The sequence below is a fragment of the Miniopterus schreibersii genome (assembly GCF_964146895.1).
Source record: "Miniopterus schreibersii genome assembly, chromosome: 14".
Lineage (NCBI taxonomy): Eukaryota > Metazoa > Chordata > Mammalia > Chiroptera > Miniopteridae > Miniopterus > Miniopterus schreibersii.
The window spans coordinates 31,695,555-31,839,733 of NC_138114.1; the positions used below are offsets into that span (position 1 = coordinate 31,695,555).

Sequence of the window (144,179 nt, forward strand, 5' to 3'; positions counted from 1 at the left end):
TGGCCCACCATTGAGCCACTAAGGTTAGGTTTTTAAACAATTAAATATAAATGAAAGATACTACATTCATGTGATTGAAAAAATTAAAAAGCATGAAATAACAGCATCACATATAATGTGAATTGTGTCCCTTGAAGCTGTGGAACTTGGCTGCCCTGTAAATGTCACCTTCCCACCTGGCCTCCTTGCCATGTCGGTTTCTTATATATTAATAAGGAGAATATTGAAACATAGAGCTGAGGGGGAAGAAATAGGGCTAGGAAGAGAGAGAATGGCAAGACAGAGGACAGGAGAGAGGTGAGTAGAAGGATGGATGAAAGAAAAATGTCTTAGTCTGTTCTGGTTGCTATCACAAAATACCACAGACTGGGCGGCATATAAACAACTGAAACTTATTTCTCACAGTTTTGTAGGCTGAAAATCTGAGATCAGGATGCCTGCATCACCAGTGTCTGTGTTTAGTGAGGGTCTCCTGTGGCGTGGGGGGAGGGAAAGGGAGCTCCTACCAGCCTCTTTCACAGGGATGCTAATCCTATTCATGAGTGCTCTGCCCTGATGACTTAATCACCTCCTGAAGGTCCCATCTCCAAATACCATCACCTTGGGGGTTAAGTTTCAACATAAGAATCGGGGGAGGTGAGGGAAACAAACATTCAGACCACAGCAGAGGGGAAAGATTGAGGTTTTATACAAAGGATTAGCAATTTTCTCCCAGCCCTCTCTTGCAATTGTCCTTTGTTTGTACGTACATTTGTATATGAATGGGAGAGGAAGAAGTGGGAAGAGGGGGAAGAAAAGAAAAAAAGACATTAATCTAGGGAAGGGTAGTGGTGAGCCCCTTATTGGACCACACAGGACCACCGCCACTGGGAATTTTATACCTCATGTATGTATTAAAAGAATAAACTTCTTTGTACTGCTTTTTCTCTTCATATCACTTCTATCTAGTCTTAACTAAGTCTACTTTATTATTTTGAGATTTAGGTTTTGGGAAAAATTCAGAGCCAATAGGCACAACTATTCATGGAAGAGAGGGTGCAGGGATGCAGGCCTCTACCCGACTGAGACAGGCCCCATACCTGAGACAGACTAACCTTTCTCCAGCACAAACTGGTCTGTAGGATTCTGGAATTAAACTTTCTGCACTGACTTGCTCAGACTGCAAATAGATTAACTGATTTTTGGATCCTGCCGAAGATGCTCTATCTATGCACGGCACCATTTTCATTGACTTCCACTCTTCAGCAGATGGCAGTGTTCCCCTCTATTCCCAGTGGCTTCGGCCTTTCCTTCTCAAAAAGTATGGTCCCTTTTATTTTTTTCTGCCCACATATAGGGGCTGCCTCCTTGAGTATCCTGGAAGATACTCTCCAAATGATTGTAGGAACTGAGGAACAGAAGGAAATTTGCAACATACAGCAACTCATGTTTTCATTTTTGACCTTTGGGGCCCTAATCCTCATGGTTAATTTCAGGACAGTTAAGGGCAGAGTGTAAGCACCAGTAAATGTATTGTTTACTTGTCCCGTCTTTCCCCATACCCCATTTATTGCCTCTACTTAGGCAGTCTTCTTGCACCCTTCAGTCATCCCTGTGACTGAAGGCCACAGTCTTGAAAATACCACTAAAAGCCACCTCTAATCAATTTTTTCTCTCATTGACTTGTTTAGATTTCAAGAAAAGTAATGTTTTCCCCCCATCCTTATTCACTGAAGGGATATGAGGAAATCTCCCAGGCTCCAATACAGGATCCCTTACTGAGTAGCTATGTAATCTGTAATCTGGACATGTAAACCCTTTGGACTTAAGTTTCTTCATTTGTAAAATGGGATTGATGAACTAAGGGATCTTTGAGGTTTCTTGGATCATAAAGTAGTCTGCCACCGCCTTGAATGGTGGTGATACTGTGGGGGCCAATATGATTACTTCTGGAGGAAACTTTAAGTAGCAAAAGTCTTTATTTATTTTTTAAAAATATATCTTTATTGATTTCAGAGAGAGGAAGGGAGGGAGGGAGGGAGAGAGAGAGAGAGAGAGAAACATCAATGATGAGAGAGTAATTGATTGGCTGCCTCCTACATGCCCCTGACTGGGGATCAAGTCCGCAACCCGACTGGGGATCAAACTATTTAACTGTAAAGAGCAGGCAGTTTCTTATGGAAAAGGAAGATTCACTCAGCAGCAATAGCTTGGATTCCAGAGCTGGAGCCAATAACTCTGGATTAGGGAGCTGCTCTGAAGGAGGGGAACCAGGCCCTAAAGGAGAACTAGATCCTCAGAGTCAGCATGACTGTGTTTGGCTGCCTTTCTGAATGTGCCTTCTATCCTCCCCCCCACCCCCCAACACACACATACTTTTGAATAGGAATGTCTATTGCAGGGATCCTATCCCTGTATATTGTGTATGTAACTTGTCTTTCTAGTTCACAGGTCTCCATATGAAAAGGAGCAGCATCTGAAATGTCTCACCCACATCTGGGCCTACTGTAAATCACTAGATCCTAGACCTTAGAGCCAATGCTATACAGAATGATTATTTTGGGAGAGGAAGCAAGTGTATTCAGCAAGTCTTTGTGTGGGTGTGTATGTGTGGCCAGAATGTGGATTATGATAGAGTGTTTCCAAATAAGACTTCTAATAAGTCCTTCCATCACAGCCACTCTTTCCATTAAGAAGTAGAGTCTCTTTCCTCTTCCTTGGATCTGGCTGTACTTGTGACTTGCTTTGGCCAAGAGAATACAATAAAAGTGATGTTCTGGGACTTTCAAACCCCAGCTTTAAGAGAACTTGTAGTTTCCGTTTTCTCCCTCTTGGGATCCAGTCATTAGGTAAAGAAGCTTGGGCTGGACCACAAAATGCTGAGCAATTACACGAAGAGAGAGAAGCCCCAGCCATTTCAGCTCCTCAAGATGAGGTGCTGGACATGTGGGTGAAGCCATCTTGGACATGCCAGCCCCAGCCAAACTTTCAGCTGAATGAAACCACATGTCTGACCCCAGTGGACATCATGGGGAGCAGAAGAGCTATCCAATTGTGCCCTTCCCAAATTGCAGAATTGTGAGAAAATAAATGATGGTTGTTCTCCGAAGCCACTAAGTTAACGGTGGTTTGTTATGTAGCAATAGATCATTGAAACAGTTATCAAACTTCAGGGTATTTTATATTGCTTTAACTGTCCTCCGAGGGCTGTGAAGAGGTTGCAACATGTTGACAAAGAAGCCAAGTTTTCAAGAAGACTAAATTTCATAAAAGCTGGACCCTATATACCATATCATTGCTCTGTTTACAGAGCTTAGCACAGTACTAGCACATAAAAGACATTCAAATACTTGTTGATTGAGTCCTTAAATGAATGAATGGAGATAAGAAGACAGACAAAAAAAGATAATTTAAACTAAGTTTGCCCCATGCATTTTCTCTTTCAAAAAGGTACCCTTTGTTGTCAGAAAAAGTGATGTCTCAGAAGCCAGAAGGATGTCCTGAAGGAAAAGATTTATAGGAGTGAGGCAAGGGCCAACCTTGACTCCATCTCACTGGGCCTCCTATACCTAGACAAATGAGGGCTACTTGGTAAGGCACCTGGTAAATGCCTCAATACCTGCTGGCATATAAAATTTATTATGTTTTTCTATTATTGGAAGAGCTAAAAGCAAAAGATGTGTTCCATAGAGCTAGAGTTAGAGTTAATATTAAAAGGACCAAAGTGGACTATCTGATAGCCAGTGTCAGATTGGAGGCTAAATCAGTCAGAGCTGCCTTGTCATGTTTGGTCTTTTCTCTCACTCTCTAGTCCAAGTCACAACATCTGAGTGCCACTTGGACACAGTGAATGCCTCATCTGCTCTGTGGTTCTCCCAGGAGTACCCAGCCCAATCTTTATTTCTCAGAGTGATAATTTCATACAGCATAGCTCTCTGCTGAGATTTGAAAGGAAATATAAGGGTCATCTGAAATAACTCCAGGAGGGATTTAGGACTTGAAGAGTTCATACACAATAATGGAAACTTCTCTTTGAGGACACAGTTAGTTGTATAAGCCATAGCAGTGACTTCTGGTGAAATGCCTTGGGCAAAATATCTTTATTTAAAAAAACAGCAATATTTGTAATCAAGATAAATAAAATAAGGGGGAAAGTCTTTGGGCCACTGGAAGAATGGAGTGGTTTAGATTCAAATCTATCACTATTATATTTTTCTATTCTGTATTATTTAGAAAGCAGTGGTTAAACAGAATAAAAATAGAGAAGATTGCATAAAAATTAAAGCAATTGATTTAGATCTCTGTTTGAAAGGTCAGTGTGTGGGAGATGAGAAAGGCACTATAGTGTGCAGAGTGTTCAACAAAAGACATGTTAGCAGCAGGACCTACAAAGATCACATCAACTATTTATATCACCCACGTCAAGTTGCTTGTCATTTCTTTTATCCAAAGATATTTTCTTTGGACATTCTTTGGGTGTACCAACAGTTTTGGAATTAGTTGTTAGAAACTATAATTAAAGCTTGTTTGTCATGTTCACTAATTATTCTATATAGTTAGTCCCCCTGAAGCTTTATGTAATTCTCCCTTTGTTACAAGCTTCGGTTTCTCCCTAGAGTGTCCCGATGCCAGACAGGCAAAGAGCTGAAGTGCTTGGAAACCAATGTGCATTGTATTATCTGTACAGCCAAGCAGATATTTGCCATTCAATTTTAAAAATTATTTTGAAAAAACTTTCTGTACATTAGATAAGTTCAGCTATCGAGAGGTTTCAGCTCTACCACCTGGTAAGGAAATTTCTTGAGTAGAAGGAAAAAGTGAAGAAAAACAAAAATTGATAAAGGGTACATCAGTATTTTCCTTCAGGGATCTGCTAAACAGTGGGAGAGGGAGGAGGTTTTTATTCAGCAACTTCTAATAACCACCTGATATTGCTGTCAGGCTGGCCAAATATCTGCCAACATCGGTGACCCTTTCATTCATCACTAGAGAAAAGTACAGATGGCCGATGTTTAGAGTAGCAGCAAAACTATTTCCCATTTTCTCCCTTTAGCTGATGGAAGTGCTAGTGAGCCAGTCTCATATTCTGGAACGGTAGTGCTGGTGATGCATATAACCTCTCTGCTCCAGAATAAACTCTGTGCCCCGAGAACTGAAAAGAATCCTCTCTCCTCATGCCTAATTCCAACAGGGCAGAAATGAACCCATTTTCTTCCCAGGTGTAGATTTCAGAACTTCCAGATGCTGGAAAAGTAATCCTCACGTAGGGTAGGCTCCAGGGACTCTGGGGACAAGCTCAGCAGCCTGAGAAACTAACATGGAACATCTTACCCCTCCCCAGTCTACTTCCCTTCATTTAATTTCATCATCTTCACTTTGCTTTTCCCCACCAAGCGGTAGTGGATATTCAATTGAGCACAGCCCCGGTTCTTACCATGCAATAGAGTGGAACACCTAGAAATCAGAGACTCCTTGTCTTTGGTTATTTGTAAAATAAAGAAGTCTCTAGCGCACACCAGGCTGTGTGGATGGGATTTTCATCTTTGGAAACCAGGCCTTTCTCTGACTCTTTCCAGGTTGCTCTCCATTTTCTTTCCACGTACGGCCCCCATCTCCCCAAAGCCCACCAAGACCATGCACAAAATCAGCTTCCAGTAAATATCAACACTGAAGGTTCAGCAGGATGCTAACTCTTGTAGATGTATCATAAGAAGATGTTGTACATAAATGCCAAGAATTATGGAGCCTAAGAGATCGCTAAGAACACTGTAAGTATCCCTGCTTTAATTAGTAGCCTTGGAGTTAGGTAATGGCCTGTGGCTTCTAAGCTAGGTCTCTTGAGGTTTCTAGTCTTCAGGGGCTGCCTGCAACTACGTGCTCATATACAATCTTCTTTCTCATCTACTGAACAAATCCTCTGTAGACCTTCCTAAACATCTACTCCCAATTACTGCAATTCACAGGCAAATTGATCTCTATTCTCCCAGTGCCTGTCAGCCTAAGTTTCAATACAGAGGCTTTTGGACTCCAATTGTCTCCTTGAGTTCTACTTCCCAGGGGAAAGGAAAGGAAGAAATTCCTAGATTGGTGTTGATTGATGCCTATTTTTCTCCGAGGAGAAGGTGGACAGCTCGCTTTGCAGCTGATCAATTCCCGGTAAATGTGCTCCAGTTCGCAGCGTTTCTGAACCAGCCTCTCACGGGGACAGCTCCACGAATGGGGCTGTAAGCAGACTTGACAGGTTTGTTCTGGGCGGACGGCCATCGACTAGGTTCTCCGACCAGATCAGTCACTTGGCCGAGCTTACAGTAGGTGGGGCGCGCTCACCAGCTCAGGGTTAGTGACTGGAAGTTTGTTGCAACATCGGTGTATTCAAGCAGCAGGCCGCTGCAAAAGATACCCTCTTGCCCCGCGAGCCCCGCGCCAGAAAGGTTCGCCCTAAGGGGCAGGGCACGAGCGAGGGGGACAGACCGACCCCCGGGCACAGCCGCATCTCCCACGGCGGGGAACGCGCAGTGTCCGCCCCCAGAGCCGGGAGCCTCAGGTCTCGGACTTCTGGCTTGCTCTGTGGAGAGCGGCAAAGGGTGGGACCGGCTCGGGAGCTCCCCTTCCCGGGTGTGCGAGAAGCAGCGGCGGCAGCCAGCGGTGCGGGAAGGCGGGGGCACGTGCTTGGACGGGGGTGCTTGTGTAACCAGTTTCCCAGGCGTCAGCCCCGACAGCGCTCCGGTGGCTGGCCCTTCGGCGCTAGTTTTTCCGTGGTGCACCAGGAGGCCCTGGGGTGCCGCCGCCGCGCGAGGCGGGCGCACCGGGGGCCAGAGCAGCGGACCACTCGCCTCTCCAACTATTACAGGGGAGTGGGAATTTGGAAAGTTCCCCAACTAGGAACACACGTGACCTCCTCCTGAAAGTAGTTCCGACTTGGCCGGTGTATCCCTCCACCTCTTTTTGAACCCTCCTCGGTCTCTCGGCCCCGCCCACTCGCAGGGGTTGCAGCTCCCCACGGTCGCGTACTTCTCATTCCGGCCCCGCAACCCCGGCCTCCAGCGCGCGCCGCCCCGCGAGGGGCGCGCGGAACCGGGCCCTAGGGCGATCCACCCGTCCGCGTTTTCGCAGCGGCCCAAAAGGGGCGGGGCGCTGTGGCCTCTGTAGACCGAGCTTGGGTTCGACGCGGCGAACCGAACCAGAGCCCCACCGGGGGGGAAATGCTCGGCCCTCCCGTGGGCAGTGCAGGGGCTGCGGGGTGCATCCACCCTAGGGATCTGCTTTCAGTCCACATAGACAGTTGTCCTTTGGGACCTAGAAATTCAGGGGCGATGTTCTCACACTCAGCGTGCTCGACTGGGAGCTTTCATTTTTAGGGCAGAAGGGCCGAGCTGCCGGGGAAGCGGGAGGTGGGGCGGTGAAAGGGAGCCGGATGAGGTGATACACACTGGAGACACAATAGGGGGTTGTTCTTTGTGTGAAGACTGACACCTTGAGGACACGGAGGGGGGAGGGAGGGAAAGGTGGGATTTCTCGGCAAAGGCTGCTGCATTCAGATCTCTGCGAGCGATTGTGATCCACACGGTTGTGATCCACCCGATTGCGATATAAAAGAGAGAGTCTGCAGGCCGTGGCGGGGAAATCTAGGGACGGAGGCAGGGAAGCGGTGTCCTCGCTGCAGGCGCTGCCCCTGCATTTCCCTGTACGCTGACCGGCGCAGTCACCGTGCCTTTGCACCTGTGCACAGGTAACCTCGCCCCCGAGTCAGTGACACCACTCAGTGCACCCGCCTTAGCGTTCACCTTTAGCACCCCGGAACAGCCTGCCCTTCCTCCGGCTGGGTTTCTGCGCACAGGCCGGGGCTTAGCGCGTTCGTTCCCCCGCCCGGCGCTGCTGCAGCCGCCGCCGCGGCAAGTGCACCCAGCTGCTGGAGGGCGCCTCGGAACAAGCCCGAGCGAGCCCCGGACGCTCACATTGGGCATGCTCAGTGGCGCCCGCAGGTTGGGGATCGGCGCTCGCACCTGGAGCTGCCCCCTCCTACCACCTACCACCCCTGCCCTCCCCGGCCCTGCCCTCCCCCCGCGCGGTCCCGCCCGCTCCCGTCCCCCTCGGGCTCCGGAGGCGTTCGGGCTCCCCGCGCGGCGGCGGAGGGGGCGGGCCGACCGGCGGCGGTGATGTGGCGGAACTCTTTGTGCACTGCGGCAGGATACACGCTCGGACGCTGGGACGCGGCTGCGCTCAGTTCTCTCCTCTCGGAAGCTGCAGCCATGATGGAAGTTTGAGAGTTGAGCCGCTGTGAGGCGAGGCCGGGCTCAGGCGAGGGAGATGAGAGACGGCGGCGGCCGCGGCCCAGAGCCCCTCTCAGCGCCTGTGAGCAGCCGCGGGGGCAGCGCCCTCGGGGAGCCGGCCGGCCGGCGGCGGCGGCAGCGGCAGCGGCGGCGTTCCTCGCCTCCTCTCCGTCTCCTTTTCTAACCGTGCGGCAGCCTCTTCCTCGGCTTCTGAAAGGGAAGGTGGAAGCCGCGGGCTCGGGCGGGAGCCGGCTGAGGCGCGGCGGCACCTCCCGCTCCTGGAGCGGGGGGGAGAAGCGGCGGCGGCGGCGGCCGCAGCGGCTGCAGCTCCTGGGAGGGGGTCGGAGTCGCCTGTCACCATTTCCAGGGCTGGGAACGCCGGAGAGTTGGTCTCTCCCCTTCTACTGCCTCCAACACGGCGGCGGCGGCGGCGGCACATCCAGGGACCCGGGCCGGTTCTAAACCTCCCCTCCGCCGCCGCCGCACCCCCCCTGGCCCGGGCTCCAGAGGCCGCCGGAGGAGGCAGCCGTTCCGAGGATTATTCGTCTTCTCCCCATTCCGCTGCCGCCGCTGCCAGGCCTCTGGCTGCTGAGGAGAAGCAGGCCCAGTCGCTGCAACCATCCAGCAGCCGCCGCAGCAGCCATTACCCGGCTGCGGTCCAGAGCCAAGCGGCAGCCGAGCGAGGGGCATCAGCTACCGCCAAGTCCAAAGCCATTTCCATCCTGCAGAAGAAGCCTCGCCACCAGCAGCTTCTGCCGTCTCTCTCCTCCTTTTTCTTCAGCCACAGGCTCCCAGACATGACAGCCATCATCAAAGAGATCGTTAGCAGAAACAAAAGGAGATATCAAGAGGATGGATTCGACTTAGACTTGACCTGTATCCATTTCTGCGGCTGCTCCTCTTTGCCTTTCTGTCACTCTCTTAGAACGTGGGAGTAGACGGATGCGAAAAATTTCCATAGTTTGGGTGACTATGACATTTAACCCTGGTCGAATTTCTAGATTATATATATATATTCTCTTTGAATGCATTCTACCTAGGGTGTGTTCGGCTAGACGGAACTCTTGCCTGGTTGCAAGTGTCAAGGCACCTATTGGTTTCCTGGTCTGTGTCTATGGGGTTTCTTCCCGAAAGGCTATTGTCCGTTAAGGCAGAATACAGGACGCTATTAGGGATTAGTGACTTTGGTAAGCTGGTCTACTAAATGAACAGAAAAGTAGACGCTTTGAGGTTGAGCATATTTCGATTAAATCTTGGCTTTAGTCCCTAGATCAAGGGTATAGATCAGATTAAAATGAAAATTAGTGTTGCACGTACGCATATTGCATCAGAATCTTGCAGTGATTGTTCTTAGTTTCCTGGGTTGCCTTGATAGATTCTTTTAAAATGTGAGTTGTGAACTGATTTGCATAATTTTAGAAGCAGAATCATTTTCAGCCTATATGGTGCTCATTTGAGGGCAGAAGTGTAGGGTTCGTATGTTTTAAGTTAATTACAACTTTGACCTGCATTTAGAAGTTTTGTCATTTGAGATCAATAGTGCCATAATATACCTCATAAGGTGCTCTTGTTAGATCTTTGTTAAATTTGCCTTTTCTCTCCTGATGGGGTGATGTAGGATAGAGCATGAAATCTGCAGTTTAAGTAGCATTTTATATTCAGTGCTCTTGTTTCACCTAATAGAATGGAGATTGAGTGGTTTTTGATCCCAGATAATAATGTTGTGTAGGTTCAAGGGATTGTGTGTAGCAAATGGTGATTGTAAAGATTAAACTTCAGTTCTCACTTGAAATTTAAGTATTGTGATGCCAGAATTGCTACTCAACCTTATTTAGGTTTCAGGTCCTCTGACACCTTTGGGTATCCCTTAAATTTACTCTGACTCGTGTAGAATGTCAAGTATAATTTACCAGCTACTAACCAGAAATGCTGGCAAGAGTGGATTACCCTAGCTTCAGATGGTAGGTATGTTAGCTTTTTTCAGTGTTAAATTTACTGAGTCAGCTTGTTGAATAAGACAGAAACCCAAGAAAATTTAACAGTATAGTTTTGGTTGTCTAAAGCATCAATCTTTGCAGTTTCATATATAATTAACTGGTTTTAATCAAGGATGGGGATAGAGCCCCTCCTTTTTGCAGAATGGAAAGTATCACAGGAATTGAGAGTTACTGGTAGGCCAGTGTATAAGGCATGAAAAATAGAATTAAGTTATTGGTCTGCAGTGACTAAAGCATTCTATTAGGGCCAAAAATTTGGTGGTGTGAACTGTAGCAGTGGACAATATTTAGTTAAAATTATGTAATTGCATAAGTGTTAATAGCGCATTCTTAGTAAAAATTATTTTAGCAAACATCAGTAAACATTTTGCTTAAAGGAAGAATGACACTAACGTGTGTGCCCTGCTAAATATTGTGGGGAAGGTTTCTTCAAAGAAAACATTTTATGTCTGAAGAGGTTATATTCCTTTGGATATGTAGCTTCACATAAATGTTCACAGCTAATTTTGCCCAAGTTTTATTTTGAAATTATAAAAGTTCTTGAAGAAAAAGCTTTATAACACAAAAAATGTTAACAGTTTTCTAAGTTAAAAATAATACTGTAAAGTATAATTGGAAATTTTGGAGATTGCATTAATTGAAAAACTTTACTAAGGCTGAACTTGACCCACTTGCCTAGAAGATAATTAATTATGGGAAAACCCTTCTGATTTGTAAGATTTCAGATGTAGTGTACTATTGACAGTGGTCTAGATATATAAGAACAAATTAATTAAATGTTTGTTTAACTTTTTTTAAAAAAAACCCATTCTAAAAAACTTCTAAACTTCTAGTCATTTGGTGCACAAATCAAAGTTTATTTATGCTATTTTTACTTTACTCATTTGATTTAAAATGATCAGGGTTATAAAACTAAAATTATTCTACCAGGTGCTTAATATGTGAGTTAGCAAACATCAGTAAACATTTTGCTTGAAGGTAGAATGACACTAACGTGTATGTGTGTTGGCTATTTCTCCTTTCATTTCAGAGTATGTGTGCCCTCTATATGTGAAACTTATGTGATTTAAAACTTTCTCTAAAACGATTTTTAGTTATGGTATGCATAGAAAGTAGCATCAAATGACTAATAACATTTAATTTCTAGAGTTGTGGTTTTATTGAGCCAAATGTTGATAGGAAAAAAAATTTCTTGGGAAAAAGTCAGTGCAGGGCTTACTTTTCTTGGATAGTTCCACTTCCAATAATTTTGATACACAAAAACACTGGTTTGCTTGGTTTCACTTTAGTGTTTTGTGTTTATTCTAGGGGGAAAAATTAAAATGGGCATTGAAGCCTTTTCTCTGGCAGGTTGTAGGATCTATTTCAACAGCTAGCCTATTGAAAGTTAAATTTCTTTATGAAAGTAGCGATTGGAGTATTTTAGCTGGTAAAGATTAATAATGAAGTGATTTCTCAAAGACAAATTGAGGACCATAATTCAGTTGTAAAAGATTTTTGCAAAATTGACTTATTCTAAAAGTAATTTGTTGGTAGGGTTTTATTCTTAATGGTAGTCCCGAAAGTAGTGCCGAACATCAGCCTGTACAATATTTAGTGCCTTTAGATTTCATGGAAGCTTTAGGCTTCTGTTGTATTTTTATTGTTTGGTAAGTTTGTGTCTTTTCAAATATTAATCTTCATAGGGAATATTTTTAACTTGTAGAGAATACAGTGACTATTGAAATTAACTGTGTTATCTCTTAAGATTAGTGATTACCGAAATGACCATATTGTGAGTTCTTTTTTTTTTTTTTAAAGATTCTATTCACAATTTTTATTTTACACTGTTATGTATCTGCTGAGTTGTATTTCTTTCCTAAACAATATAACTGGGCTACCTAATTGCTATACGATAATTTACAAACTTCATTTTCTTAAAGCTTATTCAAGAATAAAGCTCATCTGAAAGGAGAGTAATTTACAGTTTGTATGACTCAATATAAGGAAAAGGGAATTTTATTGCTGTCCACTGTAAATGTTTGCACAGTAGTACAGTCATCAATGCAGATTTACATTGCTTATGATATACTAAAATATTAAATGAATAAATATAAAATATGGTGAGATATAACCACCTTAATTTTAAATTTAGTTTTAGAAAGATAGTAGAGAAAGGTGCATTTGTGTGTATTATCTTTTAGCAACATGAGTATTTTAACACGAGAATGGTAGCTGGTCATACTATTTTAATTTTTGTGTGGAGCAGTTTATCTGCTTTTTTCTAATAACCACACACAATGTACAAACCTATTAATGTTACAAAATTCCTTTTTGGAAGTGAAGTTTCAAATTCTTATTTTCAAGTGTTTTCATTTTGAAATGTGCCCCATTTGCTATTTGTTCATTTGATGATAGTTTAATACTTTTTAATAATTTTTAAGGCACTTAAGAAGTAATCATTTCAGTGACTTTTGATGGAGAGTATTTATTATGGGAAAATCAGTTCACAAAGTTTCAACATTAATTGACAATAAACATTCTATTTTTAAATTTTTACCTCAGCCTTTTTAGCAAGACAAAAGTATAGGAAATGTTTTTATATTAATATACGTGAAATCGGAGTTTGTAAAGAGAGATTTAGAAGTGTGCATGCATGTAACAGTTTTTCACTTACTTGAAATGTTAGGCCTGGCTGTACTATAAGGATTTAGCTTCCAGAATATAGGTTATTAATGTAGTCTAAGAAATTTATTTGGTATCGTATTTTTTTTCCTGTAGAGACCATTAGTTCTGAATTTTTATTTCTATTTCATAGAACCCTCATTATTAACCTTTCTTTCCTGCCACCCCCTTAGGTAAGCTTGATTTTAAGTATAACCAGTATTGGAGGATTCATTTGTGGCCTGAATTCATTACGGAAAGGTGTTAAGATTTGTTCTAAGGATAGTGATTTAAGACATTTGTATTGACCTGGGAGACTGGGGTCAGTAATGATTTCAGTAAATACCCAATTGTGTTTTATAGTTGCTTTCTGTCTGGTAGCTTTGAAATTAGTGCATTTGCTATCAGGGATATCAGTAATGTTGAGGTTAGACTGAATAACCTTAAGTTGGTAAGGATTTATTGAGCAAACATATTCTAATTCTTTTATATAGGCCATACGCTGCCACATCATTCTTCGCTAGGTGGTTAAAAGTATTTTGGTCTGTGAATAATGAGTCTCTTTGGAAGTATTGAATATATGCACTTACTAATGTAGTATACTTTCAATTTGTCAGGAAAGATGAAATTAGTATATTGGATTTGACTATTTTCCTATCCCCTAATTTTTCAAGTTTTTTCATTGGTTACAGATATTAGCAGTTTGGTTCTTTTAATATAATTTGCACTGGAATAAAAAAAGGCTGTTGGAGAAATATTAATATAAGAAGAATAAACATAATTTAGTGGGTGAGTTAATTTTGTATGGGATTTTAATTTAGTTCAAGTATAGTTAAGGCAGATAATCTTTGTTTGCAACAGTTGGCATTTAAGAGATGGGTGGATATTTTCAGATTATTAGGTATACACTTGATGGCAGTGCTGAAAATATTGACAGATGGATACTGAACCTGTCAACAAAATAATATTCTTAACCTGTACATAGTGTGGAAAGGGAGACTGTATACACAGAATTTTCAAACACGTATCAGTTAGATTCACTGTCCATAAGTATGACCAGTGAATCTATGTGGACAGTGAATCTAACTCATAGGTGAATATTCTGTGTATACAGGTAAGTAAAATACAGTTAGCAAACTACCATAATATTTCTTAAAATGAGCTTATTTTCTCTTTAAACAAGAGATTACCTTGGTGGATACTGTTTTAGAATTTTCAAATAAGGTTGAATCTATTTTAAATTACATTAAAATATTGAGTATTAGTTTTATTTACACATTGTGTGTACATTGTTTCATTTTAGATTTTAGGGTGGCAGTATACTCTCTGGAGTCACTCTACCTTGTGTTGGAATACTGGCTCTGCTCCTTAGTAGCTGGATGACTTTGAGTAGGTTAATTAACCTTCTTAATCTCTTTTATCTGTAAAATGGGGTTAATGGTAGCTACTCACATAAAGTTTTTCCTGAGGAATAAGTGAGATAATACAGGTAATTCACTTAGCATAGTACCTGCCACATTGTAAGTACTTAAATGGTAGCTGCTTCTCTTAAAAATTATAATTTCAGATTACCCATGTATAAGAAATTACTTGTATTTTCATTTGATGGGAGGAGCAGCGATCATAACAATTTCCTCAGTTTTGGATATGTTAGAAAATTAATTGGTCAAGCTCTGAGTATTTAAAATAAGGGGTATTCCTTTAGGAGCTCTGAGTATGTATATAACATGTCCAATTTTTCGGTTTTATCACAAATGTAGTGTAAATCTCTGATGATTCATACTATTGACCAAAAAAGTTAATTATGCTAATCAAAAAGCATCATACTAAAGTAGAAGTTTTAGGATAAAAAATTGTTATAACATTAACTTTTCTTTAGTGTAAAAGATAGGTCAACTTAAATATGATATTTTTATTCACAAAGAGTAATCTTTGCCTCAAATGAAAGAAAACTTTTAATATATGATACAAGAGTTATATTAACTGTTTATCAAAAAAGGCATATTAGCATTTCTTTTTAAGTTCAGGTTTTGGGGGAGTCATGCAGCTTTGAATGCCAGTTACATTTATTACAGTACAGTTTACACTTAATCTGGCAGTGCATTAATATGACATAGAGATTTAAATTTGGTGTTAAACCGTTGTATTATTGTGTCCCATTTTCACATTTAATCAAGATTCTCAATATAATTTTAGGCCCTAGAAATGGGAAGAAAGAGCTAAAGAATTTTCTTCCTTTATTCTTATCAGGTATGGAGAAGCATGGAATAAGCTTGAGACCTGCCTAGTAAAGATTATTATGTATCCATAGGGATCTTTTTTTCCCCTTTGCCTATTCTGGTCTCCTAGCTGTATCACCCTTAATACGAAGCATTTGATTTTCAGGGTTTTTTTTTTCCTTATTTGTTTGACATTGCAGAATGAATGGTGCCCTAACTAATTACATATGTGACTGTCTGATTATGTGACTTTTAACATATTTTATGTGTTGTAAAAAATGGCTGTATTTGGTTCCAAATCTAGGTTGTAGAATTGAACTGTGCATTTTGACATCTGGGAAAATTGAGTTGTCTAAAATGCTTTCCCACTTTGTGTCTCTAATACTGCATGGACCTATGTTTTGCTTTATATCATTACCCAAATTGATTTAGTATTTTTAAAGCCCTTCAGAATAGTTTTGAATTTTATTTTTATTGATTTTTGTAGATTTTCAGGCTAAAATACAATAAGGCTCTCTCATTCTGCTATTTTTATGTGTTTACTATTTCTGATCTTTTAAAGAGGATGTAATTATTTAAGGTATTAAGAAATACATTGTCATTCGAATTAGGTATTCTTCAAATCAGATGTCTTTTTAAAAAAAAAAAATCTTTATTGATTTCAGAGAGAGGAAGGGAGAGGGAGAGAGAGAGATAGAAACATCAATGATGGGAGAGTCATCACTGACCAGCTGCCTCCTGCTCGCTCCTGACTGGGGACTGAGCCCACAACCCGGGCGTGTGCCCTGACCAGGAATCGAATCGGGATCTCCTGGATCCTGGGTCGATGCTCAACCTCTGAGCCACTCCTGGCCGGGCCAGATGCATTCTTAAAGTTATTTATAAATACAGTATACACGTTCAAAGTTGCAAACAACTCTGCTTTAAAATGTATGCAGTTATTTTCCATTTAAAATTCTTTTGTTCTCATGAATAAGTGAGACTTCGTATTCTAGTTACTCTGAACTGATTGGAGATTAAATAAGTAGAATTGGAAACTTTTTTCTATTTTTAAAATGAAATTTGGGGAATGTTATTGAGGTTGATTTTTTTGGTATTTATTTTTAAAATGCATATTTATGAATTACTTTGCATCTTTCAGAAACAAAATGGGATTCCTGGGCTTTTTTGGTTCTTGTTGTTTTTTTTATTTTATTTTTTCTCCATAATTTGAAAACAGTGCTTTGCCAGGCTTAATTTAGCTGTGTTGTGAAATTTAACATTTTTATTTAATTATTTAGAAACATGAAAAATGAGGACTTGAGTCAGAAGGATTTTTTTTCTTTTTAATTAATATAATTAGCTAGCATGTACACTGTCTTATATTTGTTTAGTAATTTTTTTATTAACATCCTTATTTGTTTGTTTATTTATTTATTTATCTATCTATCTATAGGAAGGGAGAGGGAGAGGGAGAAACATCAATTTGTTGTTCCACTTATTTATGCATTCATTGGTTGATTCTTGTATGTTCCCTGACCTGAGATCAAACCAGAAACCTTTGCATATTGAGATGATGCTTTAACCAACTGAGCTACCTGGCCGGGGCAACAAAGCCTTAATCAGCGTTTGTGATTTGGCAAAGATAAAAAGAGGCAACTTAAGAGACAGACCAAGCACTACTTTCCTCTTTTCTTTTGTAGTATAGGAGTTATAGCTCCAGTAGAATCAGTGACTTGTTAAAAGCTCTAGAAGATTGAGTCGAAAGAAAGATGCAGGGTTTTGGGGCACTTGGTGCAGTACTTTTCAGATTCTGTTACATCAGTAGTTCTCAGACTTTAGGGATATCAGAATAACTTGGAGGGCATGCTAAACCATAGATTACTTGCACTACCTCCAGAGTTTGTGATTCATTAGGTCTGGGTTGGGGCCTGAGAATTTGTTTCTGACAAGTTCACAAGTGATGCTGATGCTGGTGGTCTGGGGATCACACTTTGTGAACCACTGTGTTATATGATCTCTCATCAAGCAAATTCTTAATGTGTTATCTCCTTTAGGTTAATAGAATTTATACATACATTATCTCATTAAATCTCTATCCCCTAAATAGTTGTGCACGGTAAATATTATCCTGATTTTGTAGATGAGGCTGTGAGTTTAAGAAAGGTAGTATAGTGGGATGGAAGAATAGATCTGGGAATCAGCTGGACCTAAAATCCAGTTTAAATCCCTGCTTAGCCACTGTATCAGCTGTGTAATAAAAGATACACTAAGTCTCTAACGTGGTGGTAAGTGGTGGTAAAAATCCTTAATGGTGGGGTGATTTTTTCTTTTTTAGGTTTGTTACAAGTATAGTTTAGATGTTTTCAGGAATTGGTTACCAACTAGGGGTGATCCCACCTTTTCTGGGCATTTGGCAATGTCCAGACATTTTTGGTGGTCACAGCTGGTGGTGGGGGAGGGGTTTGAGGGGGCAGGGATACTATTGGCATCCGTGAGTAGAGGCCAGGGATGCTGCTCAACATCTTACAATGCACAGGACAGCTCCTTCCACAACAAAGAATTATCTGGTCCAGATTGCCAATAATGCTGTGGTTGAGAAACCCTAGCTTAGAGGTATAGTGTCTGGTATGTAGTAAGTATAATATTCAGTAAAAGTCAGTACCTTTGCCCTTAGGTTGTGGTATTTAAGGTCAAACTGATAATAAATGATCGAGCTAGGCGTTTAACATCTAGGTTTTCTTTATAATAAGAACTTTGTCCACAAAAGATATCCCTGCTAACAAAAAAGGTTTATTTGAAAAAGGCTCGTGTTATTAGGCTGATTGTGAAATTGTTGCTTTCAAATTCTGTTAGAAAAGGCTGAAGATGTATTCAATAAATGTGTAAGTGTAATGCACTGGAAGGATGTTACATAGAACTGCTCTAACAGGATGGGTATGCTTTATTTTAAAAAAGCATTAAATTTATTTTATATTGCCAGTAGTTTTTATAGTAACCCTTAGCTTGTTTCCTTTAATTATGCAGTTGTTGGGAGATATTTTGCTCCCAGTATACTTGTTTTTTGTTATTGTTTAATGCATTCCTTAAACTTAAACTTTCTTTTATTCTAAAGGTGCTTTTGTTATAGTCAGATATGGTGAAATTAAATGCACTGATGTAAAATGCCAAATTTTGACAAGTTATAACAACTTTTCATATCCAGATAAAGTAAGGTTGACTCTAAGGCTCTCTGATGCATGTACTACATTCTTTTCTAGACCCTAAATTTTCTGTCAGCCTGTTGAATTTAAGTTCTTTAAATAAAAAACTTGCATTAATGTGAAGTTTTTGGAAAAGTTTGGGATAGTCTTAGATTAGTTCAGATATGAGAGGATGCCAAGGGAGTAGCTTAGTGGATTCTGAATTTTTTTTTTGCTTTGTTTTGTTTTTAAGGCAAACATAATTACGAGAGTGTCCTAGGAGTAGATTGTCTATCATTTTTTTCTGTTTGCTTGATTTTACAATTTATATTGCCTCTTACTTTGCTCAAGCAGAGTAAAATGTCAAGGCCTATTTTTTTTTTTTTTTTAATATATCTTCATTGATTTCAGAGAAAGGAAAGGAGAGGGAGAGAGAGAGATAGAAACATCAATGATGAGAGAGTCATTGGTTGGCTGCCTCCGGCACGCCCCCGACTGGGGATCGAGCCCACAACCTGGGCATGTGCCCTGGCCGGGAATCGAACCGTGATCTCCTGGATCCTAGGTCGATGCTCAACTGCTGAGCCACGCCCGGCCGGGCAAGGCCTATTTTAAAAATTCTTACTAAATTTAAGTTTTGACTGAGTGCTAATGATTCTTTTTGAAATTATAAGAGATATTCAGAAATACTGATATTTTATTTTTTTTCATTTCTATGATACATGATTGGAATAGTGCCCACCACCCAAAGTCAAAGCATCTTCTGTCGCCATATATTTGGCCTCCTTTACCCTTGAGTACCGTTCCCTTCCCTCTGGTAACCATCATACTGCTGTCTTTGTCTCTGAGTTTCAGTTTTATATCCCACATGACTGAAATCATATGGTTCTTAGCTTTTTCTGACTGACTGACTTTGCTTAGCATAATATACTCAAGGTCCATCCATATTGTCCCAAATGTCAGTATTTCATCTTTTCTTATGGCTGAGTAGTAGTCCATTATGTGGTGTGTGTGTGTGTGTGTGTATGTATGTGTATACCACATCTTAAATATTTTAAATATTTAAAAAATTAAATATATGTATTTTAAATCAGGATTGCTAGTCATGTGGTACCTTCAAACTTGTTAAGAAAAACAGATAGCATTTTTTGTTATAATTTAATTGAATAAGGCTTATGGTGTTTATTTCAGTATATGAATAAAAAACTCCATTTGCTTACTAAAGAAAATTTCTTTTATGAAAACAGGATTAAAGAGAATTTAAAACAAATTTACCCATTGTCCTACTTCTCTGAAACTTCATGTTTCCATATTAGCTCCTCGTTTTGTTCATATGCATCTGTTTTAAAATGTAATTTATCCTAGTGAACTTAAAGGAGTGCATGTGTTTGAACAACTTCCAAAGCACCTCATAATTCCCTGAAGTAATGATTTTTAAATGGTGAAGTCATCAAAAATGTTTATTTCCCTGTAGCTATACATTAAAGTTGTTTCCAGTATATTTGGCTAATTGCTATTCTCTTATTTTCCTTTAGAGTAGATTTAAGAGGGCCTAAATATTAGGAAATATTTTTATGATTTTGATTCACAAAATCATAATCTGGTAGGGGTGGGCGGGTGGGAAGAGATTAACCAAAGAACTTAAATGCAAAAAAAAAAAAATCATCTGTTACACAAAAAATAGATGAAGTGTTAAGAGCCTTGAAACGTTCTTATTTTCATTTAGTTATAGGGAAGCTATTGCATATTTAAAATTTTAAGCATATTTTACTGAAGTGAGAGGAAATAAAATTTATTTAAACACTTTTGATCTGTCAAATTTCTTTTTCCTGTTGGAAAAATACTGTGTTGAAATTAAAGAGGATATAGAAGTAATTTGAATAAACTCTCCCATTTTATACTAAAGTAGTTATAAATGCTTTTCTGTCTTTAATGAGGCAGGGTATGGCTCGTTTTGATGTTACTGTTCCCTGGAGCATATTTTGAGTGATACAATTTATATTTCATAGTTGCCTCAGTAATTGGTGGTATTAATTGATGAAGGTTTGCATATTTGCATTTATGATCAATATTAATATTTGTGCTCAGAAATTGCATGTTGATGTCAGGTACTATTTTTAAGTGTCATACTAAAAAGGGGTAATAATTTTAACCATATTAGTTAAATGATAATTCTCAATGAATTTATTAATTCCTGTAGTTAGCATAAAAAATATTGAGGAAGAAACAAATTCTTCTCTTTTTAAAACAAAATTACTTGTTAGAGTAACATTTTTCCAAATGAGGAAAAGTTCTTTCAATTCTCAAGGAAATTACCTTCTTGGGTACTAATGAAAACATCATGAAGGCAAAACTATTTTTTTGGTGGTGTATGCATTATGCATGTGTGTTTTTTGAAAACTCGAGAAGCAATCTAATGTCTGAATAGTTTTCATAGATTAGTTGTAGGAAATCTGTATAAAAGAAATAATTTAGTACACTGAAAGTGTACAATCTTGCGTATCTAGGTCTTGTCCAGGGCAATCAAGATTATATGTAATATTGTAAAATAGCTAAGGTGCTCGTTATTAAGGCTATTTTGGACTCTTTTTTAGTACTGAAAAGGTCACACAGATTGTGATTATTGTGTAGTGTCCAAGAACGAAGGCTTGCCATCTGTTATTTAAATATAGGAAAAAGTTAAGAAAATCTAGTGATATAAGTGATTTTGACACTTACGTTTTTGGAATTATCTGTTATGATTTTTAAAGACTAATGTCAAAGTTTTAAGCTTTTACAAAAGTGAAACTTAATGGTTATAATGCTGCTGTTTATATTTTTCTACTAAAATACAAAGTACTGGTTGAGAACTAATGATCATGTAATGGAAGTCTGGCTTTTATTCATTTACTTTTACAACATTATTTGGATACTTAAGTAGAAAATCATGTTTTAACCTGATAGTAAGTTATAGAAGATTTTGATAGTTTTAAACTATATCTTAACAGTTGGTATATAGGAATTCATTATTATAAAACTTAATCATGCAACTGACAAGTATTCCTTAAAGATTTGCTTTAAATATTTTTGGGGTTCTCTTCTTCTACACCTCAGTTCTTGTCTATGTGCTAGTAAGTGAGTTTCCCCATTTAAAATTTTACTGTTGCACTTCAAGTCACTACAAAATTTGTTTCTATAACTTAATTTTTTTACCCCCAGGCACTTGGTCTTGTCAAGTTGCATGGATGTCTTTAAAATTGCATATCAGGCTTAATAGGATCTGATTAATTTTAATCTACTTTGTTTTATTTATTGTGTTAACATTGTTTTTTTATTGAGAAGTTTGTTTTCATGCCAAATGATTAATATGATCAGTTATAATATTTCAGTTTAGATATGATTTTGAATTTATGTTCTCAAATGCAACTTTGTGTCTGGGCCCTCTATTTTTTATATAAGAAACATCTTGCCAATTTCAAATTAATGTCTGATGAAAGTGGATTGTTTTACTAACATCAGTTTATAGAATTTGTTCAGGCCTGAATTGTAGGCCAGAAAAGAATGATACTTTTTTGGATAGACAGATAATGTATACATAAATTATATCTCTTACATTAAGAGAGGCACACATGCAGCTGAGATTTTTATCCAAATATTAAAAGTCTTTGCCTGTTTTGTTAACTAAATAGTATATAAAGGGTGTGATGTTAAAGAACTCCTTTTCCTTGTTTTCATTTCTATCCCTCCAATCTATTGGTATTTTTGTCTTTCTGTATGTTAAACTTTGTTTTTTAAGTTTGTTTACTGGTTGAAAAAGTTGACTTCTTAATTACTTTTTTCTTTTACATTTCAGCTTAATTATTTTCCAAGATTTTTAGTATGTTCTCCTTTGAAGATTCCACAACTAACCATGATTAGTAATTGTGCCCCCCCTCCCCAGTTGCAGTAATTGGATTCAAACTAAAATGGTATCTCTTCAGGAACAAGCACTTATAGGTGGCCCACTAAAATTAGGAGAATTATCTGTTCAAATCAAGAAATATAGATTAACATATCTGTTAGCATATTTTAAAATTACATATTACATTCTAAAGCTGAAGTTTTAGCTAGTATTTTAGTATATGTATATATTTTGATAAACCACTTAGGCGAGTGATTATAAAGTTGATATAATGATTAAAATACCTTCAGTGGGAAATGAATCATATTTTCAATATTAGAACAAGGCAGTTAGAAAACTGGTAATTTGATTCACCAATGTAGTAATGAATGTCGTTACGTGTGCCTTCACTTTTTAAAATCCACATGTATTTCTAGTTAATATTGTTCTTATCCAGATTAAAATACTGCATGCACTTAGGCAAAACTATTTTTGCCCATTGGAAAAAAAAGGCAAGCCCTTTTTTCAAGTGATTTTTCTGGCTTAAGGTTATAGAATAAAGTGACTCGATTTTATTATATTAAAGCTAAATATAAAAGGAAGCTGTGTAACACACATATTTGGAGCTTTTCTCTTTTAAAGCGGTTCAAATTAACAGGGCTTTCTTTGAAACATAAATTTGATTGTTAGAAGTCAACTTAAAAATTATGCTGTTTTGGCTTAACAGGAAAAAGAAAACCAACTTGCCAGAGACACATTTGTATTAGAACCTTGTTTTCTTAGTACTTTGTGTGTGTGTAGTAGTTTTTGAATATTAGGAAATTAGTTCATAGTTGCATCTAAAAGATCAGTACAGTTGGAAATCTTGTAATCTTTTTTTTCCAGAATGCAGTTTGCTAATACTGAGTATATTTGGCATTACATATTACTAGGCCTTTGTTCTTAAATTACTGACACATCCCTTAGCATCTTCTGTACCTTAACTGTTTGAATGCCTTTTTTTTCCCTGTAAAAGTTAATGGTTTTTCATTTTGCGTAACTATAGACTAGCTCAAATCTATTGTTTTAGGTAGTCCTGGTAAAATAAATCATAAAAGCATGGCTTTTATAATAGAATGATATTACAGAAGTAACTTATAAATCTAGCATTGAATATAAAGATTAAAGATACCCTCTTTGGTACTTTATAGTAATGCTGGACCAATATTATAATTTTAACTTTTATAATCTTTTATATGCTTTATTCTGATTTTTGCTGTGGGAAATTAGAGTTAGCATTTGGCTTAGTTCAAGTATATAATGTTGACAGGTATGTCTAATGCATGTTGAACTGATAATCTTTTTGGTAGTTGTTATGTAAGTTATAGCTATATTTTTGATTTGTTATTGGTAGACAATCTTAGATGTTTTTTAGTGGGAGCAAAACGGTAGAGAGGGGTATGTGTATTTTAACTGCAGCAGTTCTGAAACAGGAAATCAGTCTTATCGTATTCATCCAGAGACCTAGGAAGAAGGTAATTGTTTGGTATACTCGTTAAAACCAGTTAGTTGGGCAACCTAAATTTTAGAGGTTCTCAGATATAGGCTTGAAGAGTTGTGGATATATTATTTCAGAATTAACAGCTCCTCTCAGGAAAAAGTGATTAAATTAATTGAGGGGGCTAATAGTGCCTCAGCTAATACACTAAAGAATTTTACTTTGGATTATAGAGTATTACTAGCACTATCAGTAACTTAAGTATTTTTCTGTGATTATAATTTGCTTAAATTTAAATGAATTTCAGAGTGCCATTATTGTTCCTTTTAAAAATGTTTTTTTTAATCTTCGTGTAATTTTACTTTATCTGACTTGAAATGCTTTGAAAATGATTCTTGAATTTAAACAATTCAGTAGAAAAAAGTTAACTCTATTTCACGTGTTTATCACTGGAAATTATCTTTCTGTGCTTGTTAATGTACAATATGCACATAATTACATACTTGTAATCAGTGTTTTCCTACTGTTCTATGAGCTCTTTTTTCACAAATTTTCTTCTGTCAGTGGGTACTTGTTATTTTTAAAGCTATATGGGTAATATTTCATCAGGCTAACTACCGAGCTTTGCTTAGGGCACTGTGTTAGGGTTCTTTTAATTTTTTTTCTTTTATAACAGCACTAGTGTGAATATCTTTGTGTAGTTTACTTTTGTTTTTGTTTTGTTTTTTTAGAGTATAAGAGTGGGATTGTTGGAATAAACGGTACAACACTTCATAGCTCTTTGTTATAGTTTGTAGATTTCTTGCCAAATGAACCAATTTATGGTATTGTTAAGTAGAATTACTAGAAATTCTTGATGTTACCTTTGAAGAATGTGACAGTTTCATTTAGAAAGACCTAAACTTCTATTTTGAACCAAAAATGTGTGTCAACTTTTCAGCCAAGATGGGTTGGTATCATAAAAATGTGAAAGTTGTGAGGTTTGAATTGTTTGGAGGAGTAGAAAACTTCAGTCGAGTTCATAAATTATTTGGCAGTAAGTTTCCTTTCTGGTTTGGCACTGCTAGCAGATAATTAAAAAGGTTTTAAAAAGAAATTAAAATTTATGCTAAAGTGAATTTAAGTTAATATATTGGAATTCTTTTATAATTTATTTATAATAAAAACACTGTATTGAGTTGCTTTGTAATGATACATTTAAACTAAAATAACAGGACATTTCTAACTCATGCAGCCTCAGTAACCCGTTATTTACAGCTATAGAGCCCTTTCAGTTTTATTTCCAGATATCTCATTTAATCCCTAAACAGCCAGTGATATTGAGTAACTTAACCTGAAGTCATAGGGCTTTTAGTCATAGGTACAAAGCTGAGAATGAAACTCTAGTCTTCTCTGTTGATTATATGCATTAACTGCTTAGTACAGGGCCTAATATTTAGTAATTATTTTTAATTTTTTAAATAGAGCTCTTAATTAAAAAAAAAAAATCTTTATTGATTTCAGAGAGAGGGAAGGGAAGAGAGAGAGAGAGAGATACATCAGTGATGAGAGAGTCATTGATTGACTGCCTCCTGCATGCCCCTGACTGGGGATCGAGCCCACAACCCAGGCATGTGCCCTGACGGGGACTTGAACCTTGATCGCCTGGATCCTAGGTAAATGCTCAACCGCTGAGCCACGCCCACCTGGGCCCTTCTTTATTTTTAAAATCCACATTTTGGGAGCATTCTTTCTCTTACTATTTCTGTAATTCAAGCTTTTGTACCTATGTACCCTTTCAATTTAGAAAATAAGATTTTAAGTTGTGTTAATTTGGTATGTACAGGAATTATTATATGCCTTATATATTAGGACAAATTGTTCTTAAATAATGAACAGTTAGCACTTTATCAACTGGAAAATTAAAGAAACTCCTATTTCTGCTTTTCTCTCAATATGAATCTTTAATTTATAATCATTTTTTTTATAATCCTCACCCAAGGACTTTTTTTCTATTGCTCTTCAGAGAGACTGGAAGGGGGAGAGAGAGAGAGACATCCATGTGAGAGAGACACATTGATTGTTTGCCTTCCGTGTGTCCCATACTGGGGCTAGGGATCGATTGTGCAACCAAGGTCCGTGCCCTTGGCCGGAATCAAACCCAAGACCCTTCAGTCCGTGGGCCGGTGGTCTAACCACTGAGCAAAACCAGCTAGGGCTGAATCTTTAATTTGGAAACCAGATCCAAACATTTAGCACACTTAATAGGGAAAAAGAAAATCTAGTAAGAAAGAAAATCTTTCATTAAATGAGAAAGTCATGTAAGTCCATGACAGTGGCTAGTATTTAAAGCATAATTTGATTAGAAGAGATACTGTGGATGTAACTGTGACATACTTGGAAAGTATTTGTTAAATTTAAACTTGTTAAAATTTTTTGAGAGAAATGTAAACTTAATTTCATTTCCTCTCACCTTGCGTTAAATATCTGTTGGCTGAAAGCACTGACAGAAAGCATGGAAAATCTCCAGAAATTCTTGGAAAGTAAAATTAAATGGTGAAGTATTGGTATTTGCTAACTTGTTTTGGTTCTTGTTTTCTCTTGTTAGTCTGTCTTTATTCCTTCACTCTTGCTGCTGGTTTAGTTCAGGCTCCTCTGGTGACCAGGCAACTTCACATTTGCTTTTGATGCTCTTTGATCACTACCTCTAAATCTGTTTATCAGTTTGTATTTGCCAGTCAGTTCAGTGTATGTTGTTACTGTAACTTTCAGTTAACTAGAATTTTAAAAATAACTTGTTATATGATCTATGGAAATAATTTTCCTTAAAATAATTATGGCCGGGAAAAAAGCAGTTAGTTACTGGTTTGTATACTAGCACTGCATTTTAGTTTATAACTTGTTTAGGGATAAGCATATCTATATACAGGGTGTCCCAAAAAATTGCATACACACTTTAACAGCTGATAGCTCCATTTTGATAATGAAATGTATTTTAATAAACACTGCCTTCATAATTATTCAAAGTGTATACATTTTTTGGGGACACCATATATTTATAGAGAGTATTACAAAGAAAGTTTTCAGAACTGCTTTACTTTCAGTAATCATCATACTTAAGATTCAGTCATCAGATGAAAATTTCATATTAAATACTCTACTTCTTACTTAGAAGTATATCCAGTAAGTGCTGGATAAGCCTATTCTGTATTAGAAATCACATACATGTGTGTGTCTTTCTCATTCTTACTTGGTTTAAAATGTCTAAAAACATAAAAATTTTAATGTATAGGTAAGCAAAAGTTATCTTAGAGATTTTATTTATTGGTATAATGGTTGGCATAAGAAATATTGCCTCAAAATTCAACATTCATTAATTGCTGACATCAATTTTGGAAATGCCAGTAGATTTTTGTTTTGTCTTTTAAATAAGATTTTAAGTTTAAATATTTGATTAGTAAATCACTTTCATTTGGGCCTGCTTTCTTGAAAATTTTATGTTTTCATTAATGACTTGGAAATACGAAAAAATTATAATCTCCTTATGTGAAGCAGCATGGTATAAAAAGTTTGGGCTTTGGAATTATGCACATACTGGGTTTGAATCATAACTTATTACTTATTGGCTTTGGGGCCTTGGGCATTTATGAAATCATTTTGACCCTCAATTTTGTCATCTATGAAATGGTAATATTCATAGATTGTTAGGATTAAATAAGAATTTATTTGGCATTCTGTCTGGCACATGTTCTAACTTATGATGGATGCCAAAGTTTTGGGTAAAATCTTAAACTCTATGAATAAGGAAGGTGAGAATCTGAGGAAAATGAAACTTTAAAAAGACTGGATTTCTAGATTCTGTTTAAAGGAAGGATTTGATAGTCACTCTGCAAGAGGTTGCAGGGGAATGGATTGTTGCTCTGCAAGAGACTCCCATGTTGCTCCTCCTGGCCTTTGACTCCTTATTTGTCTGATTAAATTGAACTCCCTGCCATGGCATCCTTAAAACTGGACCTATCTTCTGCCAGTCCTGCTGCCTTCTCCATAAAGCATTGTGTGTGAGCTGTACTGTACTGTTCGCTTTTTTGAATATTTTATATATTTCCATATCTCTGCTCTATACTCTGCTTGGAACAGTGTGTTTGCTCTTGTTTCTTCTGTCTACTGTCTGACTTCTTAAGGATTATCTAACGCATTACCTATTTTGTGAAGCTTTATCTCTGCCCTTACGGAATTACTCCTCTTTCTCTAGCTCTTAAAACATCTTGATATATACATAATAGGGCCTTTGGCACAATTGTAGGTCTCTGTGTCTGTCTTCCCTGATAGAATAAATAACTCCTTGAGTGCAGTAGTCTTTACTTAGCCCTACATTCTTAGTGCCCCTTCCATAGAATGCTCCATATGTGTTTGAGTGGTTAAATGAATGAAGGAGGAGGCCAATTGAGTTTACTTTAATGCCTACTTAACATTCCCATTTATGTATAGTTATAAAAAAAATCATTTTATTAGGTTAACCAAGTTTTTTGCAAACTTACTTTATTAGTATTCATAGTACAAGAATAAATTTGAGTTTAATCTTGCTTAAAATGACTGCATTTAAAGGGTTTTATACTTCTATCCTTTTCTGTAAAGCTAAAATTTTGCTAGCATTCTCACTGAACTTAATGGTTAGGTCAGTTTGTTAGTAGTAATAATTGTTATTTAATAAAATAATAGTTCTCATGTATTCAGGAAAACTTGGGTGATTTGAATGAGTGTTTTTGACTAAAATGTATTCATAATTTTTTTTTGCTTTTTTAAAAAAAATTTTGTTTAAAATATTAGATATCCCTTTTTCTCCCCAATGACCCATTCCACCCTGTCCCATCCCCCTCCCCAGTTCCTCTCCCCATCATTGTCCGTGTCCTTGGGTTGTGCATATATGCATATAAATTCTTTGGTTACTCTCTCCCCCTCCACCCTCCTCCATCCCTCTGACATTTATCAATCTCATCTATGCTTCCATGTCATTGAATCTATTCTGTTCATCAGTTTATTAAGTTCTTTAGATTCCACGTATAAGCGAGATCATGTGATGTTTGTCTTTCGATGCCTGGCTTATTTCACTTAGCATAATATTCCTCCAGGTCCATCCATACTGTCCCAAAGGGTATGAGATTCTTCTTCTTTACAGCTATGTAGTATTCCATGGTGTAAATGTCCCACATCTACTCATCCACTGATCTCATCTACTCATCCACTTATCCACTCATCTGATGGGCACTTGGGCTGTTTCCAGATCTTAGCTATTGTAAACTGTTGTATTCATAATTTTTTAGATAGAAATTCCAGATTGATGGTTGCTGCCACTGCTTTGGGTTCCCTGTCGCTGCCTCATTTTCTTCTGTTAATATAAAATTTTCTCGCCCTGGCCAAGTAGCTCAATTGATCCCTTGTCAGGGCACATATAAGAATCAGCCAATGAATGCATAATTAAGTGGAACAACAAATCGATGTTTCTCTACTCCCCCTTCCTCTTTCTCTCTAAAAATCAATAATAAAAAAGGTATTTTAAAAAGCCCCACATTTTTTTATGTTTGTGCTCCAAGACACAGTTAAAAAGAAAAAATTACTCATTTTCAGCAATTGTACTGCTATAAGCTTGTATTGTTTTTCTGCCGCTCCCCTTTTTGTCATGAATGGACATAATACCCTAAAACATTTCAATAATTGACCAAGAGCTATTTTTTAGGTGCGTCTATTTTCTTATCTGAGAATAATAGATGATAGCTAATATTTGTGACGTTAAAAATGATCATCCTAATTGTTTTCTTTTGGAATCTTTGTAGTAGAAGAACACTTTGAGATTTGGGGTGAATTTATGTATCTTAATGTGACAAGAATTGTTCCTGGCACATAGTAAATGCTGTTTTAAGTCTTAGATAACTGTTGTTATTATAATTTCTGGGAGTAGAAATTTAGTATTTTTAAAACTATATACAGGTGGTTCCTAGTCATATAGGGCAAGACAATATTTTCTCATGACACTTAGTAAATAGACTTATAGATAATTATAAAACAAACATAATTTTAAAAATCCATTATAGAAACAGTGCAGGTACATTGTGCCAAACACAGAAAACACAAAACAAGCAAAAATGAGAAAAAATATATTTTCCCACCACATAGAGATTATTACTTTTAGTTCCTTAGTTTGTCATCTTTTTGTCTACATAAGACGATCTGGATGGAATATATATATATATATATATATATATAAATATGTATTACCAGGATGGTATCACACTGTACATTCTCTTTTGTAGCGTTTTTCTCATTCATTAATGTCTACTTATTCATTTCAGTAAATTTTCAACTCATCCAGTACTCAGATTATATTAAAATTTATCTAGTTGTCTCAAAAATGTCCTTTATGGCTGGTTTGCTAAAACAGTATCCATAACATCATTGTACCTGTGAACGTGACTGTTAGACTCTTTAAGTCTTTTTAAATATATAAGTAAATATTATTTCTTTTATACAAGAAGAAAATGTTATTTCTTTTATAAAATACTATTTTTTATCCAAAAGATAGCATAGTGTATACACTGCTGTTCACATTTTTTTCCCTTAAAATAGTCTGTAAATCTGTCCTATCAGTGCATAGTAGTCATATGAATAGAACATATAACCTTTTCTTAAATTATCAAAATGAAAGCTTTCAGTAATTTGATAATTGTTTTTGGTTTGAAAATAACAGTGAAACCAGCTCAATAATGTGAGTATAGCAGAAAGTAAAGCAAAAGATCTAGAAAAGGACACTGAATTTGTTGACTTTTGAATTGTATTTGGAAGATGAATGGGTCCAGAAGTAGGTGGGCGGAGAACTTTAGAGATGGTCTTGAAGGGAGGCTTTAGGCAGATTAGTTTGGCTTATCTGAAAGATTCCAGTCAGAAAATCCTGGGATTAGAGAGGATTGATGGAGCTCAAGAAGAAATGAGAGCTGGAAAGAAATGTAGATTGTTGGTGGTTTTTTTATAGTTAGTTTGATATAAATTCTTAAGTGTAGAAGTTTGTTTTTATGCCAGCTGTTGTGTATAACAAGGGAATAGAATGGGCATGCTAAATATAGATTACCTTGACAGGAAATGAGAATAAGTTTCTACCCCAGTTTAGTATTATCAAGTCATAAACACTAAGGGTGAGGAGATCTTAATGGTTGTCTAATGTAATCATGTGGAATAGGAAATTGAAGTCTGAAAGGTTAAGTGACTTGTCCAAATTATACAACTGGTTAGAAGTAGCTCTTAAATCTGACGTTTTTATTCTTAATTGTATCTACTTTTCTCCATACTGTTTTGTCTTTTATAACCAGGAAAATTGGAGGTTGTGTAGTTTTTCTGTTGTTTTTAATTGGATTTTTGGTTTTTGTCCCAAAAAAGTCTGAGGTTTTCGTTTTTCATATATACTTAAATACTGTAAATATGGAAGCTACCTTTTACCTTAGGTGCATTTTTAATGTACTAAGTAGAGGGATTTGAAAATTATTTTGCCAAATCATTTTGAGGATTTCTTTAAAGAATTAGTGTATTTACCTGTATTTCTTAATTATACATGATGGTTTATAGATAAATAAATTTGACGATTTTTATTAGCATAGCTGTAGTGGGGAAAGCCTTTTAAAAATAATCAGTGAATGTTTTAAAACTTGTACATGTAGTTTGCATTGTTGCATATTTCAGATATTTTCTTAACTTAAGTACTCAGATATTTATCCAAACATTATTGCTATGGGGTTTCCTGCAGAAAGACTTGAAGGTGTATACAGGAACAATATTGATGATGTAGTAAGGTAAGAACTCTTAATTTTCTATTTTGAATATTGATATATTATGTTGTATTTTCATTTAGAAAAGATTTCTAAACCACTGAAAAAGTTGTACTTTGTCATGTAAACTTGATTTTTATTATGTTGGTGCTCTATAACTGCCTTCCCCCTCTCCCCCCCTTAGTGTACCTAATGTCCTCAATAGGATACAACCCATTTGATAAGAATGAACTTTTTACATAATCAGGTTTATGTGAATTGCTTTCATGGACTCTATGCAAAGTGCCCCTCAGTGGGTTAACGCCTGGATTTTGTTACACTGTGATTTTTATTTTTATTTTTTTTATTATTATTATTTTTTAAAATATATCTTTATTGATTTCAGAGAGAGGAAAGAAGAGGGAGAGAGAGAGAGAGAGAAACATCAATGGTGAGAGAGTCATTGATCGAGCCTGCAACCCGGGCATGTGCCCTGACCGGGAATCGAACCCCGATCGCCTGGATCCTAGGTCGACGCTCAACCGCTGAGCCATGCCCAGCCGGGCTGTGATTTTTATTTTTTATTTATTGTTTTTTATATTACAATTGGGGATTAGGCTTAAAATCCTTGAGTGTATTTATTCATGTAAATGTATTTATCCTAAGATATATAACCAATATAATGTATTTTTACATAGAGCAGTTTATAATGGGTCGAATGTGTACCAAGCACCTAAAGAAGTATTTGGTACAAGAGATCTAGAAAGAAGTTGCTGGGCATAAAAGACTAACTTTGTCCATTTTATAATTTTGCTTAATTTTCTTAGTGTAATTATCATTCAGTTCAGAACAAGGCCCAATGAAAAGGCCCATTAAATAATTTTTAATATATATGACCTAACAGTACATGATGCATTTTATGAGAGAAGGAATTAGTGTCTGCTGTGTAAATAGTCTTAATATATTTTCTGATTTCAGAGCAAAAATCTGTTATGAATAAATTAATTGTAAAATATTAGTAGGAACTATAATGGCTTTTATTTTTAATTTTTATTTTTAAAATTTTTTTTATTTTTAAAAACATCTTTATTTATTTCAGACAGAGGAAAGGAGGGGGGTGGAGAGAGAGAGAGAAACATCAATGATGAGAGAGTCATTGATTGGCTGCCTAGCCTTCAACCCGGGCATGTGCCTTGACTGGGAATCGATCCCTGATCTCCTGGATCCTAGGTCGATGCTCAACCGCTGAGCCACGCCCGGCAGGGCTAGAATGGCTTCTAAAGGTTAAAATTTTCGATGATTTTTTCTTGAAGATTTTCAATTTAAATATTTGATGGTTATGAGAATTAAATGTTACAATGAGTGGTAAAGCACTTTTAAAGCATTATGCAATGTAGAATTCTTTTTATAATAATTGCCTAAGTATGTAAGTTTAACTATACCCTTATGTGAGTTATCTGTAAGTTGTTAATTTTTAGCAGTTTGCGTTGAACTAAAGTATACTTACATTTTGCAAGACTGAATTGTGTCCAGTTGGATTTTTACAGTGTTCATATCAGAATTAAATTTCATTTTCTACAAAAACTACACAAGAACCCAAAACTACTTTGTGTTTTCTATTACAATTTTAGGTAGTATACATGAGGCTCTCAGAAGTATTATTTAAGAAACTGAAAAGAGGGAAATGAATTTGCCCTTCTCATAGGCAAGACACAGTGGAAGGATGCTTAATATTGAAGCTCCATGGGAGTAACAGTTTGATATGGCTCAGTCAGTGGTAACACACATCAACAGAAAGTGCAATGGTTGATAGAAAAAGGAATGAGCAAAGTAAATTTTGATTGAAAGATGGAATCTGGGAAATGATCAGTACAGTCACCAGAGGTGTATTCTCCTCTGTTGTGCAGGAGTGTTTATTGGGCCTCTTTATGGCTTAGATGAACTATCTCATAAGATGGTCTACTTCATATTACTGTGATTCTGTATTCAACCAATCACTGATTCAACCAAGTCAGATTAGTACTCATACTGGGAAAGAGTAAGGATAAGTTTTGTGATCCCTGGAAGGATATTTTTGTGGGAAATTAATCTGGTGTGCTCATTTTTTCATTGTTCTCTTCTGAATGTGAATTAATCTCTTTTGACTGAGTTAGTCACTGAGGCTGAGCAATCATCTTTTAGGTTACTGATAAAGTCAGTTTCCGGAGCAGTACATTTGATTGTCAGACCTTAAATTGTAATAACTTCACCAAGAAAATACTGTGCTGGGAAGTACTTTGATCTATCTTCTTTTGGCTTCATAACCACTGCTTTTATGCTTCTGAATTAAGATTCACACATTTAGTTTGTAATTAGTAACCAAAGTTGAAGTTTATGCTGTCTGCTTTAATGTATCTAGTTTATTTTATCTAGCTTTTAACTTTTTAAAATCTGTTATTCCTAAAAATGTTTTCTGTGTATGGTTTGTTATATAGCCAATGGTTGCTTTAGCTGAATGATCTTATCACCCTGGGGTAATGGTAATTGTATTAGCATATAAATAACGAATCAGCTGAATATAATAGTTCTGCTGTGCTTGTTTTTGTTTTTTCTTTTTTAAATTTGGGGGATAAATGGTCAGTAAGGCTTTGTTGGCTTCAGTTACTTAGCCCCCCCCCCCTTTTTTTTTATGAGAGAAAGGATGAACAAAGACTGGGAAGGAAGATGTAGTTTTTTCTGTGAGCTAAAATAAAAATAAGTAGTTCCTAAGTAATTTGTCTGTTAGGATTTACCTCGATTTTCTTGATTAGCTCACAGTATATTGGAGACAGTAGTTATAATCAGTATTTTCCATTTGGTCCAAAGATAATAGCATCTCAGTGAAAAAATGTCTTTATTTTCTTATAAAGGTTTTCTTAACCTTTTCTGTTAATGAAATTATTTCTGGTTGGATTGTCCCTTACCCTCTGAGTTGGAATGTCTAAAAAATATCTTTTTTTAATTAATTCCATATTTTTCCTGTTATTTTCTCCCCAAACAGGAAATATACAGAGTTCGAACTTTGTTGTTGTATACCAATGCCTTGAGTAAAAGAAACTCCAGTTGTGAATACCTTCAGGCTTAAATTGTCCAGTATTACTTAACTGTTTTGGGATATGATTTGTTATAGCAATGTGAATTTTATACTTGAGATACTCAAAGTACCTTTGTGACAAATATTTAACTTCTCCTTATTAGTTACTTTCTAGGATCAGGAATTAATGTTAAGGGAAAAAAAGGGAGAGGAGGGGAAAGTAAACCAGGTGAAATTTTTTTACTATCCTAATTGCAAGTTTTAAAAATATGTATTTTTTCCTTTTTTTTTTAAAAATCCTTACCTGAGGATGTGTTTTTATTGATTTTCAGAGGGAGGGAGGGAGGGAGAGAGAGAGAAACATTGATTGGTGCCTCTCACGTGCCCCAACCGCAATCAAACCTGCAACTTAGATGTGTGCCCTGACGGGAAATCTAAGCCGCAACCTTTCGGTGTCCCAGATGATGCTCCAGCCAACTGGGCACAAATGCTTTGTTTAATAAGCAATCAGAATTGACAGGGAAGAAAAAGGATAGCTCATACAGGGACACTGAAGAGCTAACTCTTCCCAGGTTGTTTTTCTTCTTTCCTCTTACCTACCATCTTTTCTCCCCCTTCTTTCTCGCCACTAAATTCTTGCTCTGACTAGCTGGTAATATGAAACAATGTTTTTCTCAGATGGTTGATTATTCTTTGATGTGTAGGTTAGTCTTATACCTCAGGCTAATATTGAAGTTATCTAATTTATGTGTTATCTGGTATAAATCTAAGCAGTCTTTAACCAGTTGATGCTTTATGTGTTTAACAGTCATAGCCTGAGAACTGTTCTGTACCTAATAAATCAGGTAAATGCAGATGTAACAGAGGTGAGCTGGCTTTCTTACTGCTGCCGTGCACCGTAAATCTCCCAAGAGTGAAGTTCTAATATGCTGCTTTCTTTTTCTTCTTTCTTTCCCTTTCTCTTTCCCTTCCTTCTTTCCCCCTTTTCTCTTTTCTTTTGTATATTAAATAGCATCTTTCTAAATAGTGTTTTATGGAGTACAGTTGGGAAATGCTGAAAATGAAAAAAGATGCATGTAACAATATTTTCCCCTAGTCTGAATTAGAAGGAAATAATTTACTTCCTCCTTTTTTGTTGGAAAGATTTTAGATGTGAGAAGATTCCCAGGTTTATTGTAAGGAAATGCTTAGAGCTCACTCTTCTGATATACAGTGATTTTTCAAAAAAAGACATTATCCAGTATCTTATAGATTATCAGTTTTTATCCATATAAGCATCTGTATTACAGATTGAAGAGATCATCTTTTATTTTATTTTATGCATTTTCTTATTGAAGACGTTTTTCAGATATTTTTTCTTAATTATATGTTGATCTTTCAATCAATCTTAATTGTATGTTGATATTTCAATCAAAAGGAAGTGTTTGTTATCCTTCCATTATCATTGGCTATTCAGTTAAAAAGAATTGAAAGGAGATTATTTAGAGGATTTAATGTTTAGAGATTATATAGAGATTATTTATTCAAAATAATTTAAAGGAAAGTAGCAATTCCATTCTCCCTTTCCAGCAACTTTTGACCTCTTCTCTCATATTACCTCTCTATTTCCTGGTTTTTTCTTTATTGAGGTGAAAATCACATAACACAGAATTAATCATTTTATTTTTTTTTTAAATATGTTTTTATTCATTTTAGAGAGAGAGGAAGGGAGGGGGGAAGAGAGAAACACCAGTGTAAAAGAGAAACATCCATTGGTTGCCTCCAAACACGTAACCTGGGCATATGCCCTGACTGGGAATCAAGCATGGGATGATACTCAACTGAGCCACAGCGGCCAGGGTAAAAAGGAACCATTTTAAACTGTACAATTGAGTGACATTTAGTACCTTCACAATGTTTTGCAACCACTACTTCTATTAAGTTCAAAACATTTTTATCACCTCAAAAGAAAATCCTATACTCATTGGCTGCCTCTTTCTTTTTTTGTTAGTCTTGTTTCCTTACAAATAGCAGAGCTTTGATGAATTTGACAATGTTTACATTATCTGTACCAGTCCCACTTTTGATATTTTATTAATAGGTAACATTTATTGTGTATTTACATACACATGTTACTGTTGTGTAAACAGTTGACATGGGTCATCTTATTAAATATCTGCAGTAAACCTATCCCCATTTCATAGATGGTTAAAAAGAAGTTAACTTTTCTAAATGCCACACTGGCAAGTATTAAAGTCGAGGGTTCAGTCCGGGTCTGTCATATTCCAAAGCTCATTTCACTAATAACTGTATAATTCTGGATATCAGAGGACAAAAACTGGAAACTCTTGGGCTAATTTAGCCTGTTACTGTCCTTTGTTTGCCCTAACACAGTGTTGGTCCACACAATATAGGGAATCGTAAAGGAAGGTCTTTAGGAGTTGAGGCTCCAGATCAGAAAGGCTTATATAGTGCCAAGCATAATAAATGAAAATAGGCCAATACGAGGCAAGTTATTATGAAATTTCTCTAAGAACACCAGAAATACTAAGAATGTTTTAAAAGTTTTCAGGATCAGTTAAGGAGTAAGGAATATATATGGCATCGAACTTCTTGGCAGTAGAATTAAAGACAGAAGATGGAGAAAACAGCACTTCAAAAGTTACACATTCAGTCTAGAATTCTGTCTCTATACAAGCTACCAATCAAGTGCAAAAGTAAGAAATCAAGATACTCAAGGACTAAAAAAAATATGTCCATGCAACATTTCTTAGGAGATTACCAGAAGATGTACCCCAGAAAAACAAACGAATAAACCATGAATTAAAAGGGCTTCAGTAAAGAGAAGATCCAACTCAAACGAAAAACAAAAGTCCCAGGATAACAACTGCTACAAGCTGAAGAGCAACCAGTTTTCATTGGGGCAGTAGGACGGGGTGAGGGAGGTGAGGGGGAAAAAAGAACTGATAGGTCGATATTGAAATATTTGGGTAAAAGATGCAATAGAGTCTTAGAAAACAGGTGACTTAGACACTGGAAGCAACTATTAATATCTGTTGATTGACTTAATCCAATATTGTGATACTACCATTTAAGGGAGATTAAGAGAAATGAAACGTGTGTGGGTACTACTGGTTTTGTAAGTCTCCTTAACCATGGCAGAAAATATGTAGATAATTAATAAATCTACAAGATGCAGTATTATAGTATATCTTATATAGAAATGCTGAATTAAATGCCAGGAAAAAGAATCTGAGTAGTTGAGTATGGTCGCTTTTAGAAAGAAGCAGGAATACAGGTTTAAGGATTAATAGAGCTGGAGATGAGTAACATTTACTTTTATTGTGGTAAAATGTATATAAGATAAAATTTACTATTTTAACCATTTTTAAGTGGCACTTCAGTGCATTAAGCATATTCATGTTGTTGTACAGTGGTCACTGTCCATCTATAAAACTTTATCATCTTATACTGAAACTTTATACCCATTAAATAGTAACTCCCCTTCTAAGCCCTAGTCCTAGCCTCTGGTAACCACTTTTCTGTTTTCTGTCACTATGTATTTGACTATTTTAGGTATCATATATAAGTGGAATCATACAGCATTTGTCTTTTTTGTGACTTACTTCACTTAGCATATAATGTTTTAAAGGTGCATTCATGCTGTGATATGTGTCAGAATTTCCTTTCATTTTATGTATATACCATATTCTGTTTATTCATTTGTCTGTCGACAGACACTTGGGTTTCTTCCACCTTTAGACTGTTGTAAATAATGCTGGAGTGAATATGGGTGTAACAGTATCTCTTCGAGACCCTGCTTTCAATTTGTTTCAGTATACCTGCAGCAGTGGAATTGCTGATCAAATGGTAATTCTGTTTAATTTTTTGAGGATCTACCATATTGTTTTCTGTAGTGGCTATACCATTTTACATTCTCACGAGCAATATTTGTCTTTTTGTTAAAGTTTCTCCACATCCTCATCAACACTTGTTATTTTCTGGACTTTTTTTTTTTTTTTAAATAGCTTTCCTAATGAGTGTGAAGTAGTAACTTATTGTGGTTTTGATTTTCATTTCCCTAATAATAAATTATGTCAAACCTTTTTTCATGTGTTTATTGACCATTTGTGTATCTTTGAAGACATGTCTATTGAAAGTCCCTTGCCTGTTTATGAATTGGATGGTTTGTTTTTTTGTTGTTGAGCTTTAGGAGTTTTTTATATATTCTGGATATTAATCCCTTACCAGATATGTGATTTGCAAATATTGTCTCTCATTCTCTGGGTTGCCATTTTACTTAATTGGTAGTGCCCTTTGATGCACAGAAGTTTTAAATTTTGCTGTAGTCCAGTTTATTTCTTATTACCTGTGCCTTTGCTGTGAACGTCCAAGAAATCATTGCTAAATCTGGTGTCATGAAGCTTTTCCTCTATGTTTCCTTTTAAGAGTTTTATAATTTTAGGTCTTTCATTTAGGTCTTTGATCCATTTTGAATTCATTTTTGTATATGGTGTAAGATAAGGATCCAACTTAATGCTTTGTATATGGATATCCACTTTTCCCAGCACCATTAGTAGGACTGTCCTTCCCCTGTTGAATGGTTTGGGCACATTTGTCAAAAATCATTTGACCATATATAAAAGGGTTTATTTCTAGGCTCTCTATTCTGTCCATTGGTATACGTCTGTTGGTATGCCAGTACCATACTTTGTAGTAGCAAATTTTGAAATCAGGAATTGAGTCCTACAACTTTGTTCTTCTGTTTCAAGATTGTTTTTTCCATTCAGGGTCCTTTGAGAGTCAATATGAATTTTTATGATGGAATTTTTATTTCTGGGGGGGGGGAGTCTTTGGGATTTGGGATTTTGATTGGAATTGCATTAATCTGCAGATTGTGTTGAGTGGTATTGAAATCTTAACAATAGCAAGTCTTCCAAACCATGAACCTGGCTTTTTATTTATTTATTTAGGACTTCCTTAATTTTTTTCCAACAGTGTTTTGTAGTTTTCTGTTTACAAGTAATTTACCTCTTGGTTAAGTTAATTCCTGGATATGTTATTATTTTTGATGCTATTCTAAATATAATTGTTTTCTTAATTTTTCTTTTTTAATTGTTCTTTGTTAGTGTAAAGAAAAGCAACTGATTTTTGCATGTTAAATCTGTATGCTGCTACTTTGCTGGATTTGTTTATTCTTCCTTTTTTTTTGTGTGTAGAATTTTTAGGGTTTTCTACATGTAAGATTATGTCATCTGCAAACAGATAATTTTACTTCTTCCTTTCCGAGTTGGATGTCTTTTTTTCTCTCGCCTGCTTGCTTTGACTTGAACGCTTTAGTACTCGGTTGATTAGAAGAGGCAAAAACAGGCCTCCTGTCTCATTACTGACGGAGAAAAAACTTTGTTTTTTACCATTGCATATCATATTAGCTTTGGAGTGCCTTTTTTTTAATAGACTGTTTTTAAAGCCATTTTGCTTTCACAACTTATACTGAGCAGAAGGTACAGAGATTTCCCAGATACCCCCTCCCCCCACACGTGCATAGCCTCCCCCATTATCATTGTCCTCCCAGAGTGGTATATTTGTTATAATTGATGAACCTCCATTGACATATCATTATCATTCAGAGTCCATGGTTTACATGCGGGTTCACTCTTGGTGGTGTACATTCTATGGGTTTTGGATAAATTTATAATGATGTGTATCCATCATTACAGTATCGTACAGAGTAGTTTCATTGCTCTAAAAGTGGTCTGCGTTTCACCTATTCATCTGTCCCTCTAGCCTCTGGCAACTACTGATGCTTTTCCTGTCTCTGTAGTTTTGACTTTTGTAAGAATGTCATATAGGTGGAATCCAATGTGTAGCATACAAAATGTCTGCTCCTTTCCATAATGGAAGCATATAAAAAAACCTACAGTGTGTAAAATGTTACAGCCACTTTGGAAGATGGTGGTTTCTTACAAAACTAAACAGACTCCATACCCTCAAGAAATTGCATCCCTTTGGGTATTTACCTAAAGGAGTTGAATACTTACGTTGAAACAAACACCTGTACGTGAACGTCATACTTCTTAAGCATCTGTCTCCCCAAAAAGGAAGAGGGGAAAAAATTAAGAAAAAAAAATAGGCTGTGGATTTAAAATCCCCTGGAAGCTGTTTCAGTCAATGGGGATTGCTTTAATGATAGTCTGCTTCTGTGTCTGCACATCTGTAATCAGAAGCAGAAGTCCGGATAGGAACACAGATTCCTGGTATTTGGAGGACAAGGGTCCCACAAGCTGGTACAGTGCTCTAGGAGTGTACTGCATGGTTGCCTGGGGGCAAAGGGATAGAAGGGCGTGCTCAGGTCAGGAGCTGCTACCATACTAAGAGTTGAAATTAACTGTGATTTACTGTCCAACCCTTCCTATGTAAGATACAAGCTTCGAAATAGATTCCAGAATTTTAATAGTCAATCAGATAGTTTATGCCAGTACAGTTTTTGACTAGGTTGGAAAATGGATTCCTGGTACTTCCTGCTCTACCGTCTTCTGTCTACTAATTTTTTATTACAAACTTTTTATATCTTTTGAAACATTTGTTTATATATTATTTTTACAATAGGCAGCTTATTTAGCTCTATTTCATAGAAAGTCTTTGAGGAAAGTAAGGACTAAAATATGAAGGCAGTGTTTGTTCTCACAACTGTCTTTAATGAATTAAGATTTTAATACACTGAAATTTTTTTAAGTAAGGTATAGTTGTATTAGAAAGATTTGTACTCCTGATTTTCCAAGTTTTGTGGGTATTACCTCTCTGCTTTTAAGTTTTTGTCTCTGCTTTCCAAATATCTACAGTTAAAGTTTCCCATTTCCCTTTGGAAATGCTGTTTTCTTGCTTTTTTCCGCCTTTCCATTGTATCAGACTTGTAAGGCAGTGAGCCAGTTGTGGGCATGAAATCCTTGGGAGGAGAAAGGAGGAAGTGGGAGGGGCAGCTATAGTGAATGTTTCCCTAAGCAGTGTTCAAGTTCTTTGAGAGAACTCACCCTCCTTCCTTTTAAAAAACGCTACCATATTTTCTTTTAAATAGATTGTTTATTCTTCTGCTAGTCTCACTGTTGCCCAAAGTGCTAGATAAGAGATTGTCAAGTTCAAATATTAAAGGGAACACACAAAAAAGTATGATTTCATCAGCCCTCACTAAAAAAATACAAAAACAGCAAAACAACAACAACAACCCCTCACAAAGCCTATAGGAAAATACTGTAAAAGAAAAGTCAGGGTTCTTGGTTACACAGGACAAAGTAATTCTAACTTAATCAGAAAATAATTTTTTGAAAAATATTAGATAGCTTATATAGTTCATAACTAGAGAACCAGACTTTGAAGATTGCAGAAGCTAAGGGAAGCAAGACATGGTCATGAGGTTACACTAAGAGTAGTCTTTGCTTAGGACATTGCTGTTGGGACACATGCTGTCCTAGTTACTGCTGCCATGACTGGATATTTGTGACTGCTCATAAACTTGCATGCAGCTCCTCCGGAGATCTCTCTGAATAATCTCTGACTCCTCTGTATCTTATTCTCACTACCTAGGATTCCGTGTCCAGAGCAGGAAGACCTAAATGGTTTAGGCGTGCGCACTTGAGAGAAAGATGGAGAAGGGATTATTTGCTTTTCACCTCTTGAAATTCTCTTCAAATTGGAAATGATGTGAATGCTTAGCAGCCTAAAGATGACAATATCCCTTACAAATTTCTCCTACTTTCACCTCCTGTCCTTAGATCCCCTTCCCAAAGATATCTATAGTTAAAAGTTTCATATATTATTTAAGAATTGTATTCATCTTATACCTACATTTTAAGAAAAATGGGAACGAACATACTGCATAGTCTTCTGCATCTTGCTTTTTTTCGTTTAACATACTTAGGGATTTTCCATGTTGGCAAGGAGATATAATTGATTCATTTATTGGCCTTTTTATTCCATTTTATGATCATACCATAATACACAGTCCCCTCCACATTTGGGTTTCCAGTTTGTGGCTATTAAAAACAATGCTGTAATAAACATTTTCACGTGTGTATCTTAGTGTCTTTTTGCAAGAAGTATATCTTCATAGTAAATGCTTAGCTGTGGAGTTGCTGTGGGTCCGTGGTTTAAACTTTTACCCTCAAAATTGGTATCATTTTATATTCTCACCAACATGTAATAGAGTATTTGTTGCCCTCTCACAGCCTTGGCAAACTGAATATTATCAAGCTTAAACTTTTTGCAGTTTGTTGTAATTTGATTTTTGATTACATTTCTTTAATTGAGAAGTAAGCAACTTTGTGATGTTTATTGGCCTTATATATTTTTTTCTTTTGGTTGTAGGTTTGTACTGACCCTATCTTCAACTGATTTATTTTTTAACTTTTTTTCCTTCAAATATTTTTATGATCTCTTTGAAAAATAAGAAAATTAGTGGTACTCTTTCTTCCGACAATTTTATAACGCCCCACCTCTCTTGCCATTTTAATTTTATAAGATTCAGATGAAGCGGTGATAGAGCTTGGCGGATTATCTCTGTTTTGAGTTATTGCTTATGATCTGCTTTACAAATACATATAATCACAGAATATCAAAGATTTTTTCTGTTGATAGATGTTAAGAAATATTCTTAAGAAATAGTCTTGCTTAAGTAGCGATTTAGGAAATGCTTTTAATTTAGAGCAGTGTTGTGCACTCACCACTCTTGAGTTACTGAATCAGAGCAACATTCTCTTGGACAGTGAAGATGGAAATGACAAGAGGATTTAGGAGTTTCTGCTTTTTTTCTGCCTCTAGCATTATATAGCTGTCTAACTTGTGGAATTCTGCCCTATTTATTGTTCTTTTTGGTCTAAACATTTCCCCAAGTCCAAGCCCTTTCTTTTGTATATACAATTTTTATGTTCCTTTATATATACTACTTTATATTTATCTGTGATTATTTCCTCCCCCTCCCCCCCTTTTAAATCTGAACTTTGCGAGTAAATTCTCTGTAGCTATGTTGATTGGTCTTCTTAGATAACTTTTGTTTTTTTTCTCCTTTGTGGGTCATTTGTAATTGTTTATACAGAATTTTAGTTATAGTCTTTACTTTCTGATTTTTGAGTTATGAATTCATAGCCTGTTATTTAAATGAAGCTTTTGAAATCCGTTTTACTGATCTGTATCATATCTAACTACGCCAGTATTTCCTCCCTTCTCTGACGTGAACTCTAAAATTACATGAGCACTTTCTCCGTTTCCTGGCATTTCCACTCAAACATGTTCTTCATTCTTAGTTAGAAATATGTCCAGAGTTGAAGTTCCCTTCTTTATTAATCTACTGACAAAAGAAAATTAATCAAGCATAGGAAGAATTTAGAAAACTGCATATAGTTAAAAATATTTTTTCAGTAATAACCCCAGTTATTACTGTATCTGTCCTCTGTTCCAGTTTTATGCTCTTTTCCAGGAATATATTAATATTTTCTACCGTACTAAGAGGCATATGTATTGTCTTCCAGTGGGATTTTTTCATACCTATATATATATATTTATATCTTTATTGTTGAGAATATTACAGATATCCCTCCTCTTTTTCTCCCCATTGCCCCTCTTCACCCCGATTGCGCTAAGCCCCAGGTCTTCACCACCCATTGTCTGTGTCCATGGGTAATGCATATATGCATATAAATCCTTTGGTTAATCTCTTCCCGCCCCCACCCCCCCTTTCCTCTGAGATTCGTGTCCGTTCCATGATTCCATGCCTCTGGTTCTATTTTATTCATCAGCTTATTTTGTTATTAGATTCCTTGTTTGTTTATTTTGATTTTTAGATTCAATTATTGATAAGTATTTATTGCCATTTTATTGCTCAAATTTTTTAATCTTTTTTTCTCTTCCCTTCCTCCCTCCTCCTCCTTCTCTCTCCTCTCTCTTCCTTCCTTCCTTCCCTCCCTTCCCCCTTCCCCCTCCCCCCTGCCTCCTTTCCCCTTCCCCCTTCCTCCTTCCTCATTTTTTCTCCCTTTAACATTTCATGCAATACTGGTCTGGTGGTGATGAACTCCTTTAGCTTTTTCTTGTCTGGGAAGCTCTTCATCTGTCCTTTGATTCTATATGATAGCTTTGCTGGGTAGAGTAATCTGGGTTGTAGATCCTTGCCTTTCATCACTGAATATTTCTTGCCACTCCTTTCTGGCCTGCGAAGTTTCTTTGAGAAATCAGCTGACAGTTTCATGGGTGCTCCCTTGTAGGTAACTAACTGCTTTTCTCTGCTGCTTTTAAGATTCTCTCTTTGTCTTCAACCTGGCATTTTAATTGTGATGTGTCTTGGTGTGGGCCTCTTTGGGTTCCTCTTGTTTGGGACCCTCTGTGCTCCCTGGACTTGTAAATCTATTTACTTCATCAGGTAGGGGACGTTTTCTGTCATTATTTTTTCAAGTACGTTTTCAATTTCTTGCTCCCTCTCTTCCAGCACCCCCATTATATGAATGTTGCGCCCCTTAAAGTTGTCCCAGGGGCTCCTTACACCGTCTTCATGTTTTTGGATTCTCTTTTTTTTTTTTTTTTTGCTGTTTTGATTGGGTGTTTTTTGCTTCCTCATATTTCAAATTGCTAATTTGATTCTCAACATCCTGTACTGTTGATTCCCTGTAAATTATTCTTCATTTCAGTTAGTGTATTCTTCATTTCTCACTGGTCCTTTTTTATGTTGATGATGTTCTCACTAAGTTCCTTTAAGTTCTCATTAAGTTTCTTGAGCATCCTTATAACCATTGTTTTGAACTCTGGTAGTTTGCTTGCTTCCATTTCATTTAGTTCTTTTTCTGGAGATTTCTTCTGTTTTTTCATTCGGACCATGTTTCTTTGTCTCCACATTTGTTTCTATGTATTAGGTAGAGCTGCTGTGTCTCCTGGAATTGGTAGACTGCCCTGTATAGTAGGTGTTCTTTAGTGCCCAGTGGCTCTGCCTCCCCAGTCACCTGAGCTGGGTACCCTAGGCATGCCCCTGTGTGGGCTGTGTGCACTGACTGTCTTGTTGTAGTTGAGCCTTGGTTGCTGTTGGCATCATTTGGAGGAATTAACCCCCAGGCCAATCGTCTGAGAGGACCAGCTGTGACTCCAGTGGAAAAGCTACTGTGTAGGAGATGCCTTTGTGGAGCAGGACTTGCTTCAGTGGGGCTTTGATGTTCACCAAGTCCGGCCCCTTGAGCATGTCGCTCGTGGATGTGGTAGGGTTGTAATCTGGTGTGGTCTGAAGCTGACCACTGGGTGCACTGGCTCTGGGGCTCCCAGGAAGTGCAAAGTCAGCTACTCCCTGTGCCCTGCCTGGGGCCACCTGGCACAAGCTATCTTATAGACTTGTGCTATCCAGTATATTATCCTCTAGTCATATGCAGCTATTTATGTTTACATTTAAATTAATTAAAATAAATTTATTCATTTTCACTTGTACTAGGGGTCACATTTCTAATGCTCAATAACTACATGTGGCTAGTGGCTGCTGTGTTGGACAGCACAGATAGAGAACATTTTCATCATTGTGGAAAGTTCTCTTGGATAGTGGTATTCTAGACAGTGCTGTTTTGCTTTCCATTCTAAAGTTATAATTTCCAAAGATGATGTGCTCCTTCTGTTATCTTTGGTATTAATCAAAAGAACTTTGAGATTTTTTTTTGAAGTGGGTTTCATTTTACAAATTGATAGTTATCAAATTGTTCTTAAGTAAACTTTATTGAGTTATAATTTATATATGTACCCATTTTAAGTGTACAGTTTAGTGAGTTTTGACATATATGTACATCCCATGTAAATATCACCACAATCAAGAGTTAGAACATTTGTGTTATGGTAAAAAGTTTCCTTTTGCCCCTTCGTAATCAGGCTCTCAACCCTGTTTCCAGGCAATGTCCAAATCTGCCTTCTTTCACTGTAGATAAGTTTCACCTGTAGTAGAATTTCATGTAAATGCAGTCATATAGTATGTACTCGTTTGCATCTGGCTTCTTTCTCTTAGCATAATATTTTTTTAAAAATATGTCTTTATTGATTTCAGAGAGAGGAAGGGAGAGGAAGAGAGAGAGATAGAAACAGAAACATCAATAATGAGAGAGTCATTGATTAGCTGCCTCCTGTATGTCCCCTACTGGGCAGGTCCCTGACCAGGAATCGAACCTTGATCTCCTGGATCATAGGTCAGTGCTCAGTCACTGAGCCACGAGAGCCAGGCTTAGCATAATATTTTTGAAATTTATCCCTGTTGCTTGTGTCAGTAACTTTCTTTTATTCCTGAGTAGTATTTCATTGTATGAATATGATATGATTTGTCCATTTACCTCTGATGCACATTTGGGCTGTTTTCAGTTTGGATCTATAATGAACAAAGCTGTTATGAGCATGGATGTATGACTTTTGTGGACATAATATTTTCATTTCTCTAGGTTAAATACTTATAAATAGAATTGCTGGATCATATGATACAGATTAGTGGAACAGAATAGAGATTCCAGAAAAAGTCACAAATACATTTTTTTAAATTAAAGTGTCAAGATAATTTTCTAGGGAAGGAATGCTCTTATTAGCACTTGATGCTGAAACAAATGGATCTCAATATGAAAAATTAAATGAACCTTTACTTATACTTCTCATAATAGACAAAAATTACCTTAAAATAGATTATAGACAGAAACATAAAAGTAAAATGTAAAACTGTAAAATTTTTAGATAAAAACAAAATCTTTCTGACCTTTGGTTTAGTCAAAGTTTTCTTAGTAAATACAAAATTAAGCATATAAGAAAAAATTGACAGTTGGACTTCATCAACATTTAAAATTTCTTTTCTTTGAAACATACCATTAATTAAATTAGAAGGCAACCACAGTCTGGGAGAATTATTCATGATGCATATTGACAAAGGACTTGAATTCCACACAGTATAACGATGCTCTTACATCGTTATGGGACAACCCATGAAGAAAGGGCAAAGATGTGAACAGAAGCGTTACAAAAGATGTATAAATGATCAATAAGCATATGAAAAAATATTCAAAATAAATCATCAAAATAAGTAAAATTAAAACAGGGACAATGCTGTTTCATATTTACTTGGATGGCTAAAGCTTGAAAGTCTAATGGATTGTCAGGGATGTAGATCATTTGGAACTCTCATGTTAGTAAAAGTGCAAAATGATACAACTTCTTTGGCGAAATGTTTGGCGGTTTCTTTATTTTTATTTTTAATAGTCTTCTGCATTTTTTCAGTGGGTTATAGGTCACTTGCTTCACTGTTTCTTTCTTTTCCCTCCAGTTTTGCACCTTTTTAAAGAAAGCAGCTTTTCTTTAGTACTGGGGATTACTATCTTCAAGCAGAATTTAATATATAGCTCTTATTTTTTCTTTTTTATTTAATTAACTCAAGGTAATGTAGGAGAAAGCACTGTGCAGGCAAGAGTTAAAAGTATATTTTTCAACAAGATACTAACTTGTATTGGATATATAATTAATTTGAATTCTGACAACCTGAAGATGACCAGGAGAAAATACTTTAAGGACTAGACTGTTTGGAGCTTGTTTGTGTTAATGGTATTACCTGAGTTTTTTAAAAGAAAAACAATTCAATTTTATATTTTAGTAGTAGCAGTAGCCACTATAGGTATATTAGAGTTCTAAGAGCAAATGTTGATTTAACATAAATACAGCAGAGGAAATTTATGGTTACCAAATAGTGTAGCTATAGAAAAATGTAGCAGGTAAGTAATTATATTTCTTCTTTTCAGATGTTTTCTTTCTTACCTGTTTTTGGATTAGTAGGAGCTTTCCAATGTTCTTAGGCTATTTTCTGAACTGGATACCTTAAAAAGAGGGTTTGCTACTGGGTTTCTCTCAAGCTGCTAGGAGCATTTGTTGTTAGGATTGTGGTTGTCAGTATTTGGAGTTTTGTTACCACTCTGTATACAGTAGTGCTGGTCACATAGCAGGTGCTCAATAAATATTTATCATGAATTTTTATCTATTCCCCAAGCACTTAAGAATGATTTAATGCTCAAATTATACAAACTTTAGTATCTATGTATTTATCTATGTATTGATACCAAGCAAAGGTATACCGATTGACCTTTAAGAAACATAATGACTCTTGGACTTTACAATAACACTTGGATTTAATCCAGTGAAATATATCTTCATAAAACCTTTCAGTGGAAAGAAGGATTAATTAGATATTGAAACATAGAAAAAGCATGGCCAAGGGAAGGGAAAACTTAGGCAGTGGACTTCAGATATTTTTGACAAGACCATTCCTGTTGTGGAGATAGAAACATAAGAATGTCTTAGTCTCTTAAAAATTGCTTCATTTAACTTCTCTTGTTTTATTCCACATTTAATCACAACATTCTGATTTCACTTCTCAAAGGTTTGCTTGTGGTGAGATATTGAACTGGCCATAAAGATATGAATAATTTAGTTCTTGTGGCAGTTGGGTTTTTCAAGTAAATTAATATATTTCCATTATGGTCATTATGATACTTATAAATCACTTATATGACATGAGTTTGAAATTGTCCCTGAAAAAAAGGTCTGAAGAGGTAGAGGATAAGACCCTGACCTACCACAGTAACTTCACCAAAGTAATAACTGAATTTCTTAGGCCTTTTCAGTCAGTTATAAAACTTATCTTGCAACCCAGATTCTTTTCCCTCTATTGGAGTAGTGAGTTCAGTAGCATGGTATTAATGTATAGAGAACCAGCAATTGATTAATGTAATGTTGCTTCTTCAGAGCTGAACACTGAATAGTATATTAATTTGCCTGTAGAGCGCTCCAGCTTGTATAGCAAGTACTGTAAACATATGTACTATATTTCATAAAGAAATATTATGAAGAAGGCCAATTTTGAATTTGCTCTATAATAACTGACTTTAATTGGAGTGTTTAGTCTATTTGTATTTAATATAGTTATTGCTATGTTTTGTTTAAGTCTACCATCTTTCTGTATATGTTTAGTTCTCTGATATTCATTCATTCATTCACTCTCATTCTCTCTCATTTCTCTTTTCCTCTTTGGAGTTAATAGAATATTTTTAGGTATTCCATTTGAATTCTTCTATTTCCATTTTAATTCTACTGTTGAATTTTTAGCAGTACCGTGTGTGTGTGTGTGTGTGTGTGTGTGTGTGTTTCGTAGATCCTTGTCTCTGCTTCACAATGTCTAGGGCTTTAGTTGGGAAGACAGTGAGTGACTGGAGATGAGTTAGCAGGTTGGGGCCTGAATCATCTAAAGGTGTTTTCATTCACAAATGCTGGCTCTTGTCTGTGTCCTCATTCAGGCTGTTGGCCAGAAGCCCTATATTTGGCCTTTCCACGTTGCCTCTCCACATAGTCTAGTTTAGGTTTCCTCATAGCATGGCAACTTGGTGCCAAGAGTGAGGATCCAGAGTCCAAGGTGGAAACTGTATGGCATCTTTATGATCTCGCCTTAGAAATCAATGTCACTTCTACATTACTCTCTTGGTTGAGGCAATCACAGAGGTGTACCGAGGTTCAAGGGGGAGGAACCATAGGCTCTACCACTTCATGGGAGAAGTGTTAAGGTTATGTTGTATGAAGAGCATGTGGGATGGGAGATGCAATCATTCTTGGAAAAGAAATCTGCCACCTCTTTCTTCTGTAGTCTCAAATCTTCTGTTAAGACCATGCAGTATTGGTGTTTTTCCCCCCTCAGATATTGTACTTTGGAGGCCTAGAATTTTTATAGTTTGTACATCCTTGCTGAGACTTTTCAGCTTTTCACTTACTATAGTCATTTTCCCTTACATCCTTGTATGTATTTATAGTAGCTGCTTCAAAGTCCATGTCTGCTAATTCTAGCATGTGGTTTGTCTTGGAGTCAGTTTCTGTTGACTGCTTTTTTTTTCTTCTTCTTGGTCATTAGTCATGTTTTTCTGCTTTGCATGCCTAATACGTTTTAACTACACATTGAATGTTGTGGATGATATGTTGAAGGAAATCTGAATTGTTACTCTCTTTAAGGGTTCTAGATTGTTGCTTTCTTTAATACCTGAGTTTTATTTCAGCAGGCATTTAAATTAACAGTTAACCTTGGTATTGTCAGGCTTGGTTTTCTTTGTTAAGTCAGGCCTATTTCAGTTTTGTCTTTTGTCTTAGGGCGTGGTCCTTACTCCTAAGGTGTGGCCTTTCTGGGGTCCCAGCTGAATACCTGAAGTTCTCAGTAAAATCTCTGCACTGTGGCTGGGCCAGAACCCTTCCCAATACTGTGCTCTCTCTAGTGTCCTTTCCATTATGCTTTCCCATCCTGCATATATGCCGCCAACCCTTAGCCAAGGTCCTGAGGTGAATTTCAATAAAGACTTCTGATACCCTCTTTCTATTCTTCCCTTTTGTTCTGCTACCCTGTTTTACAAACTCTGGCTGCCTTAGCAGCCCAGAATTCCAACCTCTACCTGTTTACCTCGGTGAAACCTTTGTTCTGTTTCCTTCTGCTCTGTCAGAAAAGAGCCTCGGAGCTGAAAGCAAGGCAGTCATGGGTGTTAACTCTTGCTTCTCTTTCTTAAGCATCACAGGCCTGTGCTGCCTTTTGTTCAGTGCCTAAAAATGGTTGCCTCATACATTTTGCCCAGTTTTACAGTTGTTTAAAATATTATATAATGGTCAAAAGTGTATAAATGCTACTGTCAGAAAATTTTTAAGAGATAATTTTTTTAAATTGAGTACCAATATATAAAAAATTTTTAAGATGGTTATTTATTGCTAATTAGAAACAGGACTTTAAACTGTTTAAATAACTTTGCTAATATTTTAATAACTTACAATTTTCAAATTTTACTTTCTATTGAATTTTAGCCATAAATTTGTATTGATTTTCTCTGTAAATGGCAAATAGAGTGAAAAGTTTTATGTTATTCTCTCTCCTTCATTAATGAAAGACACTGACATTCTTTCCCAGTCTCCAACATGGATGTTGTTTTAATGGCCCGAATATTGCATCCCAATAAGCCACCACCAGTTTGATGCCTATTGGCCATTTCTATTGTATTTCCTTGTACTTGCTCAATCACTATTACTTTGTAGGATATTTAATTTTATGAAAGGTTATCCCAATAGATAATTTTCTTTTCTAGAACTGAAGTGATTAAAAAAAAAAATGCATGTTATAAGGAGTCAAATGACTAGTAAGTCCTTAGTACTTCTTAAGTGGAACATAGGGGATAAAAAAGGGGGGGGGGAGCAAAAATTCTAAGCAGTTGTGCACATAATAAATAATTCTTAAAATTTAAAAGAGAATAAAAAGTTTGCTTTGAATATACATTGTGGACACTTAGCTAAAGGAACATAAGTGTATTGAAATTAAATAATGGACTTTCTATGGCTAGAGCCTCTAAGAGGGATTTAAAGAGATAATAGTCCAGCATTTTAACACATTGTTTCTGTGTTGTTGGTTATCATTTCTCATCAAGGTCAGATTTGTGATTTTGTGATAGTTTGTGCCAATAATTTTTTTAAAAAAGTCCTAAAGATAGGCTCAGTATGGATGAAGATGTAATTAAGAAAAGCCTCACGAATCTTTGTAAATAGGAATCTTATTAATGAATCTCATTAAAATTATTCCTTAAGGAGGACTGTTGCCACATAAAAAGAACTCTTATTTTTTTCTAATTTAAAATAGTATATAAAAGTATAAATTTTATTTTAACTCTAAAAATATGTTCTAAAGGAGTTGCACTGCTATTTTAAACTCAATAAGCTTACTTTTTGATATAAAACTGTGATATATGTAACTTCATCAGTTCTGTAGCCTTGGAAAATAAAATAGGACAGAAAATTTTTTTCTCTTGAAAATAGCATATGCTTATGTTTTAACAACACAACTTAGAAGTGTTGAAAGTGTGAATAATGAAAACTTCTGTCTCTGTCTCTGAAAATTCATGATAACCAGTATGACCACTTTAGTATGTGTCTTATCCTTTGGAATCTAATTTAATATGTATGTATGGCTGCCACATGTGGATAGTGTTCCCTGTAGCTGGACAATGGTATGTGTATATCCCTAATAATGTAGTGTTGGTTTATGTATTGGATTCAAAACTTAAAGTGATCAGATTTAGAATAAACTAAAAATGAACTGCTGATCCTCCAAAACACCTTTTTTTCTGGCTCACATTTACATTGTATGCTTTGTGAGAAAGTTGTATTTTGCAGATCATTTGTTGCCTATTCACTTTCTCCCAAAAGAAACCCATGGAGGAAGATATGGCAGGTAGCAATGAGTTGCTTTCAAAATTTTTTAATCACTGGCCTTCAAGTCATTTGTGCTTGTTTTGGCTATTCCATTTATATTTAGCATTTCTCTAAATTTCTAAATTTTCAATCACATTAAAATAGGAACTGAGAAAAGACTAACAGTATAAAGCTTCTTGAAGAAAACAGAGGATATATATATTTTTTAAATATATCTTTATTGATTTCAGAGAGAGGAAAGGAGAGGGAGAGAGAGATAGAAACATCAATGATGAGAGAGTCATTGATCGAGCCCGCAACCTGGGCATGTGCCCTGACCAGGAATCGAACCCTGATCGCCTGGATCCCAGGTGGACACTCAACCGCTGAGCCACGCCCGGCCGGGCGAGGATATCTTAAATTAAGGGGTAGGAAAAGAATTTTTTAGAGAGGATACAAAATTCTAAACATAAGAAGAGTTTAATGTATTGGATTTTATAAAAATTTAAAGTTGTTGATTGTTAAAACATTGAGAAAATGAAAAGACATTGTAGACAGGAGCAAATATTTATAATACATATGTCTGACAAGGGACTTGTACACAGAATATATGGAAGACTCCTTTAATTATTCACTTGAAGAAAAAAAATGAGCCATTGACTTGAACAGACGTTTCACAAAAGAATGTATAAAAATGGTTATAAAGCCAATGAAAATATACCTAACATCATTTGTCATAGTGGAAATGAAAACTAAAACCACAACAAGATACTACTTCATACCCATTAGAAGGGCCAAAACAAACAAACAAAAAAGGAGCACGAAATGTTGATGTGACGGTGAAGCAACTGGAATGCTTTTGAAATGTTGGTAGGACTGTAAAATGGTACAATTGGTTTAGAAAACTAATTTATAAAGTTAAACATGTATTTACCTTGTATTCTCTTTTATCACCCAGCAGTTCTACTCCTAGCTATTATATAATGAAGGGAAATGAAAGCATATGTCCCCCAAAAGACGTGCACAAGAATGCTTGTGTACTTTATAGTAACCCCAAACTGTAAACATCCCAAATATCAATCAAAGGAGAATGGATAAACAAATGGTGTTATAGTCATCCAATGAAATAATACAATAAAAAGAATGAACTGCTGATATACGGAATAAATGAGAAAATGTGAAAAACATTAGATTAAGTGAAAGAAGCCAGTTACAAAACAGTACATATTTTGTGATTACATTTATGTGAAATACAAGGCCAAACTAATCTATGGTAATATTGGTAGCTACCTGGGAGCTTGTTGCAGTTTTGAGTGCGAACGGCCATGAAGAAATTTTTCAGGGGTGGTGGAAGTGTATTTTATCTTGATTGAGGTAGTTGTTAACAAAACTCATAGAATTGTACACTTAACATATGTGTATTTCACTGTATGTAAATTTTACCTCAGTTTAAAGAAAAATCCAAAAGTACAAATTGAAAAATGTACATGAATGTAGAAGATAAACAAGGTAAAAGAGACAGTGAAATGGTGTGTAACATACCACTTTTTACTATAGTATATTTATAGCTCTGTATAAGTCTTCTTAACATAATTTAACACAGTCAGTGCTTCCTTGGTTGATTGAAGCAGTGGGTTAAAACAAAGAATCATAACTTCCAGTCATGATGGAGTAGGTAAACATTGTGCTTGCCTCCTTGCATGATCACATTAAAATTACAACTAAATTGTAGAACAATCATCATTGAAAACCTCTAAAGACTAGCTGAACAGAAGTTCTATCACTAAGAATATATAGAAGAAGCCATATCGGAATGGTAGGAGCGGAGATGTGGACCAGGCTAGCTCCACACCCATGGAGTAGCAGTTAAGAAACAGGAGGGATATCTCATCTGTGGAGGCTCCCCCTGAGGAATTAGGAGTCCTAGCCCCACACTGGGCTCCTCAGCCCAGGGTTCCAGTGTCATAAGAGAAGTTCCCATAACTTGTGGCTGTGAAAAACCAGAGGTATTTGTGGCTGAGTGAGATGGAGGGCTGCTGGAGTCTCAGGCATTACTCTTAAAGGGCCCAAGCCCAGATTTACTTATTGCCAAACTCCCTCGCTCTGAGCTCCAGCAGCCAGGGACATACAGGGAAGAACTAAATTGTCTTGCTTCTGGGTGAGGGCTGGAAGGACAGCTTTCTTTCAGGCAAAAGTGCTGGTAAACATTGTTACTTTGTCGAGCCTTCCTTCTACCTTGCTTGTAGGAGCTGGGGACATCAAGTCTGAGTCTCCAGCAACCTGGCTAACAGCCTGGCCTCACCCTGGTGATTCTATGGAATCCTGCCCTATCCAGCTTCCAGGCCCACCCAGTCCACTTCTAGCGGCTTTTCCATAAAAATGGCCTGTCTTAGCTCTTGCTGGCGACTTTCTTAAAATCTCTCAAAGGTTCACAACCCCCAAACAAGCAGTGGCTGGCCTAGGCATGCCCAGTGCTCTTTCTAAGCAGCCCCAAGCCGTGCCCCAGTGATAGCCAGCCTCAGTTTGCAGTTTTGTTTTTTTAAAAATATATCTTCATTGATTTCAGAGAGAGGAAAGGAGAGGGAGAGAGATAGAAACATCAATGATGAGAGAGTCGTCATTGACCGGCTGCCTCCTGCATGCCCCCAACTGGGGATCGAGTCCGCCACCCGGGCATGTGCCCTGACTGGGAATTGAACCCCGATCACCTGGATCCTAGGTTGATGCTTAACTGCTGAGCCACGCCCGGCTGGGCTCAGTTTGCAGTTTAGCCTCTCCCAGCCACCTCTAAGTCTAGCACATGTGGCAGCCATCTGCAGGTCACTTTGTAGCTCATACCTTGTAGCTCATACCAGTTGCCCTTAGCCAGGCACAGGCCACAGCTGACCTTGGCCTTCACCAGAGGCCCTCCTAATAGGTCCCAGAACTAATACTAATATTGTCCAGCTTCAGACCACACCGGAGTACTACCCAAACACCTGTACAGATCACACACCCAAAGTGCAGACTCTGCAGGCACTAGTGTCCCACTAAAGCAGACCCTACTCTGTGGGGTCAGCCCCTTCACAACAGCTTTTTTGTGGTAACCACAGCCATTCCTCACAGCCACTCAGTCTGAGGGTCAAATCCCTCCCACTGAAGTGCCAACAGCAAGCAAGCCTCAACTACAACAGGAGGGCACACACAACCCACACAAGGGACACACCTGAAACCCTCAGCTCAGGTAACCAAGGAGACTTCATCACCAGGCCCCCACAGGACTCTTACTACCTAAGGCCACTCTACCAAGAATAGGAGACGTAGTAGCTCAATCTAATACATAGAAACAAATACAGATAAGCAGCCAAAATGAGAGACAAAGAAACATGTCCCAAATGAAAGAAAGAACAAAACTCCAGGAAAAGGAGTAGACAAAATGGAGAGAAGCATCTACTAGATGCGGAGTTCAAAATCCTGCTTATAAGGATGCTCTGTGCGCTTAGGGGAAGAGTGGATGAACTCAGAGCTTTAACAAAGAGATAGGATACATAGAAATGAAAATAGAAAAATAAAGAATGAGTCAGAAATGAAGACTACAATAACCAAAATGAAGAATACATTAGAGGGAAGCAGAGGATTGAATTAGCAATTTAGAAGACAAGGTAGCAGAAAACAATCAGAACAGCATGAAGAAAATGAGTAAGAAAATGACGATAGTTCAAGGGGTCTCTGGGATAACATCAAATGTACCAACATTTGTATCATAAGGGACCCAGAAGGAAAGGGAGAGAGCAAAGAATTGAAAACCTATTTAAAGAAATAATGTTGCAGAACTTTCCTAGGAAAGTCCTGGTGAAGGAAATAAGACATACAAGTCCAGGAAGTGCAGAGAGTCCCAAACAAGATGAACCCAAAGAGGCCCACACTAAGACACATCATAATTCTAGTGGCAAATGTTAGAGATAGAGAATCTTAGAAGCAGCAAGAGAAAGACATTTAACTACAAGAGAGCTCCCATAAGACTGTCAGCTGCCTTCTCAACAGAAGCATTTCAGACCAGGAGGGATTAGCATGAAATATTCAAAGTGATGAAAAGCAAGAACCACAGCCAAGACTACTTTACCCAGTAAGGCTATCATTTGAAATCGAAGAAGAAATAAAGAGCTTTCCAGATAAGAAAAAACTAAAGGAGTTCATCACCATCAAACCAGTATTATAAAAGATGTTAAAGGGGCTTTCCCAAGAAGAAGAAAAAATGAGTAAAAAATATGAATAATAAAATGACAGTAACTACATACCTAGCAATAAATACTTTAAATGTAAATGAACTAAATGCTTCAGTTAAAAAATATAATATGGTCAAGCGGATAAGAAAACAAAACTCATACATACACTGTCTATAAGAGGCTCACTTCACATCAAAAGACAGACACAAAGTAAGATGGATGGAAGAAGATATTTCATGCAAATGTAAACAACAACAACAAAAAGCTGGGGTAGCAGCACTTATAGCAGGCAAAAGAGACTTTAAAACAAAGGCTATATAACTAGAGACAAAGAAAGATCCAGCCAATCCACTTCTGGGTATTTCTTTGAAGAAACCCAAAACACTAATTCAAAAAGACATTCATTTTTATGTTCACTGCACCATTATTTACAGTAGCCAAGTTTTGGAAGCAACCTAAGTGTTCACCGATAGATAAATGGATAAAGGAGAAGTTGTACATAGATACAATGGAGTATTACTCAGCCATAAAAAGTGAAATCTTGCCATTTCTGATAACATGGAGGGACCTACAGGGTATTATGCTAAGTGAAATAAGTCAGACAGAAAGAGAACTACCATATGACTTCACTTATATATATGTGGAATCTATATAACGAATGAATAAAACAAACTCATAGACACTGAGAACATATTGATGGTTGCCAGATTGGGGGGAGGGGGACTTGGGGAGATGGGTAAAAAGGGAAATAATTAATAAGATGTGCAAATTTCCAGCTATGAAAATAGTTGGGGAGATGTAAAGTACAGCGTAGGGAATATAAATAATATTGTAATTATGTATGGTGTGAGATGCGTACTAGATTTATTGGGGTGATCACTTGTAAGTTATAAATGCCTAATCACTATTTTTGTACACCTGAAACTAATATAATACTGTGTTCCAACTGTAATAAAAAATAAAAACATTATTATTATTTTTTTGATATATCTTTAGTGATTTCAGAGAGAGGAAAGGAGAGGGAGAGAGAGAGATAGAAACATCAGTGATGAGAGAGTCATTGATCAGCTGCCTCCTGCATGTCGCCGACTGGGGATCGAGCCCACAACCTGGGCATGTGTCCTGACCGGAAATCGAACCCCGATCACCTGGATCCTAGGTCGATGCTCAACCGCTGAGCCATGCCCAGCCGGGCAAAACATTATTTAAAAATGAAATAATCATGAAAAGTGACGTATTACCTTAAATATTTACCTTACAAAAGAGTTGTACACATGAAATATTAGAAGCATGTAGTTCTACAGGGTTTATTCACTACCACCACAACAAAGAAGGTTGTTACTTTTTTTTTTGTTTCTTTCTACCCTTTGGCAAGGGTTCTTAGTATTTTTTTTTTATGCCATGTATCTTTTTGGCAATCTGGTGAGGTTTATGAACCCCTTCTTAGAGTGACTTTAAATCCATAAAATAAAATTCATAGGATTATAAATATTAGTTTTGATTACAGTAGTTATGAAAATATTTTAAAACCAGATATCTGATGTAAAGATATAGTTATTAACACCTTACATGAAAAAAATCTATTGGTAGGTCTAATGACTGAATTTTGAAGTGTTGATTGTAAATAATATTTTGATATCTGCAACACCTGTAGTATGATATGAAAATTTATCATTTCAATGAGTGACAAAATTATAAGTACTGCTTTGATTACTACTGTATAGCGTAGTTTTTTCACATCCAAATTGATGGACACTTTTTTCCCCCCTTACCCAAAAAAACGTATTTTTAGTTTTCCCATTCTCCCTCCTTCCAGTAGTTATATTGTAATTTTTTGTTGTATCAGATTGGGTTTTTTAATGTGATTATGACTAGATAATGTCAATCACAGGTGATATAGTATATCATGACTGATTTTTACTGCATATTTTGTTTTCCCTGGAGTTACAATTTTCCTCCCTCCCCCCCCCCCCCTTTTTAACTTTCGTTTCTGTGTTCTTAACTTTAATTCATTCTAAATTTATACAACTGGGGAGTTGTATAAATCTCTCAACATGTTTGCCCACATTAGGTATTACATTGATTTATTTTCTCTGGGAATCTTCTGGTCTGCCCTAATCTGGATTAGTTGTACTCTAGGCTTGAAGCGATACTGTCTGCTTGAGAGGTTCCTTCACCCTTCTCATGAGTTGGACTCTTCAGGTCTTGGAACTCGTCATCTTCTTTCATGGTTTACCACCCTTGTTTTGGTAGAGCACATCTTCTAATAACTCTCTGAGAGACAACATATGGAAAGCAAAATTATTTGAGATTTTGTTTATTTAAAAATGCCTTTATTATACATTACAATTGATTTGTAATCTCTCCTGGTATGGAATGATTTTCCCTCAAAGTTTTTCCCATTTTTTTTCTAGCTGCTTGTGTTGCTATTAAAAAGGGCGATGTCCTTTAGATTCCAGATTCTTTTTATGAAATCTGTTTCCTCTCAGGCAGTTTCTAAGGTGTTATGTTTATCTCTTCAATATTCAGAAACTTCACTAAAATATGTATGCCTTTTTTGGGGTCTATTTTCATCATTTTTTGCTGGATACTATCTTTGTGTCCTTCAGTTTGGGCTATTTTTCTTGAATTTTCTTATGTGTTTTCTATTCTTTTCTCTGGAACTCCTATTCATATATTGAATCTCCTGGACTTGAATCTTTTAAAATCTTGTCTTCTGTTTTCCATTTGTCTTTTTATTCTACTTATTCTGATATTTCTCCAGACTTACACTTTTATAATTCCTCATAGGATTAAACAAATTTATATATATATAGTACTTAATTAACATAGTGCCTGGCATATAGTAAGTTCTTGTGTTGGTTGTAGTTGTTGTTAGTTTCTTAACTATTTATTTTGAGAGAGAAGTCTTTGGTCTTGATGCTTTGATTTATTAACTGTATGGCCTTGTAATTTTTTTGATACCTACTTCCTTCATCTGTAAAATGTGAATAAGCTCTACCTCAGATGTTTATGAGCATCAAATGAGAATATATATGTGAAAATGCTTAATAAACTTTGTACAGAGTTTAGTTACTACTTACATCTTTTAAATATCAAAAGTTTTTAGTTTGAAAGAAAATTATGGCTTTCAGGGTTATTTTTAAGATTATTTGATTACATGTGATTATTTCTCGAAAATCTATATGAGCTAGGTAACTTTAGCGAAATGCTAATGCTACCCTTTAAAGAAGTTATTTCTTAATACTCATCCTCACTTTGTTAGGCTGAAGAGAGAAGATTATGAAAATATTCAACCTATGAAAAGCTATGGCTTTACTTCAGATTGTATAAATCTGTGTAATGTAATAATTATTTAAGAATGATCTGATTACTAGTTTTAACCCATGGAAGGAATATTTATTGGAGCTTATTTTTCTTAAATGGTACTTGAGATTAGGAAAAATAGAATCTGTCTTCTGGGTTTTCTCAATAGTATTAATGTAATTTCAAATGTTAGCTCATTTTTGTTAATGGTGGCTTTTTGTTTGTTTGTTTTGTTTTAAGGTTTTTGGATTCAAAGCATAAAAACCATTACAAGATATACAATCTGTAAGTATGTTTTCTTATTTGTATGCTTCCAAATACTTCTAAAATAACTATTTAAAGTGAAAGTTATTTCCTTGTTAGAATGAGGTAGAGTTACAGATATATTTGAACAGAATGTATTCTTAAAGCCCTCAGTTCAAGAAGTCTGATTGAAAGCATTGTTAGGTTATTTAGAAAGTGTAGTGCTGAGGTAAAACAATGTTGGCACAGATTTATGTTACTTGATGTGCTTTAAATGACTTGGCCCATAACCCTGTAGTAACTTGAAGTGTAAAACACAGCAGAGCTTCTGTTGAAGCATTATTGACATCTTCCATAGAGGTATGTTCCACAGTGAATATAATTTTATTCTGTTTCTCTAGGTCAGTTGATTGAACAGCTTTTTGGGTGTTCTTTAACTGTATAAAACATAAATAAATTACTGAAAATTATTGAATTGAGCCATTTCCTTTGAGGCAGGGATATAAAGATTGCCCAGTTGATATAGCTAGCTGACCTTATCTTTAACCTTTTTTTTCTTTTGACTTTGTAATTAGAGATGTGAAAAGGAAAAAGGGAACAAAAAGAAAAATGGAAAGAAAATATTTAACCATTTCTGCCCTTGAAGACTATTTTTCTTTTCCCAAATATGACCATTTTCTGTTTTTTAAACAATGGTTTTATAAAATGTGTTATTTTTCTCCTTGGCTTTTATTTTTCCTATGTGATATATATAAATTATGCAACAGGAAAATTTTAAATCTAAATTTATTTATACTAATTCATTGTTAGAGTTTCTGTAGAGTTTATTTATCAAATGTAAGAACAAGGTTCTTTTCTACCTTCAATGGGCATTTAAATCTATACCAAGAAATATGAAAGATTCTCTGTGTCTGTTGGTTTGTGAGATGTTGCTTTTTTGTCTTTAATTTAGTGATCTTTCTGTGCCGATAAGACCTGAGAGTGAAGTAGACACCATACTGTTTCTCTTAGTGAGTTTTCATTAACTTCTTCAGATTCTCAAAGAGCCTTTATCGCGTACTTGCCACACTAGACATTATAAAACATGTTATTGGTCCAGAGGTGAGGTGAATAAGACGTAGTTCTAGCCTTTATGTAATTTATAGTGTAATGTGAAAGGCAAATAATGTATTATGGAAGAGAGAACTCTTGCACAGAAGAGGCCTGTGTAGAAAACAGTGGAAGTAGTAATTGTACTCCAAAGAGAAGATGTCACAATAAAAGGATGTTTGAGCTGGAATGAAAAGAATCAGTAGAGGTTGACCCGCAGGCCTAGTAGGGAAGGGGAAATGGCATTGCAGGCAGAGAGAATGGCATGTAAGAAACTTGTTGGCATAATATGGCAGATGATTCATTCTGGTTAGAGAGAGAGAGAGAATGTGTGTGTGTGTGTGTGTGTGTGTGTGTGTCTGGCCTGTGGTAGAAGTAGAGGACAAGATGAAAGAAAGTAAAATGTGCTGTAGAAACAAGTTTAGGTGGGCCCCAGCTTACAGTTGATCTGTACATGTATCATCCTCTTTTCCTGGTTTACTTTTCCAATAACAATCCTTGTTTCAGGTGCCAGAGGGTTTCCGTGGAGGAAAATAAAGACCACAAAGCTTTGTACTTTTTAAACAACTGGATTTTAGAAGTTAAGTTCAAAAAGAAAGAAAAAACGAGCAAGAACTGTCAAAAGCTGGAGTCCATTAAATGAGACACTTCAGGCTTAGACCTTCAGGATTGGGCATTTAGTGTGTCTCAGAAGGAAGGTAGAAAGATAGATACTAAAGATAAATCTGCCTCTTTCAAATTTTTATTCGAGTTTAACATATTCAGAGATAGGAAAGGAAATTCTTTTCATTCCTGTATGCAGTGGCTTCCTGCTTCCACAATTTAGGACTTAGGCTTGTACTGTGAGTATTGTGGTTCACTTATGTTATTATGGTTAAAGTTGGCATTGGGGACTTGACTGCCTGTTTGTTTTTGTATTTCCAAACATTGGACTCCCAAGTTAATGAACTGTCTTGTTATTAGTTGAGAGTAGCTTTTGGTGCATATAGTTTAACTCCCTTCCTCCATTCCACTTAATGGAATCATAGACTTTCAGAACTAGAAAATACCTGAAAGAGATCATTTAGTCCAACCTTCTTATTTTACAATGGGGAATCTGAGGCCTAGAGAAGTTAAGTGAGTTGAACAAGGTCACACGGATACATAGGTCACACAGATGGTCTGGTAGCATACCATCCACTGTTGATGCCAGTATTCCCTTTCTGAGTTATTTTGTTTGTTTTTAACCTTCCCAAATTTTACTTACTTCAGAAGTTTGTAGAACTCTCCAGTTGTAGCATGTTTTGATTTCTGATGTTACTTTTCAGTCCTCACCTGCTTTCTACCCCTGTTTTTATTTCTGGCTCTGGGTGAGTCTGGCAAGCGGAGGATGTTCCTATTTTATTTTTAGGATATTAATTACATGTGATATATATCTTTACAAACATATATAAATTGAAAGATATTAAAATATTTGTACTAGACATACCTGTATTTAATAGTATATTAAGCTTTTTATGGCACTTAAGACATGGATGAAGAAGAGTTCTTACAGTATAAACAGACTGTATCTGTTTGTACATCTATTAGGCATTCAACAAGTTATTTTAAGAAAGGACAAGATTAACCTGTCAATAACAAATTTGGGTATACTGCTATTTAGTAAATTAATTCTTCGTGCAAATGTGGATGTTTTATTTTTGTATGTTCTGTATAATCTACTCTGGTGGGAGTAAGGGGAGGAGTGGGGGGAAATAGGGAATAAAAACATAGCATAGCTCTTGCCTTTGAGGAACTTAAATGTTTACTGGATACTGCATTTTATTGTATATTCTGTTTGACATACAACTCTTCCATTATTTTGTGGTAAACACTTAGCTGTTGTTAATTTTTATCGATTAAGTTTTCTTTTGTAAGATAGGGGTAGCTTTATTGGAGAGAGGGAAGAGGAGACCTGCATGCATAGTCGATTCCCTGTCGTCTCACTTCAGTGGTAGCTCTTCCTGTTAATCTTGCCCCTTTCTTCACTTTCTGTCTACTTCATAAAAACTCTCCTTCAGTGCCCTTCATTTCTCTTGTCTCATAGAAGTAAGTATGAGGTGATGATAAGAAAATCTCTTTTTTTTAAAAAATATATCTTTATTATTTCAGAGAGAGCAAAGGAGAGGGAGAGAGAGAGAGAGAAACATCAATGATGAGACAGTTATTGATCGGCTGTCTCCTGCACACCCCCCGACTGGGGATTGAGCCCGCAACCCGGGCATATGCCTTGACTGGGAATCGAACCCCCATCGCCTGGATCCTAGGTCGATGCTCAACCACTGAGCAACACCCGGCCGGGTGATAAGAATCTTTTGAGTTGAGTTTTAATTATAAAAATGATTAATTTTAAACCCTTGTCTTAGTCAAATCCCATTTGCTTTATTTTTATGTATCTTCAATTTTGGTTTGTTGAGAGACTTAAGAACGTATTGCAGAAAATTTACAAGGAACTGTGTGTGTTTTGTGGGTGTGCGTGCAGTATCGGACTTTTGTAATCAGAGGCACTGAGCTTGAGTTCTGGCTCTCCCATTTCCATATTGTGGTTTGGGGCAAGTTTTTTTAGTGTGCTTCTAAATCTTAGCTTTTTCATATGAACTGGAGATAATATTAACTGTTCTATGGTTATGAGGGTGAATCAAGAAACCTGGAAACTCCTTTATAAGGTGTGTGCATCCAGTAGACATTTAGTAGCTCATTATTTCCACTTTCCCTCCCTTTCTCCTGATAGTAATATTTGAGAATCAGCTTATGAAGATAGTCTTATGTACTCTTGGTCAAAGCAAACGTTTTGAGCTTTTAAGAAAGCATGGGAATTTTAGGGAACTGAATCTGCATGAAACTCAAAATGTTTATTTTTTTGTTGTGCTATCATGAGAACAGCTTCTGAGAATTGTTTTCTAGCCTTACCTCCTAAACCCTATCTTTACATGATTCTTTAAAAAAGATTTCATTATGGATTCTTCACTGTTGACCATGTTGCTTCTTTACTCTGTACCAAAGAAAGTGTAAAATGTGAGTTTTCATTCTGAGCCCTCTTCTTTCGACCTGTCATGTTTTTTAATATGTGTGAGTGTGAAATTATTTAGCAAGGATACATATATGTGCATATGTCATTACTGAATAAGTTTTCTAGCAAAACTCAATATACTAACTTAGGCTAAAATGGAAAAGCTTTGTTTTGAGCATTAATATGAAAGTTTATTTCAGGTCTGACCAGTTAGAAACTAGCGAATTGTAGTTGGTTTATAACTAGTTAATGGGTTTAAAACTGTTTAAAGTAGAGGAACTATACAGATATTTTCAGGATTACTAAACATAAAATATAGGTCCACAATCGCTCATTTGAAACTCTTGGGGCCAGTTGTGTTTCGGCATTCAGAATATTTTCGGTTTTCAGAAAGGTAACATGGAAGCGTATATGTTATCATAACACACCCCCAGTGGGTTTTGGAACAGCACCTAGAATGAAACTTTTGACTCTTCACTGTAAATGTATTAATCAAGGAAAACATACAATGTCAAATTCAGATCAGGTTCTGCTGTGATTAAATTTGCCATAAATTTAAGAAAAAAATATTAGACCTTTCAAACTTTGGGAATTTTAGAATTATGGATTAAAGGATGGGGGACCTTTATTTGTTTTAAAATGCTAAGTTTGTATTTTAAATAATTTTTTAAAAATATGTTTTGGTTACCAACTGAGGTTACCAGGATGCTGCTGATCACAAACTAATATATGGAATCCCTTTCTGAGTCTATTGATGTTTATAAACATTGCCTATTAATCATGAGTAAGCCAGTGCATGATGACAAACGTGTCACTACTATTAAAAAGACAAATTTTAGTGTGCCCTACAGTAGTACTGCCCTACAGTAGTACTAAGTCAACATTTTACTATTCTGTATTGATTTTACTTATTACTATTTCTTTAGTCTAACACTTTAATTAAAATTTGTAACTGGAGAGGGTATTGAAAAAGATGACCTTTGGCTCATCTAAAGAGAGAAATATCTGGCTTAAAATATGTTTAGTAAGTGTTGTATCTGAGTAGATTCACATCATTTAGTTTCTTTACTTTTCCTTTGCACTTATAATTTTACTATTTTTAACATATTTTATTTATTTATTTTTAAAACATATCTTTATTGATTTCAGAGATAGGAAAGGAGGGGGAGAGAGATAGAAATATCAATGATGAGAGAGTCATTGATTGGCTGCCTAGCCCGCAACCCGGGCATGTGCCCTGACCAGGAATCGAACCCTGATCTCCTGGATCCTAGGTCGACGCTCAACCACTGAGCCACGCCCGGCCGGGCTTTAACGTATTTTAAAATAATAGTTTAAGAAAACTGTGAACACTCAACTGTGAAGTAAAGATGATATTAAAGGTAGTTATTAAACTCCATTAGCATGCAAAATTTCCATAAAGGAAACTTGAAGGTATAGATGTAGCTGAATTTGCAATCTTTTATATCAATGACATCACAAGTTTTATAAGCAAATGTATAAGCTCTAATTACATCCACTTAACATTTTAAGGCTCAGTTTCCTTTACTGTAAAATGGAGATAATAGAACCTACTTCACAGGATTAAAAGAAATAGTTGCTATAAAACACTTAACATAATTCCTGGTACATTACAAAGGTTCAGAAAATGTTACTGTTTTACTTTTTTCTCAATTGTAAACGATAACTTTATATCACATTTAAACTTCTCTTTTAGATGTGCTGAAAGACATTATGATACGGCCAAATTTAACTGCAGAGGTAGGTAGAAATGTACTGTATTATGTTAAATAAAACCAGTAGACTAAATCTTACTGTCATAGCAATAATGAATAATCTGTTATTAAGTGAGATACACATGTGTCTTAAAGATGATCTTAGAAAATTTGAAAAATATAATTTTGATGTTGTGTTTTAGGAAACAAGCACCATGTGAGCCTGCCAGAAATATTAGGAAAACTAAATTGCAGAATGGACTAAAAATTAGGAGAAATTTCTAAACTAGCAATAGAATTAGGTGGGGGTTATATTTACTTTTTTGAGGCATTTGGTGTAATAGTAAGAGATTATACTGAGAAAGCAGAACAACTTAACTCTATCAAGGAGCATGATCTAAAAGGTGGAAAGGGTATAACAAATATGGATAAGGGGAACCTGATAGGGAACTGCTTTAAATGAGTTATTCTTCAGGTATAGTCAATTCTATCTCAGCCCACAAAAACTTCCATTTATATTTGTGGAACTCCTTGAGTCCTGAGAGAACTGGAGAGTTGAGAAGTTTGGCAGATGCTGTTAAGAGAAAGTGAGTGCCATGATTAATGTATTTGCCATTGATGCCTCCTGAAATCTAGAATGAACTTTCAAACACTTGGCTTGAGAATTCAGAAGCACTAATAATGGTGAGAGTTAATATAATCACTAAGAAATTTTTTTTGTTGTTGTTGGTGAATTTAGGCCACTGCATTCTAGTTATAGTGTGTTTCAGTCAAGGTTTATCTAGCTTTAAATAGACGTTTAACAGGTTTTCCTAGATGTTTTTGTGTGCCACTGGGGAAGTGAAGATAGAATGATAGTAGTTGGGCACATGACTAAGAGGAAGATGTCCTGATGTAATGGTAGTTGTTGCCTACCAGAAGAGCACTCCTATCACAACAGAGGACTTAATCAATTTTATCCTATGCCACATTATAACTTGACTGAAGATATGACATAATTTTTACATATTTAGATGACACAAGATAATTAGGTACATTAGATGTCAGAACTTTTAAGGATCTTAATAGAGTGGAGCCAAGGCAGAGACCAAAAAGATAAAATTTAATAGTGATATATTCAAAGTCTTATTTGCAGACAAATTTTAAAATACTCTACTCTGACTGGAGGTACAGAGTAGTTTTGGGTTCTTAATAAGTCATGTGAAAAGACCTGAAAGTTCATTTGATAAACTTTACTACAATTGTATACTTTTCATAAGTAGTATTTTCAGTTTAGTTTGTAAATGCCTTTCAAGTCAAGTGTATATATACAACAGTAACATTTACAAGAAATAACACATTTAGCATTTTTATTATATGAAGTTTAAAATGCAATCCTTTCTATTGTTGATTTGTTAATCTTTCTTTTGAATATGTTTTGTAGTGATGCAATATTACAAGTATTATTTTTCCTTTTATTAAAAAATTAATTCAGAGTCCTGACAAGATGCTCATGTGACATTTCATTTTGAGTTCATCCCACCTCTGATACGTTGTGACCTGTGCTGCCTCTCCATAGCAAAGTCTCCTCCTCCATAAAGTGAGGAAAATAATACTTGGCCTCCCTGTCTAATGGATAAGTTTAAGAGTTAATGAGAGACTGTTGCTGTTCAAAAATTAGAAAATTATCAGGCCATAAATTATTTTTTCTCTGGAGTTCAGTTTTTCTTTTAAACGTCAGTTGAGCTTATATACAACATTTCTAAAGAGAAGTTACTTTTAATAAACAATTCAGAAGAGATTTTTCTCTTATTCTGAGGTTATCTTTTTACCACAGTTGCACAGTATCCTTTTGAAGACCATAATCCACCACAGCTAGAACTTATCAAACCCTTTTGTGAAGATCTTGACCAATGGCTAAGTGAAGACGACAATCATGTTGCAGCAATTCACTGTAAAGCTGGAAAGGGACGAACTGGTGTAATGATTTGTGCATATTTGTTACATCGGGGCAAATTTTTAAAGGCACAAGAGGCCCTAGATTTCTATGGGGAAGTAAGGACCAGAGACAAAAAGGTAAGTTATATTTGATGTTTTTCTTTTCTTCTTCCTAGATCTGAGAATTTATTGGAAAACAGATTTTTAAAAAGAAAGTTGATAATCTTATATTTTTAGCCTAAATATTTAAATCAGTTACTACCTTAACTTTTATGTGAACAAATGACTGAATGAATTTTCCTGTTCATGCAGGCATTTTTGCGTCATGCTAGCATATCTTACCCTTGAACTGTATTGCATATTTAGTCTCAGAATACTTACAAAGCATTTAAAAAAGCAGCACATTGATAAAAAGTAAGCTTGATATTTCTGAAGCTTGATTGAGAATAAAATGTGTTTGGATAATAACTTGGGTGCCATTACCTAGTCAAGTATGATCTTTACTTTTATATTATTTAAAGATTATTTTTTGATATGAATATTAATATAAGTTAAGATTAGTCAGAGGTTCTTTTATTCAGAAGACTAAAGACTATGTTGAATATCAGTGACAAATTTAATTTGTGTAGTGCATTTGAAAGCAAAAAGTGAACCTTTGAGAGAACTTTTACAGTGATTTTCAAGAGATTTATTTCTTTGGATGGTAATTATGGCAAAACATGTTTACATTTCTTACAAAGAAATTTTGTGCATTTCTCTGTCTCCGAGAAGAAAAAACCCAAACTGCTCTATGATAGATGGGAAAACTCATTTTAAATATATCTTTATTGATTTCAGAGAGAGGAAAGGAGAGGGAGAGAGAGATAGAAACATCAATGATGAAAGAGTCATTGATCAAGCCCGCAACTGGGCATGTGCCCTGACCGGGAATCGAACCCTGATCGCCTGGATCCCAGGTCGACGCTTAGCCGCTGAGCCACGCCCGGCTGGGCGGGAAAACTCATTTTAAAGAGCTCTACTGAGGGAGACATCATAACTTAAGTGAAAAATTTATTGTAGTTTTAATAATTTTTATAATCAGGGAGACTCTCTTCTAGTTTAAGCTAATTTCTTTTTAATTCATCTTCAAAACAAGCACAAGTGATCATATCTATTATTTTCAACTGGATAGTTACATTGATTCCTGATTCCTTTATTCCTTCCTCATTCTTGTTGCGTGTCTTTGTGACTTTTTTGAATTATATCTAATAATGCCAAAGTACTGTTTATTGGTGGTATTTTTAAAAATTGAATCTCATATTCTCATATTAGTGCATGATTTTGGTGAATGTTGATCATGATAGATTGACTTAAATTTTTGTATATGGTTTGTACCCTGGGTTGATAGCACTGGAATGAATTCCAGAGCGGGGGGGGGGGGGGGGGGGGGGCTAAGATGTTTACTTTGTTTCATCCTTTCATCAGGTAGAGAAAAAAAATTGCTTTTGCTAATTAAAATTGTAGAAGGTAAATTGTTTTACATTGATGCGAATAAATGTAGGGCAGCACAGGAAAAGAGACTGAATTGGTAGAAAACCATATAGAAGTGAATCAAATTAAATAACAGTTGCAGAAGCAGTGGTAGAAATTTAAAGCAGGGTTGATGAGCAGCAGCCATTTTGGTAGTGGAAAAGAAATCAGGTAAAAAGAATTTAAAAAATAGAAAAGTTGTGTAATGTGGAGCCAGAACACTAGATTTAGGCTAGTGGTGCTTAAAGTATGTTATACACCTTTTAAAAATGTGGTGAAAGCCATGAATATTCTTTCCAAAATTGTGCATAGTCTACATCAGGAGTGGGGAACCTTTTTTCTGCCAAGGGCCATTTGGATATTTATAACATCATTCACGGGCCATACAAAATTATCAGCTTAAAAATTAGCTATGAAAAAGAGCTCCTAGATTTTTTGAATTTCGAGTCTGGCCTTCAGTTGCCTTGGCAGAGCCAGTTCCTCACCCCAGGCCTACATGAACATAAAATTGTTCTTAACAGTTTTTAATTGCACCGAAAACTATTTTTTTAACATAGAATGTAAAATAAATCTTCATAAGAATTATTTCTCCCTTTTTTTCCATGCAAAAATCAATGGCCATACCCTGGCTGGGTGGCTCAGTTGATTTGGGCATTGTCCCGAGCACCAAAAGGTTTTGGGTTCGATCCCTGGTCAGGGCACATACCTAGGTTGCAGTTTGAATCCCCAACTGGGGTGTGCACGGGAGGCAACAGTCAGTTTCTCTCAGACATCAGAGTTTCTCTCTCCCCCTCCCTCTCTCTCTAAATCAGTAGAAACATATCCTTGGGTGAAGATGAAAAAAGAAATCAGTGACCAGTTTTTGAGAATGACAGCTAAATCTAAGTGGTGCAAATGAACCAAAATTAAGCTTTAGTTCTGCACATAGTAAATTTTAATGAAAGGGCTGCCATTATTTAGCTTTTAAATAACACATTCAAGCTATTCCATTGTCTTTGACTTGGCAACCTTTGTGTCATCTTTGATATCCAATCAGTTTTTACTTTGTTTTTGGTCAAAAACAAGTGCTTACAACCCTATCTCACCAAAGAATGAAATTACAAATGGAATCTGTAGATTCTTTAGACAATATTGTGTCAAGAAATTAGAATTCTCCAAGACTCTTTTAGATAAATTTGTGTTGAATCGTTTACTTTCTAAAGATCATTTTCAGCAAGATCCTGACATAATGCTATGCTGGGAAGAAAAGGATTATGACTATACATTTTAGTTTTAAGAATGAAGGGTTAAACTGCAAACGAATTTATATTTTACCCGGTTAATAGCAGTAAAATTCTGGCTATAGATTTGTCTTCTGAAAGCCAGTGAACTTATGTGTAGCAAAGAATTGCATAGTTGCTCCCATTTCTTGACAAAACCTGTTAAGAATCCCTTGATTGAAAGCCTTGGCTTTTATGACTGTGGAAACTTTCAAAACAGTAGATTTTTCATGACAAATCCTCTTGCATAGGCTATGATTCAAGGTTTGGCACTCATGAAGCAGTAGAATACTTTACAGCAATAGGTAAGATTTCTCGCAGGACTGATGGTAGGTAGAGTCTTGCATCCCAGTGCATATTGATGAACAAAGCAGCGAGTCATAACGACACGCACGACCCCTGTGTTTACCAAAGCAGCAAAACCAGATGTTTTGCCAGGCATTATGGTATACTGTCTGTCTACAGAATACTGAGATTTCTTCAGGAGAATGTTTTTAGTTTTTTGGGGGGAGGGGCAAGGAAACTTCACCATTTTGAAAATGTTGATGTTCCCTGAAGTTTCCAGAAAGGACTCTAAAATAGGGATTATTCTTTGTGCCGCCATGCCTGTATTTGGTGAAAATTAGTAGCTGGCTGAGCTGAGAAGTCATATGCTGAAGGAAAGTGGTATTTCTAATCCTTTCATGACTTGCTTCATAGTTTTAAGAAGAAAAAAAAAAGTCATTTTTTTGAAATGGATAAAATCTGTTTGATAGCAGTACTGCAGCAAGCAGTCTTTTCTGTTGCAAGCTACAGATATGTTTGACCATTTCTGAGGTATTTGCCTTCACCACATTCAACTGTGTGACTTTTTTGCTTGTTTGGCTTTATAGCCAACAGCCTGGTTACATGCTTTAATCAAAGATTTTGAGTTGGGGACAAATAAAAATTTTGTAATGGTGTAGCCTTTTCTAAGTCAACTTTTCTAACTCTCATGTGTTCAGCCTTTTTCCCCCTCCTCCCTCCCTCTTATACCCTCCCCCACATACACATATGCTTATACACCCTTTCTGATGTAGGATGCTTGATGGAATGCTTCTGATAGTGAGAACTAGACATAGAAGAAGAAGCACTTGGGATATTCCATCTCATCGTGTTCAGGGGTAAAAGTAAAACCCAAGTATACTTCAGCTTTATTATACTTGAGTTTCTCTGATTCCAGTGTAACTTAGATCCAAGTGAAGTCTCCATAATAAAAAAGTGAAGACATATTTTAATTTGTCATATGGAAGACATTTTAGTCATCACAGTCTGGTAATATTGTCAATTGTGTTTCTCCACAGAGGTGAGGAGAGATCTGAGGAAATGGCAAGCCCCATGGGACATTGTTATGAAATAGGGGCCATGGTGAAACGATAGCAGAGAAACATTTATGAAAAGAAAATGTAAAGTTTATAGTGTGATGTGGAAGAAGGTAATAGCACCCACAATGTGGGACTGCTCTAGGCACAGCACACCCTTCATCCTCTTACAGACTGTGGCTTCTCCCCCAGGTGACAGGTGACGGGCTAGCAAGTGGAGCTTGTGTGTCCTGTTAAGGATGCATGCAGTAAAACTGTTATGTTTAGCTTTTACATGGTATTAAGATTCAGAGTTGAGTAATTTAGCCAAAATTGATTACTTTAAGCATCTTTGAATGAAATCATTCAGATCATGATTAATTAATATACCTAGACCTTTTTTTTGATGAATTATTTATAGGCTCTAAAGGAGTATCCTAATGTGCTCCTACCTTTAACCCTGTGTAAATTTTAAAAGGAAAAGAAATTTATGAATAGATGTTGTTGACAAAGCTGTATCTTACTGAATGGCGTTATTTGCATTTTAGGTTGAAACAGCATTAGAAAGCTAGATCCAGTGGATAAAAGTCATAGGATTTTTTTTTGCAGGAATGTTTCCTATTTTATAGGTGATAAAACTGAGGCCCAGAAAGATGAAGTGCTTTAATTAAGATTACTCAGTTAATGATAGCATTCAGAGTAAAATTTGAGTTCCCCAGAACACTGTTGATCTTTCTACACTATTAAGTCCACAAATCCTGAAACTGCAAAAGAATTTTGAGGCTGTTCAGAATTAATCTCTGTACAGGGTCAAGCTCTTCTGAAAGGTCATGTAGTGCTGATGTAATTGGCCTATTTTGAAAGCCGCCTCAGTTTACACCCTTTTTTACAGATGCCATGCAATGACCCCTGATTTAAGTAGTTAAAAAACTTTCAATTATATTACATGTTTACCTAATAGTTGTAGTACTAGTGAAATAATATATTTTTAAACTTTAAAGACTGTAACTAATTTCATCATTAGAAAACTTAGGTGAACATAAGCTGTTATACAACTATGGAATTATTCCAGAGAAGTATCTTAAAGTGAATATAATTGATTATCCAAAGTAGTTTATTCTTGAAACATCTGCTGATAGATATTATTCTCTTGCCAATATTTCCTTTTAGATTTAGTCTTTAGGTTTGCATTTTTGTAATTGTGAACCACTGTTACAGGAGATACATATATGTTACCAATTTTTAGTTTGTGTTCGATTAATTTTATTAGAACTGCCTTTAGAATAGTTTTGCTTACATCCTTAATTTTAATTATAGAGAAACATTAGGAGGCTGAAGATAATTGTGTTCTGGTGACATTTATATAGGAGCAGAATGTTTTTTCTCGCCCTCTCTCCCTCCTCCCTCTTCCCCTCTCTCTTCCCCTCCACCTTTATCTTCTCTTCACCCTCCTCCCATTCCCTCTCCCCCTTGTTTCCGAAGAAAGAGGAGCCAGTCGTCATGTTTCGGTGAAGAATTTATAGACTGTGCAGAGACTCTCCTCAAAACAATCTGGGGCAGAGTCTTGACATTTCCTCAGTGGACTTAATGTAAATTAGGTAGCAGAGTGGTGAGTTCCTGGTTACCATAAAATGTGCCATTGTGTTAGTAATGTCCAAATAATATTTCAGGTTTTGAGTGTTTGGTATAAGCCAAAGTGCAACTGATACCTCCTGTAACGAAAAATGTTTTCTGAGAGTAGGATAGCTTCTTGAGGAAAGGGAGACTCCTATCTTTTACTCAGTAATTTATAAGAAGGCAACTACATTACGCTTCCATAGGACAACTCTTAGGGCTGTTTTCCATCTAGTCCTATGCCTCACACTGTCTGCATTTGCAGTTATGTGTCAGAATTGTCATCAGTAACACAATATTTGTTGTAAGCTATGAATAAAGAGTTTAAACATCCTATGAGTGACGGTAAGTCTGTATTTAGGAAAGATTTCCAAATTTTCTGAATTTAAAGAACAAACTTTTATTATATGACAAGCTTATCCAGAGCGTTTTGCTATTCCTCGCTCTTTCCCTTGCCTTCCCTCTTTCAGGTGGTAGCAGGTAAAGAATGCATGAGCATTTATTTTCTTTGATTAAACTTCCAGGAAAAGTATCTGAGCTTTTGATTCCCTCCCCCCCCAAAGCAGTTATTAGAGATAAAGTTTTATATGTTATCTCTGTGAGTTTATTAGCTTATCTCTAATGAAAACTTAAATCTTCTAGTAATAATAAATACTAACCTTATTCTAAGTGACACCAAGAAGATGGAATTTTCTTGTTTCTTAGAGGAATGAATTTTTATGTCCTGTCACATTTCATCAGGTTATTTTTTCTAGTTGACTTACTAAATTTCCCCACATAGTAACCTAATGAAATTTCATTATTTTCTCTTTACTTACAACAAAATAAGCTATAATTATCCTCTTTTTCAGCTTTTTAAAAGCTCTTAGGCCCTGCCTGGGTAGCTCAGTTTGTTAGAGCATCGTTCAGGTACACCAAGGTTGCAGGTTCTATCCCTGGTCGGGGGATATAGAAGAATCAACCAGTGAATGAATAAATAAGTGGAACAACAGATGGATGTTTCTGTCTGTCTCTTTCTCCCCCTTCCTCTCTCTCTAAAATGAATAATAAAATAATTTAGAAAAATTCTTAATATAACATTTTTATTTTTTCTAACATCTTAATTCTCCTGGGCTAAACTGAGTTCTTCTCATACACAGTATGTAAGCCTTGTTATCCAATCTAAATATTCATAAAATTGTAAGATTTTTATGCCTTGAAGGACCTTAGTTATTATTTAATTCAGTCCTATTATAATATAAATGATAAAACATCTGCAAAATCAGTTTGTTCTGGGTTGTTTAATCTCTCTGTATAATAACTCAAAACTATATTGCTAAACTCAAGATGGATGTTTCTCTCTCTCAAATCAATAAACATATCCTCAGGTGAGGATTAAAAAAATTTTTTTTAAGAATCAAATTCACATTTAGGCTCAGATGCAGGTTTTGAACAAAATAATTATTGTGTACTGGGACTGTTTATCCTTAATAGAATCTATCTGGGAAAGTTGTAGTGCCAGGGATATATGTAAAATATTTGGCACGTAGCTTAATATACAATAACTGTTACATGTTTTCATTGTAATGGCCATTCCTAAGAGCCATATTTCTTCCTTTGTTGAATTACTTTCCTGTAATAATCTTTTTGTGATCATTCTGAAGTGTAGCTTTCCAAGCTACAAGCAAACACTACTTATTAAAATATCTACATTATTTCTGAGTTTAGAAGTGCCAGTGAAAAGGTTACTGAAGTAGAAAATTACTTTTTTAACTGAGAAATATAGATTGTGAATTGATCATAGAGAAGATGATCTGTGAGTATTGATGCACAGATATGAACGAAATATTACATATTTTGTGTTGTGGTATCTAGCTGGTATTCTGATCTCGTAGTATTCTAGGTTTGAAAGATATATATAACCTATACTTTTAAGTCTCTGTTTTGTAAAAGCTTAATCACATACAGAGATTTACGTAAAACAGCTCAGGTTTAAAAACTAGTTTATTAAAAATATATCAGGCAAACATAAATTTCAAAAGCAGATGACAGGATATCAGTATCAGAGTACATTTACAGCCAAAATGTATAAAACGATCAAGAATGCCATTTTATATTAAACACTGGATGAATTCCACCATGAAGACTTAGAAGTTAAAAACTCTTATGTGTTAAACATAACATCAAAATATATTAAGCAAAAGCTAGAAGAAATGAATCAGAAATTGATAGAAAAGCAACTGTGGCCCTGGTCTGTATGGCTCAGTTGGTTGGAGTGTCATCTCATACACCAAAAGGTGGCAGATTCAATTCCCTGTCAGGGCGCACTTGGGAGACCAACCTATCAATCGATGTTTCTCTCTCACATTGATGTTTGTGTGTGTGTATGTGTCTGCCTACCTGTCTCCCTTCTTCCCTCCCTCCCTCTGAGATGAATTTTTTGAAAAGCAACTATAGTAGCAGTCTTCAGTATACTTTAAGATCAAGAGGTACAAAATAAGATATAAATATCTTGATTAATATAGTACAAAAATAACCCATAAAATGCATTTTTGTTATTCTTAACAGTTACCAAGATTAATAATTCATTATGCCAACTACAAAGAAAATCTCACCTCCAAGTGGAAATATATAAATCCCATTCCTTGATTACAGTTCAATAGAATTAGAGATTTTTAAATAAACATTTAATCCAACTAAATCAACTATTTGAAATTTAAAACCACTTAAATAGTTTTGGGTCATTGATGGAATACAAATTCATATTAGAGATTATTATAATAACAAGTTGGAGAGAGGAATTTAAAAAAAGATGAAAATATAAATGTGTGATGATAAATAGTAAACCACTTAAAATCTAGGCACATTATATAAACATACCAATAAAATCAATATATCTTTAATGTCAATCAAAGGAAAAATTAGAAGGAACAAAAATTAGACATTAAATTTGAGGAGATATAACTAGTGTAGAGGTGAAATTAAAAATTCAAATCTGTGCTAATGAATTTGAAAATTTCAATGGGAAATGGGCAATTTTCAATGAAAATGTTATAAAAAATGCTTTAGGATGAAATACAAAGTCTGAATAGACCATCCAAGAATGAAAGTGTGTAGGAGCCCTTAAGTACCTGCTCTGAATTGCATTTTAGGTGGATGCTATCAAACCTGGAAGCTTCAAATAATTATCTTACTTGGTTGAGGTGTTAGAAAATATGTAAAACTGCCCAGCCGGGAGTGGCTCAGCGGTTGAGTGTCAACCTAGCATCTGGGCGATCGGGGTTCGATTCCTGGTCAGGGCACATGCCCGGGTTGTGGGCTCGATCAATTACTCTCTCATCATTGATGTTTCTATCTCTCCCTCTCCTTTCCTCTCTCTGAAATCAATAAAGATATATTAAAAAAAAAAAGAAAATATGTAAAACTTCCCAGCTTGCATAGTCCTTCTACCTTAATCTGATAGGGTTAGCATATTACAAAGGCTAGAAAGTATAATATAGGGGAAATAGTTCACCTAAAGAAAGAGTACATGCAAGGGAGTGGTAAGTGATATTCTCACTGAATAGTTTCCTCTTGCTCTCATCACTTTCTACACAACTATACTTAACACACAGTTTAAGTCTCCAGTATTATTATTGACACCGTAGTAAATTTTTCTAAAGTCACATTGTGTAATAGGAAAAGAAATGTTAGATAAATGCCCTTGTGCCTCATTATTCAGCATCATTAGTGAATGTATTTCTGCACACATAAGATTTTTTTCTTTAGATAAATCAGGGTCACCGAGTTATATATTTTTTTAGCATTTGTAATACTTAAATTTTCTAAAACATTACATATTTCCTGGTTTCTTCAACAAAGCGATGTATGTAGATTAGGGACTTCTAAGTACCTGTGTTACTGGATTAGTGCATAAATTTATGTCAGCTACATACTCATGTTTCTGTTGGGCTCTAAGGCCAGCATCACGCTTTTGTCTAGTTTGCTGAATCTGATACGTTTTTGCCTGGAAAATAAGTAGCCAAGTTTGTGAAGAATTGTGTGTTTAATAAGAGTCCATAAGTCCTTGTGGGGAGCAGTATGTATAAAGAGCACAGCTGTAGTGCAGAGGCCTTTGACAGTTATTTTGGATATGTAGTTGCCTTTGCTTTTTGGGTTCATGGGTCAGAGCATTGTTGTGACCATTGAATAAATGGGGGTGCTGTGGTGTTATAATTGTGTTTTAAGGGAGATAAGATATTTTGATATTTTCTTTTGTATTGATGTTCCTCTGATTTACTCTTATTATTGAGCTGGATTTAAATAGTAATCATTTAAGGTCAAATTTCTAATGTATATATGTTCCTCAATGGGTACAACCCAGTACCACAACAATTTAAGTGAAATAACTATAATGGAACTTTTCTTTTGAATTTGGCTTTTCTCTTTTTCTGTCCACCAGGGAGTAACTATTCCCAGTCAGAGGCGCTATGTGTATTATTATAGCTACCTGTTAAAGAATCATCTGGATTATAGACCAGTGGCACTGTTGTTTCACAAGATGATGTTTGAAACTATTCCAATGTTCAGTGGCGGAACCTGCAGTAAGTGCTCTAAATTCTCATTCATCCATGTATTGGAACACTTTTCTTAACATATGTAGAAGTTTCTATAAAAACCTAGAAAGAAATTTATCATGCTTAAAATTTATGCAGGAGTATATATATTTCTGAAGCATCCGTGCTGATTAATTAGCTCAGTTGTTTAGTGCATTGGGCTAAGGAAGCCAAGAGCAATGTGTTTTAATGTCTTTGAAGCCAAATTTCATTACCAAATGCAGCCTAAGTTCTGATTAGATGACTAAAAATCTGTCCCATCACATCCAGCATGAGAGTAGCAGTAGGATTCATCAGTTTACTGGGACCAATTCCTTCATATCTTAGGGAAGACTAGATATCAATAGTGATAGTAACAGGGACAATAAAGAGGAAAAGAAAAAGTGATTAAGACATGGTGACAGGCTAAAGTATATTGACGAAATAGGGTTGAATCAAAGGGTGTCGAAAACCTGGACTTAGATTCAAGTATTTAGATGCAGTTTCATAGTTTCTAGATAAAATATCAGCACATTATTTCTTTTAATACTTCTAATTTCAGTGATATTTTGCCATTCATTAGTGGTTTTAGTTTTTAGCTTTAAGTTTTGCTTCTTGAAAATATTTATGTAATTTAAAGCAATTTCTACCCCTAAATTAATTTATACCTAGGAAATAAATTTCTTGATGTTGTTTATCTTTGTCAGATAGGTGTGATCACCTTCATCAGATATTTCCTGTATTCTTAGAGCAAGGCAACTTTATCAAAGACCACAGTTTTATTAATATAGGATGTTAAAGGCTTCTAAGGTACTTCTTTGATCCTCTTGTCATCTCAGTACAATTTAAAAGGCTGCTGGGGTGCAAGGCACTGAGCTGTCAGAGGTGATTGACATAGGAGCTTAACAGATTCATAGAGGAGAGGGAAAAAGGAAGAAAAACTCACTCATTTCCTATAGTATAGATACAAGTATACGCACCTAAAGAAAGATATAAAATATTAGAGAAATAATAAGGGAAAGAAGAGAACATTCAGTTCAGTAATCTTACCTTGTGTAATTCTTTTCATTTTGGCCTCTCTAAAAAAATCTCATCAGTTCTGTTCTGCTTGCCTACCTTTAAATATTGTATTGTTTTGTTTTTTGTTTTAGTCTCAGTGTTACATTCATACTGACTACTGAAATATTTTTCATCTTTACTAATTTTCTATGCACGCTGATTTAATACTATATAGTAAAGCTGTATATAAGTAATATAATTAAGTGGGTGGTTGTATGTATAAATTTTATTTTATTTTATTTTTATTTATTTATTTTTTGTATGTATAAATTTTAAATGGTATGAAAAAGTTTTGGGGGTTTGTCAGATAGTTTCATGAAGGAAATCCAGCTCTTTATTGAACACTGGGGAAAGCGTACAGTTTAGATTGGCATTAAAACTGAAGGAAGTATTACAGGCAATAGGAAATAGCTTGAATTGAAGCGCAGCAGAAGGAAATGAGCTGGACAAGAAATGTACAGAGAATAGAATAGGAATGGAATGTGTGGCTGACTGTTAGAGGACCCTGAATGGGGATTTCAGACTTGATATGATAAATCTGACGGTGTCTGTGATAATGCTAGAGGCTTAAACTGTGTTTTAAGTACATTTGTGTAGAAAGTGGTAATAGCAAGAGGAAAAAAATGGTGGAAAGGAAACCAGTTTATGTGACTTGCTCTAACCCAGCTTTGCTCGGGCAATCAAATGGAATTAGCTTATTTTTTCTTTTGCCATTTCTATTTGAAGATTTTGTCAAAAGTTTCTGTTCTGGTCAGATGAATAATTCACTGAAAAGGGAGGAAAGAAAAGTGAATCTGAGCGGGAGACATGAATGTTGATATTTTGGTTTTAAACATGTTTTAATTCAAGTGAAGGTGAGCTGTTCACATGAAGATAGATATTCAGTGAGTACTTGAAAATATGGTCCTGAATCTTTATATGAGAGATATATCAGACATTTTGGGAAGCATCAGGAAGAAACATAGTGGTTAAGACTTTCAGTTAAATGTGGAGTGGCGCTCTAGGATGCGAAGGCTTGGAGGGAAATGGTGAGGACTGAGACAAGGGGAGTTGCAACAATTTGGTTTCAGGAGGGATAAGAGGAATCAGTGAAGAAAACAAAACTTGTGGTGAAAGTAGTGTCTTCTGCAAAGCTGTTGGGGATTAACAGTTTTTTTCTTATTTGATTATTGTCTTAATATTTCTAAATAAATGAAAACTTAACTATATTCTATATATCTTAAAGGGTTAAAAATGTTAATAAGAGATGATCACTGATTTTCTCTCAGTACTATCTCAATATACATATATCCAAGAAAACTTAATTCTGATTTTTTTACTGGGTTATCAATCTTTAGAAAACAGTCATATCAAAGAATATATATCAGAATTGTGTCTTAGGAGTTGACAGAGCCATACTAATTTTGGACTTGTCTTATCTGTCTAAAATGTGAAATTCATATCATAAAAACATTATTTTCTTTAGTGATTTGAGGAAATCTTTTTCACCTAATTTTATTACAACTTTTTAGCTTAGTTTTTGAGGGAAATTCTAAGTAACACTGGTTTGTAATTAGCTTATTGGTTATAATTCTAAAATTCACACATTTTAGATGAATTCTGACTTAGATAGTTAATTTGCTTTTTAAAGGTCTAAAATCAGGATTATGGAATTAGTGGAGTTAGAATTAATAAGGTTACAAAGCATTTTTATTCCAGTAGATTTTTATTCTTAGCTTTGAAATCATACCTTGTTTGTTTCTTTTTCAAGCTAGACTTCCCAGTAAAATTTATCTTGTAAAATGGCTCATTGTACTTTGAATCCTTAGTCAAGGAAGTGAAAATTATTGACAGATTCTTAGTGTAATATTTCCCACTTTTAGAGCGCCTTTTTCTCAGGATAAATGACATACAAATTCAAATTAGAATAATCCCACGTGCTATGATCAGTCCTACTATTTATTATGTGATTGCTGATACTGCTCTAAATATTGTATAGATGAGTCAGTAGATGTTTATTAAACTGGGAAATTCCTTTAGCTTGGATAGGCATTTTGCCTTGTTCTTAGTTGTTGTCCTATTGATAAAGAATGTATTACTTTATATGTATATATGTACACATATCTATTTCTCATGCACTTTATACAAGGTTGCTTTTATTTCTGGATCATCTTGGCATGTTTCCTTCAAAACTCACTTCTTAACCCTTCTAAGGCTCATCACTTTCTTTTCAGTGCACTTGTTTTTGAACTCATTTTACTACAAATGAATTTTACTTTGTCATATTACTTAGGTAACTTAAAGTTTTTAAAGTCCTAGAATCTTCACATTCTTGTCTTTAATTTCCATCATAATGTCATTAGGTATACGTGTATTTATGAGTAGATTAAAAAAATAAAAACATATAATTCTTCCCTTTCCACACTTTACTACCTTTTAGTTGCATTGCTAATACATAAGCATGATACATTTTGAGAGGTCATATTTTAGCAGTTATTTTAAAAGACAAAGGCCAAAACTAAAATACATATTAATGAATATGGAGCATGTTTTAGAAGGGGGTGGAGGGTGCACTACAATTTGTACTTGATGTCTGTTGCATTTCTTTGCAGACATTTCAAATCCTTTTCTTCCTGTTTCTCGTCATGGTGGCTTTATATACCTTTAAAAATAAAATGTGAACTATAGGTAAAATTAATGATGGTTAATATTTTTATAAATATGGAGACTTATGTTTATGGAATTTAGTATAACCTTTGTTATAGAGTATATTTTCTTCTCTCTTGTAAATGTGTAATGATTTGTATTTTGTGGATTCTGTTACATGGTAGAGACTTTAAAGTACTGCAGCAAAATAACTTTTAAAAGTTACCTTTTATGCAGTTCATAACTGAGCCAGAAAATTATTTTAAGCACTTTAATGCTTAAAATAATTTATATTACATTTTTAACATCATTTTAATGTTAAAGTTTTTTTACTATATTGCTAGAAGTCGAATCTTGGGACTTACTATTTATGAAGTAGAATTGACTTTCATATCAGTAATAGAACCTTATTACTGAAGGTTCAGATTAGGGAAAATCTTGTATTGATTACATTTTTTTACCTAATTTCTTTTTATTGATTTGTTTTAGATCAGGGTTATAAAAGCAGAATTACTATTTTGTATATTGCTAATATTAATAATTAAAATAGTTTTTGGCAGTTTGATAGTTAAAGGCATTTCCTGTGAAATGATGCTTATATGTATTTAACCACACAGATCCTCATTTTGTGGTCTGCCAGCTAAAAGTGAAGATATATTCCTCCAATTCAGGACCCACACGACGGGAAGACAAGTTCATGTACTTTGAGTTCCCTCAGCCATTGCCTGTGTGTGGTGACATCAAAGTAGAGTTCTTCCATAAACAGAACAAGCTAAAAAAGGTTTGCCCTTTACTTTTATTGGGAAAAATATTCAAAATAGCTGTATCTTGAATAGTCTTTTGTGTAAAGCATTTGGTTAGGCAGAAATCAAGTCTGTAAAGAGAGATTAAAAGGTTTATTTTATGACTGATATCTAATGAGTTATAATTGGTTTTCTGTTAGATTTGCACATGCATTGCTTACTATGGCATTAATGAGCCATTATAATGGTAAATAATCCTGTTAGAAGGAAAAGGTCCTATGACCTTTTAAAATCATATGTAATTTGAGATGAATTTTCTTTAACTTGAGTTACACAAAGAAATTTTTTAAAAATATTAAAGATTATATGCATACTCCATGAAATCAGTTATAATCCTCTTCAAAGGGGTGATTAATTACCTGAGAAGAAGTTAGCATGAGACCTTCAAATAAATTTGGTGTGTGTACAAATAAGATTTGTTTCATGATCTTGTGTAATGACACAAACCGCTTTCCCCCATTTTGGTTTATGTTTCTTACAACTAGGTCATTTTATATTTAGCTTCCTCAAATTTACTATTTTAATTTTTAGCTAGGAGAGAAATAGGTATGAAGAGGAAGTAATAAAGAATGAAAAAAAAAAAGTGGTATTATTTAAATATACAGGTTTAGAAAACAGGTTTGCATGTTATTGAGCTATATTTAGAAAATGTAAGAGCTCATTTTAAAGGAAACTCTCTTAGTTTTAAAATATTGTACGTGAACATTTAAGATGAACCTAGTGTACAGAATTTTTAAGTGGTGATGAACAAAAACAGTAGCTTTTGTATACTGTTACTGCCTCGTTAAACATACTAGAGAGCATATTGCCAATTTTTAGGTATTTTCAGTAACAGGATTGATTTAGTTTTCCTGGTTTTTAGCCTTTTTTTAAGAAAATAAGAGGAAGTTTCATTTACTACAAAAATTTTAAACTCTACTTTGACTTATTAGAAGAAATATAATTTCCTTTATTTAGAATTCAAGTAATTAGGAAATCACAAAATGTTAAACTGATTTTTTTCACCAGAAACCCATTTCTTACCAGTTCTATATAAATATATCTCAATATCTTCAAAAATTATTTTTAATAATCCAAGAAGTGTTAGCAAATGTTCTAAAATTAAGGTAGTTCTTTTCTATTCATTGTAAGACAAGTACACTTAAAATTTTATATTTTGCTTTTAAAAACAGGCACTTGAATCACTATTTTCTTGTACCTTTAGGAGTGAGCTAATTCTTATTTCAGTTATTATCACCTGTGCATTATATTAACACATGTAAAAGTGAAGATTAGATTAAATATTTATAATATATGTGTATCTTAAATTACTTACATACATTTCTATTTTACGTGATTATTCCCTTCCTGTTATAAATGTTTGCAATGATTTAAACAAAAACAGGTTTAGTATAATCAGTAGACAGACATTATATATTTGTATAATGTGTGTGTGTATATATATATATAAAATATGGAATCCACATCTTTGGAAATTTAAATATTACTGGCTTATTTTCTGACTCAAGTAAAATATGTGTGTAGTTACTAATTCAGTGACTTTGCTAAAATAATTAAAATTGAATATTTTTAAAAAGGCATTGCTAGGTACTGTTAAAAGATACAAAGACATTTAAGATATAAGATACTTAAGGGTCTTACCATCTTCCTGAAAATGTGGGGGGGAATAACTTAAAGATAAATTAGAATAAAATATTTAAATGGCAATACAGACACCAAATAAGGTGTCACAAGGCTGTACATCATAAATTGTCAAATGATCCATGCAAAACAAATTCTAGTAAGAGAGAGAACATTTTCTTTGTTTTCAAGAAAGGTTTGAAGTGATGAACTTCTGATGTTTTTGATAATTAGACCTCATATTATTAGTAAGTGATTCTTTAAAAATACGCATTTTATAACATAGAAGTCAGAAATACTTACCCTCTCCCCCTCCCACTCCATATTTTATTATGAATATTTTGCAAATGTTCATTGTTATTTAAGAAACTAGAGCTGCTTAATATTGCTTGTATTGTATTGCTTATAGCAGTAAAAATGTATCTGCCTTGCTTCATTGGGAAATTGTACTTGATATTTCAAGAACTTTTGTTAAAGTAAATTTTGTAATGGCTTATTGAAACAAAATCAAATCCATTTCTGAATTTTTTAATATATACATACATATAAACTCAAAAGATTTTTTAAAAGCTAATATTAGACTAGAAAGGAGATATTTTAAGGTTTTAAAGCAAAAGTAAGTTATCTTAGAACTTGTGGAATTACATTTTTGCTTTAAAATTTAAAGAACACGCCTGGCCGGGTGTGGCTCAGCGGTTGAGCGTTGACTTAGGATCCAGGCGATTGGGGTTCGATTCCCGGTCAGGGCACATGCCTGGGTTGTGGGCTCGATCAATGACTCTCTCATCATTGATGTTTCTGTCTCTCTCTCTCCTTCTCCTTTCCTCTCTCTGAAATCAATAAAGATATATTTAAAAATAAATAAATAAATAATAAAAATAAAATTTAAAGAACAAAAAAATCATACGTGAATTAGGTGCAACAGGCAGCCCACAGATTGCTAAGTATTAGTCTTTGTGTTTACCTTTATTCAAAATATTAAATGACACATGGCTTATGTTGTTGACTTCTTGTGGCAGATGTTGAATATAGGTAACATTTTCTTTTTAAAATATGTCATTTTTATTTTTTAGGACAAAATGTTTCATTTTTGGGTAAATACATTCTTCATACCAGGACCAGAGGAAACCTCAGAAAAAGTAGAAAATGGAAGTCTATGTGATCAAGAAATTGATAATATTTGCAGTATAGAACGAGCAGATAATGACAAGGAATATCTAGTACTCACTTTAACAAAAAATGATCTCGACAAAGCAAATAAAGACAAGGCCAATCGATACTTTTCTCCAAATTTTAAGGTCAGTTAAAAACATTTTGAGGAGTTGGTGGGTGGCTGTGTGTGTGTGTGTGTGTGTTTGTTGTGGTTATATGTTTAGTGAAGGCCTTACTTGACTAATTTTTAAGTTAAATTATTATTTAGAATTAATACTTATGTAGCAGCAATCTGATAGTTTCTAACAAAATCTAGGATGTACAAAAAATTATGAGAGCTGCACTTCCCTTATTTTATTCTTTGTTGTTTGGTGAAATTTGAAGCAGATATTGGGGACAAGTTAGGTTAGAGGGAGATGGAGGAGAAATGGGGGAAGAAAGGTAGATGAGAATTCAGTCCTTTGGGAATGATTCGTATGGCACCTTCTTCCTGGTTGTACTCCTGTACCCCTCCAGCTCATTCTCAGTCCCTCAGAGTGATCTCAAAACGAGACTTGATTGTGTCCCTCCTGTTTACACTTTTTGAAGATGTTGTGGTCTTTGATGTGCCCTACAAGGACCTGCATAATTTAGCACAGGCCTACCTCCTACATCAACTCGAGACACATTCTCTCTCTCTCCCTGTTCCCTGAAACTCACCCATATTGGTTTCTCTTCATTTCTTCAAAATGCTAAGCTCTTTTGCGTCTGGTCTTTCCAGTTCTTTCCCTTCTTGTACCTTTCCATCCTCAGCCTTTCCCCTGCCCTTCCCGTGGATACTCGTCTCAGCCTTAGTCTTATCTTCAATTTTACGAGGCCTGAAAAGCCTTTGACCATCCTTCCCTGTTATCTCCTTTCTGAAACGGTTTCCTCTTAGTATGGAATTACTTGGTTTGTTTTAATTTCATCTGTAATGTGCTCTGTGTGTGTGTGTTTCTGTTTCTGTGTATAGGTAAGAATTCTCCAGGTTCCCAAATGGAGGTTTGACAGTTTTTTCTTTCTCTTCCTGTTTCGTACTCTTTTTAACTTCTTCCTCTTACTTTCACCACACCTCCTCCTTTCTCTTTCTAAAAATTCTCTTACCTTTTTTCTTCATTCCATTTTTATAATATAACAAATGTAACCATAGCTTATAAGCATAAGAATATTGCCAGTAATAATAAAAATAAAGGGGGGGTTACATGTTTTAAGTGAAAATAGATCCAATATTAAGTACCTTTAGGTCTTATATTTCTTTTAAGTGTTTAGAAGTAAGTGTCTTTTTAGAATCCACAGGTTTCTGTTTAATTTCTTTAAGTCCGCATTTTTCTCAATCACTAGCTTTTAAAGTTTGACTTCCTCTAGTTTTATTGTTTTCTGTTTTAATGTTACAAAATATTTTATATTTGTGATTACAAATAAAAACCATTTTAATTATCAGTGAACAAATATAATATCACATGATGGTAAGTGCTACAAAAAAATAAAGCAGAGATGTGATAGAGAGTGATCTTGGTGTTTTTTTTTAGCTGGATGGTTAGAGAAGGTCTCCCCAAGCAGGAGACATTTAATTAGAGGCCTAAATGAAATGAGTGAGCTATACAAATATCTGAGAAAAGAGGGACGAGCAGGTGCAGAAGCCCTGAGACAGGAATGAGCTTGCACAAATAATAATTTTTGAGGATTGACAGATAAGAAGTCATTTTGACTAAAACACTAGTCTGAGTGTGAAGACAGAGTATTTTCAGCATACGACAGATGTCATTTGAATGTTTTCTTTAAAAGTTCACTCTGTCCACTTTAATATATAGACTTGAGAGGAAAGTATAGGGAGAGGAGATAAGAATGGAAGCTTGAGAGATTAGTTAAAAGGGTGTTGCAGTGGTTTAGTTCAGATGAGAAATGGTGGTTGCTTGGACTAGAGTAGTGGCAGCAAGGGGTAATGAGAAGCCCTCAGATTAGGTATACAGTTGACTCCTGAGTGACATGGGTTTGAACTGTGCAGATCTACTTATATGCGGGTGTTTTCAATAAATATATAGTTGGCTCTCCTTAACCCCGAGTTTTGCATCCACAGATTCAACCAACAGAGGGCCAACTGTATGTATTGTTTTATGCCATTTTATATGAGGGACTTGAGCATCCACAAATTTGGGTATCCACAGATTTGGGTATCTACAGGGGGCGTCCTGGAACCAGTCGCTGATGGGTACCAGGGGATAGCTGTAGTTAAGTTTTTGGGGGTCGAAAGTTATACATGGATTTTCGACTGCACAGGGGTTGGTGCTCCTAACCCCTGTGCTGTTCCAGGATCAGCTGTTTATGGTATTTTAAAGGTAGAACTAAAAGAATTACTGATGGAGTGAATGTTGGATCTAAGAGAAGAATAATTGATGATGACTCTTGGATAATGTGGGGAGGGGCTGTAGGTATAATAGAATGAGCAAGGGATTCTAAGTCAGATCTAATTTAAATCTCATGTCTAGTACTTACTAGATATGTGACCTTCAACAGGTTACCTAACCTTCCTGGGCCTTAGCTTCCTCTCCTTTAGAATGGAACTACATGTCTTGTAGAGCAGTTTTGACAGTTACTTCTGCTAAGTCTGTAAGGGCCCTTGGTCCATTTAGACCAGCGTCTGATGTTAAGTTTCTCCTTTTTTCTTCCTTCAGTGGAAGTTTTTAGGGCTAATGGTATCTTAAACATCATTGTTGATCAGTATTTTATATAGTATAATACTTGTATTTGTTTAGTATTGTTTATATCAGAGAATACATAGGTTTTCAGATAGGTAGTAAGTGAAACATTCTTTTAGAATTCTACTATTAGTGAATTGAATTTTGTGATTGAAAATATATTATGTGAACTATTGATGAACTTCAGTCTCAGTGTATTTGTTTTGTATATTTAGTTAATGCATGGAGCTTATGCTTATTAAAAAATATATTAATATATTAACATCCCAGTTTATTTTTTCAGCATATAAGAAAGAGAATGTAGGAAATTTTCAGAAGGGGGTCATTTAAAAGGCAGCTGCCTTTTAAAGATTATGTTTGTCATAGTACTTAAAAATGAATCTGCTAAAAATATATATGGTAAGTAATTTAAGATTAGTCTGATTTATGGGTTTTCTATTTAAACTTTCTCTTTTTTTTCTCTAGGTGAAGCTGTATTTTACAAAAACAGTAGAAGAGCCATCAAATCCAGAGGCTAGCAGTTCAACTTCTGTAACACCAGATGTTAGTGACAATGAACCTGATCATTATAGGTATTCTGACACCACTGACTCTGATCCAGAGAACGAACCTTTTGATGAAGATCAGCATACACAAATTACGAAAGTCTGAATTTTTTTTTTTTATCAAGAGGGAAAAACACCATGAAAACAAACTTGAATAAACTGAAAATGGACCTTTTTTTTTTTTTTTTTTTTTTTAAATGGCAATAGGACATTGTGTCAGATTACCAGTTATAGGAACAATTCTCTTTTCCTGACCAATCTTGTTTTACCCTATACATCCACAGGGTTTTGACACTTGTTGTCCAGTTGAAAAAAGGTTGTGTAGCTGTGTCATGTATATACCTTTTTGTGTCAAAAGGACATTTAAAATTCAATTAGGATAAATAAAAATGGCACTTTCCCATTTTATTCCAGTTTTATAAAAAGTGGAGACAGACTGATGTGTATACGTAGGAATTTCTCATTTTGTGTTCTGTCACCAACGAAAGTGGCTAAAAAGCTTTGTGATGATACACAGGTTCACATCCTACCCCTTTGCACTTGTGGCAACAGATAAGTTTGCAGTTGGCTGGAGGAGTTTCTAAAGGGTTTTGCTACATTCTAATGCATGTATTTGGGTTAGGGGAATGGAGGGAATGCTCAGAAAGGAATATATTTTATGCTGGACTCTGGACCATATAACATCTCCAGCTATTTACACGCACCTTTCTTTAGCATGCTACAGTTATTAATCTGGATATTTGAGGAATTGGCCGCTGTCACTGCTTGTTGTTTGTGCATTTTATTATTTTTTTAAAGCATATTGGTGCTAGAAAAGGCAGCTAGAGGGAGTGAATCTGTATTGGGGTACAGGAATGAACCTTCCACAACATCTTAAGAATCCACAAATGAAGGGATATAAAAATAATGTGGTCATGGATAAGAAACACAGCAACAATGACTTAACCATTAAATGTGGAGGCTATCAACAAAGAATGGGCTTGAAACATTATAAAAATTGACAATGATTTATTAAACATGTTTTCTCAATTGTAATGACTGCTCCATCTCCTGTGTAATCAAGGCCAGTGCTAAAAGTCAGATGCTGTTATTACCCACATCAGTCAACAACTTACACATATTTTATTAGTTTTCCGTCATATACCTGCTGTGGATGCTTCATGTGCTGCCTGCAAGCTTCTTTTTTCTCATTAAATATAAAATATTTTGTAATGCTGCACAGGAAATTTCAATTTGAGATTCTACAGTAAGCAGTTTTTTTTCTTTAAAGATTTATGATGCACTTATTCAATCCAATAGCTGTCAGCCGTTCCACCCTTTTGACCTTACACATTCTATTACAATGAGTTTTGCAGTTTTGCACATTTTTTAAATGTCATTAACTGTTAGGGAATTTTACTTGAATACTGAATACATATAATGTTTATATTTAAAAGGACATTATTTGTGTTAAAAAGGAAATTAGAGTTGCAGTAAATTTCAACACTGCACAAATAATAAGGCATTTACTTTTTCAGTAGAAATTGTCCCACATAATGCTTTTAACGATTTGCTATTGAAAGAATAGATTTTTTTTTAAATGTGCAGTGTTGAATTATTTCTTCATAGTGCTAGAGTTAGGACTAGGGCTTCTTTTTCACTTCTTAAATATCATATATTTGATATGCCCAGACTGCATACAGTTTTAAGCAGAGTACAACTACTATTGTAAAGCTAATGTGAAGATACTATTAAAAAGAATTTTCCCCCAGAAATTTTGGTGTCTTTCACATAGTACCTTGACCTTGAAACATTTGAATATCCAGCCAATTTATTTCTTAATGGTGTAAAATCTCATTTTCAATAACTTATTGGTGCTGAAATTGTTCACTAGCTGTGGTCTGACCTAGTTAATTTACAAGTACAGATTGCATAAGACCTATTAAAGCAGCATTTATAGGATTTGATGGTAAATAGATTAGGCAGAACTTCATCTAAAATGTTCTTAGTAAATTAATGTTGACATGTTTTCCATACCTCGTCAGTTTCATTCAACAAATTAAATTTTTAAATTTTTAACAAAGCTCTTAGGATTTACACATTTCTATTTAAACATTGATATATAGAGAATTGATTGACTGCTCATAAATTAAATTGGTAAGGTTAGAGACAACTATTCCTAAGATCTCACCATTGAAATTTATATGCCACCTTGTCTTTCGTAAAAGCTGAAAATTGTTGACAGTTGAAAATCAACCATTGATGTTTTGAAGATAGTTATTAATACTGTTATTTGTTACAGTTTTGGGCACAGTATATTAAAACATAATTTGTATTGTTCCGATATGTAACATGGAGGGCCAGGTCATAAATAATGACATTATAATGGGCTTTTGCACTGTTATTATTTTTCCTTTGGAATGTGAAGGTCTGAATGAGGGTTTTGATTTTGAATGTTTCAATGTTTTTGAGAAGCCTTGCTTACATTTTATGGTGTAGTCATTGGAAATGGAAAAATGGCATTTTATATATATATTATATATATATAAATATATATTATACATACTACTCTCCTTTATTTCAGTTACCATCCCCATAGAATTTGACAAGAATTGCTATTGACTGAAAGTTTTCGAGTCCTAATTAAAACTTTATTTATGACAGTATTCATAATTAGCCTAAAATGCATTCTGTAGGTAATCTCTGAGTTTCTGGAATGTTTTCATAGACTTTTTGGATGTGCAGCCGCTTACATGTCTGAAGTTACTTGAAGGCATCTCTTTTAAGAAAGCTTACAACTGGGCCCTGTACCATCCCAAGTCCTCTGTAGCTCCTCTTGAACATTTTTGCCATAATTATTAAAGGGTAGTTGAATAAATAGCATCACCATTCTTTGCTGTGGCACAGGTTATAAACTTAAGTGGAGTTTACCGGCAGCATCAAATGTTTCAGCTTTAAAAAAATAAAAGTAGGGTACAAGTTACATGTTTAGTTCTAGAAAATTTGTGCAATATGTTTATAACGATGGCTGTGGTTGCCACAAAGTGCCTCGTTTACCTTTAAATACTGTTAATGTGTCATGCATGCAGATGGAAGGGGTGGAACTGTGCACTAAAGTGGGGGGCTTTCACTGCAGTGTTTGGCAGAGTTGCCTTCTACCCTGCCAGTTCAAAAGTTCAATCTGTTTTCATATAGAATATATATACTAAAAAATTTCAGTCTGTTAAACAGCCTTACTCTGATTCAGCCTCTTCAGATACTCTTGTGCTGTGCAGCAGTGGCTCTGTGTGTAAATGCTATGCACTGAGGATACACAAAAAATATGTGTACAGAACAATGCCTCATACCAATCAGATGTCCATTTGTTATTGTGTTTGTTAACAACCCTTTATCTTTAGTGTTATAAACTCCACTTAAAACTGATTAAAGTCTCATTCTTGTCATTGTGTGGGTGTTTTATTAAATCAGAGTATAACTTAAATTGCTTAAATTAATTGAAATTTTAAATAATGGGCAGCCTAATGTGATTAATAAGCTTTCTATAAGTTTTTTTTTTTTTTCCTGCTGTCCTTCACAGTCTATTAAAACATGGGCTTTGTCAGCTTGGGAGTAGAGTATCAGTCTACTCGTGTTTGAGAAAGGCACTTTTTAGGACTTTAGTCAACACTTAATTGTTCCAAGCACATTATATAACATTCTAATCTTGAAAAACTTCAAGATTCTTGAAAAATTGTTTTTTTGTGTTGTTTTTTTTTAGCTAAGCCAGATGTCTGCAGATAATTCCCCAGAACGGAATTGATACTTCAGATTTCAGTTCGTGGCTTTTTCATTCTTTACGATTCTGTAGTCTGCCATCAACATACGGGAAGCTTCATCTACTCATTGTGACTAGTGCCATTTAAAAACTCATATTCCAGGAGAGTTGAAAGAACTTGGTGTACTTGAATTCAATCTCGTTATTTCTAATAGTCTTAAAAGCTTAGAGACTAAGGCACATCCTTTCAACAGAGCATAGTAATAAGTAAAAGTGTGGCTGAACAAATGTTTTGAAAGTAAAGCAGACCATTTACATAACAGTGGAATTTAATGTTATTTCAAATTTACATTTTTCTCTGACTTTAAAAGTAAATGTGAATAATGTATAATAACATAAGTATGGTTGAAAACTATACTGGAGTCTAAAATTATTCTGATTTATAAGATCTTGGTGGTTTCTGAAAAAGGAATTTACTGGCAATTTTGTTTTTATTCATGCTCTTTCTACAGTGTAATTTGGGCCAGCTTAGTTAAGTGAATGCCATCACCATTTCCATTGAGAATTAAAAGATCACCAGTGTTTAACATGCAGGCTTCCAAAGGCTTACAAAAAAATCAAGACCCTTAAATCTAGTTGATTTGCTGCGAATGCGAAACATTTTTTGTTCTTTTATTCTTTCCAGACAATTAACCACACATCTAAAACTGAGTCTTAAATCGTTTACGTTTTGATCAGAAATGTTTGTGAATGGAAACAGACATTCAGTCTGGACTGGCATAAGGACAGTACCTAAAAATTAGCGTAAAGGGTAATAGAGAAAAATATTTTAAACCTTTTAAAGATGAAATGTTAGAGACTGATTTTCCTATGGAATTATAGCTATAGGAAGCCTGATGATGAAGTTGCTTGTCAGTTGTTTTCAGTTCTAGAGCAAATTCTTCTGTAGCCATGATGTTGCTGTTCTTCCATCTTTCAAGAGACCTTAACAAGTGTATCAGCATGTAGGTAGCCGCTTTGACAAGTTCATATTGGTTGGCAGCTTTAAAAGTTCATCATGTGAAAACAGGAGAGGACGAAATAGTTTCGTTGGTGGTAAAACATTTGATTCTTAAATTAGTTATTTTGAGAATACTTTCCCATAGCTACAGCAAAATAATCACTCATAATCCCACCACCTGGAGACAGCCATTAATGCATTAGTGACTATACAATCATTTTTTCTGTATGTATGTTTTCAGAAATGAGATTTGTACTGTGCATACTTCTCAAAGCCTTTAAGCTAGTATTTCTGTCAGGTTTGTAGAATGTGCAGTTGCATCAGGAAACGGAAAGAGGCCTGATTCTTTCTAATGCTGCAGATGCAAATTATGTGCAGTTACTGAGAGCGCTTTCCGATTGAGTTAATCACGAGTGTTCAGATATTGTTGGCGTCAGGATGATACGTGTCCAAGTAGATGAAACAGTTACATGTACTTAGCGTACACAACCTTAACACTGTAGGTATTTCTCTTTAAACACCATTTCAAACATTTGCATTTTGGGATTGTATGTTAAATAGATAAACGGGAATATTTTAAACACTATTTTAGTAGTTCTCTTCATCACCTATTTCCTTTATAGGTGGCAAAAGAAGAATAAGATTTTCAGTTTCTGTGATTCCCAAAACAGTTGCTTAATTTACAGTGAGTTATTTTAACACCTTAAAAAAAAACAACAACAAAAGCTACTGCTGGTTTATCACTTTGTTGTCTTTAAATCTGTGTGCTCCTGTGACTTCCATCACATTGAAAACAATATTTCATGAATATTTCACTTTTAGCTGTGGAACTTACTATATTTAGTATAATGGTGGGCTTATACCAGAACATACAACTCTTGACAGTTATTTGAGAATTTTGGTGAAAAACAATTTAGCTGGAGGGCAGTACATAACTTATAAGCCAATGTACTGATATTTTTAGAACACTTTTACATAAATAAAGTGAAGTCAGCTGCCATCTTTGAGCATTACCACATTTTAAAATAAAGCTGCATATTTTTTAATGAAGTGTTAAGGATTTATATTTTTTTAACTTAAAAATAATTTATTTCTCTTTTGTTTCATGTGGATTGTGGATTTTCATTTGTCCTTAAAATGGTTAGAGATTTTGTTTTGTGGAATAGAGCAAGGCTTGTGTCATGACTCTAGCGTTTCAGTTTGTGAAATCTGTTTACTATAGTGATATTCTTAAAATGTTTAGGCGTAACTTTCTATAGCCTGTCATTTATTGGCTTTTATTTATGTTCACCTTTAGGATTTTCTGCCTACTGTCTACAGTTCTCCAAATGATATCCCACGTTTACAAATCCTTCTTCACTTTCTATTTTCTTTTACTACTTAAATTGCCCTAGTGGGCAGTTTTTAAGTGTGTGTGAGGGGAAGGGGTGAGAGAGAGGGAGAGAGAGAATGTATGTGTGCTAGACTCCAACTTTAGAAATTAAAATAGTTTGATTCAGGCAAACAGTTCTCACTGGAAGTTCACAGTTCTTTGTAATAAAAATGTTAACCCTGGGTGACCTTTGACATACAGTAATGAATCTTGAATATTATTAATGGGTTTGTTAGCATCTTGATGTGTGCATTCATGAGTTATTTTCAAAGTTGTACATTTAACCAAAGTTGGTGTATTTGGAAATGTTTATATCAAGTTCCATTTGGCTACTGATGGACATAAAAAAATAGAAATGCTTTCTTATGGAGAGTATTTTTTCTTTAACAAGTTAAAAGGATAATTATTTTGAATAATTGGCTTTAAACTTTTTATTCAGCAAGTATTTATCAAGTTCCTGCTCTATATAACAGAGGCTTGGAGTCTATTAGTAATCAAGACAGATACCCTTTCTTGCCCTTGAGGAGTTTCTATTCTAGTAGAGGAAACGAACTTTATTAAAATAATTTTAAATTGTGATACATGCTGTGAAATATGAGTTGCATATGTTACAGTAATTATCACCAAACATTCCATATGCTTTCTTAAATTTCCACCTCCTTGAGGTTAGATGAGGCCATTATAACTAGTTTATTCCGATGAAATATGTGACATTTCTGAGGAAAGGCATTAAAAATAAAATTTCTTGTGCAATCCTGTAGCTTCTTTCTTTCCTTAATGCGGTAACCAGAGATACATGTTGTGTTCAGCATGGGTCTTGAGTGACTATTTGGAGAACTCCCTCAAATCTTTTCCCTGCATCGAATGTGTTAGACATTAGCATGGGCAAGAAATAATTTACACTGATATTCTGGAATAGTGTGTTCCCATAGCATAATTATGTTCTGACTAATGCTTTGGAAGGATCAGGGAACGGATTTTTTGAGCAACCAACAGGGAGGTAAGAATCAAGGGAAACAAAAAGTGACATCTGTAAACAACGTGATGCAATAAAGAAGCTAAATTACAAGTCACTCAGTAGTTGTTGAGATGCTTGGGATACAAATGGGTGAACAGCAGATCCCTGCCCTCATGGAGCGTACATTCTAGTAAGAGATAATGGGTGACAATTAACATGCCATATGGAAGGTATTAAGTGCTGTGGGGGAGAAAATGTGGAAAAGGGTTCTTGGAGGTGGAGAGATTGCAGTGTTGAATAGGGTAGTCTGGACTAGGCCTCACTGGAAAGGTGAGAATTGAACAGACCCATCCATCAAACAGTGGTAGAATTTTTCATCCTTTGAATCAGCAGGAAGGACTTACTATCCTCTATAAATTTTATTCTTGCCTTTTGCAATTCTATATTAATTCCTGACAAGATAATTATTGGTATATCTAGGGAGAATTTTTAAGAGTATCACCCAAAATAGTCACAATGTTCTAAAATCGCTTTTTCCTAAACTGGTTTGGCAAAACCTATAAAAACAATCTGTTCCTCCTTATTGTCAGAGTTCAGTTCATTTTTAAATTTTTCTTACGATTTTATTAAATGTATGTGGTTATATTTTCAAAATACTTGATATGGCTTTTAAAGTTCTGTTACAGCCTTAAACATTTCTGTAAAGCTGAAAGGAAGTGTCATTTATGATTTATTGATGGGAAACAAGTTATAAATTTTGAGTTACTTGAAAAACAAAAGAGGTGAAATTTATGGCCTAGGCTATATGTTTTAATTTTTACCTTATAGGCAGAAACCTCTGGAAAAGTATCAATATCTAAATAGTAAAAGAAATACTTTCTTTGACAAAGAGAGAACCCCCCCTTTTCTACCACATTTTACTATCCAAGAAGTTTAACTTTATGGTCCAGGGAAAGTAGTATAATTCAATTAACTTAATACAATAGAAATTTACAACTCTCAGGGTATGTTTCCTCCTCCCATCAGGGCAGGTACATCTAATTGGGCATGTTTTTGAAAGAAAATGTTAACTATTAGCTTTTAATTTGTAATCTTTAGGATTCTATGTAATTTTAAAGACATTTCACATGTTTTACCACCCCCTTCAAGGTAGGTGATTTTATCTCAGTTTAAACAAAAACAAAGAGTACTTAAATTACTCAGGTCTTACAACTATTAAATAGGGAACTGGATTTGAATCCAGTCTGCTACCTCTTAAACAGAATCAAATTTACAAAGCAAAACCCAAAAGCCTAAACAATTAATGTGTAATGAAGTCATGCCAGTATTCTTTATTACTGACAGAAGAAAAGCAAACTTTAGTACAAGGTTTAAGTCCAGCAAAATTAAAAGCAAAGAAGCATTTAACAATTGTTTGAGTTATAAAAGAAAACAAACAACTCTATCTTGCAAAGTTCTTGACAGGTAAGATGGTTAAGACGTTGGCACATATTTTTATATCAAGACTCAGCATGAGAGCTCTTTTATTTGCTAGCTTAGTGTTAAATCCATTGAATAAACTCGTCCTGTATTGTTGCTTGAACTAGAATACCCAGTTTTAAGTCATTGGTTCTCTGTTAAACAGGCCAACCAGCCACCCAACAAGCATACTGTGGCTTATCTACTGTGCCCAGTTGGAATGACCGTAGTGTAAAGGTCAGGAAAGGTCATAGCACTTACATTTTAGAGTGGGCAAGCAGGTTTTACACGGGCGAGCAAGTGCAACAGTGGCTCGGTGTAGGAACAAACGTGGCCATGTAGGAAACTAGAAGAGAAAGGCTAGAGCAGGACAGTGACGGGGAGAGTGGTGGAAGGTAAAATTTGCGAAGTAGGCAGGGGAACTCTGGTTCCAGCCATTGTGGAAGGAAACCACTTAAGCCCATCTCTTCAGCTCATGCAATTAAAAATCTCTGGACCAGCTACAAAAAGCAAGCACCTAAGAACTCTGAAAAGTAAACAGAAGCACCCAGATTGTAAAGGAGAGTCCAGACTTGGCAAAGCAACCTATATGAGGATGTTTCCTTTTTTTTTATTCTCTTAATGGCTTTTTCCCAAAGGCGGCCCCACTTGTGAAGCTTCCCGACGGTGGAGAACATGAGAGAAATCCAGCTTACTGGCCAGAAGAACCAGGAAAAGAGTTTCCTGTGGGCCAGAGAACAGGCTGGGAGGGGGAGCGGGGAACTCCTGAAGAGGAGAGAGCTGGAAAGGTGATCCTCTAAAACTCTGTATGAACTTGCACAAATCCTGGCTCACTCCTGAGCAGGCATATGCAGAACAGACCCAGGGAACCACGGCGAAGTCCTAGAAAACGAAACACCGGAACCCCCACTCACAGAAGACACAGCTGGCAGTCTGAGCCTAACTGGATTGTCCGCTTAAGCAAGCAAGCAAGCAAACCCCAAATTTCCCAGAAGATTTTAATTAGGCCCAGAATTGATACAACCTAGTATCCAAAATTACTTAACTAGGAAGAACCAGGAAAATGCGACCAAAGGAAAAAGGCGAGGGATACAGGTCTCAGGATAACCCAGATGTGGAATTATCAAACGTAAAAGCAGTAATTATAATATGCTTCGTGAGATAAAGATAAACACACATGAACTGAACGAAAAGATATACTTTTCAGCCAAAGAATAGAAATTATAAAAAGAACCACATGGAAATTTTATAGCAAAGAGGACATGTGCAGTTAAAAATCACTGCATATGCGCAATAGAAAAATAGAAATGACAGAGTCAACAGACTTGAAGATAAATTAATAAATGTCCAATTCTAATGATGACTTGAAAGTCTTAAAGGTGGACGAGGCTTTGAAAAGCAAAATGTATTTGATTTGTAATTAGCTATGGGGAGACTTAATAAGATATTAACTCCAGCACATTTTGGGGGCTCCCTCAGATACATAGGAAGTTTCTGCTGTTTGTCAATTACATTGAGTAAAGAATTAGCATTATTATAGGTCCAACCATGATGATTATGAGAGTTTTCTACTACAGGCTTAATATGTAAAAACATGTTTCAAATGCTCTGTGGCATGCAGTCCAAGGTGAAGTGTGCACTGACAAAGACAAGTTCTCCTATCGGGCCCATTAAGTTGTGTGCCTGCAATAAAAGCAATTTTGAAACATAACAGACTTATCCCTAGATAATTGCCAAGTTCATCCTCACAGCAGTTGCCTGGTAATCACTTTGTTCGCCTGCTCCTGTTGACTCTTTGATTCAACCTTTGCAGTTGGGCCCAAATATGAATGTTATTACAGAGATGCCATACAGAAATCAACCCATCATGTTTTTCAATTTTGTGACAATAAAAAAGAATGTGTAATGCTGCTAGTGCCTAGAAATATGAGAAATCATTACAGTGAGTTTGGAAAAAAACTGAACTGGTATTATGATTGGAGACACGTCTTTTTGATGAAAGAAGAGAAATTCAAGATTTTAGAATACCTCTCCCATTGTTATGTTCGCACCATATTACTCTTAAAAGGAAATACAAATACTTGGAGTGGCAACTATTTAAGAGTTTAACAAGTGTTGCCATTTAATTCTCATAAGATAGGAAGTACCATTATATCCATCTGATACATGAGGAATTGAGGTATAAAAAGGTTCGATAACTTGTTGAACGTAGCAAAACCAGTAAGTGGTAGAGCCAGAGCTTAAATCCAAGTCAGTCACATTACCAAGCCTAGCCCATTGACTACTGTGTTAGATATGTTACCTCCTGAAACAACTTAAAGAGACCTTCCATTTTTCTTAAAGAGCATAGTCTTCAAACTGGAAAGGGTAAAACGGTGTAAGAAGCAGTTCTCAAGCTTTTTGGCCTCAGGATTGGTTTACATTCTTAAAATTTACTGAGCACCTCAAAAAGAGCTTTTGTGTGGGTTATAACATATTAGAAATTAAGACTTTCCTTATTACCTGACGAATATCTTTCAATCAAAAATAACAATAAACTTACTACATATTAACATAAATAACATTTTAATAAAAACAGTTATACTTTCCAAAACAAAAATTTTAGTGATAAGGGTGGCTTTTTAAAATACATTTTTCCTTACCTATGACTTGGCTTAATAGAAAACAGTAGATTCTCATATATCCTTCTGCATTTAATCTGTTGTGACATGTTCCTTGGGTTGTAGCGTATGAGGAAAACATGGCCTTGCACAGATATGTAGTTAGAAAAAGGAGAAGTATTTTAACAGCCCTTTCAGGTAATTGTAGATAATTTTATTTGATGCTACCAAGCTCATCAAGTTATAATTTCTTAACGGTTAGTTGCAATGTGGAATTGGAAACCCTCAATGAACTTGTTGCACTCTGTTTAATTCAAACCCACTGGTTTATCTTGTTCTATGAATGGATTTTTTTACCCACTCATGATTTTGTAACATCATCAAGCGTGGGTTATTTGGAAAATATTGGTTCACTAACTTGCGTAGATCTTCCAAATGTTGACATACTTCATTATACAATGAAAAAAAAAAATCACATTTGTTACTGTCACCCTGAGCTCAGCAGAAAAGTCTTTAAATATTAGGAAGCTGTCAAGTTCACAGTGGGAGACACAAGGTTTTAAAAAATACTAATTTTTACTTAAAAGTTAGAATTTTATTAGTAACTGCAGACACTGTTAGTTGTTTTCCTGAAAGGCTCTCAGTGTTCCCCAGGGGCTGCAGGCCACACTTTGGGGGTCACCAGTATCAGAATTTCAATGGGGAAAAAGCAAGTAAGAGAACATTTGCCTAAAAGGCTCAAACAAATTAATTTTTAGGGTGCCGAAGAAATTTGAGAATGCGATCTCAGAATGACTAGCAGTATTCTATGATAAATTAGGGAAAATGGGAGAGAGTTCAGATACACAGAAACAAGAAGAGATTGCCTTAATTCCTCAGAGGGATGTATTCTGGGTAACAAAGGCCAATATGTTTAACACTGATTCCCAGAAAAAGACTATGCTATGTTCTGTAGCAGGTAGTTTAAGAATATTAGAAAACAAGTCAGCCATTACCAGGTGTCATCAGGGCCAGGTAGGTCATCTCAAAGTTCATTTTTCCTATATGATGAAGTGACACAAGCTGTACATGGTGTACATGCTAAAATGCTTGAATAACCTCAGAAAGACAACTGAATAATAATTTGTATAGGTACTATTTATACAAACTGGGCAAATCTTATTTGATTAAAAGCCATGTATAGATTACCTGCCATATGCAAACGCTGTGTTAGGCAAATGGCAGGTCTGAGGAGCACATATGAGAAAAATGAAAAGGCTTTGCCTTGAAAACAGAAGCCCAAGAATATTTTCAAATGTAAGAAGTCTGCCTTGTGAGAGAAAGGAGCATGGCGTTATGGGGAGAGCAGGAAGCATAGGAGTTAGGACATCTGAGGGCTCATCCCGGCTTTACCACCAACTCAATGGATGACCTCAGGCATTTCCTTCAGTTCTAGACCTGTGTTCCGTCCCTGGAATATTAAAAGAGGCTAAGGCCCAGTTGCACTTTCTCACTCCATGGAACATGACCAGAGCTACAAGGGGAATTTTGGAGAGGCCAAATTTGCCTCACAATAAGTGACTTTCTAGCTCTCTGCTGTCCAGTACTGTAGCCACCAGCCCCATGTGGCTATGGAGCACTTGAAATGTGACCAGTCCAAACTGAGATGTGCTCCAAGTATAAATTGCACACCAGAATTTGAAGACTTAGTAAGAAGAAAATGTGAAATATCTCAATAATTTTTCTATTGATTACATGTTAAAATGATAATTTGGGGGTATACTGGGTTAAATTATTAAACTAATTTTACCTGTGTTTTGGGACTTTTTATAGCATATGGCTACCGGGGAATTTAAAATTACATATATGGCTTGCATTATACTTCTACTGCACAGTGCTGTTCTAACTAACAGTTTCCAACCAGGAATAATAACTTGAATAAAAATCTAATTTTACCTTTTGATGTACGTAGGCAGAGGCACCTACGTCATAGTTCTGACAAGAAGGCCTCGCAGAGGACTCCCCTGGCTGTGCATTTGGTCTGCGCCGAGTTCTCTGTCTGCGCTCAGACGAGTGCTGGGGCTCCCGTGCCTGTGCTTTCGGGGCTTGTCAGTGGCGGGTGTGGGGAAGGACCGAGGGGGATGCCTGGTATGGGGCACCGGGGGGCCTTCTCCCCTCTCGCCCTTTATTCAAGCAGAGAACCATTTAATATGTCTTAAGTGAATGAATGAATGAATGTACCAAATATATGTGTGTTTCAGGTAAAACGAATGGCGGTGCGGGGTTCAGGCTTTGATCAGGTCTGCCGAGACCTTACTTACCCGCTCCGTGCCTCGGTTTCTTCCTGTGTGAAACACGGGCTTTGCATGTGCAGTTTGAGTAGAGTAGACTTCCCTGGAGCATGGCATGCCCCTGAACATCTTTGGCAATGCTACTGCCTAAATCACATCTTGCAAGAGAAACTACACACGACACCAAAACCCTTTAAAAGTCACCTTGCCTGGAAACAGGTTGTTAAATGTGTTCTCACTTCCTTGTCTCTGTCACCAACTGTGCGCAGCACCTTCTGAAGCAATTCCACGCGGCTTGTGATTCAAGCAGGTCTGTACGCCGCCTGGACACCCTTAGGAACTTCATCTTCCGGCGGGAGGGCTATTTGTGGGGAAGGGGAAACTTCATATTCAGTAAAGACCTGTAAGGTGCAAAGGGATCCAAGGTGCTCTCTCCCTATCTCTGCACTTCCCATCCAAACCTGACCCTTGCAGCATGGAAAGGGGAAGTGTTTACCTCATATGCCCACTATCTGACTCTTACGATTCTAAACCCTAGGGCTGGATGATTTCTGTAACCCAGGACTTCTTGGCAATTCTCTTATACTCCCCTGTCCAGCTCTCTCCCATTCCCCAGAACTTTACTGCCCCGCTGGGCCCATCCCTCCCACCTCCTCTATTCTCCGTCTCTCAGAGCCTACCCTTGCCTTCTGCTGAACAGAGAAAATAAAGGCTGTCACCCTGCATGGATGGCCTCAACTTCCTGTCCCTCTTATCTCTGTCATCAACCAACCCTCTACCTCCTTCAATCTGCCTCTCTAATTTTGAAGAGAAAATATTACCCTCTTGTCTAAGGCTAACTTTTCTACTATACTTTCATTCCTCTGTTTCCTGGCACCAAGATCATATTTTACTGGATTGTCTCTTTTTCTTCTTATTTTCAACATTTTAGCCTCTTTTGTATCATTTCTTGGTCTATAAATATTCTAAATCCACCCTTTTTTTTTTTTTTTTTTTTTTTTAGTAAAGTGAGGGAAAAAAGAAAGCCTTCTCTATCTTGCATTCTATTTAGGTATCGCTCTCATTTCTCTTTTCAAAATCAAGTTCAAAAAGAAAATGTACCAGTGTCTGAACTTCCTCACATCTTGTTCACTCATTTTTCTATTAATATTTACTATGTTAATTTAGTTAAAATTCACATTAAAAAATCACATACATAAAATAATATATCAATTTAGAAGTATTCTAGACTTGATCAAATTATCAATCAAGTACAAAGGTAGAATATACAAACTTTCAGATACTCAGGGATGCAGAAACTTTATCTCCTATGCAACCTTTCCTGGGAAGGTATGGGAGAATGTGTTCTACCAAAATGCAGAAGTAAACTAAGAAAGAGGAAGACATGGGATCTGGGAAAGGGGAGGGAGAGCAGCAAAGGGAAGTCCTAAAAATAAAAGTTATGTAGCAGGCCTAGAGAAAAGCCAGTCCAGATTGAAGCAGAAACATGGCGTCATCAGGGAGAAAGGTCCCTAGGGGGGAAACGGAGCCAATATGTTTGCGTGCATGCAAAAATTATCAATAGGTAGGTGACAGATGTTGGAGCATTTTGGAAAAAATATATGTTAGTGTTAGAGGTACATTAGAATCAAACAAATGAAAAGGTGGGGTCATTATCAACTCTGGGAAAAATGAAAGGTTGAACAAGACAGAGGGTATGGTTGCAAAGGACTCTTTGGTCCCTCAGAAGTGTTACTATAGATTGTTATCATGCAAACACTGGTTAATGACTTTACCGAGAATTGTTGAGCTGTTGGTTGGTGGGTGGCGGGTGAGAAGGGTGACGCTGTGGAAGAGCTGAGTGCTCATCCACCTTAACAGGAAGTCAATAGCTAACACCTAAAACCTGAAATTGATAAATAAAATGATAGAAATATGATGTTCAGTTAAATATATAAAGGCCAACACTATCAAGGAAAGCAAGAATAGTTGAGAATGGATTTGAGACGTTGCTTTTGGAGTACAGGGCCAGAGCATGGAGGGCGGTGGAGGCAGAAATCTGTTCTTTGTCATTATAAACCTTTCAGTATTATTTGAAGCTTAGAATTAGGTACAGGTGTTGTTTTAAAGTAAAATAACTGCAAATTAGGCATAAGATTTTGATGTCAATGTTCTCCAGGATTCTCCCTTCTTTTATACCAACAGCCTGCTGGGGTGATTTCTTCTGTTTCATGATGTTCTATGATCAGTACTCTATACCTGAGATCTGGCTGCCCCCACAATGCACTGCTTCCCCTGTAGCCCACTCCAGCTGGTTATACCTTTATGTTTCAGATAACTTAAGATTTGGTGAGGGTGGGGCGATAGAATACATATAAATCTTCTCCTCATTGTTACCTCTTTTGTACAACAAATAAAACCAAAACACACACACCAACACACACACACCCACACCCACCCCCACCCCCACACACAAAGAAACCACATCTCCATCTCCTTTGAAGTTTATGCCATTGGACTTGATAATCCACTGCTGCTCTTGTTGCAATTGCCTGGTGACCTAGACTTCACTGGTGACTTCAGTGTCTGGCTTACTGTTTTCCTACCCACCTCTTAATTCTGCTGGGATTCCTGAATCAATATAAGACTAGGTAGTGTGGTCTAGTACACATTAAAACAAGAGTCCTTTTTAGGTTGTGAAATTGAAAAGGTCTATTTTTAATACATTTTACAAGAATATTTAGATATGAATTAAGCACATTTAGGAGAATCAGGAAACCTTGCCAGTTGCCACAGTCTTCTGGGAAAGATGGTAGCTTATGTATAAATTTCTGAAGCTTTTCTCAGAATTGGAAATGGCCAAGAGACATTAAAGAAACAAAAACAAAATACCCTCAACTCACTTGTTTTGAAACCAGGGAATAGTGCCAACCACATTCCACAAAATTCAAAGAATTTCTATTAGTTATGGTGCAATGGGCTGAGACTAAAGTGACAGAAAAAAAGGAAACCCTGGAAACCCTATTGGCACCCCTTAAGTTAAAGTGGTCAAGATTAAGAGTGAGGTGGGAGATGTAGCTATAATAAGACTGTGATGCACAGCTTATAGCAATGGAAAGCAAGTTGGGAATTTTCTTCGATCCATCTTCTCAGTAACTTATGGTTTCACATCAAGGTAGATAAGGGCTTTCCCAAACAGGAGTGGTCCTGTTCAATGTCTACTTTCTCAACAAGAGGAAGGGAGATGTTCCAAATGATGTAACAAGAGTGGCTATCAAGCCAAACAGTTAACTAGACACGGAAGATTGTCTTCCCATGACAGAGAATGAAATATGGAGGCCAAACAACAAAGACAAATTCCCCTGCTCCAACCCGACCCCAGGGCAGTTCTCTCCAGCCTTCTGTACACTTCTTTTGGTTATGAGAACACGTACCATCAGCCTTCCAGCTCTTCTAGGAGGAAGTTTAAGGGGTGCCCAGGATCAGCGAGGAGACTCAAGGAGAATCCAGAGACACTATTTGGGACAAATATCTGGTCTGGTATTGACCTCCATGTTTCTGAATAATATATCAATCACTTCGTTTTTCAATTTTAGAAATTACATTGACTTCCTATTTTGGTAGATGCCGTTTAGTGCACATGTCCCCCAAGCCCTAAATCTTATCTTTTTCCAATCCTCCTGCTACAGTTATATCATAGTTTGTAGTTAAATTACTGCTAAGTATTTGCATCCTTGGATTACATAAACATTGCTCTCTGCTTTGCCAAACTGTGTACTAATTGTTTCTTATAGAACTTTTGGGTTTTCCTGTAGTTAGTAATTGCCTGATTTATTTTCATTTGTCCATTTCCTTGTACCTTGCATCCTTTGCTAATTTTTCTCCTTTCTGTCAATATAATGTTCCACAACGTCAAATCTGGCTGTAAACTATCCATTCCATTTATTTTCCTGGAGACATTCCTTTGATCTTCACTGCTTGTCCTCTAGGCCTGCTGTACTGCTGTGACCCTGGGACTTTTCTCTTGTTAGACTCCCTGTTTCCTGGCTACTGTGTCTTCCTCTTTCTTGGTTTAATTCCTGTCTTAGTGATGCCCATAATTTTGGAGCTTCCCAAGAAGAAGGTGCAGGGGAAGTAACATTTTTTGAAAAAGTGTCTCTGAAAAGATTTTTTTCCTATTCTGATACTTGTTTAAGAGTTTTAGTTAGGTATCGACTTCTAGATTTTAACTCATTTCCCTTGAAGTTTTGAAGTCTTGTTTCATTTATCTTCTTTAAATTTATTTAGAAAATACTACAGTAGCAAATATTAGGTGCCAGACGCTATCCTGAGCACTTTGACAACCATGAACTCATTGAATCCTTGTCACAACCAAATGAGGCAGATACAGTTATTAGTGCCATTTTTCGGATGAGGAAACTGAGGCACAGAGAGAGTCATTAACTGTGCAAAGTCACATTATTAGCAGAGAGCAGAGTCAGGATTCAAACCCAGGCATCCAGGTTCCCATCGTTTACACTCTGTTGCCACCTCTGATGTAACTGTTACACGGTCCAGCTTTTAGGACCTTCTCTATTTTGGTGTCCTAAAATCTCATGGCCAGGCGTCCTAGGAATATCTTTTATTCCTTTTGTGCAATAGGAGGGCCTTTGGATTGATAGCTTTATGTCTTTTAAACCCGGGAATTGAGCGTGTGTGCGTGTGTCTGTGCTGATTTGGTCATTCCCCCCGTTTTCTCCTTTCCCCCTCTGGAACTCCTCTTAGTTATATGTGAATTCCTGGATGGATACTTTAATTTTTAAAAATCTTTTCTCTTCTTGTTCTACTTTTTGGGGTATTTTCTTGACTTTATCTTCCAATCCTCCTCTTGATTTTTTAAAAGAATTTTTGTTATATTTTTACTTCCAGAGTCTCTCTCTTGTTCTGTGAATTATCCCTCAGTGCGGCTGCCTACTGTGGCCTTACAGACGCGACAGACCCTCGTCCTTCTGAGGGGGTAATCACTGCGGGAAAAAGTTGAAGGTGTCTCCTGCTCTTTGCACTGTTTCCTTCATCTTCTTCGAGTTCCTTTTTACGGTTTGTTTGTATGTCTTTTTTTCACCTTAGGGGAGACATCTTTCCAGATACTGCTTGGTTGTCCATTGACATTGAGGAGCCAGAGACCCCAGGTCCCAAAGCTTTGCTCTCAGCTTTACCCCGACCCCTTCTACAGATGGGGCGACTCTGCTTCCAGCAGGTCCCCGGGGCTGGCAGAACAGGCCGCCTCCCCCCGTCAGCACTTCTCAGTGCAGCGCAGAAGTTTCACTTTCTACTCTTCTGATAGGTGGTCCCTGCTCTTCTGTATCTTTTCCATTCTTCGTATTTTTGTGGCTCACAAATGCCTCCAGGATTCATTCAAGTTGGAATTTGTGCGTCTGTCTTCCTCGTTGTCTGGAGGAGATTTCTGAGAGGAAAAGCAGGCAGAAGTCTCTCTACTTTGCCTTCAAATGGGAACCAGCCACTCCTTCTCGAAACACCTTCCTTTCTTGACTCTCAGACCCCTCAGTCTCCAGGCCCTCCTCTCACTCCTTCCTGCTCTGTAACATGCCTAACTTTGGGCGTCCCGCAGGCTGTAGATGTTTGGCTACCTACTCACCCCTTCTCTATACTTTTACCCAGGTGCTCAGAGTCACATGATGTTAAATACCCTGACAATGCCCAGTGTACATTTTTACCCCAGATTGCCCCTTCGAGTGTCAATCTTGTCTATTTTTTCAAATGCGTCTCCAACTTAACATACTTATTTAAATATATAATAAATGTTATTCTTTGCAGAAAACTCTTCTTTTTAATGTCCATGGAACACTAAAAGACAAATTCTTAATTAAAAAATAACTCGTGTGTATAATTTTATTTTTTTTAAAAAATCTATATACACATGTACAAATAGGTAAAAATACAACTGTTGGAGACTGCCATAGTAATAGTATTTCTCTGGGTAGTGGGATTTCTAATTATTAATATTTTCTTTTTATTTACATGTATTTTATAACATTTCTACAATGAAGATGTATTGCTTCTATAATTAAAAAGCGGAGGGAACAGCTAGTCAATTTATGCTAAACTGAAATATTATTAGAAAAAAGATGGACCATCAGAAGAGAGAGTTGATCAGTAGGAAGGAGGCAGTGTGCACAGGGACAAAAAACCCCACACAAACAAACTTCTGTGTGTTTTGGGAAGCTTTATTAAACTACAAGAGTTGGGAGAAATCCAAGAAAAATACATTGTGAGTTCACGTATAGAAAAGGAAGCCGCCGCGGTACGAGGGCTCTCGTCACGGGCAGAACGCTTTCCAAGCACAGCGCACCATGGAGCAAAGAACAGAGAGCGCGCAGATCTCGAAGGACCATAGACGTTAACATTAATGCTGACCCTGGGAGGGTTGTATTACTTTGCTGTTGATTTTGGAAAGTGAAGAAAATTTCAGGCCTCTTGAAATGATAAGAGACACTGTGGCGGAGCAGAAAGAGCCCTGTGGCATTAAGCGTATCTGAATTGGAATTCAAGGCCTGACACTCGCCCAGTGCGTAATCGGAGGGCTTAAAGGTCTGACCCTCAGCATCCTTACCCACTGGAAGGGGAGAGTGCTTTCTTTGGATGGTTGTTATACTGGATTATTCAAAGAAAGGATATATACACATAAGTGTGTACATACAGGGTGGGGCAAAAGTAGGCTTAGAGTCGTTCATATGGAAAATAGTACAATACTTAGTAAATAATAATACAAGAATAAACTCTGTGTTTCACATACAACCGTAAATCTACTCCTCCCCCCCCCCCCCCGTATATACATACATTTGTATGTAGCATCAGGCGTGAACGAATCTGGGGTTGGTTAGAAAAAGCTTTGAGAGAAATCAAGCTGGACCTTGAAGGATTAATTTGGTATGTGAATATATATAAAATACTTATTACACACCAGGCACGGGGGCATAGATGGAAACAATAGACCTTGTGTCTGCCCTTAAGCTCACATTCTAGTAAGATTAAGAGTTTTCTGGGTAGAAGAGGTGAATCTCTGAGCAAAAGAATAGTGGAACTTGGATTACATTATATGTATCAAATCCTGTTCAAATAATTATAAAAACCTTGTCCCAAATGTCCCTTAATTATTCACTAAAATCTTCAAAGCAACAGTTTATCTATGATAGCAATTTATACCCAAGAAAAATGTATTAATTAAACAAACAATGAAAATCATCTATAAATCCAATACTCTGGTAAGTCCTGTAAGGATAACACAGTAAGAGCATGTGCATTTTTTTCTTAAGGACCTTGTAAAGCAGTAGGAGAGTTAAGACATATATAGTAATGTCTACAAATGCAGTATAAAACAGTAGAGAAGGGATCCATTGAGGACAGATTGATTATGTTGAGCAGGATAACACCGTAGAGGTTTCATAGAGGGGATGTTGGCATTTGAACCGGTCCTTACAGGAAACCAGAATCTGGACACACTAATCGGTGGGCAGGGGGAAGTGTGATAAAGCTCTCCTGGGATATGAAAAACGATGACAAAAGGCCAGAGAAGAAAAACAACAAGTTGTCAACAGAGGGGACTTTGATTTGATTAGATCCATAATAATCACAGCATCATTTTTCCCCCTGTAGAATTTAAAAGATTATTGCTTGGGATGATGATAGAATTGAGCAGGTTGATTATAGGAAGTTGGTAAGACTCAGATTCTCTAGTATTTACTTCTTCCTGCCTGTGAGTAGCATTTCTCAAAACGAATGAGAGATCAGTACTCACGTGCTGAGTAAGATGTTCATGAGAATGTCAGGGAGCTTGTTTGTCAACCTTAGTTGACAACTGATGTTTGAAATAGCATAATTCTCCTAATTTAAGGGGAACATATTGCTATTGAATGCCAGGGGAAGAACTAATATGTGCCCGTAGAAATGAGTATGGACAATATAATCCCCTGTTTGTTTCATAAAAATGTAAAGTAGCGCCCCAGGGATCATTGGCAAATATTATCCTCTTTGAAAGCTACTACTTAACGCAGATTCTGGGAAACCAGAGGCTTCTGGGTAAAGTGAATCACAAGAAAAGAATGCCCCATTTTGTGGCTGAAACTTTTTAATGGAATTCTGGTTGATCTCAGTGAAGAAGGCTGGAGGTCAGGTCAGTGTGGAAGAATTCTCTGCCTTTGCCTGTAGAAACCCCCACTAGGGCCCTTCTTTCTTGGCCTAAATGGAGTGTTTCATATGATCACCTGCCTGTGGGAACCACTCATACCTTTGGGGATTTCTTTTTCTAATACGTAGTTATATGTGTATGGCTGTTGCTTAACTTAAGACAGAGATTTATAGGGCTCTAGTCATTCTTTCAATGAACATTTATTAAGCACTGGCTGAATACATGATTCCCTCCTTTGAGGATCTTGAGGTAGAGTAGGTATATATGAGTCAAGATGAGTCAAGGTCCACTCGGTAACACAGAATCACTCTGCATGTTAAACCAAGTGGAATTTAATATAGGACATTAGTTACATGATGAGGGAAAAACCAAGATGCCAAACGGGATGGTGAGGCAACCCAGGGATTAATAAGAGCAGGAAACTGCTACTGCCCTAGAACAGAGCCTAGGAGTCAGGGCTATGAGGTAGGGGACAGAACCATGGTGGGGTTTGGTCTTCCAGAGGAGAGGACCAAGAGACATTGCCAGGAACATCACAGGAAGCTGAAGGGGAGAGGAGAGAGATAATCTGACTCCTACCTGTTTCCAGCTTTCTAATCTTTCACCAGTGGATAGAGAAAGGCCTTTTATGAAACACTAATATTTTGTTTTTTAAATATTGGCCTTAAGATATTTTTATTATTAAATTTCAAACAGGTATTAAATTGAGAGAACGGTATGATGAACTCCTTGGGCACCCAGCAACACACTTCAATAATTTCATTTCTATTGCACATGACAAATTACCCTAAAACTTAGCAACTTAATAAAATAAACATTTATTATTGCATATTGTTTTGGTGGGTCATAAACCCAGGAGTGGCTGTGTGGATCTGGCTCAGACTAGAACTGTAGTCGTCTGAAAGTTTGACTGAAGATCTGCTTCCAAGGTGGTTCACTCAAATGCCTGGCAGGTTAGTGCTGGTTGTTGGCAGGAGGTCTTAGCTTCCCTTCATGTGGATCCCTCTACAGAGTTGCTCACATGTCCTCATGACCAGTAGTTAGCTGGCTTCTTGCAAAGTGAGTGATCTTAGAGATAGTAAGGCAGAGGCTGTATTTGTGACCTATTCTTAGAAGTCAGACACCTTCATTTCCACAGTATCTTGTAGTTGCACAAGATTAACCCTATTTCATATGGTAGGACATTGCTCAAGACATGAATACCAAGAGGTGGGGGCATTGGAACCATCTTAGAGGCTGGCTACCATAACACTCTTAGCCAACCTTGCTTTGTCTATACTCCCACTGCCTAGGTGGTTTTGAAACAAATCCCCAACATCGTGCCATTTTATGAATAAATGTTTCAGTGTCTATTCTCTAGAAAAATAAGGACTCATATAATTTCACAGCTAAAAAATGAACAATACTTTCTTAATAGAATCAACTATCCCGTCAGCATTCAAATTTCCTTGACTATTTTGTACGTATATGCATAAATATACATATAAATATATTTATTTATTTTACAATTTGTTTATTTCAGTAATAATCCCCCTAAGGTCTATATATTGCAATTAGTTGACATAACTATTAGATCTTTACCTGTGGGTTCACTCTTTTGTTTTGTTTTTTAAAGCATTACATATATTTGCTAAAGAAAATAGGTTATTTGTTTTACTCACAGTTTGCTTATTGATGATTGCAATGTTACTTAACATTTCTCTTGCTTGCCTGTATTTTTCATAGAGATATCAATATTTCATGAGTCATCAGAGAAAGAGGCTTATAAATAGACAACTTTGTGGAATGGCCTACTGTTATAATTAGTATTTGACCAAAACTAATAATACACTGTCACAAAATGAAATTCTGGCATAAGAGTGTATTTGAATTCTTATTTTTAAATGTAATTATTTTTACTATTTGGCTATTTAAAAATTGAGTAGTCAAATTTGAAAACTATGATATCATGGCATAGAAACCATTTTTCCTCAAGGCTTTCTCTTCCCAGGCTCCTCCTGTGGTCAAGCATCTACCCCTTTGCAGTGAATTGCTATTTACTTTCAGTTGAGGTCAGTGGAGAAGCAAGATATTTTGGGGTACCCCATTGTTCTCTAATGCTTTCTTCTTTTCTTTATATTTTTTATTGTGTTTGCAACAAAGATAACTGGTTGATGTTGATCCAGATTTTGGAGAACCTCCTACTTATGAAACTTGGAGGTGGCAAAGCTTGCATTTTCCTTTTAATTTATCCTCACCAGGCATGGAAGGGTCCCCAAATAGGACTTTATCTTGAAAGACTCATGGCTTCATGCAATTAAATAGATGAACATTAATTATTTCAAAATTACTGTTTTGACCTGTATTATCATTATTTCAAATTTTATGAACATTTTTTGACTTAAAGGATGTCATATTCTTGCTAAAGTTACTTAGCAAACATACTGTCTGCTAAATATTTTTATATAATAAATCCCTTATCTAACTACTTGAAAGTCTTTAATTGATTTTCATGAAATAGACAACTTTCAAGATCATGGCTAATTATTTCGGCATTTTCTTCTTGTAGTGCTTATATGTTTTTAAGTAACTGGTAGAGTTTTTGCATATACAACACTCAAGATTTTCACTCCAAATTATATCTAGAATGCTTATTTATATTTGAAAGTGAATACTTCGATATTAACAATAAATCTAAGCAACGTGCCTTTTCTGTAGCAGGGTGGTATGTAATCAGATGCAATGGATACCTGTGCTAGCATACCGTTATTGGTATGCACAAGTTCAGGGATGCCAGAAATAACAGTGATATTGGCCTTTGGTTATTTGTCCTTTCAAGGCTGAAGCTGAGCATCAGCTGAATACTGAGGTGGAAGGACGCTGAGGATGCCCAGATAAGCTGGAGAACCAGGAAAGAACAATTCATTCAACAAGTATTTATTTAGAGCTTATTTATTTAGATAAATGTATTTATTATTTATTCATTCAACGAATATTTATTTAGAGCCAAGCCCTGTCCTAGGCACTCCTGTCTAGTAAAAAACAGACTCCTGTCTTTATGTGATGGAGTCAGGAAACAGGAGTTTCAAGGATTAGCAGTTTGTCTAGGCCAATAAAAATAAGAGCTAAAACATGTCCATTGTGCTTGGCACTTAAAGAGTTAAGCAGGCATCCATGGTGAGAACAGTTCTAGAGGAATTGTTGGGTTGAAGGCCAGATTATGCCGGCTGAGCAGTGAATGGGCTGTTGAAGAAGTAGAGACTATTGTGCAGGATGCCTTTAGAAGCTTAGCTGTCAAGGGAAGGAGAAAAAGCAGTAACTAGAGGAGGGGCTGAGTGGAATAAAGGATTTTTCTTTTAAGCTAGGAAAAGCTTTGAGCATGTTCTGCTGATGGTACAAATGAGTGTCAACATTTGGAAGAATAAAAACAGTTAGTGAGAGGTCAGTGGTCAGGGACAAGCGAGGTAGAGAGCGAGAGTCCTTTGAACATGCCACAGCTGCAGGCACGCTCCCTAGGCTCTATAGAAATGACCTGAGCAATATGCTCTCCCTTCGCACTAAGGGACACAGTGACACACTTTCAAGAGCCATGGCGGGAGATGCCCTCCAACTCCCGGGTCCTTAATTAGTCTCCAACCTGCCTAAGCACAGGGCTTCCCTTCAAACCACAGAAAAGACAACTGGAAGCAGTGGGGCCACCCTCAGACCTGCAGCCACCATGTGAGAAGCTGAGGCCATAAAAACGGGAAATGGCAGGATTCCTCTCGCTTTGTTCTGGTTTTCAGAAAGTCAGGTGTTCTGTACAGGAACTGGGAGTGAAGAACTCAGGGCGGTAGGATAAGGTCAAGCAGATTTACTGTTTACTGGGCCCGGGAGAGAATGGAAACCAACCCCCCCTGTTCAAGCCCCATGCCTGGAAGAGAGAGGGCAACCCCAAGAAGAGACACTTCCCCTACCCCTCACTCACACGACTCCATATGGGCTAGCCACAGCCCTGGTAAAATGCAAAAAGATACTTTTATGGAAGCTCTACCAAGGGCTCAGGTGAGAGATTTCTTATCTTGTAGATGCTTAATTCCACATTCTCATACCTTTGGTGCATGCCCAGAACACAGTTCTGTTTACAGAATCTAGCAGGAACTTCTTGAGTGTTTTCTAAAGTAATATCTCTGAAAATCAAAAATCATCCACAAATGAGTCACACAAGAGGCAATGTGAATGTTAAAGGAACACATGGGAAAAATCTAGGACCTCATTAGAAAACAAAGAAAGTAGAATAGAGCAGCCTAAGGGCAACATTTTAAACACATAAAAATGGAAGGATTATGCCCTGTGCAGGGAAGTTGGTGATGAAACTTACATTCACAGGACAGCTGGCATCACTTGAGGACCAGCCCATCTGGCAAGCAGCATGGCAACATGTATCAAGAACTATAAAGATGTTCCTAATTTTCATTCCCCGGCCAGTTATCCCATGCTCGGAAATTTATCCCATGGAATTAATTCAGGGGAAAAAAAGATATATGCACGAACTTGTTCATTACAGCGTTACAGTGTCAGATAAATAATAGGAGCTCAGGAAATACTCATGCATTGATCTAACAGTAAAGGAAAATATTTTTGCTACAGGAACATTCTGTATAGGATAGCTCTATGCTAATGGGGTGTTTCCAGAAGTCATATGTATGTTTCTTTAAAAAAATTTTTCTTATTTGTTAGTACTGCTAATAAAATATTTAATAATTGCAGTGATAGCATGTTTTCTGGTCTTTTTTTTATTTAATGGGAATCATTTTAATATTTCTGCATCAATATGGTGCTTTCTATAGCCTTCTACTATATACCCTTATAACCTCTGTTAAGTTAAAGAAATTTCCTCTTATTATTTTTCTAAGTTTTTCTTTTTAAATTGGAATATGTATTGAAATTTACTAAATGCTTTTAAAAGTCTACTAAAACTCATATTTTTCCTTTGATCTGTTTGTTATTATTGTGAATTACATGAACATATTCCTTATAAAATATATAGACAATATAGAATACATTCTACTTGGTTATAAATTATTCTCCTAATATTTTCTCAGCTTCAGTTTTCTAGCACTCTTTGTATCAGTCCGTAAGTGAAATGTGCTTATGACCTGTTAACCACGCACTGATTGATCCAAGGCTCCCTCTGCGATTCGTGTTTATTCCGAGTTGAGGTTCTTGTGCTCTGTTTTATTCTTTACAGTTTTTTCTCTTGTGTGTGTCTCTATTTTCAAAGCATTACTCACGATTTCTAGTCACTAATGAAACTTCCCTCTATTTTCCAGAGCTTGTTGGGTTTATCCTTGTTATATTTTAAAAAATTTGGGTGGGAGGCTCCACAGTCGTCTGTGTTCAGTTTGTCATCTTGCTCCGATTCCAATATAGTTGCTGCTGTAGGTAAGGGCAAAAACTGAATGCTTATTTTGTAACTTTCTGCTGTATTAAGCTCTCTTTTTCAGGCTAATAGTTTTTTATTAATTGTTTCAAGTTTTTTAGATAAACAATGACATTATATGCAAACAAGAATTTTATCTCTTTGTCAAAAGCTATGTCTTATTGTTCTTTTCATTGTCTTATTTCATGGACTAGAAATTCTAGACCGTGCCAAATGCTCATGGTGAGAGAAGGCATCTTTATCTTATTTCTGATGTTAATAAGATTCAGTCTTTCCCCATGCATATAATATTTGCTGTCGGTTTCATATAGGCCTTTATCTTGTGTGGGTTATGTACCTTTGTTTCCTTCTTTTCCAGATTACTAAGCTAGAAGTATCAACGTTGAATTTTAATCAAATTCCTTTTGACCTTTATTCAGAAGGTCAGTGTTTTCCCTTTTGACTTAATGAGCTCACTGTCATTCTTTCCTCCTTGGTTTTCTGTCATTGCAGGGCAGGATGGTCATCAGGACCCTGACAAGTGATAAGATGTCCCCTTTCAGTGAAGACGGCAAAACGGATGGACCGAAGTGTGCTTGTCTAGTTGTTGTTTTTTCAGTCCTGGCAAAACCGTCTCCAAAACCTAACCCACCCCCAAATAGAACAAGAGAACAAGAGCCTTCAGAGTCAGCTTCCAGGCCAGGGTGTGCCAGGTACGTGCTGTGGCCATTGGACAAGATGAAGCCAAGAGGATAGAAACTATGAACCTGGCTGTTTACCAGCTAAATAACCAAGCACAGACATCACAGGTTCTCTCCTGGCCAGGCCGCCGTGCCGAAAGGGCATGCGGGGCTGAGTTCACGATGATTCTCTCCAATGTGGCTTTGGCTGCCCCCTCCCCATTTTGCTTGTTTTTTGAGTAGGGGATTTAATTCTGAAATGATTTCATTCATACTTAGCAATTTGCCTTAATGCCAAACTCTTAGAACCAATTCTCAGGATTTCTAACGGCTATGGGCAAATTCTTTTCTTGCGAACCCTGTTCGGCAAATGTGCCCAATTATCTCCTATGCTTACAATTATTTCCACAAGGTATAACCTAGGCCTTTCTAACTAAATACAAAGTTAATGAATTATGTGTGGGGGAAATTTTTTTTTTTAAGTATTCCAAAGAGTCATGGGAAGTGAGCCATCTTTCCATGAGAATGTGATTGTAAAGACCTTTCTTTGTGTTTAACTACAGGGTAAGAGGACAGGCTAAACATTTTAAGGCCCTAGTGATGAGCCTGTAGACTAGATTCCCAAATTGTGAAAGAGTATTCAAGATGTTCTGCCCCATCGCACATATACCTAACAGGCTGGGTGGGCAGCTAACTAAGGCTAGTCAGTGACTTGCTGAAAGTGTTTTTGGATGAATCACATTGCCCTCTCAGTAAGGCAGAGCTGGGGCACCGAAAGCCTGAGCCAGTTAGGGAATGGACACGAAGACCACAGGTTAACTTGAGGCAAGAGAGGTCTTAAGAAGCCAAGTACAAGTTAAAATTATGGGGAGGAAAGACTTTGAGGAAACAGAGAACAATGAATGGCAAAAAGAGAAGAAAAGAACAGGTGCGTTAAGAAAAGCAGGTAAACCCTAAGAAATAAAATGACCTTGGTTCCTGAGAGTTTCCTGGCTCTGCTTCTCACAAGGCACCAGGATGTATTATAATTTCCTGCTCTTGGATTTTTGTGAGATCCCAGTGTATTCTCACTATACCCACCCTTTATATCTATTAGTGTGTGAGTTCTTGGAATCAAAGGACCTGGCCCAAAACACTGACAATATGGGAAGTGCACCTTTAGGTAGACAGTGGAATTGAATTTGCCTACTTCATAGAAAATCTGTAGAATTGGAGAGAGAGGAAGGGAGAGGGACAGAGAGATAGAAACATCGATGACAGACATCAATTGGCTGCCTCCTGCATGCCCCCTACTTGGGATCAAGCCCAAAACCCAGGCATGTGCCCTGACTGGGAATCAAACGGGGAACCTCTTGATTCATGGGCTGATGCTCAACCACTGAGCCACGCCAGCCAGGCTGACCCACTCCAGTGAATTTTTTGGTGCAGACTGAGAATGTCCAGAGCTTGAGGATTTAAGGTTTCTGGGCAGGTCTGAGGTCTCATCGCACTCCAACCCACAAGGCCTGGTGATCTGTCCCCTCAAGGAGGGTTCATCTCATGCTTTCAAGCCATGAGGGAGTATTTACAAATGACGCTGGGTGGACTGTTCACCTACCTTCACCAGCTACACCTCCAGAATTGTTCATGGTGACAACGCCATTCTATCCTTTGGTAAACAAAAAGCAAAAGAACGAAAGGTGAAAATTAATTGTAGGGAGTGAACATATTAGGAAAATACTTCTAATTTCAGCTTAGTGGAGAAAGAGAAGGCTTGACTGTGGTAGAAGTCCATGCCAGGAGTTTTCTAAACACTCCCGGATGCCTATGGAGCCCGCAGCCATCCTCCAAGGCCCAGTGCACAGGGCAGCATTGCTGGAAGCTGGGATTGAAGGGTGGATAGGATTTGGACGCAGGCCGGAGAGGAACAACATTCCTTGTGGAGGAAACAGCATGACTGCAGATGTGGACAGGGTCAAGTACGCTGTGTATGCAGAAAACTAAGGACAACTGAATTGGACTGGGGTGCTAAGGATACAGGAAGGTAAACTGAGACTAAGCCCTGCAGTGCCCCCTATGCAGGCAAAGTGAGCATCGGAGTTCCACTCCGAGAATGATTACTCAGCTGCACTTGGGAATATTACTTGGAAGCAATGTGTTGGGAAGACTGGAGTAAGGAGAGAGACAGTCAGGAGACCTGGTGAAAGATGAGAATAGTGTCGTTTTTTAAAAAGATGAAGAATAAGGGAGCGAGTGAGAAAGAAACCACAGATGAATGGCCCAGATGGGCCATGAACAGAGGCAGCCTGGGTTGCTCTTGGATGCTGCTTGCTTGGGTTTTGTAAGGAGGGTGAGCCTTTTAGGAAAGTGGGAATGCTAAAGGGGGCGGGGATGGGGGAGAAGAGGAAATCACGGGGGAGGGGAGGCCATTCTCAATCCCTCTGAGAGGCTTCAAAGACTCAACTGAAGCGTTAGCACACCCTGTCTCAGTTAGGGAAGGACTCAGAAAGATACACTTATGTCATGGCTAAATTAGACTGAGCGTTTCATGTCTGCACTGCGGGAAGTGTGTTGGTCTATGTCTGCAACATATGTGTCACTAAATTCTTCAATGTGTTTGTAATTTGTTGAAAAATGTAAAAAAAAGCCCCCCAAAGCCCCAGTTGTTTTCCCCCAAGGAGAATTAAGCTATACTATGGTCTATAGCCTTGGATTTTATTTATTGTGATAATTTTCAAATCACTTAAAAGTTTCCTGCATATTACCAATTTATGACTCTAAATAAGAAAAATCTAAGGCCTGGTGTCTTAGAGCGTTACACTTCCGATAAGACATTCTTTCCACAATGACATTTGAAGGATCTCTGGAGGTGACCAATGGGACAGTAATATTGAGTGCATTTAGAGTTTTAATTACAGTTTTATTTCATTGCAAGTGGGTACTGTGAAAAAAAAAAATGCCATCAACAAAGGGAATAATTGTTCTAAAGAATTACATCTGCACTGCATTCTCTGTTAAAAATTTCTCATTAAAAATGTGTTTCTTTAAAAGTAACTCAAAGCAGCTGATGAAATACAAGAGCATGGAAAGTTTCAAATCCCAGTGCAAATTTAGATTCATCAAGGGTCATTTACCAGAGACTCGACTCAATGGCAAGAGAGCTTTTCACCACTGCTCACATCCCTTCACTAGGTTTCATACTTAAGTCCTGAAGCCTGCAGTTTTATTTCCAAAGCTGGGTATTTTCCACTTAAACACTTCCTTTTCATAATACTTCTAGTGTCTCTGGAGTATTATTACTGTTTGATTTTTCCGTTTAATAATGACTCTGACTGTTGTGCTTCTTTATTTTAAGAGAGTGAATAAGGAAAGATTAAACTATAGACAGCGTTCCTAAAAAGGAGACAGCCCTGAAAACCATTTCGGGATGTTTGAGCCACCATCAAAGACGAGCGTACAAGAAATGGCAGTTATCGTGATTATTCCCAAACATCTCCTAGCTTTTTTGAAACCGTGAAGATCAGGCCTGCCTGAGGGGCCACTGGGGCGAATCTTACAAAAGAATGAGACCATCGAAAAATGTGGCCATCTCCTTGAAGCTGCTGCTGCTGCTGAAATGGAAAGAAATAAATGGGCAGAAGGAGCGAGGTCAGAACTCAGATTCAGGCTGATGCTCACCAGAAGAGGAAAAGGCTCATCACTGAATTTAATGAGCACCTATTATGCACGGGGACATTGCCAAAGCAAATATTATCATCTTTCGGGCAGGTTTTCCTGGATGATCTTTCTAAATGGAGTCTCTCTTGTTCTTTCCTGTTAGAGAACATCATGGTTTCCTTTTTTCACTTTCAGAACATTTTCTAAGTATGTAATTGTACATTTTAATTTACTCGGTTCTTTGTATCTCCCCTCCCCCCCTCAGCTGTAAGAACAATAAATGCAGGGGCCATGTTTGTTTTGTTATTGCTGTATATCCAGTAGCTAACATGGTATCAGGCACAGAGTAGGTGCTCAATAAGTGTTTCTTGAGTGAGTGAATGAATGAATGAATGAATAAAAATTGACAAGATGGACCGGGGAAGGTCTCCAATGCTAGCAGAATGCATTGCACACACGGCTGGAAGAGCCTGTCAAAGCAATGTTTGACTAGGAAGAGCCACTTTATGGACCAGAATTAACTCCAAACTGCAGGTGGGGGGGGTCCCTGGGGCAGTCTCCTAAGAGGCCTCCTAACTGAGGCCCTTGGGGCAACAACGAAGGAATCAATGAAGACGATTGACATGCTATTAAAAAGAGTTGCATATATTTTATTCTACATTAACTTTATCATTACATGTTCAGAGGGTGGAATTTTGATGACAACGACCACTTCCCCCTCCCTGAGGAAGTGCTGAGAAACATTGTCCAGTGTGGCTCAGGCAGATTCCTCTTCTCTTGGCTTCTGTTGACCTTCTGGGCCTGACACTGGTGCTTAGCATACTCTGCCTCCTCGGGAATCAGTCACTTCCCTGTTTCAGGGACTTTATTACTATTCGCACGTTATTCTCAGTCTCTGAAAATGTGACTGCTCAAATTTCACTTTAAATACAGCCTGTATCAGTTGATATTTATAGAAGTTTTACTTCCTCTACTATCTGCTGCAAAAATACCTCCTGTCTATTAGAATTCTATATCTGTGTTCTTGGCCTCAGCAGTAATAATGACAATATATACAATAATAATAACATAGCCACTGTTTTCTTAGTAGTTACCATGTGGCAGACACTGTGCTGACTCTTTCAAGTAACTCATTTCATCTCGCCGTGAACGAGGAAACTCGGGCCCACAGAATGTACTGCATGGCGTGGATACTGCAACGTTCAGAGCCCTATTTTTGCTCATGTTACTTGTCCATGTAGTTTGGTAGTCAAGGGTGTTTACTGCATACAGTTGCTCAGAGACTCAGGCTCCTTCCCTAAGGAGGTGCCACCATCCTCTAGGGTGTCAGAATCCTAACTCAGTCCTCTGAATCTGGTGGCAGCTGATAAGAGAATGTGCTAGACTTCTGCTCAAGTTCCAAAGGCTAGAAATCAAAAACATGGCCCCACCTAAATGCAAAGGGGCTGGGAAATATGGTCTTGTTATGGACCCAGGAAGAAGAGAAAATGGTTTTAGCTAGCTTCTGCCACACAGAGGTTAAGTGACTTATGAGACAATAAATAGGTGCAGATCTGGGACTCAAACCCATACCAGTTGGACTCCAAGACCATGCTGTTAACCACGTCTCAATTTTACTCCCTTTACCCATCAGGTTTTGTTTTTGTTTATGTATATTGCCCTACAACCACACCATGAAGGGAAAGTTATAATCTGCTCTTTGTCAGGAAGACTCAACTGCCTGATTAAGAGCTGGGCTGAAAATCAGTTATTCGAAGGGGCAGTAAAATGGATGCTATGGTCACTTCCTCCATGAAGGCATAAGCCCCTTTCTTTATGTCAGCAGCTTAGGGGTGCTGCTCCTGCTTGACCAATTCCTGCCAGATATCACAAGACCACATTAGACTAACACTTGGGGCCTGACCCTGTGGCCAGCCTGCTTATGTACTTAGCTGGATGCCTATAAACCCAAGTGTAGTCTCCCATTGCTGCGTGGGGAGGGCCTCACACCTGTCTGATGGGCATAGCTTTATTTTACAAGCTCATGTGTGCAACATATGCACTTTAAAACATTTCTTTAACTCCAATGACCATACTTCAGTAATTCTAACACATGCCTTTTCGCATGTTCACATGTCTGAAAGCAGGGTTTTACAATGGATGGCATCTTTGAATTGCTATCAGCCAGGTGCCAGTGCTGATCTGGTTGGCGTTGCCTGTCATGTTCAAACTTGGTCACAGGCATTTATATTATTGTCCCTTCAGTTGAATTATATACATGGTTGGTATCACCCAAATTGAGTTTAGCTGCTGTTTGAAATGTTTTCCAAAAGCTCATCTTGAATTTCAGTTGAAATGAAACAAAAAGTTAACACAAAGGTTTGGACAATAGAACAGTGGGATGTAAATATGATATTAGTAAAGAAAATATGTTTTTTTGAAAAATGACTGCAAAATAACTACTTCATATAGGGTAATAGAGGTTGATTACTACAAGTATATGAAACTAGTAAATTTTGTTACTGAATTACATAAAAAGGCATCATCTGTTAGTATGTGCCAAGGAAGAACGCACCCATTAGAATAGGTGGCAATATCTTGGAAGAAAGCCTGGAGCCAGTAGTGGTGGCACTTGTAAGAAATGTTCATCATCGATACAGATCACAATACTGTGCAGAAAATTATGAACATTGATTCAGAAAAGTTAGACTCTGAAAACTGAAGATAATTTCAGAAATTTCTTAATTTATTGCCCTTTTTGTATATACAAGAGTGATATATAATGGGTCTAGAAGAGCTTTTCAGCAAGTGTAAAATAATTCTAACTGACAAGAAAGCATTGTTTTATAGATTAATTGGCATCTTTCTTTCTTAGTGGTATTACAAATGAGTGATGCATTTTATAGTTGATGGCTTCTTAGTATCAATGAGATAACTGCTTTCTCGTTTGAGCTCCCATCCCTTTGGGCATGAGAAATTAAATTTCATTCAGTTCAGTAACCCCACCCCACCCCTGCTCACTCACCCCCATGGTTACATTGCATTTCCTGGTGTTTACCTGTGGCCACCATTTAGACTGGGGGCAATGCATTCATTGAGCTTTGTTTCCTATCTGTGCTGGCAGCCACCGAGATGTCCACTCCATCTGATCCTTGTCATCGGGCCACACAGATCATTGCTGTGTCCTTTTTGTTCTCACCTCAGGGCTCTTTCAGAGCTGGGTGGCCCTTTTTGGTAGTTCAAGAGGGCTTGGGCCCTGGCGAGGCAGCTCACTTGGTTAGAGCATCATCCCGATATGCCAAGGTTCGGGTTCTATCCCTGGTCAGGGCACATGAAAGAATCAACCAATGAATACATAAATAAGTGGAACAACAAGTCGATCAGTCTCTCTCTCTCTTTCTCTCACTCTCTTCCCCTTCCTCTCTCTCTCTCTGAAAATCAGTCAATAAAATTTTTTAAAAAAGAGAGCTTGAGGTGCACCTCCCTAGATACAGAAGCTCTTTGAGGTCAGTAAGGCCCAGGGCGACTCAGTGGGCTCTCTGGAGTGACAAGTATCCTGTGCCCACGTATCCTGCCGGGTGGCTGGGTAATGCGTAGAATTCACTCCTCCTGACCATGCAGGAGCCCAGCCTCTCTTTTGTACCACTTCGGAATGAGGAAACCGAGCAGCTGCTTTGAGCTGCTTGCATCTGCAAGGCCACTTTATTTGCTCTGGCATCTTGCAGCCTCCCTGGCTCTACCTGGAAAAGGGGCACATATGCCCTCAAACTTGTGCAAGGCTTGTGGCCTTTCCCTTCCCATTCCTGCAGTCAGGAGAGGTGGCCGGGCTGCAGGGTCCACTGTTGGGGACCCACCAACATCCAACCTCTCCTAGCTTCTTCTCCAGCTCTCCCCTTCACCCCAGTCTGGGCAATGCTTCCTAATCTGGAGAGCCAGCAAGCCTCTCTCTCTTCATGCCTCAAGTTCTTCCAGCTTCTCAGAGGCTTTGGCCTCTAAAAGTGAGGCCAAGAACAGATTCGTGGTTTTTTCTACTTTCCAAACGTACGTCTAGAGCACACAGCTGACTGAATGGTAGAAAGGTTTGGTGAAAAGAAAGACAAGAAAATCACACTGGCTAACATTTCAAAATATTATCCTAATGCAGGTTCTCACTGTGCTAACCCTTTCACCCCCATTTAGCTGCATTTATTACGTTGCTGGTTTTCTGCCCTCCGTCTCAGTAGCCTGGTGCCTGATCTGAATGATCCCTCAGCTTTATTTTTCCCAATCACCTCAGAAACCAAGGTAAAGCAATAGCTAACTCTCTCCTGCTCCTCCTTCCATTTTTATAATAAAAATTTATAATCTTTATTTCATTATAGAAAGTCAGTACCCTGCAGACAAGTTAGAAGGGGGGGAAAAGGGTGTATAATCTCATTACTCTAAGACATCCACAGGTTGGTGACATATTGTTGTTTCTCCCTTGAGTTGACTTTTACTGCTTACTTATTTTTTGTAGTTAACTTTGCATCAGGCCCTGGCTGGGGAGCTCAGTTGGTTAGAGGGTTGTCCCCATCTGCCAAGGTTGTAGGTTCGACCCCCAGTCAGGGCACCTACGAGAATCAACCAGTGAATGCATGAGTAAGTGGAACAACAAATTGATGTTTCTCTCTCAAATCAAGAAATTACAACAAAAACAAAAACATTGCCTTAGGCATAAAACCATATATCCTGCTTTGTTCATTCCACACTATGACTAGTATTTTTCCTTATTATTTTTAAGTCTTCAGAAATATTAGTTAAATGTGGCAGTTTACTGAACCATTTCCCTGGCGTTGAGCATTTAGCTTATTCCCATTGCTATAATAAATAAATATTAGCATTGTGATGACATCTTCATACATGAAGATTTTTCTACATTTCTGATTATTTTTTTGAGATAGACTCCCAGAATTGGGATTACTAGAAAGACTAACTTTTTAAAAACACGCTATTTCCCTAGACTCCACATAGTATCTTCCCTCCAAATATGGAAAGGTTTTTTGTTGGTGGTGGTTTTTTTTATTAGCCTGAATGACCTATATTATATCAGTCTGTGCTTGAGGTTTCTGGTAGAAGAAAATCAGATTGCTACTGATGCAAGAACATTGTACATTTCATGATAATCAAATTGATGATACAAAAAATGTAAAGCCCAAAGCTTTGCCTGTTCTTTCCCCCATGAATTAGCTTTGCAAATGCTTATCTGTGGGTACTATATACTGTTTGGCTGAGAGTTTTCCGCAAGCTGCTATCTTTCATCTCCGGCTTCCATGGATCTTGATGGCTTTTTCTGGCGTCATTACAACAACTTGGCATTTATCCATAGGAGGAGATGTACTGTACCTACAAGTACAAAGTCTGACTCAGTTGCTTCTAAAATTTTATTATTATTTTTTTAAGCTAAGCTGTTGATAGGCAACCTGTGGCATTAGAACTAGAGGATTACATTGAACATAAAAGTGACACTGGAAATTATGTGGTGGATTTTGTTTTAAACAGACGCACATTGCTGACACATTCAATGCATTGTCCTCTTCGAGGAGCTACTCTAGCCGGCTGTGTACTTACTCCAAGGATGTATCATCACTCAGGATGTTTTAAGGCCTCCTCTTTTGAAACTGCTCTGGCACATTCTTTTGACTATTCCCAATGAAAGAAAAAATCTTAACCCTTGGAGGAAGAATTGGATCCTTTGAGGCTTTCCGTGGTACCTAGAATCACATTGGAGTAGACAGGGGTGAGCAGGCAGATGGACAAGATTAATGAAAATAAAACACCAATGTACTGTTTGTTAAAAAGCAAGGAGACTGATTTTTTTCTGTGACTAGTAAATTGCATAGTATGTGAAGACAATTCTCCAAGAGAAAGGAGTTACATTTTAAGCTGCAGCAGCAGCCTTGGGACATATGAATGAACTACGTAGATGCCAGGTCAAGGCACTATATACTCGAATGTGTGCACATTCGGATTTAACCCAGGCTCATTACTTACTAGTGATATAATTTCAATGAAAATATTTACATATATTTAAAGAAAAGTCAAGCCTGAGATAAAGAAGAAAAATAAAATCTATCCATTGAAAACTATAAGCTTAATTAACTCCAACACTCTAGGAAGTCTCCTGCCTCTTTTAATACAATGTCATTTTACTCATTTAAAATAAGCAGTACAGACTCATGATAGGAAATACCAGAAATTTTGTCACTCAGAGATATTCCTTCGTCATATTTTGATGTAAAAATATCTTAGTTTGGGTTGCTGGAAACAGAACTGCAGTCTGAATGTTTATTGGGGGAGCACCGTCTGGAAACACCCTTTAGGAAGTGAGGGGGAAGGGTGCGAGAGGAGAATCTGACTGTAAATGCAGTTGCCATTGAGGCTTGCAAAGGAAAGTGGGTAGGCCTTTGTACCCCTTCATCAGCAACTCATTGGCTCCCTGGAGGGGCTAATTTTGGACGAGTCCGTTTCCTGGGGCTGAGAACAATTCCCAGTGAGGGGTGCAGCTGTGAGCTATCAGCAGTGATATTCACAGCAGCTGGGGAGGGATACGCGCTCCAAAGAAGGGATTTGGGCGAAGAGGGCATTATCCATTTATCCATTACAATGTGGTGTCAAAATTGGGATCGCACCATACATACAAATTCACAGCCCATCTTTTCATGTAACATTATTTGCTGAATTTCTCCCATTGCATTAACTCCTTTTTGAAAACATTTTAAACAGCTGCCTATTTTATCATATGGAAATATCACTTATTTAACCACTCTCTTATTATTGAACACTTAACTTTTGACAAGTTTTCACTATCAAAAGTAATATTGTGAGGAACACCTTTGTGTTTTGTTCATGTACATGGTATAATAAAAAGAGCCTGCAGTTAACCGAGTGCTTATTATTGAGGAAGTCAGGCCAATATTTTTCTTGCCTTCTTTCTGGAATTTTTATGAGGAATGAATGAGAAAATGTTTGTAAAGAATTTTACATTTAATAACTCATTTAATCCCCTTAAGAACTCCATGGCGCAGATGAAGAACCCAAGGCACAGAGAGGTTAAGTGGCTTATGGTCCATAACTGGGGAGCTATAGAATACAGGCACTATACATCCCGAGATCAAGCAACATATTATACTCCTCTCAGCCTGTTTTTCTGGTGATTTTTCTAAGTTTATGTCCTTAGAAGAAAAATTCAGAGGTCAAAGGGCTGGACTTACTCTAAACTCATGATAAGAATTGCCAGATTATCTTACAGAAGCAGTGAGCACTTCCACCAGCAGAGAATGAGGGTTTTATTTCACCATAGTCAACAACGAAAAACCCAAATGCTTAATTAGAACCATGTTAAAAAACAAGTAATCTATTTCCTTGTCTCCCATCGGCATCATGAACATTGATTGTTCTTAAACCAAAAGCTTTCCTTTTGTTTTTTAGCATGCTCCATTCTTTCAAGATTATCTTTTGTGTCGACTACATTTTGGAGTAAGGATTTTTTTGTTTGTGGAATGAATGCACGAATGAGGGCAGAGAGAGGGTGTGGACCAGCAACCTTGTACTGCATGGGGAGCTGTGTAAAGCAGGTGAGCAAAAGCCTTGCAGAACAGAGTCCTCCAAAAAATAGGGAAGTGATTTTTGACAATTGGAAGGTTTTCTGAAAATTCTTTAGTAGAGTCTTTCTTAGTCTCAGGTGAACTGCATATTTAATAAACAATTACTGAACACCTTTTACCTGCCACACTCTATAATCTGCTTGGAAATGTTGACTTTCAACACTGGAATGAACCTTCTGGTCCTCTGGCCCCACGACATACTTCAAGGAGGAGGAGCTTGAAGCCACTGCTGCTCCTTCAGGCATTTTTGCTGATGGGGGTGGGGCTGCAGAGCTGGGGGACCTGTTGCTCTTCATTGGTAGACAGAGGAGCCCTTCAGAAATGTCTTAGGGGGCACTCAGAAGTTATTTTGAATTATTTTAGCATTATCTTAGACTTCCCTTACCTTCCCATTGCTCAATATATAATTTATTTCTGAATTCTGAAGGACTTCTTTGGAAAACCAAGTTTTTCACTCAATTTTGACCTTTGACACTGAATTGAACTTCTTCGAGTTCACGTGCTTACCATCCCCTCTTCCACAGAGGTTGTTGTGAGGTTTAAATGAGCCAAAGTATGTAGAATTCTTAAAGAAATGCTTCTACAGAGTAAGAACTCAATAAATGTTGGCTTCAATCTCCTTTCCTCCCGATGCCCCCTGCTCTGGCTTCTTGGAATGTGTGTAGCAGTGTGGCCTTTCTGAGCCTCAGTGTCCTTACCTGAAGAAAATACAGGTTGTACTTTACTATATATTCATTCACGACATAGGGTTTTAGTGGAGGGCAAATGAGGTAGTTGGTGTGAAGCGACTAGCACAGCACCTGGCGCACAGCTGTGGTTCCCTTCATGCCTGTTGAGATGCTGTAAGTCAGTTGTTTAGTTGGCTTGGCTGTCTAAAGGAAAGGATTGTATGCATCTGATTGATATTCAGATCTTTTGAATTCAGATAAAGGATAGAACCTATACAGGAGAGTATAACATTTACATCTATGGGTGAAGTATTAATTTCAGCCTAGTTACCTTTAATTTTGATGTTTATCTCAACTCTTTTAACCATTTCTTCTTTGCCTTTCTCACACTATTTTTTTTCCTCTGGACAATAACTGAAGTGTGCTCTCCCTAATTATCTAATTTGAAGTATAATTTTTGCCAGTATTGAGTAGTTGAAATTACTGTCACTAAGCCATGTGGCCTTCTAGTTGTCAAATCTGATGAAATGGTCCTCCTGGCCTTTGGTAGCATTCCCCTGGGCCTTAGGGACAGACATGACTCCCTCCTTTTTTCTTGTTTTGCTTCTGCTCAAATTCTTCAGGGTCTCTTCCTCTTCCTTTGCCTACCATTTAAGTTCTGAAGTTTCCATGAGTTTTATATACAATCATCTTCCCTCACTTTCCACTCTTTTCCTGAGTGTCTTCTGTCCTCCTATGATGGCATAATTTTTATTATATTGAGTCTCAAATCTGTGTCTCTGACCTAGATTTCTTGGCAGTGTCCAGAGTTTGAACACCTCCTCTTGGATATGCCACTGGTGGGTGAGTCAAGCTCAATGTGTAGATAATAGAAGCCATGATCAGTTTCCCCTAACCAGCTCCAATTCTAACCCGTAACCACTATGCAATCACTAGTGCAAAAATCACCAGTCAAAGCAGCACAAGAAGGTGCATAAATTAAAAGCATTTTGCCTATTCTGAGTAAAATCTGTCTCACTTTTCAAATGGCACCTTCTCTATGAAAACTTTGATTCAACCTATCATTCTCTTTCCTGTACTATTTGTGTATTCTTATAACATTTATTTTATTCTATTGCTATGCTTCATTTATGTTTCTTTTCTTCCAAACCAGAGGTCAGTAAGCTTTTTTGGTAAAGGGCCAGAGAGTAAATATTTTAGTCTCTGCAAGCCATATGGTCTCTGTTATAACTATTCTGTGGTTATAGTGTGAAATTGGCCATAGACAATACATCAACGAGTGAGCGTGGCTGTATTCCAATAAAACTTTATTTACCAAAATACACAACAGGCTGGATCTATCCCAAGAGCCATGGTTTGCTGCCTCTGTTCTAGGCTATGGATTCTTAAAGGGTTATGTAATAACAACTTAGAGTTTAGGGACCCCTTTACCTGCCACATGCTGTCAGAGGCCTGAGGATCCAAAGTCAAATAAAACAGTAAGGAGCACACATGCTGTGATGGAGGTGTGGATTGGTCTCCTAGGGCTGCCATAACAAAGTTCCATAAACTGGGCAACTTATTGTCTCCCAGTTTTGGAGGCTAGAAGTACAGAATCAATGTTTTGGCAGGTTCAGCTCCTTCTGAGAGCTTGAGAGACAGTCTGTTCCACGCCTCTCTCCTAACTCCTGGTGATTTGCTGGCAATCTTTTGCACTCCTTGGCTTGGAGACGCATCAATTCAATTCTCCCCCTTCACGTTGGTTTCCTCCTTGTGTCTCTTCACATAATTTTCCTTCTGTGGGAATCTGTCTCTGTGTGCAAATTTCCCCTTTTTATAAAAACATCAGTAATACCGGTAAGAGCCCATCCTAATGACCTCATTTTAACTTGATTACCTCTATAAAGACCCTATTTCTAAATAAGGTATGGTGGGTTAGAACTTCAACACATCATCTTTGGGAAACACGGTCCAACCCATAACAAGGCATATGTTACCGCATGTATAACAAGGATGCTGAGGTCAGGGAGATTCGTCCTGCTGGACGAAAACAGAAGGCACAAAACCCCCACAACATTTGGCTCAGAAGAACGACCAGTATCTTGCTGGCAGATCCTGTAGCTGAGCCACTCCCGTCTTGGGAGGGGCAAGAGGATGCACAATGGGTCGCACACTCAAATGTAAACATCGGATCTGTTGTAGCATGTAAGCTCCCTTAAAGAGGGTTATAGAAATGCTGAGAATACTAACCTGTTAGCAAAACAGTCCCGTATTTTGTGCTAGTAGCATAGTTTCCTGGGTTACTGTTATACTGACATTTGACCAAGTCTGGCTCTATCTGTGCATATTGTTCAGTATTGATGCTTGAGAGGTTTTCCTAACTTTGCCATTTCTGGCTCTATCGGAGGGATAACTTTAGAGAGAGCTCCCGGCTAATCATCCGACAGCGGTTCGCTAGAATAAAGGCCGTGAACTTTGTGCCGAGGGAAGCTTTGGGATTTCACACAAGTCAGTCTTGAGAGGAATTCTGGGACCATGGGGGGCGGGAGGAGGGGTGACAATGGGGCCATTTTCAAAGTCATCACACTAGATTAAGTTAGATTTCTTCTAAAACGTCCTTGAGGTGCCCTAGCACTCTTTTCTGGTAACTTTCTTGGATAGAAAATAAACAGCAGGCCTTTGGCCCTTGACCACCACTGAGCCTACAGACAGCAGCTTTCGAGGGTGTGCGGGCGGCTCGGTGCGTCCGTGCGTGCGTGTTGGGCAGGAATTTTCTGGAAGGGCGCGGAAGTGCTCCTTTAATTCCCAGGGATGCTGCCTGTTCCTCAGAATGGAAACTTCTATTTTTGGCCTCAAGACTATTTCTAAGGAAAAAGACATTAAACAAAGCCTTGATAACAAGTTCATGTGTGTAGTTTTCCGAGTTTGCAGAAATCTTAGGTTTCGTGTGTTGGGGGGCAGATGAGCAGCTTCTTGGAATGCACTGGCCTTGGGGCGATAAGAGGAACTGTTCAATTTGGATTCTTGGGCTAGGACATGAGGGCTCTGAGCAGAGAGGCTGCGTGAGTGTGTGTGTGTGTGTGCGTGCGTGTGCGTGTAGGGCTGGGGGGTAGGTCCTGGCTGTGAAGGCTGCAGCTTGGCCTTTGAGGGCAGGCAGATGGGCCGATGTGGAGAAAAAGGCCTTTTGTGCCTGAAAAAGGCAAACCCACAAAGGCAGGTGTTCTCTGCCCATCATAAACCTATCTCAGACTGTAAGGTAATTCGCACCCCTCTTCAGTGTTATAGTTGGCCACGTGCCTTTTATTATTTATTTATTTATTTATGCATTTATTTATGTATTTATTTATTATTTATAGAGGAAGGGAGAGAGAGAGAAACATCTATGTGAAAGAGACATTGATTGGTTGCACCCCGACTGGGAATCAAACCCGCAACCTAGGTACGTGCCCCCACCGGGAATCGAACCCGCACCCTTTTGGTGCACCGGATGATGAGGCTCCAACCAACCAAGCGTGGCCATGTGCTTTTTAGAGGCACTTCCAGTGGCCGATTTCCAGCAGAGTCCGATCTCAGGGCAAATCTGTGGGGGCAGCTGCATGCTAAGCTAGATCTTTTTTTCGCCCTTTCCCCACCAGACACCTTTCCAGGAAACAGCATTTTGCGGCTGTGATCTCTTTTGCTGCTGTTTGATATCCTTGACATGAAAAGCAAGAAAGCAGACAAACACTCCATCAACCAGCAGCTCTTAAGGAGCATCTCCTGTTGAAGTTACCTTTTCACAGGCCTGGAGCCTAACCAGAGCAGCCCAGGGGCCTATGGGAGAATCTTGAAGGTGACCAGGGCATTTTGCAGAAGTAGTTGGAGTGCCCAGGAAGAGCAGTCACAGAATTTGTAAAACCCTAAGCCCCGGGAAATGGAGCTGTATCCTTGGGCTCTGATTAAGAAACACAGGCCAGTTTAGAGGGAGTCGTGCATCTAATGCCCTGCAGCCGACGGGGCGGAGTCCGAGGCCTCTGGGATTTTTCTCTCCCTCTGCTGTTGAAACACTCTTGAATTCCAATTGGTTGTTTCTTTCATCAGCTTCAAACTTAGCCCTCGGGTACAGATGCAGTAGTATTTCTGGGTAACATTGAATTCTTGGAAGGAAGGGCTGTTCTTTTCTCCTGAAGACATGCCATATCTTTGGAGTTACGAAACAAAGTGCCTGGTGGGGAGACCTGTTATTACGAGTTCCTGAGGCAAAGCATCTCTGGGGAGTGCTGTTCTTGAAAGCGGCTCTGAGTTGATGCCTTGTGAGCTTGGACATTTTTCTTCTTGGCTACACAGTCTTTTGAAACTTTGGCTCAAGATTGAGGGACTTGCACTGCTCTGGTTCAGAAATGCATTCAGACATGCAGGGCACCTAGGCTTGGCACCAGCTGCATTTCTCATGTCTTTACCCTCGTTGATTCAACAAATATATACAAGCATCTATTATGTGCCAGGCACAAGGGCAAACACAAGAGACAAAGTCTCTCCTGATGTAGTATTTATGGTTTGGCTGGGGAGACACAAAATATGTAAGTATATTCATATTCTGGGGAGTGCAGTACATGGAAAGAATGGGGTACAGAGAGAGAGAAGAATGGTAGATATACTTTAGAAAGGGTGGGCAGAGGTCATCTCTTTAGGAGGGTTAAATTTAAGTCAACATCAAAAGAAAAAGCCAGTAATGTGGAGAAAGTGGGGTGGGGATGGAAATTTTCAGCAGAAGAAACAGCGAGTGCCAAGGCCCTGAGATGGGAAAGCTGAGCGTGCCTGAGAAAGCTGACAATACTGAGATGAGCTGAAGCAAAGTGAGTGAAGGTGAGAAAGTGAGCGAGGGTGAGATGAGTCTGGAAAGTTAGCCATGGGGCTGGATCGCATAGCATCTTGTAGTCCCAAATATAGAGATTAAATTTTATCTTAAGAGTGTCGGAAAGCCACTGGAGAGCTTGAAGCAGGGGTGTGACATGATCTCTCTTACAGTTTTGAAAGAACACCAGCTGCTGTGTGGAGAATGCATGGGGACAGAGACAAAAGTGGAAGCTTTAGAAGCCTCTCTCTAATGTTCAGGCAAGAGGTAATAGTGGCTTAACCTGGAGATGGCAATGGCTCCTTCCTATCTGTGTTCATTCCAGTCTCCTTCTGTTATCAGTAGGGAGAGGTCCTGGTCTCCACCAGTTGCTAGTGGGAGTGGGCTTCTTGCGATATCCTGAGAAAAGGAATTTTCTGAGACTTGCGCGGGAGAATGAGACATTGTAGAAAGCTTGATTTCTGTGGAATTAAACCCCTGAGTTTCCAAAGCCCCATTTCCCTTCATTCCCGCAAGGAAGAGAAGTGCAGCTGTGACTTCAGCAGGGCTAGAATCAGATCCAGTGTCCAGAGTTTGCTTTCCATGTTGGAGCAGAGTTCAGTTCAGCATCAGGCTACCTTAGCTTGTGTTCCCCACTGCAGTCCAGCAGTCCATTGTATGTGAGGTCCACAGGGCCACATGGCTTGGAGGGAACATGGGTGACTGTAAGGAAGCCAAGAGAGTGAGCCAACTCCTTTGTTTGGGGGATTATGTATCCCCAATATTTCGTGGGCTTACATTGGCCCTGCTTACTCTGGCCAATGGTCTCTTTTCCCAGGTTTGACCAATAGGTACCTTCTATCCTAGTCACCCCAAATTCACTGCGCATGTGTCTATCTCCCCTTTGTCTAGTCCCTTACCCCAGTGTTCTGCAGTGAACGGGCCAATAGTTCCCTGGCGATTGTGAAATTGCAGCTTATTGATGAAGCTGTCCAAATGACATGACTATAATGTCTGGCCTTTCTCTTGCTCCTTTCCCATTATTAATAACTAGCTAATTACAATGGTATCACTTCCATATCTTGCTCTCCCCATCACTGTTTTCTGGGGCAAAAGCTGGTGTTCCTTTACAAGTGCTTTCTGGGGTGGGGGGCCTTAAGAATCCCAAAATTATTCCCTCCCCCAAATTCTTTAATTAAATGTTCTCATTTGGTTATCTCAATAACCCCATTTGTCTCCATTTGACAGATAAATAAAAGAGAGATTCCAGAGGTTTTAGGAAATTCCTAGCAGAACCACTCCTGACCAAGGCTCTCTGTTGTTCCATGGAATCTATCCTGTTGACTTTTTGGTTTTACAGTCAATCTGGTTTGCATCTGGTGTTAAAAAAAAATAATTTTCAAAAAGGTAAAATCTTGACCCTCAGAAAAAATAAAAAAGACACAAATCAAGGATTTTATTTAACTCATAAATTAATGAGGGAACCAGTAAGATGTTACATATGGCTTGCTCAGAAGCTACCTATGAAGTGAGGATATTTATATGCAGTTTAATAAAGAAATGTTAGATGAGATTACTGGGTTAGATATAAACTGGTTAATGTCTGGTAGGCCATAAATCTTAGGGATTATCTGTTCCACTGGACAGAAAGTACTTGCATCTCTAAGTTAGGGACCTTTAGTCAATAGCAAATAATGAAATGAAGGTGTATTTTCTAAGAAAAGGGGCTTTGGGTGGCTTTGGAAAGATCTGCTTCCTACTTTTTTTCCTTTTTGCCTTATTTCTAAGTTGTGGCAATTTTTATGACACTATTTCTCAGAGCAGTGATCACTAGGTACAATGTCTTTGTCATGTTTGGAGAAAGGCTAAGGAGAGAGATCAAAATAAATAAAGAAAGGATCAATTAAGATACAACCCTACTTCTCTCAGAATGAGTTGCAATGCAGTCATTTATCAGACATATCGAGCCCTGACCATGGATATGCAGAACCCTGTGTGAGGCTGTGGGAGAACAGAGCTTCATACAAAACAGCCCCTGCCCTGTGGACCTCACAGTCTAGACAGGGAGACAGACATATAAACGGGTACATTCCAATTCATTGTGATTAAGGCCAAGTAGTGATGTGGGAATTGTGCAGGCGCCAGAGAAGGGAGCGGCACCCTCAGCCTGGGAGAGTCAAGGGCGCTTCCCAGAGAAGGTGCATTGGAGCTGTCTTGAAGGCTGGGAAAGAGTTGCCAGGTTAGGTAGTGCTTGGGCATGGAAAGCCACTCAAGCAGGATGTCAGCTACCAACCTGAGAAATAGCACCGACGTGCAAAAAGAGACCCACCTTTGGGGTTATGGCAGATTTAAAATTTTCTCCTCAATTCTCATTGCTAGTTGCAGGATTCTAAGATTTTGTGGGGTAGGGAGGGGAGATGGAAAAGGGAAGAAGTTGGAGTCTCTTAGGCAAGCTTGCAGAATTTTCTTTAAATATTAGGTCAAATTCTCTATAAAAACCCTATTTTAAAACTTTTTGAAAGACTTTGAAGTCCCAGAGAAGCAGGAAGTTAATTAGAGTGGCTTTGATATCTTCGGGTATGTTTTAACAGCTGCTTAAAACAGTTTAAACAATAAGAACTTATGTGGTTTGGGATGTTTCTGTGATAGTCAGCTCCGGCCAGGGTGAAATATCACTGCATCTGAGAGCAACAGCAGTTGGCTTTAATTTTAGGAAGACTTCAAGCCAAAAAGCTCTCTAAAACCCAAGAGAGGAACTTATAAAGAGGAAGATCGCTCCCAGAGAATGCGTCTGTGGGTAACAGATGAATTGAGCGGGGAACAAATGATCCTAACTTGATTCTCAGAGGAGCACAGGACATGCCCATTTCTAAATGATTCTTTTAAGGTGGATTTACCCAAGGGTATTTGTTGGCAGCTGCCATTTGTAAAGGGGTCCCAGTGGGGTGGATTAGCATCTGTAAGGAACACTTGAATAACACCAAGGGTGTCCAACCAATTTAAATGTTCTGGGGACTGGGCATTGTGCTTGAATTAACATGTAATTTGTTTCCCTGGTCAACGCCTTCAGCCTCCTTAATTATTTCCTGAGACCCTGCTCCCGATTAGATCTTCTCCGTGCTGGGAAGAGCAACTTGAGAATCCAGTGATGAGGCTTAAGGAGAGGCCTGTTGAACAAATTTCAAGAAATTCTGGGCAGGCAGGCCTGCTCTGGAGGCCTGATGTGGACAGCACTCAATGCTGCTGCTGCTGTGGCTGCTGCTGATGGATGCTGGTGGTCCTGGTGGTCGTGGTGGTGATGGTGATGATGTGGGTGGTCCTGCTGGTAGTGGTGGTGGTGATGATGATATTGCCTAACATCTGGAGAGCTAAAGATTGTATGATAGGTACCCTGCTGAGCATTTACACCCACTCTCATGAGGCAGGTATTTCACTTTCAATTTACAGATGAGAAAACTGGGGCTAAGAGAGTTTTAGTGACTTGCTCATTTATCCATTCATTCACTAAGTCTTTTGCTTCCATCAAGTTCTGTACCTCCTCCTTGAAATCTGTAAAGTAGCGTATTGCAGCCTCTTTCTCCATTTGACTAAATGGAGAAATTAAAGCCAACTGCTGTTGGCTAAAATTTGACTAAAGCATGGAAGAAGTTTGTAGACAAGTGCTTTTGGTAATGGGCCAACTGTTGTTGGCTGACAGGTGACTGTACCCTCCCATTCAGGAGACAAATTTATCTTTCAAAATATTGCATTGGGCATGTTATACCAATCTTCCAAGGACTTTCCATTTTCCACAGATTAAAGACCAAATTCTACTTAGATAGTACATGCCAGGCCACCCTGCATGTCACTCTTGGTGGGAAGGGTTTGGGACCTGAGTCCTTGCTTGCTACTACAATTGGGGATCATCTTGTGAAGGACATTGTTCCTTTTTTAAAACAGTGCCACCACCACATCTTTCCTGGAGAAATGCTTGAATTTAATAATAAAATAAATGAAAACTGCACAAGATCACGCTTGATGGCACATACACTCACACTGAATCTGTTGAGAAACTTGCACAAAGATAACTTGCTTTTTAAAAGTTCCATTTTGGTGTAGTAGATGCAGGAAGAACTTTAAGACAGCTCTCTGAGTGGGGTACATTTGTAAATGAGAACACTTGGTAAATGTCCATGCACAGACAAAAGTTCCTAAAACAGTGACCTTTTCTTGATAAATTGTTGTCCTCGAACTATTTAAAATTCTTTGCAATATATATACATGTCTCTGTCTATCTATCATCTATCTATCATCATCTATCTACCTACCTACCTACCTACATTTTTACAGGTACACAAGTGAGTGGGTGGCCTGCCCAAGCCCATTTTTTCCTCAAAAAATGCATGAGGAAAATTGATAGAAAACATGATGGAAGGAATCTCCTCTCTTAAAGAACAGGCACTCCCCATACAGAAGAGTGGGCTACAACAAGGTGTTCGAGAGCTCAGTGTTTGCCACAAACAGGCGGGAGGTACACAAATAAGGGAGAAGAGGAGGCATATCAGGGGAGGCATGTTCTCAGGGAGCCTTTAGTGCTCACTAACTGTGGAACGTTCCTTTGGGGTCCTCATTTCCTCCAATTTTATAGCTCATAGTAGGTTCTGATTCCTTTCTCTGATCTTTTGGGATAGGTTTTTCTCCAGGTCTTTGCTGCACAAATTGGAGTAGAAAATTTTGTCTAAGATCCACATGTTGTCTCTGGAAAATAGAGCCTGTTCTTCTTTCTTTTGGATTTGGTTTTGGCTTTATCTTGTTTTCATTGGTCCTTGAAGTGCCACCTACAACCTAGAGATGAACAATCTGACAGGATGACATCACGTCACGGAAAGCAGACTGAATTCTGTGCACTGCAGTGCACATGCACTCTGCACTTCTTAGCTGGTTCCAAGTCTCTTGCCTGAGAGCTGGCACCAGCAGTGACATGTTTGCAATCAGCTAGTGGACTGACTTGGGTGCTTTTGCTTCCAAAGTTGTAAAGAATAGGTGCTTCTGTGTGCAAAAGGATACTCTACCTTTTCCACTCCAGCCACCTAATTTAAGAATTCCAGTGTTTCCAAAAGATATTAATATTTGAGATTCAAGGATGAGAAATCCGAACTCCCTAGAATTCTTAAGAATACCCTAATCTTAAATTATTTTTAAAATACCTCAACGTTTTTCAGATTTTTTACTTACAATCATGCATGTCTAAGAAAATGAACTTAATAAAGAAAAAAGATTAAGTTTATTAGTATTTGCAAAGAACTATAGCCTACTGCAAATATTTAAATGCTTGAAAATACAGGCAAACATTACTGGGTAGTGTTTGATTAACATAACATTGGATCTCCTAGCAAAATTAACAGCACAACACTGAATCTCACGTTGAAACTGCCAATTTAAGGACTTATTTTACTCTCAAAACGTTAAAATTTTTTTGGTATACCACTAATAGGATTTTATGTATAAAGTACATATGCATATAAATTTATTAATATTACTTTCTTTTTTCAAAAATGAGTCACCATAGACAGCAAACAGGACCACGAACACACACTTATAACAACAGCTACAAACAAGATCCGCTCATTGGATTGGGCAGCCAATCCATTGTGCCTGTCACACTTCCCTGAAATGTTGGCATTGACCCTTAGCTGCACATGTCAGCTGTTCTGCTTTTGCTTTCTACTTGATGTCAGTAGATTTCTTCAAACTAGTCATGTCTCTATGTTGATTGCTAAGCTTTAGTTCTCATGGTGCAATTATAATAAGGTCCCCCATCTTCTGAATTCTTGACCAGCTTTTCTTGGGACTTGAAATTCAGAAAAGCCATTTTAATTTCTAGAAATATGCTGGGAAGGATTTCCCTCTTGGAAACACTAAAGTATTCTACTGTTGGTTTCTGTTATCTGTCCCTTTCCTTATTACATGTCCAGCCTTGGAAAGGATCACTCTTTCTGGCAGTAATCCAGGACATGGTCACCATTCAAAATGGGGATTGAGGAATTATCAACTCAAAAAATTCCCAGTAGCTAATCGTGGGTAGCCACCACTGCCACTGTTCAATGGTGTTTGTGGGTCTTCCTCCAACAAAGGACTGCTTTAAAAAAATGTAAAAGCTGAACCACAACGGGCAGGGAGGAAATTATAACTGAAATGGGTTAGCATGGAGCATCTACCTGGGAGATCTGCAAGTCTTTGATGAAAATGGATGCATTGGGCTATGTTGAAGACCTAGATGTTGGCTACCTCATTTCCTCATGGAGTGTAGCATAAAGATATATAGTAGAGAGTGAGTGTCAGACCACCTGAGGTGAAATCCTGTCATTAACTAGTCATGAGACACTGAGAAATTTGTCTACCTTCTCTAGACCTCAGTTTTGTCTGTATCGACCTCACAGAGTGGGTTCAATGAAATAATGCAAATTACAGTGCCCTGGCACATGATGACTATGAACTAAGTAGAACCTACTATTGTATTTTTTCTTCTAGGAAAAAGCACATGGGTTTATTGAGAGTACACCTTACCAGCACTTTCATTCATTATTCAGAGATCTAGGTGCCCGCAGCTAGGTGACAGACAGTGCTGGTTATAGTTCTAAGCTCTGCTGGATATTTTGACACCACATTTCTAAAATGGTGTTGGTATTTAGTTGACACCCTGAAACTAAATCTCAAACATGGTGTCAGGAAAGAACCTTACATCTGGTAACTCTTCATCTTGATACCTCACAGAACTTTCGGGGGGCAGCTTTGGACTTAAGGCATAAGCAGGGGATGGCCTGAAGAGGTCAAGGTCTAGGCAGCCTTGAGACCAACAGCAGAGCAGTGCAGAGTCCCCACCCAGGGTGTGGCAGGCCACTGGGGTGTATTGTCCACGCTCCTTTTTCACATTTTAGGGTGTGGGTGCAGGTTTTGTAGAGAAAGGGGCTGCCTGGGAAGAGCTTGTCTTTCTGGGTCTGTCTCAAAAGATGTAAGAAGCCTCAGATATGGTCACATAATCTGATGTGAGAGCCCCTTAAGCAGATCTGTTATGGAAAAGTCAGTAAACAGTTGCGTTAGAGTACAGTAGAAGGTTCTAGGTTAAAAGCAGTAGTGTAAACTTGATCACATTTAGGTTTAAAAAACATTTTCTTCTTTTACTAGCTGTATGACTTTGGGTGAGTTACTTATTGTCTCTCATGTTCTATTTCCTTGGTTATAAAATGGGATAATTGTACTTACTTCATAAGGTTAGTTAAATAATATAATAAAATGAGTATATGTAAATTAAATAAATCAAATGAAATAATATATGTAAAAAACTCTCAACATAGATCCTGGAACCCAGTAAACACTTAAGAAATATTAGCTTTTTTTTTTTATTAGTACAGTTGAGTCAGGTATACAGTACTCCTAGGCCTACTCAAATGCTGCATTCTCAAATAGATCAAATGGAGTTTCCTCATAAAAAATACAGTACAGAAGGGAGTGAGTTGAATTTAGTCATTCATGACATAATTTTATATTATCCTGGCCTGCCTTCACAGAGCATGTGTTCCTGGACATGGACAGACAGCAGGGGAGGCACAGTGGGCGGACTGGGAAGCAGGGCGGGGTTGCTGCTCCGGAGCAGGAGTGGGAGGAACAAGGTGGGGTGGGGACTCTTTCCCAGCACAGGCAGAACTTGATGGCGGGACAACCTTCTTCGGGCTTTTCCTGTCCGTTGTTTAACTTATTCCAACCTGTTTAACTTATTCCAATCCTGGTCTAGTTAAATCACATGAGACTTTTAAAAGAGACTCTTTAGTAGTCTCTCACAAAGACGACTTTATAACAGCTCCCCAATACACTATCTGCACCACCTTGCCAGCAGGAAAAGTCTTTGCAAAGGTCAAGTTTACCAGCAGTTGATCGAATAAATACCAGCAATGGGATTTCAAGGGATGCAAACGTCACTTTTCATGGGGACTAGATAGAAAATTATTCTTCAAGGGTGTAGTGAACAGAGACTGACAGAGCTGGATACTCTAGAAATGACCTTCTTTTCTGACCCAACCTTACATTTCTGATCCACTGGCTTTTAAAATTAAATAAAAAGAAATGTGCAACTGGGAGCTTCCAGGGCCTTATTCTCAGAATATGGCATGAATACTGCTGAACTCTTCTTACAACTCGTAAAGGATGAGTGATCAGCAGTCTCTGGTCCTGGATAGCGCGTGGGGAGCCTTCCCTGATCACGATGGGCCCCACCCCCAGAAGGATGGATGGATTTCCAGCACCCAGGTATATTGTATGACCTCCCCCTTCCTGTAATGATTTCTGACTTCGTGCATGCATGGTAACAGTCAAATCACAGTAACAACAGCAGCTATTTTGAGTGTCTTCTATGTGTCAGGCATATCACTGGATATTTAACTTACATTATTTCCTTTAATCTCAAAAGCAGTTAAAGATCATTGTCTCCAGTTTACAGATGAAGATACTGAGGCTTGGAGAAGATCATTCATTTGCCACTGAAGTGAATGAAATTGAGAGTCAAACCTAGGTCTGTTTGTACCTAAGGCCTTTGCCTTCAACTGCTAAACAGTGGCTCAAGTGGACGTGGCAAAGCATCAACCCCTCGTTCTGTAGATGTGTATGCCAGGTGACTCTCTCATCCTGACGCCAGCCATGCCCTGAAGTTTATGCTGATTCCAAGTTTCTCTTGGTTCTCCTTCTCACACAGATGTTGTGCCCTTATTTCTACCCAGACATATGCAACATTGGCAGCTCCTGCCTTGAGTTTATGATATATGCTTTTTGATTGGCATTATAGTCTTGTGGTCATTGGTTAAAAACTTGAACCTGGAATCAGATTCAAACCACAGCCCTACTACTTACTAAGTCTGTGACCCTGGGAAAGTTGCTTAATTTCTCTCAGTTTTTGCATCTGTAAAGTGGGGATAGTAACAGCACCTTACAGGTGAAGATTAAATGAGATAAAGTGCTTCGAAGAACAAATGATTCAAGTTGGCTGCTGAATAGAACTATTCAAACTTGGAAGAGTTCACTGAATGTTAATTATAACTAACAGCATGATACAAACTTACACACTGCCCATTGCAATCTCTATTCCCCTGACTTTGGTTCAGTTCTTCAACAAATATTCACGAGTGCTTATTATATGTCATACGCAGTACAATGGGTCATGGATATGAATAAAATCCTAAGAATAAAATCCTCAGGAAATCTGTGGTGTGGGGGGTAGACAGATCTATAAATAGATACCTTCGACTTAATGTGCTAAGAATGCAGGATTTATTAGGAGTCTGGAGAGAGGTACGGTGATTAATCTGGTTATGCCAGGAAGGACAAGCAGGAGTCAGTTATATGCAGAAAGATGCATGAGGATTTCTATGCAGAGAGACCATGTAAAGAGACACAAAGGTGGAAACGACAATATGGATGAGAGGACCTATGAGAGATTTGCTGATGTTAGAATATATAATTTAGGCTAGGACATGAGCTGGAGATAAATGTGATGGTATGGACTTTATTCTGCAGGGCATGGTGGAGTCATTTTAGTGGGTGAATTCAAGAGGACAAGGGGAGTGGTTGGGATTGGAGCAGGGAGACTAGGTGGGAGGTTATTGAGAGATGAATGGCCCAAACTGGAGCAGTCAAGGTAGGATGAAGAGGAAGGGGTGAATTAGAGAAATATTCAGGAGGTGAGCTGCAGGACCTGTAGCTGAATAGAGATGGGGGTGGGAGAGAAAGGAGTCTTGGATGATTATGCCTTGATGCAGTAAACCCCGAGTTAACATGCTCTCCCCTGGGAGTTCTCCTTTTAAAGGATAATTCTTCTTCCATGTTTTCAGAAGGATCAATTAGACCATTAGTTGTATAAGCTCCTAAGGTCCATTAGAGAAACTACCTGAGGAGTTGAAGCCAGTTCTAAGCAGTCAGCTTAAAAAAGATAGCAGAGATATGATAGATTAGATTCTCCACATCTCAGTGCCCCAATCTGTAAAGTGGTACTTGTCACACTGGACTGACATAAGGATTAAGTGAGCCAAAACTTTAATAACAACGTCCACCACCAAGCAAGCACTAGAAACAAGAAAGCTGCCATCAGTATTGTTGTGACTGTTACTCATTTTATAGCACAACCTCATTAATCTGACTGCCTGGGTTCCGATCCAAACTTTGTAAAAGTGAGAAAAAGAAATTACTTAACTTCATTAAGCCTCAGTTTCCCATCTGCAAAATGAGAACAACAATAGACAATTTATTTATTTTTATTTTTAATTAAAAAAATTTTTTTTTAAATTTTATTATTGTTTAAAATATTACAGATGTCCCTTTTTCTCCCCAACAAACAATAGACAATTTAAAAAGTACCTATCTCAAAGTCTTGTGTGTAGACAGAATGATGGAATGTGTACCAAACCTGTAGCACAGATCCTGGCATGGAGTAAGAGGCTAGGAAATGTAAGCTACTGCTGTATTTCTTATGGTATGTTAGGCATTTTTGTGTATGTGATATTTCATTTTCCCTGCATCTAGTACAGTAGGTGATTTGATCCCCATATTAAGATGAGGAGACTGAAGCATGGGGAGGTTAAATGCTTTGTCCAAAGCCATGTACAGCTGTAGCTGAGTTGACACAAGCTATTCCATTTAAGATGTAGGGGAAGCATGAAAGGAGAATCAGAGGTGATTTTAGTTTTGTTGTTTCCCTAAACAACTATTTAAGTGGAAACCTGGGTGAGAAACAGAATTTAAATGAGATTGTGTGTATCAGTATGTGCATGTGTTTGTATGTGTGTGTGAGTGTGTGTGAGAGAGAAAAAGAGAGAGAGACAGACAGCCATAGAATCCAAGACTTCAGTTTTGGATATGTTAAGCTTGAGATGTCTTACAGATATCTTTGTGGTGTATTAACAAAATAGTTGATTATACAACCTTGTCTTGAAA

At 37.3% G+C, this 144,179-nt stretch overlaps 1 protein-coding gene across 1 annotated transcript; it reads left to right on the forward strand.

The window, feature by feature from the left end:
* Window positions 1-8,209: 8,209 nt before the first annotated feature.
* On the forward strand, window positions 8,210-89,316 carry PTEN (phosphatase and tensin homolog). Its single transcript, XM_081157957.1, has 9 exons — window positions 8,210-9,125; window positions 31,335-31,419; window positions 60,385-60,429; window positions 66,222-66,265; window positions 68,036-68,274; window positions 78,258-78,399; window positions 82,692-82,855; window positions 85,571-85,795; window positions 88,829-89,316. Exons 1-9 carry the CDS (start codon window positions 9,047-9,049, stop codon window positions 89,012-89,014), a joined length of 1,209 nt encoding a protein of 402 aa, XP_081014083.1. The 5' UTR covers window positions 8,210-9,046; the 3' UTR covers window positions 89,015-89,316.
* The last annotated feature ends 54,863 nt before the right edge of the window (window positions 89,317-144,179 follow it).

Bases quoted from the DNA above. Each gene is read 5' to 3' on its own strand.
- PTEN (XM_081157957.1), top strand. From the start codon at position 9,047: ATGACAGCCATCATCAAAGAGATCGTTAGCAGAAACAAAAGGAGATAT. The intron at 31,420-60,384 runs GTAAGAACTCTT...TTTTGTTTTAAG, and splicing joins AATATTGATGATGTAGTAAG to GTTTTTGGATTCAAAGCATA. The intron at 78,400-82,691 runs GTAAGTGCTCTA...TTAACCACACAG, and splicing joins GTTCAGTGGCGGAACCTGCA to ATCCTCATTTTGTGGTCTGC.